Below are 144179 nucleotides of genomic sequence, written 5' to 3' on the forward strand. Positions count from 1 at the left end.
TGTCAACAACTATCTTATCTCTATAGCCAGAATGCTATCACAGCTTTTTCATCGTTAGGTTTCTAGATTTCCGGACCCAGTTTGTCCTGTTTTAATAAGGCCAGAATATTTTCATAGAATGGTGTCTTTTTCTGAATAGGTTATCTGGCTTATTCCTTCACACACATACCCCAGGTCTCTCTGTTCATGCACCTCCTTTAGGATTGTATCCTTTAGTTTACATCTCCTCTCCTCATTCTTTCTACCAAAATTTATCACTGCATTTTTCTACATTAAATTTCATCTGCCACGTGTCCGCCCATTCCACCAGCCTGTCTGTGTCCTCTTGAAGTCTATCACTATCCTCCTCACTGGTCACTATACTTCCAAGTTTTGTGTCATCTGCAAATTTTGAAATCATGTCCTGTACACCCACATCCAAGTCATTAATATATATCAAGAAAAGCAGTGGTCCTAGAACCGACCCCTGGGGAACTCCACTGTATACCTTCCTCCAGTCTGAAAAACAACCGTTCACAACTACTCTGTTTCCTGTCACTGAGCCAATTTCGTATCCAAGCTGCCACTGTCCATTTTATTCCATGGGCTTCAACTTTGCTGGCAAGCCTATTATGTGACATTTTGTCGAATGACTTTTGGAAACATCAACCGCATTACCCTCATCAACCCTCTCTGTTACCTCATCAAAAAACTCGATCAAGTTGGTTAAACACGATTTGCCTTTAACAAATCCGTGCTAGCTTTCCTTAATTAATCTACACTTGTCCAATTGACTGTAAATTTTGTCCCTGGTTATTGTTTCTAAAAGCTTCCCCACTACCGAGTTTAAACTGACTGGCCTATAATTACTGGGTTTATCTTTACACCCTTTTTTGAACAAGGGTGTAACATTTGCAATTCTCCAGTCCTCTGGCACCACCCCCATATCTAAGGAGGATTGGAAGATTATGGCCAGTACCTCCGTGATTTTTTCCTTCACTACCCTCAGCATCCTAGGATGCATCCCATCCGCTCCTGGTGACTTATCTACTTTAAGTACAGCCAGCCTTTCCAATACCTTGTCTTTATCAATTTTTATCCCATCCAGTATCTCCTCTAACTCCTCCTTCACTATGTCTATGGGAGCACCTCCTTCCTTTTTGAAGACAGATGTAAAGTACTCATTTAGTACCTCAGCCATACCCTCTGCCTCCATGCACAGATCTCCTTTTTGGTCCCTAATCAGCCCCACCCCTCCTCTTACTATCCATTTACTATTTATATGCCTATAGAAGACTTTTGGATTACCTTTTATTTTAGCTGCCATTCTATTCTCATACCCTCTCTTTGCCCCTCTTATTTTCTTTTTCACTTCTCCTCTGAACTTTCTATATTTTTCTGCTTCACCTTACTCTCTATCTCTTTCGTCATCCAGGGAGCTCTGACCTTAGTTGCCCTACCTTTCCCCCTAGTGGGAATGTACCTCGACTGTACCCAAACTATTTCCTCTTTAAAGGCAGCCCATTGTTCCACTACAGTTTTGCCTGCCAATCTCTGATTCCAATTTACCCAGGCCAGATCCGTTCTCATCCCAGTGAAGTTGGCCTTCCTCAAAATAAGTATTTTTTACTCTTGATTGCTCCATGACCTTTTCCATAGAAAAATACTCATTTAGTACCTCAGTCATGATACTTATGATACTATGATCACTGTTCCCTAAATGTTCACCTACTGACACTTGCTCCACTTGACCTACCTCATTCCCCAGAACCAGATCCAGCAATGCCGCCTTCCTTGTTGGGCCGGAAACATACTGATCAAGAAAGTTCTCCTGAACACACTTCAGAAATTCTTCCCCTTCTCTGCCCTTTACACTATTACTGTCCCAGTCTATATTAGGATAGTTGAAGTCCCCCATTATCACTACTCTATAGTTCTTGTATCTCTGTAATTTCTCTGCAAATTTGCTCCTACATATATTTCCCACTAGTTGGTGGCCTATAGAATACATCTAGTAGTGTAATGGCATCTCTATTATTTCTTAACTCTAACCATGTAGATTCTGTCCTTGACCCCTCCAGGACATCCTCCCTCTCCAGCACTGTAACAATCTCCTTAACCAATACTGCCACCCCACCTCCTATCTTTCCTTCCCTATCTTTCCTGAACACCTTATATCCAGGAATATTTAATACCCAATTCTACCCTTTTTTGAGCCAGGTCTCCGTCATTGCCACAACATCAAATTCCCATGTGGTTATTTGCGCTTGCAGCTCACCAACCTTGTTTACTGTGCTTCGTGCATTCACATACATACACTGTAAACCTATCTTAGACCATCCTGTGTTCTCTCTTAGACTGACCCCACCTAATACCTTAGTATTTCTTACTTTAGTGCTATCTGTCTCTCCCAATCCTTTGCCCATTGTTTCTCCTGTCTAATGTTACATCCTGGTGCCCATCCCCCTGCCAACTTAGTTTAAACCATCCCCAACAGCACTAGCAAACCTCCCCACGAGGATATTAGTACCGGCTCTGTTGAGGTGCAACCCGTCCAGCCTGTACAGGTCCCACCTCCCCCAGAACCAGTCCCAATGCCCCAGGAATCTGAAGCCCTCCCTCCTGCACCATCTGTCCAGCCACGCATTCATCTGCTCTATCCTCCTATTTTTATACTCACTCGCGCATGTCACTGGGAGTAATCCAGAGATTACTAACATTTGAGGTGCTGCTTTTTAATCTCTTTCCCAGCTGTCTAAAATCTGCCTGCAGGACCTCGTCCCTATTTCTACCTATGTCGTTGGTACCAATATGGACCACGACCTCTGGCTGTTCACCCTCCACCCCTTAGAGTGTTCTGCAGCCACTCAGTGACATCCTTAACCCTGGCACCAGGGAGGCAACATACCATTCTGGAGTCACGTCTGCGGCTGCAGAAATGCCTGTCTGCACCCCTCACTATCGAATTCCATACCACTATTGCTCTCCCACTCTTCCTCCTCCCCCCCTGTACAGCTGAGCCACCCATGGTGCCGTGGACTTGGCTCTGGCTGTATTCTCCAGAGGACCCATCGCCCTCACCAGTACTCAGAACCGAATACTGGTTGGAGAGTGAGATGCACTCAGGGGACTCCTGCACTACCTGCCTGATCCTCCTCTTCTGTCTGGCAGTCACCCATTCCCTCTCTGCCTGCGCACTCCTTAACTGCGAGGTGACCACCTCCAGAAACGTGCTATCCACGTAGCAATCAGGCTCGCTAATGCACCTCAGTGACATCAGCGGCTGCTCAAGCTCTGAAACCCGGAGCTCGAGCTCCTCCAGCTGACGACACCTTCTGCACACGTGGTCGTCCAGGACACGGGAAGTGTCCTGGAGTTCCCACATGACACAGTATGTGCATTCTACGAGACCGAGCTGCCCTGCCATGCCTTTATATATTTGACTATTAACTAACTTTACAGGAACATAAGACTAAGATGTACCTAATTCAAGTTATTAATATAATATATTATTAACAGTTACTAATTTAATATTGTATTAACAGTTATTAATCTTCAAGTTCCTGCTTTATCCCTAACCAGCTATTTAACCCCGGCCCCTAACTTGAAGAGCAAAAAACACAGTCTTGGCATCCTTCCTAAAGTCGGGCACCCAAAACATAGGGAGATAAAACCATTGGGGGTCATTTTAACCAACCTTGCTCAGTGGGGAACTGACATGGCCAGATCGATGGGAAGTAAAACTGGGCGGCTGATAGGACTGCATCAGTTTCCTGCTGGGCGGGTTAGGTTCAAATTAACCCCCCTCCCCTGCGTGTTAGGTTGCCCTGCCCAGTTCCAGAAAACGCCTGATATTCTGTGGAGGGGAGGAGATTTCCCGGCAGCTGGAGCCTTTTGAATAAATGCAAACTAGAGTCACATGGCACATCGATATGATTTCTTAACTCTACCATCCTGACTAACATCACTTCCTTCTCCCACACATTAACCATGGGCAGCACAAGGTCACTTCAAATGTTATTTAAAGAGCCCTTCAACTGGAGCTCTATAGAGCTTTTGGAGACATTTTCTTTTTTTATTCATTCATGGGATGTGGGTGTCGCTGGCAAGGCCAGCATTTATTGCCCATTCCTAATTGCCCTCAAGAAGGTGGCGGTGAGCCGTCTTGTTGAACCGCTGCAGCCCGTGTGGTGAAGGTACTCCAACAGTGCTGTTAGGGAGGGAGTTCCAGGATTTTGACCCAGCAATGATGAAGGAACGGCGATATACTTCTAAGTTAGGATGGTGTGTGACTTGGAGGAGAATGTGGAAGTGGTGGTGTTCCCACGTGCCTGCTGCCCTTGCCCTTCTAGGTGGTAGAGGTCGTGGGTTTGGGAGATGCTATCGAAGAAGCCTTGTCAAGTCGCTGCAGTGCATCTTGTAGATGGTACATGTAGTGTATGTACCTTTAAGAGAGAACTACTTTTACAGCTCCTGTATACTGTAATACCGGCAGTGACCACACCTGTATATAAGCCTTGAGCATGCCTCTGTACCCCCAGTCTTGAGTCTACCCTACTCCAGTAAACACCTGTTGATTGTTAAGTTACAGCATCCGTGTAGTTATTTGAAAACATCATACTCTCAGAATCACAGATCGAACAGTGGCGACGAGTGTCGATTCGAATCTACCTGCAACTCTGCATTTCCCTTCGAGGATTCGCTCCGGGAGGGCGGTGGAAGAAAGTCGAGGCCAGAAGCACGGGCGTCGACCACGAGCAACCGCCCAGTCGTCCGGCAGAGAGTGAACATCGCAGGGGAGGCTGTGGAGAGCCGGGCTTGGTTCCCCAGCCACGACGATCCAGCAACAGACTGACAACAGGTACAGCGCAGACCTTTCCCGGACAACGGCGGCTGGAGCCGACCGACGGCAGAGAAAAAGCCGAGCAGCGTCGACGGGGTAAGAGAGAGGGTGAAGCGCACAGGGCACAGCCGGGGGTTGAAAACCGAGCGGCGTCGAGGAAAAACAAAACAGAGATAAAGAGGGTAAAGCAGCAGCCGGGTTCAGGACCGAGCGGCGGAAACGGGGAAGGCGCACAGAAAAAAAAAAATGCACAGAGCACAGCCAGGGTTCAAGGGCTGAACAGTGTCCGTGGGGAGAAGAAGGGAGAGTGCGGGAGACGCCATTGAGCCGCGGAGAAGAAGGAAGAGTGCGGGAGATGCCATTTTTAGAAGCCGCAGCAGAGAAGAAGGGCGAGCGCGGGAAGAAAGGGAAGCGCGGGAGACGCCAGTGTTGACAGTTAAATCACACCCAGGGATGCCGAAGAGTGGCAGTATCTCTACGTTCGATAATGAAGTCGAAGATTGGGCGACATATGTGGAACGTATTGAGGTGTACTGCAGGGCGAATGAACTGCCAGATGCTAGGAAAGCACTGGTTTTGTGAAATTCCATGGGTGCAAAGACTTATGGCTTACTGCAAAACTTAATAACCCCAGAGAAGCCCGTGAATAAGAATTTCGAAAGCATAGTAGAAATCCTACAGGACCACTTAAACCCCACACCGCTGCTGATAGCAGAAAGATTTAAGTTCCACAAAAGGAACCAGCATAAAGACGAAAGTAATGCTGAGTACTTAACGGAACTGCGCAAGCTATCGAAACACTGCCAGTTTGGAGTGGGACTAGCAGATACGTTAAGGGACAAGTTTGTGTGTGGGCTTCAAAGTGAAGGAACCCAGAAACGGCTTCTATCAGAAAAGGATCTTACGCTGGACAAGGCTTTCAGCATGGCAGTATCACATGAAGCAGCCACAAGGTGCGCTGCAGAGATACAATGGAGACCACAAGAATATGGCACCAATGAAATGTCATATGGACCAGGGAAGTGTTATCGCTGTGGCAGAACAACACACGACCAGAAGGATTGTTGGTTCAAGGACCAAGTGTGCAGACAGTGTGGAAAAGCAAGACACATAGCAAGAGTCTGCAGGTCAGGGAAGAAAACCAACAGCAAGAAATCTCCACAGGAGAAGTACAAAAAGGTACATAAGGTGATGGACAGTAGTTCAGACGAACAGAAAAGTGATACAGACTCCGGAAGCAAGGAGCTGGGTTGTCTGAAACTACATAAGGTAACCAAAATGGAGGATCACCAGACTATCTGGGTCACACTCAAGATAGACGGAGTCCAAGTGAAAATGGAATTGGACACAGGATCAGCCCTAACAGTCATAAACCAAAGGGACTACAAGCGGCTATTTTCACACATACCCTTGAAAGCTACAGAGATTGTCTTGAAGACGTACATGGGGCAAAAAGTCTACCCCAAAGGAAAAATAAGGGTGAAAGTGATATACAAAGGCCAGGAAATACCTAAAATGGACCTATATGTATTGCCAGATGGAGGACCACCACTACTAGGATGTGAATGGATCCGGAAGATACAATTAGATTGGCATTCCATACAGGCACTGAAGGTTGAGGCCAAAAAGGATGATGACGTCACACCTGGACAACTGTCAAAAATGCTAACTGACGCAAAAGAAGTGTTCCAGGAGGGACTCGGAACACTAAAAGGCATAACAGCAACGATTAAAATAGAGGAAAATGCAAGCCCAAAGTTTCTGAAGGCAAGACCAGTGCCTTATGCGATCAGACCAGCCGTCGAAGCAGAGCTGGAATGGTTGGAACATTCAGGAGTACTGTCCAAAGTAGACTGGAGTGAGTGGGCTACACCCATCGTTCCTGTAATGAAGAGGTCGTTGAGTAATACGCCTGGGGAGACAAAGAAGGTCCGCATCTGTGGGGATTTTAAGGTGACAGTGAACCCAGTCCTTCACACGGTACAATATCCGCTTCCACGGATTGAGGATATTTTCGCCTCGCTATCTGGAGGTAAACGCTTCACCAAAATTGATCTAGCCCAGGCGTACTTGCAAATGGAGGGAGAAGAAGCCTCGAAACAATACCTCATGATCAACACTCATAAAGGTCTCTACCAATACAACCGGCTGGTGTTCGGGGTAGCATCGGCTCCGGCTATTTGGCAAAGGGCGATGGATCAAGTCCTGCAAGGGATTCCAGGGACCCAGTGTTATTTGGACGACATCCTGGTCACGGGCAAAAATGACAGTGATAACCTCGCCAACCTGGAGAAGGTGCTCACTAGATTAAAGGAATATGGGCTACGAGCTAATCGCCACAAGTGCAAGTTTTTCCAGAAGCAGATCTCGTATTGTGGCCACGTTATCGATGAAGAGGGGTTACATAAGTCCCCTGAAAAGATTGAGGCAGTAGTCAAGGCTCCAGCACTGGAAAATGTGTCACAACTGAGGTCGTTCCTCAGGCTGGTAAACTACTACCATAAGTTCTTGCCAAATTTGTCTACGGTATTACACCCACTGAACACCCTACTGCAAACAGGGGTACCATGGAAGTGGAATGACGAACGTAAACGAGCTTTCCAGAAGTGCAAAGAATTGATCACATCAAAAGAGGTGTTGGCCCATTTCAACCCAGCACTACCAATTCGTTTGGCATGTGATGCATCACCCTATGGTATTGGAGCGGTGCTGTCGCACAAATTCCCGTCTCGGTCACTAACCTCAGCCGAGCGCAACTACGCCCAGATTGACAGGGAGGCCCTCAGCCTAGTATGGGGAGTAAAAAAATTCAACCACTGTCTGCATGGGCAGAAGTTCACCTTGCTGACTGACCACCAACCACTTGTCTCCATCTTTAATCCAAAGAAGGGCGTTCCGGTGATGACTGCACAATGGTTACAAAGATGGTCCCTTTTTCTAGGGGCGAACCAATATGAAATAGAATATAAAGGCATGAAACAGCATGGAAACGCTGATGGGCTATCATGCTTGCCACTGCCTACTGCGGAGGAAGCACCAGCAGTGGACCCTATCGAGATATTTTATTCGTCAATAATTGAACGATTGCCAGTAACTAACACGGATATAGAGAAGGAGACCCGCAATGATCCGACACTGTCTCGGGTATATGATTTGACGGTGAGGGGATGGCCAACACATGGCGACTCACTGTTGCCAGCATTCTCATCCAGAAGAGAACAGCTGTCAGTATGCCAGGGGACAGTGATGTGTGGATCCCGAGGGGTGATTCCACCCAAGTTAAGGGAGAGAGCGCTAAATGAGCTTCATGAAAGTCATCTGGGAGGGGTGAAAATGAAATGCCTTGCTAGGGCTTATGTGTGGTGGCCGGGGATCGATCAACAAATCGAGGACCTAACCAAGAGCTGCTCAGGATGCCAGATGGTCCAAAATGCACCACCACATGCCCCTCTACACCCATGGGAGTGGCCCTCCTCTCCATGGCAACGGGTGCATATTGATTTTGCTGGTCCATTCATGGACTCAATGTTCTTAATAGCAGTGGATGCTCACTCGAAATGGCCTGAGGTGATAAAAATGTCCTCAACCACTACAGAGAAAACGATTGCAGTCCTACAGGCCATATTTGCCAGGAACGGCTTGCCAAAGCAGATTTGCTCTGATAATGGACCACAGTTTGTGTCCAAAGAGTTTCAGAAATTTATGAGAAGGAATGGGGTAAGGCATTACATATCCGCCCCGTATCATCCAGCCACAAATGGATTGGCTGAGAGGTTCGTACAAACATTTAAAAAGGCGATAAAGGCCATGTGCGACGATGAAATTCCACTACAGCATAAGGTGGACAATTTCCTATTAGCCTACAGAAATGCGACACATGCAGTTACCAACCAGACCCCGGCCATGATGTTCTTTAACCGAAGGTTGAGATCTCGTCTGGATTTGCTCAGACCAAATGTGCGATGAAATGTTGAGGATAAACAATTCCAGCACATCAATGAGAAGCAGACAAGGAGCTTCAATGTAGGACAACCAGTCTTGGCCCGTGACTACCGAACAGAGAAATGGCAACCCGGAACGATATGCACAAGGCAGGGGCCATTAATGTACACAGTGGATGTCGGGGAGAACATTGTGAGACACCACGTCGATCAGATCTTAGCGTCACAGGAACGAGTCAACCCCATGTCTCGAGTACCTGGGGATGAACCCAACATACCGGTAGCATCTACCTCAGAAGCAGTAGCAGTGGAAACTGATGAACTAACCGACGAAAAGGGGCCAGAATCGCCTCCGCACCAAGAACAAGCACTTCAGGAAAGACGCTATCCAGAAAGGATCAGGAAGCCGCCCCAAAGACTGAATCTATAAATGGACTATTTTTGTTCAATGTGCATCTTAAAGTGTTAATTGTTATTTGAATATTATGGGTACTGCTAATCTAAAAGGGGAGGAATTGTAGTGTATGTACCTTTAAGAGAGAACTACTTTTACAGCTCCTGTATACTGTAGTACCAGCAGTGACCACACCTGTATATAAGCCTTGAGCATGCCTCTGTACCCCCAGTCTTGAGACTACCCTACTCCAGTAAACACCTGTTGATTGTTAAGTTACAGCATCCGTGTAGTTATTTGAAAACATCATACTCTCAGAATCACGGATCTAACAGTACACACTGCAGCCATGGTAGGTCGGTGGTGGAGGGAGTGAATGTTTAAGGTGGTGGATGGGGTGCCAGTCAAGCGGGCTGATTTGTTCTGGATGGTGTTGAGCTTCTTGAGTGTTGTTGGAGCTGCACTCATCCAGGCAAGTGGAGAGTATTCCATCACACTCCTGACCTGTGCCTTGTATTCCAACGCACTCCTGGCTGGCGTCCCATATTCCACCCTACGCAAACTTGAGTTCATCCAAAACTCGGCTGCCCATGTCCTAACTCGCACCAAGTCCCGTTTGCCTATCTCCCCTGTGCTCGCTGACCTACATTGGCTCCCGATTAAGCAGCGCCTCGATTTCAAAATTCTCATCCTTGTTTTCAAATCCATCCATGGCCTGACCCCTTCCTATCTCTGTAATCTCCTCCAGCCCCACAACCCTCGAGATATCTGCGCTCCTCTAATTCTGTCCTCTTGAGCATCCCTGATTATAATCGCTCAACCTTCTGTTGCCTCGGCCGCAAACTCTGGAATTCCCTCCCTAAACCTCTCCGCCTCGCTACCTCTCTTTCCTCCTTTAAGACGCTCCTTAAAACCTACCACTTTGACCAAGCTTTTGGTCACCTGCCCTAATTTATCCTTATGTGGCTCATGTCAAATTTTTTGTCTTAAAATACTCCTGTGCAGCGCCTTGGGACATTTTACTATGTTAAAGGCGCTATATAAATACAAGTTGTTGTTGTTGTTGTAGATGGTGGAAAGGCTTTGGGGAGTCAGGAGGTGAATCACTCGCCACCAAATACCCAGCCTCTGATCTGCTCTTGTTGCCACAGTATTTACGTGGCTGGTCCAGTTAAATTTCTGGTCAATGTTGACCCCCAGGATTCAACGATTCAATGGTAGTAATGCCGTTGAATGTTCAGTGGGGTGTTTGAACTCTTTCTTGTTGGAGATACTCATTGCCTGGCACGAATGCCACTTATCAGCGCAAGCACTTGCACTAGCTTCAGGGTAACTTGCACTTAAGAGGGAGTAGCAGTAGTTTGTAGGCTCTGGGCTATAATGGGGGTTTTGAGATTGCAGTTGAACCTTCATGGGGGCACTTGTAGGAATCCCACTCTGCGAGGAAGAGGTGGAGGGAGAAGGAATAAACAGAAGGAGAGCAAATTGATGGAAGTACGCTCAGAGAATTCCCTACTCTCCCAAAAGTGTTTATAGACCCTGAACAACATTCCTCCAGTTCCCTGAAGAAAAATGTATGAGGGGCTTTGTTTTTCCAGGAATGCAGTGAGAGAGTTGCACCATGTCCTGCACCATCACAAAGATCTGCAGCCACGTGTCCCAGCTGGCACAGTATTGCCGATTGCAGTCAAGGTCACTGCAGTCCTCAACTCCTTTGACTCCGGCTCCTTCCAGGTTGCCACAGGGGATATCAGCAATGTCATTCAATCTGCAGTCCATGCTTGTATTGAAAAAGTGACTGATGCCTTCTTTATTAGTGCAAACAAATTCTTCACTTTTTCTCTGACCATCCAGAAGGAAGAGGTTTGGGCTCTGGGGTTTACAGGGTTGCAGGATTCCCCCAAGTCCAAAGCCGCATTGACTGCACCACTCTAAAAACTGGTGTGTGATGACCACAGTGAATCGCAGGTCTGTGCCCGCTTTCCTGGCAGCTGTCATGATGCTTTTATATTGCGTCAATGGCGGCCTCTTCCATTGATGTCAGTGTCTGCAGAGCGGCGAGCGCTGGAGGCCTCCCTCCTGCTGTGTGCCAACTTCTCCTGCAAGAAAAGTAGAAGTGGGCCAATATGTGGCCTAGGCAAAAGGGCTTCCAACCCTCAACACGCACGAGCCAGCTTAGCAAAGTGTGCGTGACGACAGGAAAAATCAGCATGCGAGGCCAAGAGGGAGAGAGGTAGTTGTGAGCTTAGTGGCAGCTTTTGAGGTTGCGAGGGGGAGCAGAAATTCCCCTGCCCTTTCCCCACGGCCCTGCAATTCTTTCCCCTTCAAGTATTTATCCAAATGTCTTTGAAAGTTATTATTCAATCAGCTTCCACCATCCTTTCAGGCAGTGCATTCCTGATCATAACTCGCTGCATTAAAAACATTCTCCTTGCCTCGCTTCTGGTTGTTTTACCAATTACCTTAAATCTGTATCATCTGGTCACTGACCACTGGAAACAGTTTCTCCTTATTTACTCTATCAAAACTTCATGGTTTTGAACACCTCCAGTATATCTGTACAGTCACCTCTTCCTTTGAATTGCGTAGGCTGCAGTCATCTCAACGATGCAGCAAGCTTATCTCAAGCTAACGTACTTCATCTCCTCCCATAGCAGTTCTTCAAATGTGGGCTGCCAGCCAGTGGAAATATCATGAGGTAAAGCAGCCCCTCCAACACGTTCTATATCAAAAGGGCACTAGCATCTCCAGTCAAGTCTTTCTCATCTTTCATGTGTGTGAATTTTTAGAAGGATGTGGAATAGAAAACACAGAACATGAATATCAAACACTCCCAGGGTACATACATCACGGGTTAGATACAGAGTAAAGCTCGCTCTACACTGTCCCATCAAACACTCCTTGGGCAGTCTGACCCAGTTGGCTTTCTGAGACCAGGGTGGGCATTGGTTCAGGGGGTGGTATGGGTCCAAACTTGCTGTCACGCTGAGAGATTGAAGTCTCCTCCCTTCCCATTGCACAACCAGCCCTGCTATCAGGCTGTGACTCAATCTTCAACTTGTCTGAGTGAGGCAGATGGTAGGATGCCTTTGATCCAGTCGGTCTCCCAGCCTGTCCAAGGTGGAGGAGATGGCCGAGCCAAGAGCCTGCCTGGCCCCAGTATGAGAATTCCTGGTGCCACAGACTCCTGCAGGAAGGGCCCAGCTGGAGTGACCAGTGAGGTGACCACACACTCCATGGTTGATACACGAGCCAGAATCCCACCCAAGTGGGTAGTGGGCTCCACCACACCATACGATAACTATTGGGAGCTCACTGCAATGAGTGATTAGTGGTATACAGAAATCATATGTCTGATCTTAACTTTCAGTGGTGGGAGGTAAGAAGTGGCAGATCAAAGTCTATGGAAAAGAAAACCAGGCATGCTGAGGAGTGGGCGGCGTATCCACTCCCGCCCGTATCCACCAATGCCCAAAGTTGAAATCAGCCCTCAGCTATCTTTTAAAGGTTGGTGCTCTGGAATGAGCATCTGTGTCCTCTTCAGCAGAGCAAGCCCTGGGCCGTCCTTTCCGCCTCCACAAACAGGAGCGTCACCCAGCGCAGACTCCCTCTAACCCACTAGCTACACAGGATGAAGGACCCATTGCTCTGCTGCTGCCTGGGTGGGTGATGGCTGAGTGAGGGGGGCAGCTTCCTGGGGGTCCTTCCATCGTGGTCTAGGAGGCCCGGGTCATCTGACGGATTGCGGAAAAGGGATGGGGGACAAGGGTTAGCACGCAGTGGCGAGGATAAGCAGCAATAGCAAGCGAGTGGCAGTACTTGGCTGGCATGCTGAGTGTGTGAGAGTTTAAGTGGAAGGAAGGGAAGGGAAGATGTCCACACACCCTGCAGCCTGGCCATCTCTGACACTGCGTGTCCTCTCTCTGCCAGTGATCTCAATGGCACCTCTTCCATTGGTGTTAATGACTTACTTAGAATTGCATAGAAATTACAACTTGGAAACAGGCCATTTGGCCCAACCAGCCCCTGTTGGTGTTTATCTTCCACTTGAGCAGAAGTCTGAATCCCATGTGCTCGCCCTGTTCCATATAGAAACATAGAAGATAGGAGCAGGAGTAGGCCATTCGGCCCCTCGAGCCTGCTCCGCCATTCGGCCCCTCGAGCCTGCTCTGCCATTCAATGAGATCATGGCTGATCATCCAAACTCAGTATCCTGTCCCTGCCTTCTCCCCATATCCCTTGATCCCTTTAGCCTTAAGAAATATACCCAACTCCTTCTTGAATGTATTTAATGAATTGGCCTCAACTGCCTTCTGTGGTAGAGAATTCCACAGGTTCACCGCTCTCTGGGTGAAGAAATTCCTCCTCATCTCTGTCCTAAATGGCTTACCCCTTATCTTTAGACTGTGACCCCTTGTTTTGGACTCCCCCGCCATCGGGAACATCCTTCCTGCATCTAGCCTGTCTAGTCCTGTTAGAATTTTATAAGTTTCAATGAGATCCCCTCTCATTCTTCTAAACTCCAGCGAGTATAAGCCCAAACGACCCAATCACTCCTCATACGTCATTCCTTCCATCCCAGGTATCAGTCTGGTGAATCTTCACTGCACTCCCTCCATGGCAAGAACATCCTTCCTCAGATAAGGCGACCAAAACTGCACACAATACTCAAGGTGTGGTCTCAGCAAGACCCTGTACAACTGCAGCAAGACATCCTTGCTCCTGTACTCGAATCCTATCGCTACGAAGGCCAACATACCATTTGCCTTCTTAACTGCCTGCTGCACCTGCATACTTACCTTCAGCGACTGGTGCACAAGGACACCCAGGTCTCGTTGCACTTCCCCTTCTCCCAAGTTTTGCCATTCAGATAATAATCTGCCTTCCTGTTTTTGCCACCAAAGTGGATAACCTCGCATTTATCCACATTATGCTGCATCTGCCATATATCTGCCCAATCACCCAACCTGTCCAAATCATATTGGAGTTTCTCGGCATCCTCCTCACAGCACACACGCCCACCCAGCTTCGTGTCGTCTGCAAACTTGGAGATATTACATCTAGTTCCCTCATCTAGATCATTAATATATATATGATGAATAGCTGGGGTCCTAGCACCAATCCCAGCGGTACCCCACTAGTAACTGTCTGCTACTCGGAAAAAGAGCTGTTTATTCCAACTCTTTGCTTCCTGTCTCCCAGCCAGTTCTCTAACCAAGTCAGTACCTTGACCCCAATCCCATGTACTTTAACTTTACACGCTAATCTCTTATGCGGCATCTTATCAAAAGCCTTCTGAAATTCCAAATACACCACATCCACTGGTTCTCCCTTATCTATTCTACCAGTTACATCCTCAAAAAATTCCAGTAGATTAGTCAAGCATGATTTACCTTTTATAAATCCATGTTGACTTTGTCCGATCCTGTCACTGTGTTCCAAGTGCTCTGCTATTACATCTTTTATAATGGACTCTAGCATTTTCCCCACTACCGATGTCAGGCTTACCGGCCTATAATTCCCCATTTTCTCTCTGCCACCTTTTTTGAATAGTGGGGTAACATTAGCTACCCTCCAATCCATGGGAACTGTTCCAGAATCTATAGAAGTTTGGAAGATGACCAGCAATGCATCTACTATTTCTAGGGCCACTTCCTTAAGTACCCTAGGATGTAGATTATCAGGCCCTGGGGATTTATCGGCCTTCAATCCCGTCAATTTCCCTAATACCATTTCCCTACAAATACTGATTTGATTCAGTTCCTCCCTCTCATTAGACCCTATGTTCCCCGACATCTCTGGGAGTTTATTTGTGTCCTACTTTGTGACGACAGAACCAAAGTATGTATTTAATTGTTCAGCCATTTCTTTGTTCCCCATTATAAATTCCCCTGATTCTGACTGCAATGGGCCTATGCTTGACTTCACCAATCTTTTTCTTTTCACATATCTATAGAAGCTTTTACAGTCAGTTTTTATGTTCCCTGAAAGCTTACTCTCATAGTCTATTTCCCCCCTCTTAATTAATCCCTTTGTCCTCCTTTGCTGAATGCTAAACTGCTCCCAATCCTCAGGTTTGCTGCTTCTTCTGGCCAAATTATATGTCTTCTCCTTGGATCTTATGCTATCCCTAATTTCCCTTGTTAGCCACGGTTGAGTCACCCTTTTTGTTTTATTTTTATGCCAAACAGTGATGAACAAATTCTGTAGTACATCCATGCGATCTTTAAATGTTTGCCATTGCCTATCCATTGTCAACCCTTTAAGTAACATTCCCCAATCCATCCTACCCAACTCGCACCTCATACCATCATAGTTTCCTTTATTTAAATTCAGGACCCTAGTCTCCGAGTCAAATACTTCACTCTCCATCTTAATGAAGAATTCTATCATATTATGATCGCTCCGCCCCAAGGGGCCTTGCACAACAAGATTGCTAATTAATCCTTTCTCATTACATAATACCCAGTCTAAGATGGCCTGATCTCTAGTTGGTTCCTCAACATATTGGTCCAGGAAACCATCCCGTATACACTCCAGGAATTCCTCCTCCACAGTATTGTTACTAATTTGCTTAGCCCAATCTATATGTAGATTAAAGTCACCCATGATAACTGCTGTGCCCTTATTGCACGCGTCTCTAATTTCCTGTTTAATGCCATCCCCAACCTCGGCGGTACTGTTTCGGGGTCTGTATACAACTCCCACTAACGTTTTCTGCCCCTTGGTATTTCTCAGCTCTACCCATACAGATTCCACATCATCAGAGCTAATATCTTTCCTTACTATTGCGTTAATCTCCTCTTTAACCAGCAATGCTACCCCACCTTCTTTTCTTTTGTGCCTGTCTTTCCTGAATATTGAATACCCCTGGATGTTGAGTTCCCAGCCTTGGCCACCCTGGAGCCACGCTTTCGTAATCCCAATAATATCATATCCATTTCATCTATTTGCGCAGCTAATTCATCCACCTTATTACGAATGTTCCTCGCATTAAGACACAAAGCCTTCAGGCTTGTTTTTTTTAACACTCTTAGAGCTTTTAGAACTATTATTTACTGTGGCCATGTTTGATTTAACCCCTTGACTTCTCTGCCTGCCACTTTTGCTTTTCTCCTTCCTGTCTTTTGCTTCTATCCTTGTTTCTCATTCCTCTGTCTCCCTGCACAGGTTCCCAACCCCCTGCCATTTTAGTTTAAACCCTCCCCAACAGCACTAGCAAACACTCCCCCTAGGACATCAGTCCTGGTCCTGCCCAAGTGCAACCCGTCCAGTTTGTACTGGTCCCACCTCCCCCAGAACCGGTTCCAATGTCCCAGGAATTTGAATCCCTTCCCCTTGCACCAGTCCTCCAGCCACGTATTCATCTGAAATATCCTTCTATTTCTACTCTGACTAGCACGTGGCACTGGTAGCAATCCTGAGATTACTACCTTTGAGGTCCTATTTTTTAATTTACCTCCTAACTCCCTATATTCAGCTTTTGGGACCTCGTCCCGGTTTTTACCTATATCGTTGGTACCTATATGCACCACGACAACTGGCTGCTCACCCTCCCCCTCCAGAATGCTCTGCAGCTGCTCCGAGACATCCTTGATCCTTGCACCAGGGAGGCAACATACCATCCTGGAGTCTTGTTTGCGGCCGCAGAAACGCCTATCTATTCCCCTTACAATAGAATCCCCTATTACTATAGCTCTCCCACTCTTTTTCCTCCTGTCCTGTGCAGCAGAACCACCCATGGTTACAGGAAGTTGGCTGCTACTGTCTTCCCCCGATAAGCCATCCCCCCCAACAATATCCAAAGCGGTATATCTGTTTGAGAGGAGATGGCCACAGGGGGCCCCTGCACTACCTGCCTGCACCTACTACTCTGCTTGGCGGTCACCCATTCCCTTCCTGCCTGTGCAGCCTTTACCTGCGGTGTGACCAACTCCCTAAACGTGCTATCCATGACGTCCTCAGCATCGCGAATGCTCCAGTATCCATTCGCAGCTCCAGTGCCGCAATGCGGTCTGCCAGTAGCTGCAGCTGGATACACTTCCCGCACACATGGTCGTCAGAGACACAGGACATGTCCCTGATTTCCCACATAGTGCAGGAGGAGCATACCATGGCACCGAGCTGTCCTGCCATGACTTACCCTTTAATTAATTTAAATTAACTTAAATCAAATCAATACCACCAATTACACTACAATTAAATGATATACTCAAGGGGCCTTGGTTACTAGCACTAGAAACTATAACCACAAAAAAATTAAGACCGTCTAAACTTTATAAACTATGAACCTTAACTGTCAAACTATAGAGTAGTATAAATACTCCCTGGCCGCACTCACCCAATCAGCTCCTCCCTCCTGCCTGCGTCATATCCCTTTATTCCCTTTTCCTTCAAATACCTATCTAACCTATTCTTAAATGTTGATGTGTTCTCTGCTTCAATCACTAACTCTGGTAGTGAATTCCACAGCCTCACAACCCTCTGATCTAAGTCTCTTACATTTATCCTTGTATCTGTGTTTCCTTGTTCTCGATCCCCCAATCACTGGAAGCAGTGGCCCCGGTACTTACGGGAAGGTGGGGAGGGAGCTGGGGGTCGCTGTCGTAGCAGCCGGGAAACCTGGAAATGCAGGTCACTTGGAGGTCATTTAAAATTTTAAAGTTGCGCCCCAGTGTTTCTACCTATGCTGTCCAAGCAATTCATAATTTTAAATACTTCAATTAAATCACCTACTCCCCAAAAACAGCTATAGGTTTTCAAATCTTTCTTCATTTTTGTCTTTCCTCAAACCAGGCAGTATCCTAGTAAATCTCTGCTGTTCCCTCTCTCTATTGCCTCAACATTTTTCCTGTAGTGTGGAGCCCAAAACTGCACACAATAATCCAACTGTACTCTTACTAAGGTTTTATATAGATTCACCATTACAGCTCGACTTTTATACTCTATGCCTCTCATCATAAAACTTAGTACTTCATTGCCTTTTTATAGCCTTACCCACTTGAGGTGTTGCTTTTAATGTCTTGTCCACCTGAACCCCCAAATGCCTCTGCTCTTCTGCATCACCCAGCCTTTCCCCATTCAAAGAATAATTGTTACTAACATGGAATATCATCTACCACTTTTGACCAGTTCATGCAACTTATCAAGATCCCCTTGAAGCTTCCTTTAGTCCTTAGAATTATTCATTATACCACCTGTTTTAGCATTGTCCACAAATTTTGACACCACTCCCTCTAGCCCTATATTCAAATCCTGGATGTGCACAGTGAACAGTCCCAGAACCCGTGGGACACCACTACTGCTTCCAGCCACTCTGAGAGAGTGTCCTAATTCCTAGCTCGTTGCTTCCTCCCTTTTAACCAAATTTAAATCCAATTTGTTACCCCGCCCCCTAATATTCATGCCTTTAATCTTCTCCAATAGCCTCCTGTGTGGTACCTGGTCAAAAGCTTACTGAAAGTCCATGTCAGCAGTAGCTCAATGGGCCACTGAGTCAGAAGGTTGTGGATTCAAGTCTCGTTCCAGGGACTTGAGCGCATAAATCTAGGCTGACACTCCAGTGCAGTGCTAAGGGAGTGCTGCACTGTCGGAGGTACTGTCTTTTGGGTGAAACGTTAAATCGAGCATCCGTCTGCCCTCTCAGGTGGACGTAAAAGATCCCATGGCACTATTTTGAAGAAGAGATGGGGAGTTCTCCCCGGTGTCCTGGCCAATATTTATCTCTCAATCAGCATCACTAAAAACAGATTATCTGGTCATTATCACATTGCTGTTTGTGAGAACTTGCTGTGCGCAAATTGGCTGCCGTGTATCCCACATTACAACAGTGACTATACTTCAAAAGTACTTCATTGGCTGTAAAGCGCTTTGAGACGTCCGGTGGTCATGAAAGGCACGATATAAATGCAATTTTTTTTTCTTTGCACCATATCAGCGGCATTCTCCCGTCCACCATATTATTACCTAAAACCTATCAGCACAATCTTCCTTTCTGAAATCCATGTTGGCTGTTTCTAATTACTTATATGGGGTTGGAAGCTCACCTCAGGGTCGGATAGGATGCTGAGGTTGTGAATAGTTTGGTTCAACCTAAGATGGTGGCTGGGGAGGAGGATTGAATCGGTGACATGGGAACAGAGTTTGTAGCGGGGGCCAAAGACGATGGCTTCGGACCTCCCAATGTTTAGCTGGAGGAGGTAACGGCTCATCCAGGATTAGATGTCGAACAATCAGTCTGGCAACACAGAGGCAGTGGAGGGGTGGAGAGAGGTGGTGGTGAGATAGAGCCGGGTGTCGTCAGTGTACACGTGGAACCTGGCATTGCGTTTTCAGATGATGTCGCCCAGATGGAGCATATAGATGAGAAATAGAAGGGGGCCAACGAATGATCCTTGGGGGGCTTCAGAGGTAATGGTACGGGAGCGAGAAGAGAAGCCATTGCAGGAGATCCTCTGGCTATGACTGGATAGATAAGAATGGAACCAGACAAGGGCGGTTCCACCCATCTGGACAATGGAGGAGGCATTGGAGGAGGATGGTGTAGTCAACCATGTCAAAGGCTGCAGACAGGTCAAGCAAGATGAGGAGGGCTAATGCACCATGGTCACAGTCACAGAGGATGTCATTTGTGACTTTGATGAGGACCGTTTCAGTGCTGTGGCAGGGGCAGAGCCTGATTGAAGGGCTTCAAACATGGATTTGTGGAAAAGATGGGCACGGATTTGGGAGGTGACAACCCATTCCAGGACTTTGAGAAAGGCAAGGGAGGTTGGGGATGAGGTGGAAGTTTACAAGGACGGAGGGGGTCAAGGGTGTTTTTTTTTGAGGAGCGTGCTTTTGAATAAACCTAAATTCTTTCACTCTCACTGACCCCCTCACGCTGATTCCCTTTTTCCAGTCACTCCCCAACTGATATACTGACGAGCCCATCAGCCAACACCTGACGAGGGCCTGGCCTCAGAACGAACTCAATACACAACAACCGTGATCGGGGCCTGGTTCTGAGTCACTTCTTGCGAGAGGAGCCCAGGAGACTGCAAAACCACAGACACAAACCGCAGCAATGAGCCCGAGAGCTGACATTGTTATGAAGGAAGCGTTGATGTACCGCTGGGCTGAAAGGAAGGCAGTGCTGGGCTTCCTGTTTACAGTCCTGTTCGTTGCTCTTTTATGGTAGAATTTTCAGTCATAGCTCTGAGACAGGGGGTGGGGGTGACAAGTCCTCCCCTATATCAGATCGCAGGCAGCCTATTCAACAACCGGCCTCAGTCCCACCAAATGCATTGATTTGAAAACTAGCTCCAGAATTTCTCATCTCGCGGTTTACACAACTAAACCTGAAACCTTCCCACCATCTGGCTCAGCATTAAAGACACTGTCAAGTGCACCTCGCTACTCCAACAAAGCCCCAGGCTCAGCCTCCCATCTCTCCCCCAAAAAAGCTGTTGATGCTGGGGGTCAATTGAAAATTTCAAAAGTGAGATTGATATATTTTTGTTAGGTGAGGGTATTAAGGGTTACGGAACCAAGGCAGGTAGATGGAGTTAAGATACAGATCAGCCATGATCTGGTCGAATGGCAGAACAGGCTCGAGGGGCTGAATGGCCTCCTCCTGTCTCTATGTTCCTCTCTGTGCCGTTTTAACAGATCTCAGCTGTAGCGACACGAGGTCCCCTATGATCCATCTCGCCGCCCCTGGGCTAGGGAGGGGACGGTCACTCTGGATTTCTGCTCCTGGTCACTGCTCAGTGAATCCCGCTGGAAACTACACATGTGCAGGTATCAGACGTGATTATGCACAGCGGCGATACCTTCCATGGTAGAATAGCTTCTCAGTCTATACTCAAATGTGGCCATTTACGCGAGGTAGTAGAAGGTGTTCAGCACCGGTGGAACCTACCTCACTGTGCTAAGGGTCTCTAGATCAAATTTCCCAGAGAAAGGGTACCCGGATAGAGTGGAGAGGATTGTGGGTAATGTAGCCGCCATTATCGACCGATTAGCATGAGGATTAGCATGTTGGGTGACCAATGATGGGAGCATGGGGGCAGAGGCCATGTGCTGAAACTGCTTGGAATACGATCCAACCCTATGCCAGTCCCATCAATGAACTGGGTTGGTTGGTCAAATATCAACAGTGCTGCATACCTGACCTGCTCAAGGTATCAGATTGCTGAGTCCTCCAATGGGAGGTATTAACTCAGCTTCAATCTCCCAAAGACATCTCAGAACTATCTTGACCCCAAAGAGGCCCCTGCCTGCCTCTCTCATTCCAGTGGAGGACTGTTGACAACTGACCCGTGCTGGTTTGAGCCCTTGCTAGGTGAGCAGCAGGCATCAGGAGCCCCTCACAAGGAACACAACTCACCATAAGATGTACATTGAGCACATAGCCTCCATCCTCCTGATCACAGCACAGATACACCCCACACCCCATCAAATGGCAGTTCCACCAAGTGGAGATGCAGGACTACAGCTGGAGCTGCTTGGCTCGCTGCAACCCAAACATGGCAGCCCCAGATATATGAGCATCTCTTGACCCTCGACCCTTGACCTCCAGCTGATGATCTCCAGCAGCTGCCAACCCAAACCCAAGCGTGTCCCCATCAACTCTATAGTAGGGATTTACCTAGGGTCGCCAACCCTCCAGGATTGCCCTGGAGTCTCCAGGAATTGAAGATCAATCTCCCCAACACTGCTGCAAGTAAAACCCGGGAGAAAAATCACAGGAGCATTAAATTTAACTTGTGTGTTTTCATTTTCATTTTCTTTGAACACTTTTGTTTATTAGTTATAAAAATGTAGGAGTTGGTAATAAAGGGTGTTTGTTAGCCAAGAATCATCCAATTGAGTCCTGAAGAGTCTGTTCGCATTCCAATTGGTGTGGGAAGATGGTGTGTCACGAGGATGAACATGCTGGGCAACCAATGGCGGGAGAGTGGGGCGGGGCAGCAGAGGCGGGACGTCATGTCATGAAAGCTCCAAGAAGGCATCCAACCAGAGTTGGCAATCATAGATTGCCTTCAGTGTGGTACAGGAATTTAGGCAGAACATCTTGCACTGTGCCAGCCAACTTAGTTTTCTAGACACCCAGGCCTAGCACCAGGCTTACCCATCAGCAGCTGCTGAATCCAGGTCTTTGTGTGAGAAACATTGGCAAAGGGTCAAAGGGCAACTCTTCCCAGGGCGCTGAGCGACAGGTCAGGATAGGCCGGAGCCCTCCGTCTCTGAAACTACTTCTCTTCTCTGGTAAAACCCACCTCACAGCTTGGACCTGAATCTCACCAAAGAAAGTTGTCAGGGGCGGAGCAGAGTAAATTACACTTAAAAATTAATAAACAAAATTTAAGGGAAAACCATGTTTTAAAAATATCAGCGAGGTAGTGGTATAGGATTGCCGGGAATCCACACTGAAAGGAAGTGATGTCCATGGGTTCGAATGTCGGGCCTGCAGGTTTGCTAAAGAGAAGGGAAGTCGGGCAGTAATTTTTTACACAAAAGGCAACTGATTGGAGATTGTGTTCACCAACTCAGTCTCTTCCTGTTTTAAGATAACCTGTTCGAGCCTACAATTCCCACTGCTGCTGGTACCTGCTGGGCTTCTGGACTTGGGGCAACATCCAGCTTGGGGCTGGCTTCTCATTGAAATACATAGAAGTTACAAAACAGAAACAGGCCATTCGACACAACCAGCCCATGTTTGCGTTTACCCTCCCAAGCAAGCAAATAGTTCTAATGACATTTACCCACCCTGCTCCCCATATCCCTTCTAGCCCTTTTCCTTTATCCACCTATCCAATCTAATAGAAACATAGAAGATAGGAGCAGGAGTAGGCCATTCGGCCCCTCGAGCCAACTCCGCCATTCAATGAGATCATGGCTGATCATCCAAATTCAGTACCCTGTCCCTGCCTTCTCCCCATATCTCTTGATCCCTTTAGCCTTAAGAAATATATCTAACTCCTTCTTGAATATATTTAATGAATTGGCCTCAACTGCCTTCTGCGGTAGAGAATTCCACAGGTTCACCACTCTCTGGGTGAAGAAATTCGTCCTCAGCTCAGTCCTAAATGTCTTACCCCTTATCTTTAGACTGTGACCCCTGGTTCTGGACTCCCCCGCCATCGGGAACATCCTTCCTGCATCTAGTCTGTCTAGTCATGTTAGACTTTTATAAGTTTCAATGAGATCACCTCTCATTCATCTAAACTCCAGCAAGTACCTACCTGTATAAGCCCAATCGACCCAATCTCTCGTTATACGCCATTCCTGCCATCCCAGGTATCAGTCTGGTGAATCTTCACTGCACCCCCTCCATGGCAAGAACATCTTTCCTCAGATAAGGCGACCAAAACAGCACACAATACTCAAGGTGTGGTCTCACCAAGGCCCTGTACAACTGCAGCAAAACATCCTTGCTCCTGTACTCGAATCCTCTTGCTACGAAGGCCAACATACCATTTGCCTTCTTAATCACCTGCTGCACCTGCATGCTTACCTTTAGCGACTGGTGCACAAGGACACCCAGGTCTCGTTGCACTTCCCCTTCTCCCAATCTATTGCCGTTCAGATAATAAGCTGCCTTCCTGTTTTTGCCACCAAAGTGGATACCCTCGCATTTATCCACATTATACTGCATCTGCCATATATCTGCCCAATAACCCAACCTGTCCAAATCATCCTGTAGTTTCTCTGCATCCTCCTCACAGCACACACGCCCACCCAGCTTTGTGCCATCTGCAAATTTGGAGATATTACATCTTGTTCCCTCGTCTAGATCATTAATATATATTGTGAATAGCTGGGGTCCTAGCACCGATCCCTGCGGTACCCCACTAATCACTGCCTGCCACTTGGAAAAAGACCCGTTTATTCCAACTCTTTGCTTCCTGTCTGCCAACCAGTTCTCTATCCAAGTCAGTACCTTGCCCCCAATCCCATGTGCTTTAACTTTACATGCTAATCTCTTATGCGGGACCTCATCGAAAGCCTTCTGAAAGTCCAAACCACATCCACTGGTTCTCCCTTATCTATTCTACCAGTTACATCCTCAAAAAATTCCAGAAGATTAGTCAAGCACGATTTACCTTTTATAAATCCATGTTGACTTTGTCCGATATTGTCACTGTTTTCCAAGTGCTCTGCTATTACATCTTTTATAATGGACTCTAGCATTTTCCCCACTACCGATGTCAGGCTTACCGGTCTATAATTCCCCGTTTTCTCTCTACCACCTTTTTTGAATAGTGGGGTAACATTAGCTACCCTTCAATCCATGGGAACTGTTCCAGAATCTATAGAATTTTGGAAGATGACCAGAAATGCATCTACTATTTCTAGGGCTGCTTCCTTAAGTACCCTAGGATGTAGATTATCAGGCCCTGGGGATTTATCGGCCTTCAATCCCGTCAATTTCCCTAACACCATTTCCCTACAAATACTGATTTCATTCAGTTCCTCCCTCTCATTAGACCCTATGTTCTTGAATGTTGACAGTTTCTGCCTCAACCATTGCCCCTGGAAGTGAATTCCACATCCTCACAGCTCTAAGCTTTACTCTGCTGCTGTGCAGAAATCTGTTTTATCTTGGGCAACTTCCAGTTCTCTTGGCTTTGGGCTTTCCTGTGACCTCTACCTTCACCAACACTTTCTGCTGTCTGTACCCTCTGACGTAAGAAAACTACAAGGCACTTGGTCTAAGCGTTGAACAAAGTTTTAATCAACTGTTTTACAACAAGGAGGTCTAGTTGTGTCCTTCACTAGTTCCTGTTAAGAATGTCCTGCGCAAACTGGGCCCGTGCCCGAGTATTTATACTCTCCCTGGACAGCGCCACCCGTAGGCTACTCAGTATTATTTCATAAGTCTTTCTTTCATGAATGACTGATTCATGTCACTTTCCTCTGTACGCCTCTATTTCAGTACCTAGCCTGTTTATGAACATACTGTTGGAGTCGACAGAAATCAACAGGCTGAGACTTTTCCTTAAGCAAAAACAAAACGTGTCTTACTTTAATCAATCTCCACGCGGTCTGAAGGCTCAGCCCCGTGCATGGGCTATGACGTCATCACGCAACTGACGTCATCACGTCATCACGTTCCCGACGCTCTTAAAGGGACCCTGCACCAATAACCCAACCCAGCATGTACATATCACAACATTGCTATACAAAGTGAATTGTGTTTAGGTACATATAACAGCTATACATTGTGTTATTGTCCCTATGTGGTCTCCGCCACATACGTCCCCCCAGAATTCACTAGTACTGGCAATGTCAGTCGCTGGGGGGGCCGGATCACACGGTTGGAATGTCTCCTCAATTCCGGGGTGGGGACCGGGGGGTTCGTCGGAGGGACCTCGGGTGCTCGGTGGTGGATTGAGGGTGTGGAAACCGGAGGTCGGCCCCGTCTCGGGGGCTGTGCCAACTCAACGGGTCGGTCCAGATCCAGGGCCGGCTTAAGATGGTCCACGGAAATGCAGTCCGGCTTACCGCCGACATCCACGACGAAGGTCTTGTCCCCGGTTTCCAGGACGCGGAATGGTCCATCGTAGGGTGGCTGAAGAGGTCCCCGGTGGGTGTCGTGGCGGACGAAAATGTACTCCGCCGCATGAAGGTCGAGCAGAACGTGGGACAGCGGGAGGCCGTGCTGCGACGTGGGCACCGGAGCGAAAACCTTGGCGTTGTCCAGAAGGTCGGACCGCTGACGGGCTGTGGACCAAGGTTCCGTTGCGTTGGGGACGAAATCCCCGGGAACCTGCAGCGGCTGTCCGTAGACGAGCTCGGCGGACGAGGATTGGAGGTCCTCCTTGGGAGCGGTCCTGAGTCCCAGCATGACCCACGGGAGTCTGTCGATCCAGCCATCGTCCCGGAGGCTGGCTCGGAGCGCGGCCTTCATGGAGCGATGAAACTGTTCACACAGCCCATTAGCCTGAGGGTGGTAAGCTGTGGTGCGGTGGAGTTTCAACCCGAGGCCTCGGGCGACAGCGTTCCAGAGCTGTGACGTGAACTGGGGCCCCCGGTCGGAGGAAATGTCAGATGGGGTGCTGATAGGGTGACCCAAGTGCTGATGAACGCCCGAGCCACATCGGCAGCCGTCGTTGAAGACAGCGGGACGGCTTCCGGCCATCGGGTGGTTCTGTCGACCATTGTGAGGAGGTGGGTGAACCCGCGGGAGGGCGGCAGAGGCCCCACCAGGTCCACGTTAACATGGTCGAACCACCTCTCGGGCACCGCGAAAGGCGCCAACGGGGCCTTAGTATGGCGATGTACTTTCGAGCATTGGCATATCACACAGGTGCTGGCCCAGTCGTGAACGTCTTTCCTGAGCCCGTGCCAGACGAACTTGGCCGCCACCAGCTTCTGTCATGGCTTCCTGCCCGGGTGGGAAAGATTATGGATGGCGTCGAATACTTGCCGTCTCCACCCTTCGGGCACAACAGGACGTGGCTGCCGAACGGAGACGTCGCACAGGAGTGTGGTGCCGGCAGCGTCGAATGCGACGTCTGCTAGTTGAAAGCCTGTGACCGCCGTCCTGTAGGCCTGGATGTCCGGGTCGGAGGCCTGGTCGACCGCCATGCAGGTGTAGTCGATGCCGAGGTGCACGGCGCTGGCGACGGCCCCGAACTGGCACTTGGCCGGGTTGACGATTAGACCGTGTTGGCTGAGTCGTTCAAAAAGAGTCCGGAGGTGGGACACATGTTCCGTCCTGGAGGCGCTGGCGATGAGGATGTCGTCTAGGTATACAAACAGAAACGTCAGGTCCTGTAACACGGTGTCCATTAGGCATTGAAAAGCCTGTGCGGCGTTCTTGAGGTCGAATGGCATGTGGAGAAATTCGAATAGCCTGAACGGGGTGATCACCGTGGTTTTCGGGACGTCCTGCAGCCAGATGGGGACCTGGTGATAACCCCGGACGAGGTCCACTTTCGAGAATACCACTTTCCCGGCCAGGTGGGCGGAAAAGTCCTGGATGTGTGGAATCGGATAGCGGTCGGGGGGGTCGTCGCGTCATTGAGGCGCCGGTAGTCTCCGCACAAGCGCCACCCGCCGCCTGGTTTCGGGGCGATGTGGAGGGGCGAAGCCCATGGACTGTTCGACCAGCGGATGATGCCGAGGCGCTCCATGGTGTTGAACTCGGCTTTGGCGATGGCGAGCTTCCCTGGGTCGAGGCGCCGAGCACAGGCGTAGACGGGCGGACCGGTGGTCGAAATGTGGTGTTCTACCCCGTGTTTGGTGGCGGCGGACGAGAACGTCGGTTTCGTAAGGTCCAGGAACTGGGCAAGGGAGCAGGAAAACTCGTCGGAGGCCGAGAGTGCGCTGGACAACTGCGTCGTGCTGGACCCTCTGAGGGAACATGGGAGCGAGCTGAAGGCTTCCGCGTTGATGAGCCATCGGTTCTTGACATCCACCAAAAGGCCATTGGTGCAGAGGAAGTCAGCGCCGAGAAGGGGGGTGGACACTTTTGCTGTGACAAAGTCCCAGGTGAACCGCTGCCCGCCAAAACAAAGCGCCACGTTCCGTTTCCCGAAGGTGCGGATGGAACTGCCGTTGGCGGCTTCGAGGACGGGGCCGTGGTTCCCCCCTTGAATGTCTATGGTTGAAGCGGGCAGGATGCTTACCTGGGCACCCGTGTCGCAAAGGAAACAACGTCCAGAGTCGGTGTCTGTAATAAACAACAAACTGCTTGAACGGCTGACAGCCATGGCAGCCAACAAGTGGTCTTTAGTTTGCTTTGACGCGGGAAAGCTGCACAGGGGCCGGCACTTCCTGGCTTTGGGGCCAAACTGCGCATGGTAGAAGCAGAGGCTTGAGGGTTGCCACCATTGGGCTGTATCAGTGGGGGCAGGGCCCCGTGTGGCCGTGGAGTACTGTTGCCCGGCGGAGAAAAATTTGTCAGCCTCCTTGGCCAAGCCGCGGAAATCGGTAGTGGAAGAGTTGGCTAAAGCCGACCGTACCTGACCTGGCAGCTGTTGGAGGAACAGTTCCTTGAAGAGGAAGCATGGCGTGTGTGTGCCCAGGAGGGCCAGCATGTGGTCCATCAGCTCCGAGGGCTTGGAGTCGCCAAGTCCGGATAGAGAGAGAAGCCGGCGTGCGCATTTGGCTTCGGTGAGTCCGAAAGTTCGTAAGAGTTGCGCCTTCAGCGTTTCGTATTTGTTGAGCTCCGGGGGGTTTTCGAGCAGGTTCACGACTCTGGCCGTGGTGGAGCTGCCGAGAGCAGAGACGACGTAATAGTACCTCGTGTCGTCCACGGTGATGTCCCGGAGTGCAAATTGAGCCTCGGCCTGGGCGAACCAAGCGGCAGCCTGTCGTTCCCAAAACTCGGGTAATTTGATGGAAACGGCATTCGTCGCCATTTCGGATGAGGTCTTTGGAATCGTCCAAAAGAGCAGCGGGGTCACCAATGTTGGAGTCGACAGAAATCAACAGGCTGAGATTTTTCCTTAAGCAAAAACAAAACGTGTCTTACTTTAATCAATCTCCACGAGGTCTGAAGGCTCAGCCCCGTGCAGGGGCTATGACGTCATCACGCAACCGACGTCATGACGTCATCACGTTCCTGACGCTCTTAAAGGGACCCTGCACCAATAACCCAACCCAGCATGTACATATCACAACATTGCTATACAAAGTGAATTGTGTTTAGGTACATATAACAGCATTGGCTATACATTGTGTTATTGTCCCTATGTGGCCTCTGCCACAATACAAGGTATGAAATTGACGGGCAGGAGGAGACCAGCTGGACCATCAAGCCTGCCCCATGCTCATGATGGCTGGAGCATTTTGACCAGACACTCCCCCCTCCCCCCCTACCTCACACCCACCCTCCCGCAGCCATGTAATCTCCTGGGAAAGGCAAAAACAATCAGATAAAAAAACAAAGGGCAATGGGGGAAAAAGATACACTGGAGTGTTGTCTATAAAGATATTTCTCTTCTACATAATGCATTCTCTTCCCCAGTCAGGAATGTAGAGAGTCAGCACCCATCACATCAGCCAGCAACACTACTCTGGCAAAAGAAGGATTGTCTAATATCCAGTCTATCGCTGCTCTGCGGGTTCACTTTCTGCTCCTCTGCTGGTGATTTTCATTCCACATTGAGTTGGCTCTGATCCCTTCCTGCCGCTCCCAACCTGCTGTGTGTTCTACTCCCGTGCTGATGAATGATTTCTGCTGTGCGGTTATCCACTTGCTTTGATGCCCCTAATTCTGCTCGACTCCACTCGTCGTTCAGAACTCCATGATTATCTCAGCTCCCATTGCCCTCTCTCCTCTGATTTCACTGACAGCTCTAAGCCTCTCAATTCAATTCAATTCAAATTGCTTTATTGGCATGACAAGTTACATCTTATGTTGCCAAAGCATCGGAAAACATTCATGTTTGTTCACAAAAATACAGATCTATCCATACAGTGTATAAACAGATATATCCCTGAGTGTATAAATATATATTTTCATATAATTTATATACACTCTTTTCTTATATTTACTGGTTGTCCCTCTGTTTATGGCAAGCTGTAACATAGTGTGCCGCTAGTGTTATGCAATTTCTCTCTTCCCCTAGTAGGTATGGGAGTTTTTGGTCGTCATTCAAATTTCTGAATTCCGGGCATATTTTTGTGAATTTTGGGTAGAAATTCTCCCTTACGCCCTGATATTTTCTACAAGCTGTGAGGAAGTGCATCCCTGTCTCCACCACCCCCTGACTGCAGTGAGAGCATATCCTGTCCTCTCTTGGTAGCCGGGTCTCTCTGTGTCTACCTTTTTCGATCGCCAGGTTATGTTCACTAAGTCTGTACATTGTCAAAGTTTTTCTCAGTTTGCTATCCTTTACCATGGTCAGGTAATCAGCCATGTTGTATTGTCTGTTTAGGGCCAAGTAGCAATTGAGTTTGCTTTGGGTTTTTGTTGTTTCTGCCCAATATGACAGATATTTTTCCTTTTGCTTAGCGACGATTGTGTTGGGTCGAATTCTTATAAACTCTCTTACCAGATTCACAGCCACTCCCTCAATCTTGCCATCTCACATGGCCTCTTTATTCCTGTGGTCCCAATCACTGACAAGGCTTTCCCTGACCACTTCCCTGTATCCCTCACCCTCACATTCCCCATCTAACCCCAACTTCTTTCTGTTGCCCCAAGTAATTTAAAACTAGTTACAAACTCCCAAGTTCAGCCCTCCATTCACCACAATATTTTTGCAGTCACAGTTTAACGCAATCCAGGAAAAACCATCCACTTGATTGGCACCCTATCCACTGGCTTAAACATTCACTCCCTCCATCACCGGTGTACCATGACTGCAGTGTGTACCATCTACAAGATGCACTGCAGCAACTTGCCAAGGCTTCTTCGACAGCACCTCCCAAACCCGCGACCTCTTCCACCTAGAAGGACAAGGGCAGCAGGGCATGGGAATACCATCCCCTCCAAGTTCCCCTCCAAGTTACACACCATCCTGACTTGGAAGTATATCGTCGATCCTTCATCGTCGCTGGGTCAAAATCCTGGAACTCCCTCCCTAACAGCACTGTGGGAAGTACCTTCACCACACGGACTGCAGCAATTCAAGAAGGTGGCTGTGGTGATTATTCCTTGTTTAGTAAAAGTATTGTGATTGGTTGTTTGTTAACTGCCTTGGGATATATGTTGTAATCTCATTGGTAGTTGATGATCACATGATGTGTTGTGGCCACCTTAAATTCAGTTCTTTTCCAGCTTTGGTTGGGACTGGATGTGGGAAGATGTGCTGCAGATTTTAAAGTTAATAAAGCCTAGCTTTGGAAGGCAAATCTATTCTTTATTTCAATTTATTAACTTTATGTTAGAATGGAGCGATATCTTCAACCAGAACGATTCAAGGCTGACCCCAATTCTGCTGGAGTGGATGATAAATGGAAACATTGGTATTGTACATTTTAAAACTTTTTGGGCGTGTTGGATCAAGAGTCTCTAAATAAGCTGAATATGCTGATCAACTACATTGCTCCGGATGTATATAAATATATTTTGGACTGTAAAACTTATGAAGTGGCTATTTCTACATTGGAAAAGATTTTTGTTAAACCAAAGAATGGGGTATTTGCACGTCACCTTCTATCTGCCCGTAGGCAGCAGGTGGGAGAATCTTTGGATACTTATTTACAAGCACTTCGGTGCCTTAGTGTTAACTGTAATTATAAGGCCGTGACGGCTGAAGAATATAAGGAAGAATCGGTACGGGATGCTTTTATTAATGGATTACTGTCTAGATCAATTCGTCAGCGGTTGTTAGAAAATAAGACTTTGGATCTTAAAAGTGCTTTTGAGCAAGCTTCTACATTGGATGTGGCTCAGAGAAGTTCGGATTCTTATGCTCTTTTTAATCGGCCTGCGACTATGGTTTCGGCAGTTTCGGATGAAAAGGAATTATGTGGACTTAATGGGAGTGGTTTACTAGATTCTGAAACAGTTTCTACTTCGACGGCTGTTGCCTCTAGGATTCAGAAGTGTTATTTTTGTGGGAATATCCGGCACCCTCGTCTGAAGTGTCCTGCTCGGGAGGCTGTGTGTAGTAAATGCGGCAAGAGAGGTCATTATGCACACGTGTGCAAATCATCAGGTTCAATTACCTCCTCCTCTCCTGGTGTGGGAGGGCCCTCCTCCACTACCTCCTCTGTGACTATTCAGCCTTTAGATAGGGTGTTTATTGCATCAATTTCTGCTGCATTTGCTCATGGCCTAAACAAAGCTATAGTTACGGCTCAAGTTAATGGGTTGGAAGTGAAGGCCCTTATAGATACGGGCAGTACTGAGAGTTTTATAAGTCTTCAGTTTGCGAAGGAGAAGCATTTGAAAATTTTGCCTGTTACGTATCAGGTGTGTATGGCTCAGACGACCCTTACTTCACAAATAGCTGGTTGTTGCTTTGTGAAAATGATTCTTCTAGGTAATACGTATACTGATATACGCCTATCTGTTTTGCCTAATCTCTGTGCGGATATTTTGATTGGACATGATGTGCTTCAGTTACACGAGTCTCTTAGTCTTTCATTTGGAGGGACTAAGCCACCTTTATCTATTTGTGGATTAACCTCTTTATCTATTTCTCCATTATCACTTTTTTCCAATTTGATGTCGGATTGTAAGCCAATTGCTACCAAGTCAAGAAGATATAGTAGTCAGGATAGAGAATTTATTAATTCTGAAGTTCAACGTCTCTTATTGGAAGGAATCATTGAACCTAGTTGTTCGCCTTGGCGAGCACAGGTAGTTGTCACGATTAACGAGAGACACAAGAAACGAATGGTGATAGACTATTCCCAAAATATTAATAGGTATACTCAATTAGATGCGTACCCTTTGCCTAAGATTGATGAGCTTATCAACAAAGTATCTCAGTATAAGGTTTTTAGCACTATTGATTTAAAGAGTGCTTATCATCAGATTCCTATTGTTAAGAAGGATCAACCATATACGGCCTTTGAGGCTGGTGGAAAGCTGTATCAGTTTTGCCGAATACCATTTGGTGTTACTAATGGTGTTGCTTGTTTTCAACGGGCAATGGATGCTTTTATAAGTGATAACTCCCTCTCTGACACCTTTTCATACTTAGATGACATCACAGTGTGTGGCAAATCAAGGGTGGAGCATGATTCTAATTTTAAAAGATTCCTTCAAGCTGCGGAAAAAGTTGGTTTAACTTTTAACAAAGAGAAATGTATCTTTTCGACTACTGAGGTAAATCTATTGGGGTATATTATCTCGGGAAACAAGATTAAACCAGATCCAGAACGTCTGCGACCATTGATTGATTTACCTTGTCCTACTAATTCGAAGGCTTTGCAACGAGTTGTTGGACTGTTTTCTTATTATTCTAATTGGATTGCAAATTTTTCACGGAAGATCCGGCCTCTTATTCGGGTTACGACATATCCTCTATCATGGGAGGCCAGGACATGTTTTGAGAATTTTAAAAAGGATATTTTAGGAGCAGTTGTGCATTCTATTGATGAGCAGGTTCCCTTTGTGATCGAGACGGATGCTTCGGATTTTGCAATTGGGGCTACTCTGAACCAAAATGGAAGACCTGTGGCCTTTTTCTCACGTACTTTGAACAATAGTGAAAAAAGACATTCTTCAATAGAGAAAGAGGCATACGCAATAGTAGAAGCATTGCGTAAATGGAGACATTATTTATCGGGGCGGCATTTCACGTTGGTAACTGATCAAAAATCTGTGCCCTTTATGTTTGATGTTAAACATTTTGGAAAGATCAAAAATGATAAAATAATGAGATGGAGGATTGAGTTGGCATGTTACCATTTTGACATAGTTTATCGTCTGGGGAAGGATAATGTTGCTGCTGATGCACTGTCGAGGGCTTATTGTTCTGTGATTCACGGAGATATGCTTATTAATCTTCACAATGCCTTATGTCATCCTGGGGTTACGAGGATGATACACTTTGTACGCAGTAAGAACTTGCCTTTTTCAGTTGAAGACGTCAAGCGGATGACTTCATCATGTTCTATCTGTGCTCGGTGTAAACCGAATTTCTTTAAGCCTCAATGAGCTCATCTTATAAAGGCTACTTCTCCTTTTGAACATTTGAGCATCGATTTTAAGGGGCCTCTTCCTTCAACTACTCAAAACCGATATATATTTACTGTTGTGGATGAGTTTTCAAGGTTCCCTTTTGCTTTTCCTTGTGCAGATGTATCAGCTGCTACAGTTATTAAATGTCTGACTCAACTTTTTGTCATCTTTGGGATGCCTGCGTATAACCATTCGGATCAGGGAAGTTCTTTTATGTCTTCCCAGTTGAAGGAATACCTTCAGAGTTGGGGAATTTCTACTAGTAGAACTACCCCGTATAATCCCCAGGGTAATGGACAGTGCGAACGATACAATGGGGTGATCTGGAAAGCAGTTATGTTGGCTTTGACATCCCGGAACCTTAAGAATACACAGTGGGAAATGGTACTGCCTGATGCCCTGCATTCCATTAGATCATTGCTTTCAACGGCTACTAATGTGAACCCCCATGAAAGGCTCTTTAACTATCCGCAGAGATATACTACGGGATATTCGGTACCTTCATGGCTTACTATGCAGGGACCTGTGCTGCTTCGACGCCATGTTAGATTGTCAAAATATGATCCTTTGGTGGAGGAGGTGAAGCTGTTGGAGGCAAATTCCCAATATGCTCATATTCGATTCCAAGATGGGAAAGAAAGTATTGTTTCAATTACAGACTTGGCTCCTTGTGGTGGCCAGCCCTCTTCTGAGGATATTAACAATAGTCATGATTCAGATAATGTGGATGCTGTTACAGATACTACGAATATTTCCAATCCGATTGCAGATAATTATACTTCTATTAGTCAGCCCTTGATAGATGTTTATGACCGTCCCAGTTTACCTTCTGATGGGATTTCTAATCCGGAAACCTTTGAAAATCGGGATATGGATAGCCTTCCTGTTGAAGATACTTCTGTGCCTTCTGGTGTGGGAGGGCAAGGAATTTCACCAAGGTTAAGAAGGTCGACACGAACAAGATATCCGGTCGACCGATTGAAAATGGACTTTTAAATTGATAGTAATGTTTTAAAATTGTTGAAATATTATAGTATATTGTTTTAGTTGAGAGATACTTAATACTTATGTGCAATGTTACTATTTGTTGTTGTTCACTTAGTATTGTGTCATGTGAACAGTTTTATTCTTGTTGTGCATAGTTTTAGTTGTAAGTAATTAATTATAAATTGTAAAGGTTATTTAGGTTGGAGTATATTTTAAAAGGAGGGGTGAATGTGGTGATTATTCCTTGTTTAGTAAAAGTATTGTGATTGGTTGTTTGTTAACTGCCTTGGGATATATGTTGTAATCTCATTGGTAGTTGATGATCACATGATGTGTTGTGGCCACCTTAAATTCAGTTCTTTTCCAGCTTTGGTTGGGACTGGATGTGGGAAGATGTGCTGCAGATTTTAAAGTTAATAAAGCCTAGCTTTGGAAGGCAAATCTATTCTTTATTTCAGTGGCTCACCACCACCTTCTCAAGGGCAACTAAGGATGGGCAATAAATGCCAGCTTTGCCAGCGACGCTCACGTCCCGAGAGTGAATATCTATATATATAAAACAGTATGTCTCTCTGTCTCTCTGTCTGTCTGTCTCTCTGTCTTTCTGTCTCTCTGTCTCTCTGTCTGTCCGGCTATACAATCAAAAGTTATAGAGCGTACCTACACATATGTTATACCAAAAGAAAGCTCATCATTAGGGGACTCTTGTAGGCATATTTACTTTTTGGTCGGACAAAAATTGTGCCGACGGTATCCAAATAACGTTCAACATTCCGCTCATTATCCGCTCATTTGCATCGAGTGGGGGCGGGTTCATTGTGTGTGCGGGCGGGCCATCCTACAGTTGAGTGACGTGATGATTGACCAATCCTACAGTTCAGTGACCTGGCGGTTGACCAACCGGTGCGTGTGTGGGCGGGCCTTATCATTCTGAACTGAGGTGAGTGTCAGCCATCTTGATTCGTAAGTTTATTTTTTTCCCACTTTCTGCGTGTTTCTTTTCAAATCTAGATTTCCAGCAAAAAAAAAGTTGCTTTCAAAACACAAATTGTTTTTAAAAAAAGTTAATTAATTTGTAAATCTTTTCTCTAACCTCTATAATTTTCCTACCTTTCACCGTTTTTGCAGGCCTGGAAGCCTGGGCCTCTGTTGCCCAGCCACGCCCGAGCTAGGCAGTGGCACTCCCGCTGGGCCCGCCCCGCGATCGCCGCCATCTTTGTAAAAGCTGGCGGTGCGGGACTGGGCAGAGTGTAGCCATCGCCGCCATGTTGGTAAAGGCTGGCGGGGCGGGAGGGAGCGTAGCGGGAGGTGAGTTGCGGTCACCGCGGGGCTTGGGCTCAGCTGATCGGGTGCTCATCAGGGGTCGGCCCGCAACACATCGACCGGAGGAGCGGCAGCTCTCTCTCTCCTTCCCCAAGCGGCGCGCAGGCCCAGCCGCAATCAGCGGTCTTGAAGCCGCGGCTTGGGAGGGCGTGGGGCGGGGCTCCAGAGGGCGTGGGGCGGGGCTCGGGAGGGCAGAGGGCGGGGCTCGAGGTGGGGCTCGGGCTGACTGGGGCGTTGCGCTCGGTTGGGCCATGTCAGTGCGTGGGGCGGCACTGAGCTCCACGGAGCCATCGCCGGCAGAGGGGAGAGGGTCTGCTTGTTCCCCCACTCCCTTTCTCCCCCCTCCCCCCTCCCCGCTCCTTCCCCCCCACACCTTTCCCACTCCCCCTTCCCCCCCCCACACACACCCTCCCCCCCCCACCCCCCCTCCCCCCTCCCCTCCCTTCCTTCCCCTTCCTCCCCCACTTCCCCTCCCCCTTCCTCCCCCTCCCCCTCCTCCCCCCTCCCCCCTCCCCCTCCTCCTCCCCCTCCCCCCTTCACCTCCTCCCCCTCCCCCTCCTCCCCCCTCCCCCCTCCCCGCTCCCCCTCCTCCCCCGTCGCTTTCTTTCTTCCCCCCAGTTGCTCTCTCTCTTCCCCGCAGTCGCTCTCTCTCTTCCCCGCAGTCGCTCTCTCTCTTCCCCCCAGTCGCTCTCTCTCTCTCTTCCAACAACAACATGCCCTCGAAAAAGCCTCGGCACCGCCGGGCACTCCAGCTAGTATATATATATAAACCGGTACGTCTCTCTGTCTGTCTCTCTGTCTGCCTCTCTGTCTGTCTCTCTGTCTGTCTCTCTGTCTTTCTGTCTGTCCGGCTATACAATCAAAACTTATAGAGCGTACCTACACGTATGTTATATCGAAAGAAACCTTATCGTTAGGGGACTCTTGTAGGCGTATTTACTTTTTCGTCAGACAAAAATTGTTTGGACAGTATACAAAAAACGTTCAAAAATCCTCAAAAATCCACTCATTAGCAGTTGACCAATCCTACCTCTCATTAGCGTTGAGTGACGTGCTGCTTGACCAATCCTACAGTTCACTCACCTGATGGTTGACCAATCAGTGCGTCACGGGCGGGTCCTAATCCTCCAGTCTCCCTAAACTTCGCCACCATTTTTTCCATCCCCACAGGGACAGCAGCAGCAAAAGAAACCCCCACATTGCGGCTCCCGATCCCGCTCCCGCCCCGCCGGAGCGGCAGGTAAGTTGTGCTCACTCGGGCCGTGCCTCGCAACCGCTCGGCCCGACACACACAGCAGTTGGGGAAGTGGCAGCGGCCGGCCGTCAGCTGCGCGATCCGCGGGGGAGCTCAGCTCGGGTCCGTCTCGGCCCGACAGCCCAGCCGCGCCTCAAGCGCTAGGCCCCGCATGGCCGCTATCACAACGGCACCGGGCCTCAGGCGCTCGGCAGGGAGAGGGGAGGGAGGGGGAGGGGAGGGAGGGAGAGGACAGCACAGGGAGAGGGGAAGAGGGAGAGATAGAGGGGACAAACAGGGGCAGGGAGACCGCGCGGCCCAAAATTGCCCTGGCAACGCCGGGCACCTCTAGCTAGTAATATATAAAGAGAGCTTTCAATAATTAAACTTCTTCACTTTATTTCATAGGGCTAAACAGGAGTGTCTCCCAGCCCCGCTTTTTGAGGGCCAACCATAATGGAGAGGCCAGCCTGGTATGTGGTGGCATTGGGACTGGTGAAGAGTTCCAAGTCGTTCTGTATAAGGGCGGACGGAGTAAAAGCACAGAGGTCTGCAGTGCTTCCTTCACCAACGGTACAATGGTACCCCCGGGGAAAAAAGACCTGTTCAACTGTCAGGTTTTGCTGAGCCAGGAAAACGTGTCAATAACCATCTGGGGCCTCAACGTGACCGACACAGACCGGTACTTCTGTCAGGTTTTTAAAATTCACCCGCCGCCCTACCATGAAAGCCCCGAGCGATGGACCATCATCTACATCAACCGAGCAGCCAGCTGTCCTGCAGGTGAGTGCCAGGGTTAGCCTGCTTCCTCAGTCCTTGCACTTCAGCGACACGTTGCCAGGTGACCAACGTCCTTGTCAAACGTCGGGTGACTCGGTGGGCACATGCACAGCTCCGCGTGCACCCGAGCCGTTCAGACACAGATTCCCAGGTCCAAGTCCCAGCCTGTGGTGAGCTCGCCAGGCACAGGCAGGCTGCAGTTTCCCTCTGTGCACCTCGGTTGCAGAGGGGAAGCAATCAGAGCGAGATCCTGACCCATTCAAGTTGTGAGTAAGCAGCAACAGCTGTGACTGACTTCAAGAGGGAGCCTGGGTTTTAAAGGAAAGGACTTGTATTTATACAGCACCTTTCACAACCTCAGGCCATCCCAAAGTGTCAGCCGTGGCCCAATGGGTAGCACTGTCGCCTCTGAGTCAGAAAGTTGTGGGTTCAAGTCCCACTCCAGGGACTTGAGCACATAAATCCAGAGTGACACTCCCGTGCAGTGCTGAGGGAGTGCTGCACTGTCGGAGGTGCCGTCTTTCGGATGAGACGTTAAACTGAGGCCCCGTCTAGCGCTCTCTCAGGCGGACATAAAAGATCCCATGGCACTATTTTAAAGAAGAGCAGGGGAGTTATCAACAGTGTCCCGGCCAATATTTATCCCTCAATCAACATCACTAAAACAGATTATCTGGTCATTATCACATTGCTGTTTGTGGGAGCTTGCTGTGCGCAAATTGGCTGCCGCGTCTCCTACATTACAACAGTGACTCCACTTCAAAAAGTACTTCATTGGCTGTAAAGCGCTTTAGAATGTCCGGTGGTCGTGAAAGGCGCTATATAAATGCAAGTCTTTCTTTTTCAAAGTCCTTTCCAGTCAATGAAGCAGGCACTGCTGCAATGTAAGGAGTCAATTTGCACACAGCCAGGTTTTACAAACAGCACTGAGATAAATGACTGTTTAGTGCTGTTGGTTGAGGGGTAACTATTGGCCAGGACACCAGGAGAACTCCCATGCTCCTCTTCAAAATTGTGCCATGGTATCTTTCACATCCACTTGAGAGGGCAGAAGGGGCTCATGGTGTAACATCTCATCCAAAAGATGGCACCTCCGATAGTGCAGGACTCCCTCAGTACTCCACAACAGCATCAGGCTGTATTTTGTGCCAAGTCTCTGGAGTGGGGCTTGAACCCACAACTCTCTCAGACCACTGAGTCAAGATTAACACCTAGGAGAATATGGGTGGTGAAGTATACAAGGAGATGGTCAGAGATAAACTTGCCAGTGATGGTCGGAAGGGGTGTTGTGACAACAGACCTACCAAAACTGAATACAGAATCGTGATTACAAGAAGTCAACTTTGTAGACAGGAAGTGGACCTAATCAGGATATATATAGTTGGAAACCATGGCATAGGGCAGCAGATGGCCTTCTCACTGAGCTGTCAAAAGCACGGTAGATGGGAGCAGCATCATCAGGAACAAAGATAGAACACTTTATGTTTCTACAGCACCTTGTTAACACCTTTCAGAAATATCTGACAGTGCTTCATGTAACATCCATTACTGCGTGGGACAGTGACTGTTGTACAAAGGAACATAGTGTCATAGGGGTAAAAATTGAGTAGCGCTCCCTTTGGCCTTGTGCTGTTTAAGGGTTTTGATACTTTCATGGATGGGCCGTGGTAATCCAACAATGGTAACAGTGTCATTTCCTAAAGTATAACCAATGAATTTACTCCTACTGAATTCTAGAAAAGTTTCAATGTCTTTTTCCCTCACTTTAGGTGCCCCGAGAGGGAGGAGGGGGGCTACTGGGGGCGCTGCGAGGCAACATCGTGCCGCGGTACTGCAGGCCTTCCTCCCCTTATTAAAGGGGAGGGGCCTGGCTCAACGCGTCCTGGCACCCAGCTGGGTCAACAGGGATCGGGAGTGCCGGCAAATAAGCCCGGCACTCAAGAGGAATGCCGGGCTCACTGAGAGCAGCCGGAAACACCGCCGGGGGACTTCATGGGGGCCGGGGACAGCAACGGGGGCAGGTGCTGGCAGGCCGCCAGCAACAAAAATGGCCGCCCGCCACCTCCCCTTTAACTAGCACCGCCCTGGCCGCAGGTAGGCCCCCCTGACCCCGGCAGATATAGCGTCCGGCGGTAAGTCGGGGGGCGCCACCCAATATTACAGCTGGGGCGCGAGCGGGGCGCTGCGCACGGCAAGGACGTCATCGTCAGTGGCGCAGCGCCGTGTGGCGCTAACAGTTAGCGCCGCCGCTAACCTCCCGCTGAATTTCGCAGAATGCGTTAGGGGCGCCGCGCCCAGGCACTAGTTGATTTGCCTGAGGGCGCTAACGGGAGGCGCAAATTAACTGAATTTAGCCCCCATAGAGTCATAACAGCGCAGAAGGAGGCCATGTGGCCCATCGAGTCCGTGCCGGTTCTCTGTAGAGCAATCCAGTCAATCCCATTCCCCCACTCTATTCCCGTAGCCCTGCAAGTTTATTTCCCTCAAGTGCTTATCCAGTCTCCCCTTGAAAACATTGAGTGTTGTTGGAGTTGCACTCATCGAGGCAAGTGGAGAGTATTCCATCACACTCCTTATTTGTACCTTGTAGATGGTGGAAAGGCTTTGGGGAGTCAGGAGGTGAGACACTCGCCACAGAATACCTAGCCTCTGACCTGCTCTTGTTGCCAGAGTATTTATGTGGCTGGGCCAGTTAAGTTTCTGGTCAATGGTGACCCCCAGGATGTTGATGGTGGGGGATTCGGCAATGGTAATGCCATTGAATGTCAAGGGCAGGTGGTTAGACACTCGCTTGTTGGAGATAGTCATTGCCTGGCACTTGTGTGGCGCGAATGTTACCTGCCACTTATCAGCCCAAGCCTGAACGTTGTCCAGGTCTTGTTGCATGCGGACATGGACTGCTTCATTATCTGAGGAGTTGTGAATGGCGCTGAACACTGTACAGTCATCAGCGAACATCCCCATTTCTGAGCTTATGTTGGAGGGAAGGTCATTGATGAAGTAGCTGAAGATGGTTGGGCCTAGGACACTACCCTGAGGAACTCCTGCAGTGATGCCCGGGGACTGTGATGATTGACCTTCAACCACCACAACCATCTTCCTTTGTGCTAGGTATGACTCTAGCCAGTGGAGCATTTTCCCCCCGATTCCCATTAACTTCAGTTTTACTAGGGCTCCCTGATGCCAGACTCGGTCAAATGCTGCCTTGATGTCAAGGGCAGTCACTCTCACCTCACCTCTGGAATTCAGCTCCTTTGTCCATATTTGGACCAAGGCTGAAATGAGGTCGGGAGCCGAGTGGTCCTGGTGGAACCCAAACTGAGCATTAGTGAGCAGGTTTTTGTTGTGTATGTACCTTTAAGAGAATAACTGGTCTCAGACTGCAGTACCGGCAGTGACCACCCCTGTATAAAAGGCGCTAAAGAGCCTCTGTTGGTTCGATTCGTTTATGCCTTTCACCAGTAAATATCTCTTTGTTTCTCTCCTGCTAGTCCGTGTCTCCATCATTCACGGACTTAACACTGGCGACGAGTTAGAAACGAACTTACCTGCAACTCAGCAGCAGCTTCGACGACGTGTTGAAGGTCGGAGCCAGAAGAAAGAAAAAAAAAAATAGGCCACTGAAACTCGAAAAACGGGCGTCGACCATCAATCATCGATTTCAAAACTTGCAGGAGAGACTGTCCAGAGCCAGGCTGGGTTCCTCGGTCCGTGGTTTCCCAGCTAATCGGGCTGGTGGCAGGTAGTGCTCTGATCCTTCCTGGGTTGCAGCGGGCTGAAGCTCGATCGGGTAGCCTTTCAACGGGGCCGGGCAGCGAGTCGGGAAGCAAGGAGAGAGAGAGAGAGAGTGGAGCATACAGGGCGCGGCCGGTGTTTCGAAGCTGGGCAGCGTTCGGACCTCAGAAGAGGGAGGGAAGTGTTTGAGGGTTCGCTCCACGACGGGAAGATAATAAAAGAAAACGAATTAATATTTAACGTGCAGGAAACCGTGGAAAGCAGCGCGAACAACAGCGGGGAAGAAGGAAAAGCGCGGGAGGCGCCATTTTGTTAAATCGGAGAAGAAGGCAAAGCGCGGGAGGCGCCATTTTAGATTTGCAAGATGCCGAAGACTGGCTGTATCACTGCTTTTGATAATACATTAGAGGACTGGACCACGTATGTGGAAAGAGTCGAGGTATATTTCGAGGCAAATGAAACAGCGGAGGGAAAAAAGGCATCAATATTGCTAAACGTAATGGGCGCTAGAACGTATGGCCTATTGCGGGATCTGATTACTCCAGCCAAACCGAAGGCGAAAAGTTTTAACGAAATTGTTGCTGTTCTACAGGAGCACTTAAACCCTGCACCGCTGTTGATAGCAGAAAGATTTAAATTCCACAGGAGAACTCAGCACAAAGATGAGAGCAATGCTGAGTATCTTACGGAGCTACGCAAGCTATCAAAGCACTGCCAGTTCGGAGCAGGACTGGCAGATACCCTACGGGACAAATTTGTCTGTGGACTCCTGAGTGAAGGAACACAGAAGAAGTTACTCGCAGAAAAAGAGCTGACGCTAGATAAGGCTTTCAGCGTGGCAGCATTGTATGAAGCAGCAGCCAGGGGAGCTGCAGAAATTCAACAAAAACCACAGGAATACGGCACCCACGAAATGACACGGGGATTTGCAAAATGCTATCGCTGCGGCAGAACTAACCATGACCAGAAGGACTGCTGGTCCAAAGACAAAATATGCAGACGATGCGGGACGATTGGACACATTGCACGAGTTTGTAGGTCTGGGAAGAAGACCAGCGACAACAAAAAGGCTACTAAGGAACCGTACAAGAAAGTACAAAAGCTAACGGACAGTAGTTCCGAAGACCAGATGAGCGATAGTGAATCCGAGAACAGGAGATTAAGCTGTCTCAAACTTCACAATGTAATCGCAAAAGAGGATCACCGAACCATTTGTGTCACCCTCACGATAGCAGGGTCCCAAGTTAAAATGGAATTGGATACAGGATCAGCGCTAACCATCATGAATCGACGAGACTATGAGCGGCTATTTTCACACATACACTTGAGAGACATCCATCGTCTTGACGACGTATACGGGGCAAAAGTATACCCCAGAGGAAAAATAAGGGTGCCTGTCGAATACAATGGCAAGAAAATACGGAAATTGTATCTCTACATACTGCCAAATGGTGGACCACCGTTATTGGGACGGGAATGGATCAGGATGATAAACTTAGATTGGCATTCCATTCATGCAATGACGGTGGACGGTAAAAAAGATGAAGACGTCACTCCTGGACGATTGTCAACAATCTTAGCTAACGCCAAAGAGGTATTTCAACAGGAACTGGGCACGCTTAAAGGCATAACCGCCTCGTTAAAAATAGAAGAGAATGCAGTTCCCAAGTTTTTCAAAGCGAGACCGGTACCATATGCAATTCGTTCAGCCGTCGAGGCAGAGCTGGAGAATCTGGAGAAGGCGGGCGTGTTGTCTAAGGTCGACTGGAGCGAGTGGGCGACACCCATCGTTCCTGTCATGAAGAAAACGTTAAGCAATAAGTCCGGAGAGCCAAGGAAGATTCGCATCTGTGGGGATTTCAAGGTGACGGTGAACCCTATCCTTCACACAGTACAATATCCTCTTCCAAGGTTAGAAGACATCTTCGCCTCACTGTCTGGAGGGAAGCGTTTTACAAAAATTGACCTAGCACAAGCATATTTGCAGATGGAGGTTGAAGAGTCCTCTAGAAAGTATCTCACGATAAACACTCACAAAGGTCTTTACCAGTATCATCGATTGGTATTCGGAGTAGCATCGGCTCCGGCGATATGGAAAAGAGCGATGGAACAAGTCCTGCAAGGGATTCCGGGGACTCAGTGTTACTTGGACGACATCCTTGTAACAGGTGAAGATGACAGTGAACACCTTAACAACCTAGAACAGGTGCTCACTAGACTACGGGAACATGGGCTGCGAGCCAACCGCCCCAAGTGCGAATTTTTTAAGAAACAGATATCATATTGTGGCCACGTGATTGATGAAGAGGGGTTACATAAGTCCCCTGACAAAATTGAAGCGGTTGTTAAGGCCCCAGCGCCTGAAAATGTGTCGCAGCTGAGGTCATTCCTCGGGTTGGTGAATTACTATCATAAGTTTTTGCCGAATTTGTCGACAATTCTGCATCCACTGAACGCCCTGCTACGAACGGGGGTAGCATGGAAATGGAGCGATGATTGTAAACGTGCTTTTCAGAAGAGTAAGGACTTAATCACTTCGAAGGAAGTATTGGCTCACTACAACCCAGCACTGCCAATCAGGCTGGCGTGTGATGCATCTCCCTACGGCATTGGGGAGGTACTGTCACATAAATTCCTTGATGGGTTGGAGAGGCCGATAGCTTTTGCTTCACGCTCGTTAACTTCTGCCGAGCGTAACTACACCCAGATTGACAGAGAGGCCCTCAGCCTAGTGTGGGGGGTGAAGAAGTTCAATCACTGTCTGCATGGTCAAAAATTTACTCTACTAACCGATCATCAACCTCTTGTCTCCATTTTCAACCCTCAGAAGGGCGTACCGATAATAGCGCAACGGCTGCAGAGATGGTCCCTTTTCCTAGGGGCACACCAATATGAAATCGAGTACAAAGGAACTAAACAGCATGGAAATGCTGATGGATTGTCACATCTACCGTTGCCGACGGTGGAAGAAGAAGACCTTGCAGTGGATCCAATGGAGTTATTCCACTCGACCATAGTTGAATGTCTCCCTGTGACGAATGCAAACATAGAAAAGGAAACACGGAATGACCCGACACTATCATGGTGAAGGGATGGCCAGCACATGGCGAACCACTGCTGCCAGCATTCTCACCGAGAAGAGAACAGCTGTCAGTGTGCAGAGGAACCTTGATGTGCGGATCCAGAGTAGTAATTCCACCTAAGTTGACGGATAGAGTGCTCAATGAGCTTCATGAGGGTCATCTGGGTGGGGTAAAAATGAAGAGCTTAGCCAGAGTGTTTGTGTGGTGGCCGGGAATCGATAGAGAAATCGAAGAGATGACCAAGAGCTGTGCAGGATGCCAGAAGGTCCAAAACGCCCCACCACAAGCTCCTCTGCATCCATGGGAGTGGCCCTCATCTCCATGGCAAAGGGTGCACATTGATTTTGCTGGTCCCTTCATGGACTCGATGTTTTTAATTGCGGTGGATGCACATTCAAAGTGGCCAGAGGTAATAAAAATGTCCTCAACCACCACGGAAAAAACTATCGCAGTTTTACGAACCATATTCGCCAGGAATGGGCTGCCTGAACAGATTTGCTCTGACAATGGACCACAGTTTGTGTCTGAAGAGTTCCGGAGGTTCTTAAAGAACAATGGTGTTAAGCATTACACATCTGCCCCATATCATCCAGTCACTAATGGATTGGCCGAGAGGTTTGTCCAAACATTCAAGAAGGCTATCAAGGCAATGTGTAATGAAGATATACCCCTACAACACAAGGTGGACAACTTCTTGTTTGCCTACCGGAATGCGACACATGCGGTTACCAACCAAACTCCAGCCATGATGTTCTTCAATCGAAGACTACGATGCCGCTTGGATTTGGTTAAGCCAAACGTCTGAAGAGATGTGGAGAACAGGCAGTTTCAGAATATGAATGAAAGGCCGACCAGGAGTTTTAAGATAGGTCAACCAGTTTTGGCCCGGGACTACCGCACTGAGAAATGGCAGCCAGGAACGATTTGTACACGACAAGGACCTCTCATGTATACCGTGGACATTGGGGAGAGCATTGTAAGACGCCATGCTGACCAGATTCTAGAGTCACTGGAAAACGTCAACTCCACACCACGATCTGATACACCTGGTAATGAAATCGACGTTCCAATTGCAGCTACCGCAGAACCGGTAATATTGGAAGCAGACGAAACAAACAATGACATTGATTCCGACTCAACATTGCCAGAAGAACCTGATATTCCAAAGGGGCGTCATCCAGACAGAATCAGGAAGCCTCCTCAAAGACTGAACTTATAATTGCTTAAACTTAACCAATGTATCTCGCAACAGTAATTGTGATTGTAATTCGTTATCATTAGTTGTTAAATGAATGTTATGTACTGTTTATCTAAAAGGGGAGGAATTGTTGTGTATGTACCTTTAAGAGAATAACTGGTCTCAGGCTGCAGTACCGGCAGTGACCACCCCTGTATAAAAGGCGCTAGAGAGCCTCTGTTGGTTAGATTCGTTTATGCCTTTCACCAGTAAACATCTCTTTGTTTCTCTCCTGCTAGTCCGTGTCTCCATCATTCACGGACTTAACAGTTTTTGCTGCATAAGTGCCGCTTGATAGTACTGTCGACGACACCTTCCATCACTTTGCTGATGATTGAGAGTCAATTGATGGGGTGGTAATTGGCTGGATTGGATTTGTCCTGCTTTTTGTGGACAGGACATACCTGGGCAGTTTTCTACACTGTCGGATAGATGCTAGTGTTGTAGCTGCACTGGAACAGCTTGGCTAGAGGCGCAGCTAGTTCTAGAGCACAAGTCTTCAGCACAATAGCTGGGATGTTGTCGGGGCCCATAGCCTTTGCTGTCTCCAGTGCGCTCAGCCATTTCTTGATATCACATGGAGTGAATCAAATTGGCTGAAGACTGGCTTCTGTGATGGTGGGGACCTCAGGAGTAGGCCGATATGGATCATCCACTCGGCACTTCTGGCTGAAGATGGTTGCAAACGCTTAAGCCTTGTTTTTTGCACTCACATGCTGGGCTCCACCATCATTGAGGATGGGGATATTCATGGAGCCTCCTCCTCCCGTTAGTTGTTTAATGGTCCACCACCATTCACGACTGGATGTGGCAGGACTACAGAGCTTTGATCTGATCCGTTGATTGTGGGATCGCTTAGCCCTGTCTATAGCATGCTGCTTCCGATTTTTAGCATGCATGTAGTCCTGTGTTGCAGCTTCCCCAGGTTGGCACCTCAGTTTTAGGTACGTCTGGTGCTGCTCCTGGCATGCCCTTCTGCACTCCTTATTGGTCCCCTGGTTTGATGGTAATGGTAGAGTGAGGGATATGCCAGGCCATGAGGTTACAGATTGTGATGGAATACAATTCTGCTGCTGATGGCCCACAGCACCTCATGGATGCCCAGTTATAAGCTGCTAGATCTGTTCTGAATCTATCTCATTTAGCACGGTGGCAATGCGACACAACACGATGGAGGGTGTCCTCAGTGTGAAGATGGGACTTCATCTCCACAAGGACTGTGCGGTGGTCACTGCCACCAATACTGTCATGGAGAGATACATCTGCGACAGGTAGATTGGTGAGGGCGAGGTCAAGTAGATTTTTCCCTTGTGTTGGTTCTCTCAGCACCTGTCCCAGACCCAGACTGGCAGTTACGCCCTTCAGGACTCGGCCAGCTCGGTCAGTAATGGTGCTACCGAGCCACCCTTGGTGATGGACATTGAAGTCCCCCACCCAGAGTACATTCTATGCCCTTGCTACTCTCAGTGCTTCTTCCAAGTGGTGTTCAACATGGAGGAGTACTGATTCATCAGCTGAGGGAGGGCGGTAAGTGGTAATCAGCAGGAGGTACCCTTGCCCATGCTTGACCTGAAGCCATGAGACTTCATGGGGTCCAGGGTCAATGTTGAGCACTCCCAGGGCTACTCCTTCCCAACTGTATACCACTGTGCCATCACCTCTGGTGGGTCTGTCCTGCTGGTGGGACAGGACATACCCAGGGATGGTGGTCGAGGAGTTTGGGACATTGGCTGAAAGGTATGATTCTGTGAGTATGACTATGTCAGGCTGTTGCTTGACTAGTCTGTGGGACAGCTCTCCCAATTTTGGCACAAGTCCCCAGATGTTGGTGAGGAGGACTTTGCAGGGTCGACTGGGTGGGTGTGCCGTTGTCATGTCCATAGCCGGTGCCGAGGTCGATGCCGGGTGGTCCGTCCAGTTTCATTCTTATTGTGTTTCATAGCAGTTAGTTACAACTGAATGACTTGCTAGGCCATTTCAGAGGGCAGTTAAGAGTAAACTACATTGTCTGGAGTCACATATAGGCCAGACCAGGTAAGGACGGCAGATTTCCTCCCCTAAAGGACATTAATGAACCAGATGGGTTTTTACGACAATCGATAGTTTGATTGTTGCCATTACTGATACTAACTTTTTATTCCAGATTTAGCCCTGCAAGTTTATTTCCCTCAAGTGCCTATCCAGTCTCCCCTTGAAAACATTGAGTGTCTCCACTTCCACCACTTCCGTCGGCAGTGAATTCCAGGTCATCACCACTCGCTGCGTAAAAAAGTTTTTCCTCACATCCCCCCCTGTATCTCTTGCCCAAAACCTTAAATCTGTTTCTCCTAGTCCTTGTACCATCAACTAGTGGGAAAAGCGTTTCTCCATCTAGCCCATCCAAACCCCTCATAATCTTGTACATCTCTATCAAATCACCCCTCAACCTCCTTTGCTCTAATGAAAACAAATCCAGCTTCTCCAACCTGTCCTTGTAGTGACGATCCCCCATTCTCAGAACCATTCTGGTAAATAGGAACAGGAGGAACATAGGGACAATGGGAACAGTAGGATATGTAGGATAATATAAACAGAAGGAACATAGGAACAGTAGCAGAGTTCCAGATTTCTACCACCCTGTGTATGAAAAAATGCTTCCTGATTTCACACCTAGTTGACCCGGCTCTAATTTTGAAGCTGTGATCCTGTAATTGGACTCGCCCACCAGAGGAAATCATTTCTCTCTATCTACCCTTTCCAATCCCTTTATAATTTGAAACAGCTCGATAAGAGCACCCCACAACACTCTAAACTCAAGAGAGTACAAGCCAACTTTACACAAACTGTCCTCGTAATTTAACCCTTTAAGGCTCAGTATTGTTATGGTGAATCTGCGCTGTGCATTGCAGGCAAACATGAAGGGTTAATGTGTGCCTTCCCCTGTAGCAGTGCACAATTATTAGAAGTGGGGACTGACATCTGGGGTTTTGAACCAAGAGCCCAGTTTTGGGCCTGGCTGTAAGGGGTAAAAATTTGGTTGCGTTGAAAATAGCTTCTGAGCCACGTTTGCTGGCATGGGCCATGCTGGACGCCATCTTGATGAGGGCATTAGCGTTGGCACTGAGAGCATGCACTAGAAGTATGTAGAGTAGGCAGATCATGACGTCAATCAGTGTGCAACACTGATTTGATGCCAGCGCTTCCATTTTCATCCTCAATGCTGGAACCAACACCCTGTGTTAAACTCGCACAGCTGGACATGCGTTCAGCAGTTGCAAGAACCCCCCACCAGCGATATTTAAAGGGATCATTGTAGTGTATGTACCGTTAAGAGAGAACTACTTTTACAGCTCCTGTATACTGTAGTACCGGCAGTGACCACCCCTGTATATAAGCCTTGAGCATGCCTCTGTACTGCCAGTGTTGAGAATAACCTACTCCAGTAAACACCTGTTGATTGTTAAGTTACAGCCTCCGTGTAGTTATTGGAAAACATCATACTCTAAGAATCACGGATCCAACAATCATTACCTACTTACAGGTTAGTTGCTGATTAATTTCTACTGGCTCTGTGTAAGCTTCTGGAACTGTTTGGAGCGTTCTAGAGTTGTTTAAAGTTGGTGAGGTGACAGGGAGTGGTGCTGCAAGTGAAAAAGGCCTTGGTTCTGACTTCACGGGTTCTGGTCAGACCACTTGCTGCCAGTCATGGGTGCTCTAGTTGTCATCCCCTTTGGCCTGCAGTGTGACAGGGAGGTGGAGCAGAGGCAGCAACGAAGAAACATAGAAACATAGAAACATAGATGATAGGAGCAGGAGTAGGCCATTTGGCCCCTCGAGCCTGCTCCGCCATTCAATGCGCCCATGGTTGATCATCCAAATTCAGTACCCGGTCCCTGCTTTCTCCCCATACCCCTTGATCCCTTTAGCCTTAAGAAATATATCCAACTCCTTCTTGAATATATTTAATGTATTGGCCTCTACTGCCTTCTGTGGTAGAGAATTCCACAGGTTCACCACTCTCTGGGTGAAGAAATTCCCCCTCATTTCTGTCCTAAATGGCCTACCCCTTATCCTTAGGCTGTGACCCCTGGTTCTGGACTCCCCGACCATCGGGAACATCCTTCCTGCATCTAGTCTGTCCAGTCCTGTCAGAATTTTATAAGTTTCAATGAGATCCCCTCTCATTCTTCTAAACTCCAGCGAGTAGAAACCCAATCGACCCAATCTCTCCTCATACGTCATTCCTGCCATCCCAGGTATCAGCCTGGTGAATCTTCGCTGAACTCCCTCCATGGCAAGAACATCCTTCCTCAGATAAGGCGACCAAAACTGCACACAATACTCAAGATGTGGTCTCACCAAGGCCCTGTACAACTGCAGCAAGACACCCTTGTTCCTGTACTCAAACCCTCTCGCTACGAAGGCCAACATACCATTTGCCTTCTTAACCGCCTGCTGCACCTGCATGCTTACCTTCAGCGACTGGTGCACAAGGACACCCAGGTCTCATTGCACTTCCCCTTCTCCCAATCTATTGCCATTCAGATAATAATCTGCCTTCTGTTTTTGCCACCAAAGTGGATAACCTCACATTTATCCACGTTATATTGCATCTGCCATGCTTTTGCCCAATCACCCAACCTGTCCAAATCATCCTGGAGTTTCTCAGCATCCTCCTCACAGCACACACGCCCACCCAGCTTTGTGTCGTCTGCAAATTTGGAGATATTACATCTAGTTCCCTTGTCTAGATCATTAATATATTTTGTGAATAGCTGGGGTCCGAGGACCGATCCCTGCGGTACCCCACTAGTCACTGCCTGCCATTCGGAAAAAGACCTGTTTATTCCAACTCTTTGCTTTCTGTCTGCCAACCAGTTCTCTATCCAAGTCAATACCTTGCCCCCAATCCCAAGTGCCTTAACGTTACATGCTAATCTCTTATGCGGAACCTTATCGAAAGCCTCATGAAAGTCCAAATCCACCACATCCACTGGTTCTCCCTTATCTATTTTACCAGTTACATCCTCAAAAAATTCCAGTAGATTAGTCAAGCACGATTTACCTTTTATAAATCCATGTTGACTTTGTCCGATCCTGTCACTGCTTTCCAAGTGCTCTGCTATTACATCTTTTATAATGGACTCTAGCATTTTCCCCACTACCGATGTCAGGCTTACCGGTCTGTAATTCCCCGTTTTCTCTCTACCAGAAGAGAACAAACTCCTCGCAGAGGGAGGAGGAGGTGGGAGAAGGGCTCTCAGCAGACTTTGGGTCTTCCGAGAGCTATTCTCTCACCTCAGCCTGAGCCAGGAGCAGAGTGTGAGGCATCTGTGCTGCATGAAGGAGGTGCTCACAGAACTCTGCCACCTCTTGCAACCAGACCAGCAGCCTCACACCAGGGCAATGGCAGCACTGCCAGCGGCAGTGAAGGTGACCGTGGCCCTGAATTTCCTCGCATCGGGATCCTTCCAGGCTGGAGCAGGTGACATCTGTAACATCTCCCAGTTCGCTGTTCACTGCTGCATAAGAGAGGTGACAGACGATCTTTATGCTAGGAGAGGAGACTTCATTTTCTTCTCTCAGAGAGAAGCAGGCAGAACGTGCATGAGGCTTTGCCAGGATAGCAGGCTTCCCCATGGTGCAGGGCGTCATCGATTGCTCGCACATGACTTTGTGGGCACTGCATCTAAATGCTGAGATGTACCACAACCGCAAAGGTTACCACTCGTTGAATGTGCAGTTGGTGTGCGACCACGCTCAGCACATCATGATGGTGAATGCAGTCATGATGCATTTATTTTGCGCCAGTCCACTGATCCCTCAGTCTTTGAGTCACCACGACAAACCAGAGGGTTGCTATCGGCCGTCAAGGGCTATCTGCTGACCACCTGGCTCATGAATCAGCTCCGCAACCCAACCACACTTGGGCAGCATGCATACAATGAGAGCCATGCTGCCACACGGTCTCTGATGGAGCAGACCATTGGCATTCTTAAAGAACGCTCTTGCTGCCCATGCTGGAATGGATAGGCTCTAAGCTCTGCGCAAAGCCCTGTGCAAGGTTGGTGCCAGACCCCTCCATGAATCATAGAATCATAGAAATTTACAGCACAGAAGGAGGCCATTCGGCCCATCTTGTTGATGCCGGCCGACAAAGAGCTATCCACCCTAATCCCACTTTCCAGCACTTGGTCCGTAGACTTGTAGGTTACGGCAGTTTAAATGCATATCCAAGTATTTTTAAATGTGATGAGGGTTTCTGCCTCTACCGCCATTTCAGGCAGTGAGTTCCAGACCCCCCCACCACCCTCTGGGTGAAAGAAATTCACCTCAAATCCCCTCTAAACCTCCTACCAATTACTTTAAATCTATGCTCCCTGGTTATTGACCCTTCTGGTAATGGAAATAGGTCCTTCCTATCCACTCTATCTAGGCCCCTCGTAATTTTATACACCTCAATTAGGTCTCTCCTCAGCCTCCTCTGTTCCAAAGAAAACAACATCAGCCTATCCAATCTTTCCTCATAGCTAAAATTCCCCAGCCCAGGAAACATCCTTGTAAATCTCCTCTGCACCCTCTCTAGTGCAATCACGTCCTTCCTGTAATGCGGTGACCAGAACTGCACGCAGTATTCTAGCTGTGGTCTAACTAGTGTTTTATACAGTTCGAGCATAAACTCCTTGCTCTTATATTTTATGCCTCGGCTAATAAAGGCAAGTATCCCGTATGCCTTCCTAACCATCTGTCCTGCTACCTTCAGGGATCTGTGGACATGCACTCCAAGGTCCCTCTGATCCTCTGCACTTCTCAGTGTCCCACCATTTATTGTGTATTCCCTTGCCTTGTTAGCCCTCCCCAAATGCATTAGCTCACATTTCTCTGGATTGAATTCCATTTGCCACTGTTCTGCCCACCTGACCAGTCCATTGATATCTTCCTGGAGTCTACAGCTTTCTTTTTATTATCAACCACACGGCCAATTTTTGTATCATCTGCAAACTTCCTAATCATACTTCCTACATTCAAGTCCAAATGATTGATATATACCACAAAAAGCAAAGGACCCAGTACTGAGCCCTGCGGAACCCCACTGGAGCCAGCCTTCCAGTCACAAACACCGTTCAACCATTACCCTTTGTTTCCTGCCTCTGAGCCAATTTTCGATCCAACTTGCCACTTTGCCTTGGATCCCATAGGCTTTTACTTTTGTGGCCAGTCTGCCATGCGGGACCTTATCAAAAGCCTTGCTAAAATCCATATAGACTACATCAAACGCACTACCGTCATTAAATTTTTTGAGAAGGTAACAAGGAGGGTCAATCAAGTTAGTCAGACACGACCTTCCCTTAACAAATCCATGCTGACTGTCCCTGATTAATCTGTGTCTTTCCAAATGAAGATTTATCCTGTCCCTCAGAATTTTTTCCTATAATTTTCCTACCACTGAGGTTAGGCTGACTGACCTGTAATTACTCGGTCTATCCCTTTCTCCCTTTTTAAACAAAGGTACAACGTTAGTAGTCCTCCAGTCTTCCGGCACCATACCTGTAGCCAGAGAGGATTAGAAAATGATGGTCAGCGCTTTTGCTATTTCCTCTCTGACTTCTCTTAATATGCCTGGGATACATTTCATCCGGGCCTGGGGATTTATCCATTTTCAAAGATGCTAAACCTCTTAATACTTCCTCTTTCACTATTCTTATTTCACCTAATATTTCACACTCCTCCTCCCTGATTACAATGTCTGCATCATCCCTCTCTTTTGTGAAGACAGACGCAAAGTATTCATTAAGAACCATACCCACGTCTTCCGCCTCCACACACAGGTTACCTTTATGGTCTCTAATAGGCCTTACTCCTACTTTAGTTATCCTCTTGCTCTTAACGTATTTAGAAAACATCTTTGGGTTTTCCTTGATTTTACTTGCCAATATTTTTTCATGCCCTCTCTTTGCTTTCCTAATTTCCTTTTTAATTTCACCCTTGCACTTTCTATACTCCTCTAGGGTTTCTGCAGTATTGAGCCCCCAGTAGCTGTCACAAGCTTCCCTTTTTTCTTTATCCCTCCCTGTATGCCCCTTGACATCCAGGGAGCTCTAGATTTGTTAGTCCCACCCTTTTTCTTTAAGGGAACATACTTGCTCTGAATCCTTACTATCTCCTTCTTGAATGCCTCCCACTACTCTGACACTTATTTACCTTCAAGTTTCTGTCTCCAATCCACTTTGGCTAAATCACATCGCAGCTTAGTAAAATTAGCTTTTCCCCAATTGAGACATTTTATTCCTGGTCTATCCTTGTCCTTTTCCATAACTACGCTAAAACTAACTGAATTATGATCACTACAACCAATATGCTCTCCCACTGATTCCCTAAAACTAGGTCCAGAACCGTCTCCTCTCTTGTTGGTTCAATGAGGAGTGCAGAAGAGCATGCCAGGAGCAGCACCAGGCGTACCTAAAAATGAGGTGCCAACCTGGGGAAGCTGCAACACAGGACTACATGCATGCTAAGCAGCAGAAGCAGAATGCTATAGACAGAGCTAAGCGATTCCACAATCAACGGATCAGATCAAAGCTCTGCAGCCCTGCTACATCCAGTCGTGAATGATGGTGGACAATTAAACAACTAACAGGAGGAGGAGGCTCCAAGAATATCCCCATCCTCAATGATGATGGAGCCTAGCACGTGAGTGCAAAAGACAAGGCTGAAGCATTTGCAACCATCTTCAGCCAGAAGTGCTGAGTGGACGATTCATCTCGGCCGCAGTAAACCTGAGGATTGGGAGCAGTTTAGGATTCAACAAAGGAGGACAAAGGGATTAATTAAGAAGGGGAAAATAGAGTATGAGAGTAAGCTTTCAGGGAACATAAAAACTGACTGTAAAAGCTTTTATACATATGTGAAGAGAAAAAGATTGGTGAAGACAAGCGTAGGTCCTTTGCAGTCAGAATCAGGGGAATTTATAATGGGGAACAAAGAAATGGCAGACCAATTAAATACATATTTTGGTTCTATCTTCACAAAGCAGGACACAAATAACCTCCCAGAGATGTCGGGGAACATAGGGTCTGATGAAAGGGAGGAACTGAAAGAAATCAGTATTTGTCGGGAAATGGTGTTAGGGGAATTGACAGGATTGAAGGCCGATAAATCCCCAGGGCATGATAATCTACATCCTAGAAACATAGAAACATAGAAGATAGGAGCAGGAGTAAGCCATTCGGCCCCTCGAGCCTGCTCCGCCATTCAATGCGATCATGGCTGATCATCCAATTTCAGTACCCAGTCCCTGCTTTCTCCAGATACCCCTTGATCCCTTTAGCCTTAAGAAATATATCCAACTCCTTCTTGAATATCTTTAATGTATTGGCCTCTACTGCCTTCTGTGGTAGAGAATTCCACAGGTTCACCACTCTCTGGGTGAAGAAATTCCTCCTAATTTCTGTCCTAAATGGCCTACCCCTTATCCTTAGACTGTGACCCCTGGTTCTGGACTGCCTGACCATCAGGAACATCCTTCCTGCATATAGTCTGTCCAGTCCTGTCAGAATTTTATAAGTTTCAATGAGATCCCCTCTCATTCTTCTAAACTCCAGTGAGTACAAGCCCAATCGACCCAATCTCTCCTCATACGTCATTCCTGCCATCCCAGGTATCAGCCTGATGAATCTTCGCTGAACTCCTTCCATGGCAAGAACAACCTTCCTCAGATAAGGCGACCAAAACTGCACACAATACTCAAGATGTGGTCTCAACAAAGCCCTGTATAACTGCAGCAAGACATCCTTGTTCCTGTACTCAAACCCTCTCACTACGAAGGCCAACATATCATTTGCCTTCTTAACTGCCTGCTGCACCTGCATGGTGTATTTGGACTTTCAAAAGGCGTTCGATAAGGTCCCGCATAAGAGATTAGCGTGTAAAGTTAAGGCACATGGGATTGGGGGCAAGGTATTGACTTGGACAGAGGACTGGTTGGCAGACAGAAAGCAAAGAGTTGGAATAAACGGGTCTTTTTCCGAGTGGCAGGCAGTGACTAGTGGGGTACCGCAGGGATCGGTCCTTTGATCCCAGCTATTCACAATATATATTAATGATCTAGACAAGGGAACTAGATGTAATATCTACAAGTTTGCAGACTACACAAAGCTGGGTGGGTGTGTGTGCTGTGAGGAGGATGCCGAGAAACTCCAGGATGATTTGGACGGGTTGGGTGATTGGGCAGAAGCATGGCAGATGCAATATAATGTGGATAAATGCGAGGTTATCCACTTTGGAGGCAAAAACAGGAAGGCAGATTATTATTTGAATGGCAATAGATTGGGAGAAGGGGAAGTGCAACGAGACCTGGGTGTCCTTGTGCACCAGTCGCTGAAGGTAAGCATGCAGGTGCAGCAGGCGGTTAAGAAGGCAAATGGCATGTTGGCCTTCGTAGCGAGAGGGTTTGAGTACAGGAACAAGGATGTCTTGCTGCAGTTGTACAGGGCCTTGGTGAGACCACATCTTGAGTATTGTGTGCAGTTTTGGTCGCCTTATCTGAGGAAGGATGTGCTTGCCATGGAGGGAGTTCAGCGAAGATTCACCAGGCTGATACCTGGGATGGCAGGAATGACGTATGAGGAGAGATTGGGTCGATTGGGCTTATACTCGCTGGAGTTTAGAAGAATGAGAGGGGATCTCATTATAAAATTCTGACAGGACTGGACAGACTAGATGCAGGAAGGATGTTCCTGATGGTCGTGGAGTCCAGAACCAGGGGTCACAGTCTAAGGATAAGGGGTAAGCCATTTAGGACAGAAATGAGGAGGAATTTCTTCACCCAGAGAGTGGTGAACCTGTGGAATTCTCTACCACAGAAGGCAGTAGAGGCCAATTCATTAAATATATTCAAGAAGGAGTTGGATATATTTCTTAAGGCTAAAGGGATCAAGGGATATGGGGAGAAAGCAGGGACAGGGTACTGAATTTGGATGATCAGCCATGATCGCATTGAATGGCGAAGCGGGCTCGAGTGGCTGAATGGCCTACTCCTGCACCTATCTTCTATGTTTCTATGCCTCCTTCTGAAGTCCCCACCATCACCAGTCTTCAGCCAATACGATTCACTCCACGTGATATCAAGAATCGGCTGAGTGCACTAGATACAGCAAAGGCTATGGACCCTGACAACATCCCGGCTATCGTGCTGAAGACTTGCACTCCAGAACTAGCCGCGCCTCTAGCCAAGCTGTTCCAGTACAGCTACAACACTGGCATCTATCTGACAATGTGGAAAACTGCCCAGGTATGTTCTGTCCACAAAAAGGACAAATCCAACCCGGCCAATTACCGCCCCATCAGTCTACTTTCAATCATCAGCAAAGTGATGGAAGATGTCGTTGACAGTGCTATCAAGTGGCACTTACTCACCAATAACCTGCTCACTGATGCCCAGTTTGGGTTCTGCCAGGACCACTGTGCTCCAGACCTCATTACAGCCTTGGTACAAACATGGACAAAAGAGCTGAAATCCAGAGGTGAGGTGAGAGTGACTGCCCTTGACATCAAGGCAGCATTTGACCAAGTGTAGCATCAAGGAGCCCTACTAAAATGTAAGGCAATAGGAATTGGGGGAAAACTCTCCACTGGCTTGAGTCATACCTAACACAAAGGAAGATGGCTGTGATTGTTGGAGGCCAATCATCTCCGCCCCCAGGACATCATTGCAGGAGTTCCTCAGGACAGTGTCCTAGGCCCAACCATATTCAGCTGCTTCATCAATGACCTTCCCTCCAATATAAGGTCAGAAATGGGGATGTTCGCTGATGACTGCACAGTGTTCAGTTCCATTCACAACTCCTGAGATAATGAAGCAGTCCGTGCCCGCATGCAGCAAGACCTAGACAACATTCAGGCTTGGGTTGATGTGTGGTGCGACCATTACTTGCCACTTAAGTGCCAGGCAATAATCGCTAGGTCAAAATCCTGGAGCTCCCTACCTAACAGCACTGTGGGAGTACCTTCACCACACGGACTGCAGCGGTTCAAGAAGGCGGCTCACCACAACCTTCTCAAGGGCAATTAGGGGTGAGCAATAATTGCTGGCCTTGCCAGCGATGCCCACATCCCATAAATTAATTTTTAAAAACCTTGAAAGAATGCACCCTCCATCCTTCCTTTCCAACCAACACACATCTCCAACCCCACCAACCTCCATCCCCCTCTCATCTCTAAGGTGTTGTACCTTCCCAGCTACCATCTGTCTCATCATTCCCTGAATCAATCTCGCCAGTTCAGGTGCTCCTGGCACCAAATCTATGAAGGACATGTGACAGCAATGCGTTACCCCCCCTCAACCTCTCCTCAGCATTTGACGTAATCGGCCATGCAATCCTTCTCCAGCTGCATTGGACGACCCTTGTATGGCTTTTGCTTTATTCACTCTTGGGATGTGGCGTCACTGGCAAAGCTGGCAATTTATTGCCCACCCCTAGTTGCCCTGAGAAGGTGGTGGTAACTGAGTGGCTCAGTAGGGCACTTCAGAGGGCGGTTAAGTGTCAACCATGTTGGTGTGGGACTAGAGTCACATACAGGTCAGACTGGGTAAGGATGGTAGATTTCCTTCCCTGAAGGAGATCAGTGAACCAGTTGAGTTTTTAATGACAATCCGACAGCTTCATGGTCACTCCCATCCCTTCGCCCCACCATGGGTGGAAGAGTATTCAGTTGCCTTGGCCCTACTTCCTGAAACTCCCTCCCTAAAGTGCTCAGCCTCTCTACTTCTCGCTGCTCCTCTAGAAACCTCCTAATGTTTTCAGCTTAGCATTAAGTCACCTCCCCTCGCCCTCCGTCCCTTGGCTCAATGCCCGCTTCCCCTTCTTGTTTCACTGCGAGGTGTGTGGGAGGCTTTTGCACGGTGAAGGCACTCTCTATAATGCCAAGCTGCTGGTGTCCTTGAACGCAGCTTGCTGATGCCGTCTGGTGGCAAGTTAGAAATACTGCACCATTGTAGAGGAAAAATACTGAAATCTGGAACAAAGAGTGCAGGAGATACACAGTACCTCCTCGACCTTCTCACTCACTGTCTCCAACTCCGTGTGGAGGGTCTCCAACTCCGTGTGGAGGGTTTCTAACTCCGTGTGCAGGGTTTCCAACTCCGTGTGGAGGGTCTCCAACTCCGTGTGGAGGGTCTCCAACAGACAGCAAGCAGAGATTAGTGTTAAACGGTTGGTTTTCAGACTGGAAGGAAGTATATTGCGGTGACCACTGCTATTTTTGATATATATTAATGACCTGGGCTTGGGTATACGGGGCAAGTTAGAAATACTGCACCATTGTTCAAAGTTTGCAGATGACACGAAACTCGAAAACGTAGTGAACAATGAGGAGGATAGTAACAGACTTCAGGGGGACATAGACAGACTGGTGAAATGCACGTGGCAGATGAAATTTAATGCAGAGAAGTGTGAAGTGATACATTTTGGTAGGAAGAATGAGGAAAGGCAATATAAACTAAGGTACAATTTTACAGGGGGTGCAGGAGCAGAGGGACCTGGGGGTGTACGTACATTAATCTTTGAAGGTGGCAGGACAAGTTGAGAAGGTTGCAAAAAATTGAGTGCAGGATCCAAGCTTTTCACCCCCAAAAAACAGGTGGGTTGGGGTCAGGTCAGATGTTAAAATTGTTAAAATCTCAAAACCGCCCCCAACGCGCCCACTTCCAGGTTTAACGGAGGCGGGACAAGGGATGGGCTACCAACTTGCTTCCAGGAGGTGGGCTGGCAATTTAAATATTTTAATGAGGCTGGCAGCCTCTGATTCCAGGCCTCGGGAAACCCGGCAGCTGAAGGGAGGCGAGGACAGCTTCGGGGAGAAGGTAAGTGCCTTTACAGCATTGCTTGTGGGCCTGGAGGAGCAGTAGTGCTTCCCCCTGGCCCCCCCAAGCTCCTCCCCATCAGATCCCCCCCATACAAAGACTACCAGGGTCAGGGATCGGACACACCCAGGGTCAGGGATCAGACACCCCCAGATTTGGGGATCAAACACCCCCAGGGTCGGGAATGAAACACCCCCAGGGTCGGAGATCAAACACCCCCAGGGTCGGAGATCAAACACCCCCAGGGTCGGGGATCACACCCCCAGGGTCGGGTATCAAACCCCAGGGTCGGGGATCACACCCCAGGGTCAGGGATCAAACACCCCCAGGGTCGGGGATCAGACACCCCAGGGTCAGGGATCACACCCCAGGGTCGGGGATCACACCCCAGGGTCGGGGATCAGACACCCCAGGGTCCTGGTGCACGAAACTCAAAAAGTTAGTATGCAGGTGCAGCAAGTGATCAAGAAGGTCAATGGAATGTTGGCTTTTATTGCTAGGGGGATAGAATATAAAAACAGGGAGGTATTGCTGCAGCTGTACAAGGCATTGGTGAGACCGCACCTGGAATACTGCATACAGTTTTGGTGTCCATACTTAAGAAAAGACATACTTGCGCTCGAGTCAGTACAAAGAAGGTTCACTCGGTTAATTCCGGGGATGAGGGGGTGGACATATGATGAGAGGTTGAGTAGATTGGGACTCTACTCATTGGAGTTTAGACGAATGAGAGGCGATCTTATTGAAACATATAAGATTGTGAAGGGGCTGGATCAGGTGGATGCGGTGAGGATGTTCCCAATGATGGGTGAAACTAGAACTAGGGGGCATAGTCTTAGAATAAGGGGCTGCTCCTTCAAAACTGAGATGAGGAGAAACTTCTTCACTCAGAGGGTGGTAGGTTTGTGGAATTTGCTGCCCCAGAAAGCTGTGGAAGCTACATCATTAATTAAATTTAAAACAGAAATAGATAGTTTCCTAGAAGTAAAGGGAATTAAGGGTTACGGGAATTAAGGGTTACGGGGAGCGGGCAGGAATTTGGACATGAGTCTAGGTTCGGAATGGTCGTGGCCCTGTGGGTAGTGGAGCGGGCCCAGGGGCCGTGTAGCCTGTTTCTGCTCCTACTTTTGTGTTCTAATTCTGTTAGATTTCAGGAGATGGTTTTATTGCTGTTCCTGGCTGGGGTGGAGATCGCCTTTACAGAAGGTAAGTACTGTAGAAAATATAGGGACAGAGTGATCTCCTGGACGAGTTTCGATCGCCTAGATGGGTCGGAGAGGAAATTCCCAGATTTTTTCTCCCAAATTGGCCATTGGTTTTTTTTTTATCTGGCTTTCCGCCTCCCCCGGGAGATCACATGGGTTCGGGTGGGATGGAGAGTGATAGTATATTTGAGGTTAGGATCAGATCAGCCATGATCTTATTGAATGGTGGAGCAGGCTCGAGGGGCCGATTGGCCTACTCCTGCTCCTATTTCTTATGTTCTTATGTTCAGGGATCATACCCCAGGGTCAGGGATCACACCCCAGGGTCACGGATCACACCCCAGAGTCAGGGTGATGTGCCTCAATAAATCCGAGACTCGATGTTAGCGAAACAAAACAAGGCTTTTATTGACTTAGACGGTAACACACAGGAGAGAGGTATCTTCCATCCAGAGCTCTGCCGTACTGGATGTGCTGCAGGCTGGGCCAGCTTACATAGGGGCCAGGTATGGGCGGAGCCCTACACATAGTACAATACAATGGGCCAGGTATGGGCGGAGCCCTACACATAGTACAATACAATGGTGAGGAAACGGAACAGAGGTAAGGGAAGTGAAACTGAAACCAACCACAGTCACAGGCAGTGATGAATGGAATATTTCATCACATTCACCCCTTCACAGAATCACAGAAACCCCACAGTGCAGATAGAGGCCATTTCGGCCCATCGAGCCTCCACTGACACATATCCCACCCGATCCCCGTAACCCCTACATCAACACATATCCCACCCTATCCCCGTAACCCCATGTATTTAATCCCCCTAACACTAAGGGTCAATTTATCATAGCCAATCAACCTAACCCGCACATCTTTGGACTGTGGGAGGAAACCGGAGCACCCGGAGAAAACCCACGCAAACACGGGGAGAATGTGCAAACTCCACACAGACAGTTGCCCGAGGCCGGATTCGAACCCGGGTCCCTGGCGCTGTGAGGCAACAGTGCTAACCACTATGCCACCGTGCTGCTTCTATAGATTTAATCTGTTCGGGGGTTTGATAGTCCTCTGCGACCGACGTGGCTGTTGTGGTGCCGCGGGTGTTGGCTGGGTGTCCCCGGTGGCCTCCTGGGTCTCTGCCGGGGGTGCCGCCAGGGTTGGTGAAGGGGTAGTTGTTGGGGGTGCCGTTGGTCGATGTTCTTCCGGGGGTGATGAAAGAGTAGTGGGTGGGTAAGAGTTGCTGTGATCGTTGTTGCTGCTATTGTCGTGGTTGTTGTCGTTACCGGCTGGGGCGACGTCTTTTATGGACACGGTGTCCTCCCTTCCGACGGCGTGCCGGACATACGCGTATTGGGGGTTGGCGTGGAGTAGGTGCACTGGCTCCACGAGAGGGTCCGTCTTGTGGCCCCTCACATGCCTTCGCACGAATACCGGACCTGGGGTGGAGAGCCATGACGGCATGGATACGCCTGAGGTGGATTTCCGGGGAAAGACAAACATTTGTTCATGAGGCGTGGCATTAGTGGCAGTACACAATAGCGACCGTATCGAATGGAGCACATCTGGGAGGACTTCCTGCCAGCGGGAGATAGGGAGGCCCTTGGTCCTTAGAGCTAGAGTGACTGCTTTCCATACTGTCCCGTTCTCTCGCTCCACTTGACCGTTACCCCGGGGGATGTACCCCGCAAGCCTACATTTCGTTGTACTGCACTTGTGCACTAACAATGACAATAAAAGTTGATTTGATTTGATTTGATTTGATTTGATTTGGGGTTGTAGCTGGTGGTACGGCTCGTGGCGATCCCCCTGGACAGCATGTACTGGCGTAGCTCTTCACTCATGAAGGACGCCCCCCTATCCGTATGGATGTAGCTCGGCATACCGAACAGGCAGAACAGGCTGTTGAGGCATTTAATGACCGTGGCGCTGGTCATGTCTGGGCAGGGGAAGGCGAATGGGAACCGGGAGTATTCGTCCACAATGTTCAGGAAGTAAACATTGCGGTCGACGGACGGGAGGGGGCCCTTGAAATCTAAGCTGAGCCGCTCAAAGGGCCATGTAGCTTTGATTAAGTGGGCTCTATCTGGGCGGTAGAACCGAGGCTTGCACTCAGCGCAAGTGCGGCAGTTCCTGGTCAGAGACCGAACTTCCTCAATCGAGTAGGGTAAGTTGCGGGACTTTATGAAGTGGAACAGCCGCGTGACCCCTGGGTGGCAGAGGTCGTTGTGGAGGGTCTGTAGCCGATCCCCGGTGGCGCTGGCACACATCCCTCGTGAGAGGGCGTCAGGGGATTCGTTAAGGGCCCCTGGCCGGTAAATGATGTCATACTCGAAGGTGGAGAGCTCGATCCGCCACCTAAGAATCTTATCATTTTTGATCTTCCCCCTCTGTTTATTATTGAACATAAACGCTACCGACCGCTGGTCGGTAAGTAGGGTGAAGCGTTTGCCGGCTAGGTAGTGGCACCAGTGGCGCACTGCCTCCACGATGGCTTGGGCCTCCTTTTCCACGGAGGAGTGTCTGATCTCGGGCCCTTGGAGGGTCCTCGAGAAGAAAGCTACGGGCCGCCCCGCCTGGTTGAGGGTGGCCGCCAAGGCAAAGTCAGACGCATCACTTTCCACTTGAAATGGAGTGTTCTCGTCCACTGCCTGTAGCGTGGCCCACTCAATATCCTGCTTAATGATTTTGAAGGCGGCGTGGGCCTCAGCAGAGAACGGAAAAGAGGATGCTTTCAAGAGGGGGTGGGCTTTGTCGGAGTAGTTGGGGACCCATTGGGAATAATAAGAAAATAACCCCAGGCACCTTTTCAGGGCTTTGGGAGTGTTGGGCAGGGGCAGCTCCCGTAGGGGGCGCAATCGGTCGGGGTCTGGTCCGATTTCCCCATTCTCCACCACGCTGCCTAGTATGCAGAGGCGCGTGGTGTTGAAAATGCACTTGTCCTCGTTGTAGGTGAGGTTGAGTTTTTGTGCGGTTTTCAGGAACCTCTCGAGGTTCGAGTCGTGATCCTGCTGGTTGTGACCGCAGATGGTGATGTTGTCGAGGTAGGGGAAGGTTGCCTGCAAGTGGTGGTCATCGACCATGCGGTCCATCTCCCTCTGGAAGACCGAGACCCCATTCGTCACCCCAAAGGGGACTCTGAGGAATTGGTAGAGGCGTCCGTTCACCTCGAATGCGGTGTACGGGCGGTCCTCTGGTCTGATAGGGAGCTGGTGGTACGCTGACTTGAGGTCGATGGTGGAGAACACCCGGTATTGGGCGATTTGGTTCACCATTTCTGATATGCGGGGTAGCGGGTAGGCGTCTAGTTGGGTGTACCTGTTGATCGTTTGGCTACAGTCGATCACCATCCGTTTCTTCTCGCTACCCCTTACCACTACCACTTGGGCGCGCCACGGACTGTTGCTGCGTTCAATAATGCGCTCTTTCAGGAGCCTGTCTACCTCGGTCGCGATAAACCGCCTGTCCTCCCAGCTGTACCTCCTGCTTTTGGTCACTATTGGCCGGCAGTTAGGGGTAAGGTTTGCGAATAGCGAAGGCGGCTTTACCTTCAGGGTAGCCAGACCGCACACTGTGAGAGGCGGCTGGGACCCACCGTACTTGAGCGTGATGCTTTGTGGTTGCACTGGAAATCTAGGCCCAAGATCACGCTCGCACATAGATTCTTCATGATTAATACTTTAAAATTGTCGTATACAGTTCCGTTAACAGACAATTGTACCGTGCAGTAACCCATGATGGTCGATGTCTGGGTTTTATCAGCCATAGAGATGGTACCCCGAGTAGGGACCACCTTTAGGGAGAGTTGTTGTGCCAGTTCAGGGTGGATAAAACTCTCCGTGCTTCCACTGTCAATTAACCATTTAACCCCGCACCCGTTTACCTCGATGTCCACCATTGATTTGGACAGCGGGTGCGGCCTGGTCTGGTCCACTGTGACCGATGCCACTGTAGGGCCCTGATCGAGATAAGATGGCGTCCACGCTGTCTGCTCATAAGATGGCGGACCCCACGAGGTCGGGCAAGATGGCGTCCAAGATGGCAGCTCCCACGGCGCACACGCGGCGGTGGCGGGTTTTCCGGCGGGGTTCCCTCTGCACACCTTCCCGAAGTGCCCCTTCTTACCGCACTTAAAGCAGGTGGTGCCTTTCGCCGGGCACAGGTTTCTGGTGTGCTTCGGCTGCCCGCAGAAGTAGCAGTTGGGTCCCCGACGCGTCGCGGCTGTCGTAGGGCTTCTGGGGGGAGAGCGGGGCCCCGACAGTGTCGGGCTGCCGGGCGGGGAAGATGCCTTCCGAGATGGCGGCGCTCTTGGTGCGCACGTGGCGGCGTGGACGGCGCGGGCTGAAGAGTAGGCGTCCGAGTTTCTCTGGGCCACATCCAGGGATCGCGCTGTGTCCGCAGCCTGCTTCAGGTCCAATCCCGTTTTTTCCAGCAGTCTCTGCCGGATGTAAGTGGAGCTGAGGCCTGTGATAAAGGCATCGCGAACAAGCTCGTCAGTGTACACTGCGGCTTTTACATCTTGGCACTTGCAGTCTTTGCCAAGCGTTTTCAGGGTGCCGAGGAACTCCTCCACCGATTCCCCAGGTCGCTGTGCGCGAGTAGCGAGCAGATGCCTAGCATACACCTCATTCGTAGGCTGCTGGTAATGCGCCTTTAAGATGTCGCAGGCGGCCGGGTACATGTCGGCGTCTTGGATGAGGGGGTAAACCCGGTGGCTTACCCAATTCCGCAGCATTCCGAGTTTCATACTCGCAGTGTCCGTAGCGCCTTTGACGGCTGCGGAATTGTCCAGGAAGAATTCCATACACATAAACCAGTGTCCGAAGCGTGCCGATGCACCCGAAGCATGCTGGTCCAAATCCAAACATTCAGGTTTCAAGAGTTGATCCATTGTGTTGAAAATTAAGTCAATAAAATTGATGTGCCTCAATAAATCCGAGACTTGATGTTAGCGAAACAAAACAAGGCTTTTATTGACTTAGAATGTAACACACAGGAGAGAGGTATCTTCCATCCAGAGCTCTGCCGTACTGGATGTGCTGCAGGCTGGGCCAGCTTACATAGGGGCCAGGTATGGGCGGAGCCCTACACATAGTACAATACAATGGGCCAGGTATGGGCGGAGCCCTACACATTGTATTGTACTATGGTGAGGAAACGGAACAGAGGTAAGGGAAGTGAAACTGAAACCAACCACAGTCACAGGCAGTGATGAATGGAATATTTCATCACACAAGGATCAGACACCCCCAGGGTCAGGGATCAGACACCCCCAGGGTCGGGGATCAAACACCCCAGGGTCGGGAATCAAACACCCCAGGGTCGGGGATCAGACACCCCCAGGGTCAGGGATCAAACACCCCCAGGGTCGGGGGTCAAACACCGCAGGGTCAGGGATCAGACACCCCCAGGGTCAGGGATCAGACACCCCAGGGTCGGGGATCAAACACCCCCAGGGTCAGGGATCAAACACCCCAGGGTCGGGGATCAAACACCCCAGGGTCGGGGATCGGACACACCCAGGGTCGGGGATCAGGCACCCCCAGGGTCGGGGATCAAACACCCCCAGGGTCGGGGATCGGACACCCCCAGGGTCGGGTATCGGACTCCCCCAGCGTCGGGGATCGGACACCCCCAGGGTCGGGGATCAAACACCCCCAGGATCGGAGAAGAAACACCCCCAGGGTCGTGGATCAAACACCCCAGGGTCGGGGATCAAACACCCCCAGGATCGGAGAAGAAACACCCCCAGGGTCGTGGATCAAACACCCCAGCGGCAGGGATCAGACACCCTCAGGGTCGGAGATCAAACACCCCCAGGGTCGGGAATCAAACACCCCAGGGACAGGGATCAAACACCCCCAGGGTCGGGGATCGGACACCCCCAGGGTCAGGGATCAAACACCCCCAGGGTCAGGGATCAGACACCCCAGGGTCAGGGATCAGACACCTCAGGGTCGGGGATTTGACACCCCAGGGTCAGGGATCGGACACCCCAGGGTCGGGGATCAAACACCCCAGGGTCGGGGATCGGACACACCCAGGGTCGGGGATGGTCACCCCAGGGTCAGGGATCACACCCCAGGGTTGGGGATCGGACACCCCCAGGGTCGGGGATCATACCCCAGGGTCGGGGTTCACAGCCCAGGGTCGGGGATCAAACACCCCCAGGGTCAGGGATCACACCCCAGGGTCGGGGATCGGACACCCCCGGGGTCGGGGATTGGACAACCCCAGGGTCAGGGATCAAACACCCCCAGGTTCGGGGATTGGACACCCACAGGGTCGGGGATCGGACACCCCCAGGGTCGGGGATCGGACACCCAAGGGTCGGGGATTGGATACCCCCAGGGTCGGGGATCAGAAGCCAGGGTCGGGGATCAGACACCCCCAGGGTCGGGGATCACACCCCAGGGTCAGGGATCAGACACCCCCAGGGTCGGGGACCACACCCCAGGGTCGGGGATCAGACACCCCCAGGGTCGGGGATCAGGCACCCCCAGGGTCAGGGATCGGTCACCCCAGGGTCAGGGATCACACCACAGGGTTGGGGATCGGACACCCCCAGGGTCGGGGATCATACCCCAGGGTCGGGCTTCACACCCCAGGGTCGGGGATCAAACATCCCCAGGGTCGGGGATCACACCCCAGGGCCGGGGATCGGACACCCCCGGGGTCGGGGTTTGGACAACCCCAGGGTCAGGGATCAAACACCCCCAGGTTCGGGGATTGGACACCCCCAGGGTCGGTGATCGGACACCCCCAGGGTCGGGGATGGGACACCCCAGGGTCGGGTATCAACCCCCAGGGTCAGGGATCAAACCCCAGGGTCGGGGATCGGACACCCCCAGGGTCGGGGATCGGACACCCCCAGGGTCGGGGATCACACACCCCAGGGTCGGGGATCAGACACCCCCAGGGTCGGGGATCACACCCCAGGGTCAGGGATCACACCCCAGAGTCGGGGATCGGACACCCCAAGTTCAGGGATCACACTGCAGGGTCGATGATCGGACACCCCAGGGTCGGGGATCGGACACCCCAGGGTCGGGGCTCGGGCCTTCCTCTCCTGCAGCCTGCTTCGGACTTCTCCCCGCCCGACTGGAAGCCAAGTCTGCGCGCTGTGGAGTATCATCCACGGGGTCCGAAACTCCGCCTGCTGCCTACAAAATCCACCCCTGTTAATATTCAGGCTATAGAGTATGAAAGGAAGGAAGTTATGCTAAATCTTTATAAATCGCTGGTTAGGCCCCAGCTGGAGTATTGAGTCCAATTTTAGGAAGGATCTCAAGGCCTTGGAGGGGGTGCAGAAGAGATTTACTAGAATGGTACCAGGAATGAAAGGCTTCAGTTACATAGATGTAGTGTATGTACCTTTAAGAGAGAACTACTTTTACAGTTCCTGTATACTGTAGTACCGGCAGTGACCACACCTGTATATAAGCCTTGAGCATGCCTCTGTACCCCAGTCTTGAGATTACCCTACTCCAGTAAACACCTGTTGATTGTTAAGTTACAGCATCCATGTGGTTATTGAAAAACATCATACTCTCAGAATCACAGATCTAACAGTGGCGACGAGTGTCGATTCGAATCTACCTGCAACTCTGCATTTCCCTTCGAGGATTCGCTCCGGGAGGGCGGTGGAAGAAAGTCGAGGCCAGAAACTCGGGCGTCGACCACGAGCAACTGCCCAGTCATCCGGCAGAGAGTGAACATCGCAGGGGAGGCTGTGGAGAGCCGGGCTTTGGTCCCCAGCCACGATGATCAGCAATAGACTGACGACAGGTACAGTGCAGATCCTTCCCGGACAGCGGCGGCTGGAGCCGACCGACGGCGGAGAGAAAGCCGAGCAGCGTCGATGGGGTAAGACAGAGGGTGAAGCGCACAGGGCGCAGCCGGGGGTTGAAAACCGAGCGGCGTCGAGGAAAAACAAAACGGAGAGAGAGAGGGTAAAGCAACAGCCGGGTTCAGGACCGAGCGGCGGAAATGGGAAAGGCGCACAAAAAAAAAGGAATGCGCAGAGCACAGCCAGGGCTCAAGGGCTGAACAGTGTCCGCAGGGAGAAGAAGGGAGAGCGCAGGAGACGCCATTGAGCCGCGGAGAAGAAGGAAGAGCGCGGGAGACGCCATTTTTAGAAGCCGCAGCGGAGAAGAAGGGCGAGCGCGGGAAGAAAGGGAAGCGAGGGAGACGCCATTTTGTGCCAGCAGAGAAGGGGAAGCGCGGGAGACGCCATTTTTGACAGTTAAATCACACCCAGGGATGCCGAAGAGTGGCAGTATCTCTACGTTCGACAATGAAGTCATCATAATCATAATCATAATCAACTTTATTGTCATTGTTAGTGCACAAGTGCAGTACAACGAAATGTAGGCTGGTGGCTCCCGAGAGTGTACATTTAGATTAAGACATTTAAACATTCAACATTCATTTGGCTTGTAATACATTATAATGTTTATGTTAAAGTGCATTGTCAGATGTGCAGGCTTTAGAGTTTATTTGTGAAGATTGGGCGACATATGTGGAACGTATTGAGGTGTACTGCAGGGCGAATGAAGTGCCAGATGCTAGGAAAGCACTGGTTTTGTTAAATTCCATGGGTGCAAAAACTTATGGGTTACTGCAAAACCTAATAACCCCAGAGAAGCCGGTGAACAAGAATTTCGAAAGCATAGTAGAAATCCTACAGGACCACTTAAACCCCACACCGCTGCTGATAGCAGAACGATTTAAGTTCCATAAAAGGAACCAACACAAAGACGAAAGCAATGCTGAGTACCTAACGGAACTGCGCAAGCTATCGAAACACTGCCAGTTTGGAGCAGGACTAGCAGATACGTTAAGGGACAAGTTTGTGTGTGGGCTGCAAAGTGAAGGAACCCAGAAACGGCTTCTATCAGAAAAGGATCTTACGCTGGACAAGGCTTTCAGTATGGCAGTATCACACGAAGCAGCCGCAAGGGGCGCTGCAGGGATACAATGGAGACCGCAAGAATATGGCACCAATGAAATGTCATATGGAACAGGGAAGTGTTATCGCTGTGGCAGAACAACACATGACCAGAAGGATTGTTGGTTCAAGGACCAAGTGTGCAGACAGTGTGGAAAAGCAGGACACATAGCAAGAGTCTGCAGGTCTGGGAAGAAAACCAGCAGTAAGAAATCTCCACAGGAGAAGCACAAAAAAGTACACCAGGTGATGGACAGTAGTTCAGACGAACAGAAAAGTGACACAGACTCCGGAAGCAAGGAGCTGGGTTGTCTGAAACTACATAAGGTAACCAAAATGGAGGATCACCAGACTATCTGGGTTACACTCAAGATAGACGGAGACCAAGTGAAAATGGAATTGGACACAGGATCAGCCCTAACAGTCATAAACCAAAGGGACTACAAGCGGCTATTTTCACACATACCCTTGAAAGCTACAGAGATTGTCTTGAAGATGTAAACGGGGCAAAAAGTCTACCCCAAAGGAAAAATAAGGGTGAAAGTGATATATAAAGGCCAGGAAATACCTAAAATGGACCTATATGTATTGCCAGATGGAGGACCACCACTGCTAGGACGTGAATGGATCCGGAAGATACAATTAGATTGGCATTCCTTACAGGCACTGAAGGTTGAGGCCAAAGAGGATGACGACGTCACACCTGGCCGACTGTCAAAACTGCTAACTGACGCAAAAGAAGTGTTCCAGGAGGGACTCAGAACACTAAAAGGCATAACAGCAACGATTAAAATAGAGGAAAATGCAAGCCCAAAGCTTCTGAAGGCCAGAGCAGTGCCTTATGCGATCAGACCAGCTGTCGAAGCAGAGCTGGAAGGGTTGGAACGTTCAGGAGTACTGTCCAAAGTAGACTGGAGCGAGTGGGCTACACCCATCATTCCTGTAATGAAGAGGTCGTTGAGTAATACGCCTGGGGAACCAAAGAAGGTCCGCATCCGTGGGGATTTTAAGGTGACAGTGAACCCAGTCCTTCACATGGTACAATATCCGCTTCCACGAATTGAGGATATTTTCGCCTCGCTATCTGGAGGTAAACGCTTCACCAAAATTGATCTAGCCCAGGCGTACTTGCAAATGGAGGTAGAAGAAGTCTCGAAACAATACCTTACGATTAACACTCATAAAGGTCTTTATCAATACAACCGGCTGGTATTCGGGGTAGCATCGGCTCCGGCTATTTGGCAAAGGGTGATGGATCAAGTCCTGCAAGGGATTCCAGGGACCCAGTGTTATTTGGACAACATCCTGGTCACGGGCGAAAATGACAGTGATCACCTCGCCAACTTGGAGAAGGTGCTCACCAGATTAAAGGAATATGGGCTACGAGCTAATCGTCACAAGTGCGAGTTTTTCCAGAAGCAGATCTCGTATTGTGGCCACGTCATCGATGAAGAGGGGTTACATAAGTCCCCTGAAAAGATTGAGGCAGTAGTCAAGGCTCCAGCACCGGAAAATGTGTCACAACTGAGGTCGTTCCTCGGGCTGGTAAACTACTACCATAAGTTCTTACCAAATTTGTCCACGGTATTACACCCACTGAACACCCTACTGCAAACAGGGGTACCGTGGAAGTGGAATGACGAACGTAGACGAGCTTTCCAGAAGTGTAAAGAATTGATCACATCAAAAGAGGTGTTGACCCATTTCAACCCAGCACTACCAATTCGTTTGGCATGTGATGCATCACCCTATGGTATTGGAGCGGTGCTGTCGCACAAATTCCCAGATGGGTTGGAGAGGCCAGTAGCCTTTGCGTCTCGGTCACTAACCTCAGCCGAGCGCAACTACGCCCAGATTGACAGGGAGGCCCTCAGCCTAGTATGGGGAGTGAAAAATTCAACCACTATCTGCATGGGCAGAAGTTCACCTTGCTGACTGACCACCAACCACTTGTCTCCATCTTTAGTCCTAAGAAGGGTGTTCCGGTGATGACGGCACAACGGTTACAAAGATGGTCCCTGTTTCTAGGGGCGAATCAATATGAAATTGAATATAAAGGCACGAAACAGCATGGAAACGCTGATGGGCTATCGCGCCTGCCACTGCCTACTGTGGAGGAAGCACCAGCAGTGGACCCTATCGAGATATTTTATTCGTCAATAATTGAACGATTGCCAGTAACGAACGCGGATATAGAGAAGGAGACCCGCAATGATCCGACGCTGTCTCGGGTATATGATTTGACGGTGAGGAGATGGCCAACACATGGCGACTCACTGTTGCCAGCATTCTCATCCAGAAGAGAACATCTGTCAGTATGCCAGGGGACAGTGATGTGTGGATCCAGAGTGGTGATTCCACCCAAGTTAAGGGAGAGAGTGCTAAATGAGCTACATGAAGGTCATCTGGGGGGAGTGAAAATGAAAAGCCTTGCTAGAGCTTATTTGTGGTGGCCGGGAATCGATCAACAAATCGAAGACCTAACCAAGAGCTGCTCAGGATGCCAGAAGGTCCAAAATGCACCACCACATGCCCCTCTACACCCATGGGAGTGGCCCTCCTCTCCATGGCAACAGGTGCATATTGATTTTGCTGGCCCATTCATGGACTCAATGTTCTTAATAGCAGTGGATGCTCATTCGAAGTGGCCTGAGGTGATAAAAATGTCCTCAACCACTACAGAGAAAATGATTGCAGTCCTATGGACCATATTTGCCAGAAACGGCTTGCCAGAGCAGATTTGCTCTGATAATGGACCACAGTTCGTGTCCAAAGATTTTCAAAAATTTATGAGAAGGAATGGGGTAAGGCATTACACATCCGCCCCGTATCATCCAGCCACAAATGGATTGGCTGAGACGTTCGTACAAACCTTTAAGAAGGCGATAAAGGCCATGTGCGACGATGAAATTCCACTACAGCATAAGGTGGACAATTTCTTATTAGCCTACCGAAACGCGACACATGCAGTTACCAACCAGACTCCAGTCATGATGTTCTTTAACCGAAGGTTGCGATCTCGTCTGGACTTGCTTAGACCAAATGTGCGAAGAAATGTTGAGGATAAACAATTCCAGCACATCAATGAGAAGCCGACAAGGAGCTTCAATGTAGGACAACCAGTCTTGGCCCGTGACCACCGAACAGAGAAATGGCAACCCGGAACGATATGCACACGGCAGGGGCCATTAATGTACACAGTGGATGTCGGGGAGAACATTGTGAGACGCCACGTTGATCAGATCTGAGCGTCACAGGAACGAGTCAACCCCATGTCTCGAGTACCTGGGGATGAACCCGACATACCGGTAGCATCTACCTCCAAACCAGTAGCAGTGGAACCCGATGAACTAACCGATGAAAAGGGGCCAGAATCGCCTCCGCACCAAGAACAAGAACCTCAGGAAAGGCGCTATCCCGAAAGGATCAGGAAGCTGCGCCAAAGACTGAATCTATAAATGGACTATTGTTGTTTAATGTACATGTTAAAGTGTTAATTGTTATTTGAATGTTATGGGTACTACTAATCTAAAAGGGGAGGAATTGTAGTGTATGTACCTTTAAGAGAGAACTACTTTTTTAGCTCCTGTATACTGTAGTACCAGCAGTGACCACACCTGTATATAAGCCTTGAGCATGCCTCTGTACCCCCAGTCTTGAGATTACCCTACTCCAGTAAACACCTGTTGATTGTTAAGTTACAGCATCCGTGTGGTTATTGAAAAACATCATCCTCTCAGAATCACGGATCTAACAAAAGAGAGACTGAAGAAGCTGGGATTGTTCTCTTTAGAGCAGAGAAGGTTAAGAAGAGGTTTAATTGAGGTGTTCAAAATCGTCAGGGGTTTTGATACAATAAATAAAGAATAACTGCTGCCAGTTGCAGAACGTTCAGTAACCAGAGGACACAGATTTAAGGTAATTGGTAAAAGCACCAGAGGCGTGAGGAGGAGATTTTTTTTTTTAACACAGCGAGTCATCTGGAATACACTGCCTGAAAGGGCGGTGGAAGCAGATTCAATAATAAATTACAAAAGGGAATTCAATAAATACCTGAACGGGAAAGACTTGCAGGTCTATGAGGAAAAGGGAGGGGAATGGGAATAATTGGATAGCTCTTTCAAAGACCCGGCACAGTCACCATGGGCCGAATGGCCTCCTCAATGTTGTATTATTCTATGATTCTATGATGCTATGACACTGCCCCATGAAATATTCACACGGTAGGATTAGCATGGGTTAGATACAGAGTAAAGCTCCCTCTACACTGTCCCATCAAACACTCCCAGGGCAGGTACAGTACGGGTTAGATACAGAGTAAAGTTTCCTCTACACTGTCCCATCAAACACTCCCAGGGCAGGTACAGCACAGGTTAGATATAGAGTAAAGCTCCCTCTACACTTTCCCATCAAACACTCCCAGGGCAGGTACAGCACGAGTTAGATACAGAGTAAAGCTCCCTCTACACTGTCCCATCAAACACTTCCAGGGCAGGAATAGCACGGGTTAGATACAGAATAAAGTTCCCCCTACACTGTTCCATCAAACACTCCCAGGGCAGGTACAGCGCGGGTTAGATACAGAGTAAAGCTTCTTTACACTCTCCCATCAAACACTCCCAGGGCAGGTACAGCACAGTTTAGATGAGGAACTTAGGTTAATTACGTTAAGTAGCGAGGAAGCACTCGAGAGATTAATGAGACTAAAAGCTAACAAATCCCCTGGATCTGATGGCCTACATCCTAGGGTTCTGGGCGAGGTGGCTGAGGAGATAGTGGATACATTAGTTTTGATCTTCCAAAATTCCCTAGATTCTGGAATGGTCCGAACGGATTGGAAGGTCGCAAATGTGACACCGCTATTCAGGAAAGGAGGGAGAGAAAAAAGAGAAAAAACAGGGAACTACAGGCCAGTTAGTCTTCGAGAAAGTGCTGGAATCCATTGTTAAGGAAGTGGTATCAAGTCAGTTAGAAAATCATAACATGAGTTGGCAGAGTCAACATGGTTTTATGAAAGAAAAATCATGTTTGACAAATTTATTAGAGTTTGTTTGAGGATGTAACTAGCAGGGTAGATAAAGGGGAACCAGTGGATGTAGTATATTTGGATTTCCAAAGGGCAGCCGATAAGGTGCCACATAAAAGGTTGTTCCAAAAGATTAGGGCTTGTGGGGTTGGGGTTAATATAGTAGCATGGATAGAGGATTGGTTGATGAACAGAAAACAGAGAGTAGGGATAAACGGGTCTTTTTTGGGTTGGCAGGCTGTGGCTTTTGGGGTGCCGCAAGGATCAGTGTTGGGGCCTCAGCTATTTACAATCTATGTTGATGGCCTAGATGAAGGGACCAAGTGTGGAGTGTCCAAGTTTGCTGATGATACAGGGCTAGGTAGGATGGTGTGCCATAAGGAGGGCATGGGAGTCTGTTATGGGATATGGATGGACTGGGTGAGTGGGCAGTGTGGTGGCAGATGGAGTGTAGTGTGGGGAAGTGTGAGGTTGTTCACTTTGGTAGGAAGAATGGAAAAACGGAATGTTTTTTGAATGGTGAGAAACTTTCAAATGTTGGGTGTTCAGAGAGATTTGGGTGTCCTCATGCAAAAACACAGAAAGCTAGCATGCAGGTACAGCAAGCAACAAGGAAGGCAAATGGCATGTTGGCCTTTATTGCAAGGGGTTGGAGTATAAGAGTAAGGAGGTTTTGCTTGCTACAATTGTACAGGGCCTTGGTGAGAACACACCTGGAGTAATGTGCACAGTTTTGGTCTCCTTATCTAAGGAAGGATATACTTGCCTTGGAGGCGGTGCAACGAAGGTTCAATGTGATATGTGAAGAGAAAAAGATTGGTGAAGTCAAGCATAGGTCCCTTGCAGTCAGAATCAGGGGAATTTATAATGGGGAACAAAGAAATGGCAGACCAATTAAATACATACTTTGGTTCTGTCTTCACAAAGGAGGACACAAATAACCTCCGGGAGATGTCAGGAAACATAGGGTCTAATGAGAGGGAGGAACTGAATGAAATCAGTATTTGTAGGAAAATGGTATTAGGGAAATTGATGGGAGTGAAGGCCGATAAATCCCCAGGGCCTGATAATCTACATCCTAGGGTACTTAAGGAAGTGGTCTTAGAAATAGTAGATGCATTGCTGGTCATCTTCCAAAATTCTATAGACTCTGGAACAGTTCCCATGGATTGGAGGGTAGCTAATGTAACCCCACTATTTTAAAAAAGGTGGTAGAGAGAAAACAGGGAATTATAGACCGGTAAGCCTGACATCGGTAGTAGGGAAAATGGTAGAGTCCATTATAAAAGATGTAATAGCAGAGAACTTGGAAAACAGTGACAGGATCGGACATAGTCAACATGGATTTACAAAAGGTAAATCATGCTTGACGACTCTACTGGAATTTTTTGAGGATGTAACTGATAGAATAGATAAGGGAGAACCAGTGGATATGGTATATTTGGACTTTCAGAAGGCTTTCAATAAGGTCCCGCATAAGAGATTAGCGTGCAAAGTTAAAGCACATGGGATTGGGGGTAAGGTACTGACTTGGATAGAGAACTGGTTGGCAGACAGGAAGCAAAGAGTTGGAATAAACGGGTCTTTTTCTGAGTGGCAGGCAGTGACTAGTGGGGTACCGCAGGGATCGGTGCTTCGACCCCAGCTATTCACAATATATATTAATGATCTAGACGAGGGAACTAGATGTAATATCTCCAAGTTTGCAGATGACACAAAGCTGGGTGGGCGTGTGTGCTGTGAGGAGGATGCAGAGAAACTCCAGTATGATTTGGACAGGTTGTGTGATTGGGCAGATGCATGGCAGATGCAGTATAATGTGGATAAATGCGAGGTTAACCACTTTGGTGGCAAAAACAGGAAGGCAGATTATTATCTGAACGGCAATAGATTGGGAGAAGGGGAACTGCAACGAGACCTGGGTGTCCTTGTGCACCAGTCGCTGAAGGTAAGCATGTGGGTGCAGCAGGTGGTTAAGAAGGCAAATGGTATGTTGGCCTTCATAGCGAGAGGATTCGAGTACAGGAGCAAGGATGTCTTGCTGCAGTTGTACAGGGCCTTGGTGCGGCCACACCTTGAGTATTGTGTACAGTTTTGGTCGCCTTATCTGAGGAAGGATGTCCTTGCCATGGAGCGAGTGCACCGAAGATTCACTAGACTGATACCTGGGATGGCAGGAATGACGTATGAGGAGAGATTGGGTTGATTGGGCTTATATTCACTGGCGTTTAGAAGAATGAGAGGGGATCTCATTGAAAATTATAAAATTCTAACAGGTCTAGACAGACTAGATGCAGGAACGATGTTCCCGATGGTGGGAGAGTCCAGAACCAGGGGTCACAGTCTAAGGATAAGGCGTAAGCCATTTAGGACAGGGATGAGGAGGAATTTCTTCACCCAGAGAGTGGTGAACCTGTAGAATTCTCTACCACAGAAGGCAGTTGAGGCCAATTCGTTAAATATATTCAAGAAGAAGTTAGATATATTTCTTAAGGCTATAGGGATCAAGGGATCTAGGGAGAAAGCAGTGACAGTGTTAACCCCTCGCTTCTGTGAGGAGGATCTACCCCTAACTTGGGGGATCAGGGTTCGCTGCTTTAGGAGACTCAACACGCCGGTCAGTCTATCACTTTCTCAGTAATACACAAAATCAGAAACTGTAAAATAAGTAAAGTTTTATTAAGGTACCTGGACTTCACTCTGAGAAACCCTTTGTGTCTGCACACAAGTATGCCTCCCAAAGAGTGAGCCCCGAGACTCACGGGGCTGCAATATTTATACATTTTCATAAATTGCAAGTCATGTGAAAACAGAAAACTAGGCGATCACGCGCTCCACGAGTCACTTGTTTTTTTACAAAGTTTTGCTTAAGTTTCACATTTAACTTTCAACAAATAGTGACCATGAGACTGTCTCCACCAGTTATCTTATGTCAAGCTTGTTTCGATGGGAGTAGAACATTCTGCTCCTTCTGTTCTTTCTTATCTACTTCTACTGAATTTCAATAGCCTTGCATCAGTTTTTTTCAACATTTAAACTTTTAGCCCATGTCAACTAGTCCATCATGCTTTGCAAGGCATTGGTAAGGCAGTATGGGATTACTCCAGCTTAACATTCCCTCCTTTTATCATTACATGATGACCTCGACCTTTTCTCTACATACTGCACAGGGTGTCAACTATTCCATATATATATATATGTTACATATTTGAAGATTATTCTGCCCTGCCTGGGGTCTCCTCTACATTGCTTCGGATCTTCTCTTTCGGTGTGCTCAATTAATTCTGCCCTGCCTGGGGTATCCTCTGTTTCTTCTACCTTTCCTGATGTTACCCCGCCTGGGGTCTCCTCTGTCGCTGTTGAGGTTATGTCCTTTATGACAAGAGCGGTGATGACAACTTGCAGTGTGAAGCGTGAATCCATTTTGTCTTTCCTTCGACCTTCACTGCGGTATGCGTGGTTAACAGTACTTGATAGGGGTCTCTTCCACCTGGGTTCTAATCCTTTTCGGTAGAAATTCTTTACGAAGACATAATCACCCGGTTTGAGTCGATGACAGGCATCCTCTGGTGTTGGTTTAGTCACAGCTGTTACCTGTTGATGAGACAACTTTAAAGCAGAGGTTAGCGACATACAATAAGACATCATCTGATTGTCCATTACATGAATATCTATTTGTCTGTCGTCTTGGATGGGAGCCGAGAACGAGGTTCTTAAAGGTTTTCTGAAGATAATTTCTGCTGGTGATAATCCTGTCTTTCATTGGTAATACTTCTGGCCATTTTAATTTGGTTTCTACACAGAGTTTGGCCAATTTTAGCTTTAGGGCTCCATTAGCCCTTTCCACCAGTCCTGCTGATTGTGGATGGAGCGGGCAATGTAAATGTTGTCTAATATTGAGAACATCGCAAAGTTCAGCATTAATTTCTGCAACAAAGTGTGGTCCATTGTCAGAACTTAATTGTATTGGCACTCCGAACCTTGGCACGATATCCTTCAGTATTATTTTGCACACAGTCTTTGCGGTATTGTTCCTTGTTGGGAAGGCTTCTATCCACTTACTAAATACATCAATGATAACTAGTACATATTTATATCCGTAAGCTGATTCTAATTGTACAAAATCTAACTGTAGTATTTGAAAGGGACCGTCTGGGATAGGAGTTGTTGCTGTTATGGTTGGTATGGCTTTTCCTGGGTTGTGTTGCTGACATATCAGACAGTGATCAATTGTCTGCTGTGCCACTTTTCCCCAATTTGGGTTGTACCAAGAATTTTCCAATTTGGAGCAACTATCCTTCCCTTCGGGTTGGCATATAGTTGTGTCAAAGGATCCTTTTTACAATTTTCTTTTATCCACTCTTGTTTTTCATTTTCAGGAGCGTCCTCCTGGTGCTTTTGTACATCTTCCAACGATGGGGCACAAGAGGGATACTTACTTCCCTCCCTCCTTTTGTTCCAACTGGGGCATTTGTTTTTGGTCCATATACATAGCGGCATATTTTGCAGCTTCATCTGCCAATCTATTCCCCTCGGCAACCTGTATATGTAACCGTGTGTGTGCCTGGCATTTTACTATGGCTAATTCCCTGGGTAGTAATACTGCCTGCGTCAATCTTTCTACCTGTACTTGGTTCGATATGGGAGTTCCAGATGTGGTCAGAAAACCCCTCCTTTTTCACATTATTCTGAAATCATGCGCTACTCCGAAGGCATATCTCGAGTCCGTATAAATATTTACTTTCATCCCTTCTGATAATTCGCATGCTCTTGCTAGTGCGTGTAATTCTGCTTTCTGTGCTGACCAATGATTTGGAAGTTTACCTGATTCTACCACATTTGGTGATTCTATAATTGCGTATCCTATCTGTCCTTCACCTGTATCTGATCTAGAGGCCGATCCGTCCACAAAGTACTCATGGTCTGGGGTATTCAAAGGCACGTCCTTTAAATCAGGTCTGATAATTGTTTGAGTCTCAATTTTTGTTACACAGTCATGTATTGGTTCACCTACATGTTCTATGGGTAGTTGTAAAAATTCGGCTGGGTTTATGTTTTTTGCAAAGTTGAAAGTCAACAAGGGATTTTGTATTAACTTGATCTCGTACCTACTTATCCTTGCCGACGTCATGTGCTGTGTGGATAATTTGTTCAGTAATGATTGTAAGGCATGACTGCGATAAATCTCCACCTTTGAGTGTAAGGTAATATTTTCTGCTGAGGTCACTGCATGGTAGGCTGAAGCTATGTCCTGTAGACATCTAGGGAGGGCTCTCTCTACTGGGTCTAGGTTAGTGGAGAAGTATGCCACCGGTCTCTGCCTGTCTCCATGTACCTGATTGGTCTTCCTAAGGGCGGGGCCTCTCTTAAGGTTTGTTTTAAAGAATTGAACGCATTTCTTTGTGCTTCTGATAGAACGAACGGTTCTCTAACCTGTGATCCTGTTAGTATAGTTAGGGGCCTCGTATGTTTAGTGATTTCTGGTATCCATTGCCTGCAGAAATTTATTAATCCTAAAAATGCTCGTATTCCTCTTTTAGTGGTAGGTTCCGGATATTGGGATATTGTTTGGGTCCTTTCTGAGAGCAGGACTTTTTCATCTGGTGTCAGAATGTGCCCTAAATATGTGACACGCTTTTTGCGAAATTGAATCTTTGCTTTTGATACTACATACCCTTCCCTTGACAAATGGTTCAAAATGAATTTTGTATCCATTTGACAATCCATCACTGTTGCCGAGACTGAGCTGAAGCCAATAATTCCCCCAATCTCACCAACATTTGAGTGATAATTTCATCATCCTCTGATGCTTCATCGTATGGCAATTGTTCAAAAGCTTGTCTCATAGTTAACATATCCTGCTCTACTTTATCCGCAGCTGCCTTCGCGTCTTTAGCCGATTTCTCAGCCATTGGGTACATTCTCATTTCGTAATTCATCGCACATTGCAATCACAACTTCTAGCCGCAGTCACGATCGCGCGAGAGAGAGAGAGAGAGAGAGAGCGCAGCCTGTGACCTTAAAGAGGGAAGCACAGGCTTTTAAAGGGACAGTACACTGAAAATGAATGAGCACACACTCAGCAGTTTTTTTATTATTCTTAACTACAGTTTCTGACTTTGTGTATTACTGAGAAAGTGATAGACTGACCGGCGTGTTTAGTCTCCGAAAGCAGCGAACCCTGATCCCCCAAGTTAGGGGTAGATCCTCCTCACAGAAGCGAGGGGTTAACAACAGGGTACTGAATTTGGATGATCAGCCATGATCTCATTAAATGGCAGAGCAGGCTTGAGGGACCGAATGGCCTACTCCAGCTCCTATCTTCCATGTTTCTATGTTTCAAGATTGATTCCTGGGATGAGAGGGCTGATCTATGATGAGAGATTGTGTAGAATGCGCCTCTACTCTCTGGAGTTTAAAAGAATGAGAGGTGATTGCATTGAAAAATAATGGGTACTCACCCGTAGGCCCAACGAAAGTGCTGGTTTCGTGCATACACTGCGCATGCGCGGTGATGTGCCTCAATAATCCCAAGACTCGATGTTAGCGAAACAAAACAAGGCTTTTATTAACTTAGAAGATAACACGCAGTGGAGAGAGGTATCTTCCCTGGAGGTCTGCAGTACTGGCTGTGAGGCCAGACTGAGCTGGCTTACATAGAGGCCAGGTATGGGCGGAGCCCTACACACAACACATTCCATACATTCCAATACACAATACAATGGTGAGGAGAAACCTGAAACCAACCACAGTCACAGGCAATACAATGGTAAGGGGGAACCTGAAACCAACCACAGTCACAGGCAGTGATGAATGGAATATTTCATCACATTCACCCCTTCTATAGATTTAGTCTGTTCGGGGGTTTGGTAGTCCTCTGCGACCGACGTGGCTGTTGTGGTGTCGCGGGTGTCGGCTGGGTGTCCCCGGTGGCCTCCTGGGTCTCTGCCGGGGGTGCCGCCAGGGTTGTTGAAGGGGTAGTTGGTGGGGGTGCCGTTGGTCGATGTTCTTCCGGGGGTGATGAAAGAGTAGTGGGTGGGTAAGAGTTGCTGTGGTCTTTGTTGCTGCTATTGCCGTGGTTGTTGTCGTTACCGGCTGGGGCGACGTCTTTTATTGACACGGTGTCCTCCCTTCCATCAGCGTGCCGGACATACGCGTATTGGGGGTTGGCGTGGAGTAGGTGCACTGGCTCCACGAGAGGGTCCGTCTTATGGCCCCTCACATGCCTTCGCACGAATACCGGACCCGGGGTGGAGAGCCATGACGGCATGGATACGCCTGAGGTGGATTTCCGGGGGAAGCTAAACATTCGTTCATGAGGCGTGGCATTAGTGGCAGTACACAATAGCGACCGTATCGAATGGAGCACATCTGAGAGGGCTTCCTGCCAGCGGGAGATAGGGAGGCCCTTGGTCCTTAGAGCTAGAGTGACTGCTTTCCATACTGTCCCGTTCTCTCGCTCCACTTGACCGTTACCCCGGGGGTTGTAGCTGGTGGTACGGCTCGTGGCGATACCCCTGGACAGCATGTACTGGCGTAGCTCTTCACTCATGAAGGACGCCCCTCTATCCGTGTGGATGTAGCTCAGCATACCGAACAGGCAGAACAGGCTGTTGAGGCATTTAATGACCGTGGCGCTGGTCATGTCTGGGGAGGGGAAGGCGAATGGGAACCGGGAGTATTCGTCCACAATGTTCAGGAAGTAAACATTGCGGTCGACGGACGGGAGGGGGCCCTTGAAATCTAAGCTGAGCCGCTCAAAGGGCCGTGTAGCTTTGATTAAGTGGGCTCTATCAGGGTGGTAGAACCGAGGCTTGCACTCAGCGCAAGTGCGGCAGTTCCTAGTCAGAGACCGAACTTCCTCAATCGAGTAGGGTAAGTTACGGGACTTTATGAAGTGGAACAGCCGCGTGACCCCTGGGTGGCAGAGGTCATTGTGGAGGGTCTGTAGCCGATCCCCGGTGGCGCTGGCACACATCCCTCGTGAGAGGGCATCTGGGGATTCGTTAAGGGCCCCTGGCCGGTAAATGATGTCATACTCGAAGGTGGAGAGCTCGATCCGCCACCTAAGAATCTTATCATTTTTTATCTTCCCCCTCTGTTTATTATTGAACATAAACGCTACCGACCGCTGGTCGGTAAGTAGGGTGAAGCGTTTGCCGGCTAGGTAGTGGCGCCAGTGGCGCACTGCCTCCACGATGGCTTGGGCCTCCTTTTCCACGGAGGAGTGTCTGATCTCAGGCCCTTGGAGGGTCCTCGAGAAGAAAGCTACGGGCCGCCCCGCCTGGTTGAGGGTGGCCGCCAAGGCAAAGTCAGACGCATCACTTTCCACTTGAAATGGAGTGTTCTCGTCCACTGCCTGTAGCGTGGCCCGCTCAATATCCTGCTTAATGCTTTTGAAGGCGGTGTGGGCCTCAGCAGAGAGCGGAAAAGAGGATGCTTTCAAGAGGGGGCGGGCTTTGTTGGAGTAGTTGGGGACCCATTGGGAATAATAAGAAAATAACCCCAGGCACCTTTTCAGGGCTTTGGGAGTGTTGGGCAGGGGCAACTCCCGTAGGGGGCGCAATCGGTCGGGGTCTGGTCCGATTTCCCCATTCTCCACCACGCTGCCTAGTATGCAGAGGCGCGTGGTGTTGAAAACGCACTTGTCCTCGTTGTAGGTGAGGTTGAGTTTTTGTGCAGTTTTCAGGAACCTCTCGAGGTTCGAGTCATGATCCTGCTGGTTGTGACTGCAGATGGTGACGTTGTCGAGGTAGGGGAAGGTTGCCTGCAAGTGGTGGTCATCGACCATGCGATCCATCTCCCTCTGGAAGACCGAGACCCCATTCGTCACCCCAAAGGGGACTCTGAGGAATTGGTAGAGGCGTCCGTTCGCCTCGAAGGCGGTGTACGGGCGGTCCTCTGGTCTGATAGGGAGCTGGTGGTACGCTGACTTGAGGTCGATGGTGGAGAACACCCGGTATTGGGCGATTTGGTTCACCATTTCTGATATGCGGGGTAGCGGGTAGGCGTCTAGTTGGGTGTACCTGTTGATCGTTTGACTATAGTCGATCACCATCCGTTTCTTCTCGCTACCCCTTACCACCACCACTTGGGCGCGCCACGGGCTATTGCTGCATTCAATAATGCGCTCTTTCAGGAGCCTGTCTACCTCGGTTGCGATAAACCGCCTGTCCTCCCAGCTGTACCTCCTGCTTTTGGTCGCTATTGGCCGGCAGTTAGGGGTAAGGTTCGTGAATAGCGAAGGCGGCTTTACCTTCAGGGTAGCCAGGCCGCACACTGTGAGGGGCGGCTGGGACCCACCGTACTTGAGCGTGATGCTTTGGTGGTTGCACTGGAAATCCAGGCCCAAGATCACGCTCGCGCATAGATTCTTCATGATTAATACTTTAAAATTATCGCATACAGTCCCGTTAACGGACAATTGTACCGTGCAGTAACCCAGAATGGTCGATGTCTGGGTTTTATCAGCCATAGAGATGGTACCCCGAGTAGGGACCACCTTTAGGGAGAGTTGTCGTGCCAGTTCCGGGTGGAGAAAACTCTCCGTGCTTCCACTGTCAATTAAACATTTAACCCCGCACCCGTTTACCTCGATGTCCACCATTGATTTGGATAGCGGGTGGGGCCTGGTCTGGTCCACTGTGACCGATGCCACTGTAGGGCCCTGATCGAGACAAGATGGCGTCCGCGCTGTCTGCTCACAAGATGGCGGACCCCACGAGGTCGGGCAAGATGGCGTCCAAGATGGCCGCTCCCACGGCGCACACGCGGCGGTGGCGGGTTTTGGTTTTCCAGCAGGGTTCCCTCTGCACACCTTCCCAAAGTGCCCCTTCTTACTGCACTTAAAGCAGGTGGTGCCTTTCACCGGGCACAGGTTTCTGGTGTGCTTTGGCTGCCCGCAGAAGTAGCAGTTGGGTCCCCGACGCTTCGCGGCTGTCGTAGGGCTTCTGGGGGGAGAGCGGGGCCCCGACGGTGTCGGGCTGCCGGGCGGGGAAGATACCTTCCAAGATGGCGGCGCCCTTGGTGCACACGTGGCGGCGTGGACGGCGCGGGCTGAAGAGTAGGCGTCCGAGTTTCTCTGGGCCACATCCAGGGATCGCGCGGTGTCCGCAGCCTGTTTCAGGTCCAATCCCGTTTTTTCCAGCAGTCTTTGCCGGATGTAAGTGGAGCTGAGGCCTGTGATAAAGGCATCGCGAACAAGCTCGTCGGTGTACACTGCGGCTTTTACATCTCGGCACTTGCAGTCTTTGCCAAGCATTTTCAGGGTGCCTAGGAGTTTCCACATTCTCCCCGTGTTTGCGTGGGTTTCCTTCGGGTGCTCCGGTTTCCTCCCACAGTCCAAAGATGTGCGGGTTAGGTTGATTGGCTATGATAAATTGACCCTTAGTGTTAGGGGGATTAAATACGTGGGTTTACGGGGATAAGGTGGGATATGTGTTGGTGTAGGGGTTACGGGGATCGGGTGGGATATGTGGCGGTGCAGGCTCGATGGGCCGAAATGGCCTCTATCTGCACTGTGGGGTTTCTGTGATTCTGTGATTCTGTGAACTCCTCCACCGATTCCCCAGGTCGCTGTGCGCGAGTGGCGAGCAGATGCCTAGCATACACCTCATTTGTAGGCTGCTGGTAATGCGCCTTTAAGATGTCGCAGGCGGCCAGGTCCGTGTCGGCGTCTTGGATGAGGGGGTAAACCCGGTGGCTTACCCAATTCCGCAGAATTCCGAGTTTCACACTCGCAGCATCCGTAGCGTCTTTGACGGCTGCGGAATTGTCCAGGAAGAATTCCATACACATAAACCAGTGTCCGAAGCGTGCTGATGCGTCCGGAGCATGCTGATCCAAATCCAAACGTTCGGGTTTCAGGAATTGATCCATTGTGTTGAAAAATAAGTTAATAAAATTGATGTGCCTCAATAATCCCGAGACTCGATGTTAGCGAAACAAAACAAGGCTTTTATTAACTTAGAAGATAACACGCAGTGGAGAGAGGTATCTTCCCTGGAGGTCTGCAGTACTGGCTGTGAGGCCAGACTGAGCTGGCCAGGTATGGGCGGAGCCCTACACACAACACATTCCATACATTCCAATACACAATACAATGGTGAGGAGAAACCTGAAACCAACCACAGTCACAGGCAATACAATGGTAAGGGGGAACCTGAAACCAACCACAGTCACAGGCAGTGATGAATGGAATATTTCATCACACGCGGGAAACGGGAAATTCTGCTCCCTTAAAGGAAGGAGTTCACAGGTCGAATGCGTGAGCCGGAGAGGAGCACATACGCCTGGAACTTCCGTTTTTTCTGCAGGTTTCTCTGGGAGGGTAAGTCTCCAGGAGCTACACTTGTAAAAAGCAGTCGCAAGGCCTGCTTTTAACAAGGCAAATAGTGAATTAAATTAAAACATTTTTTCCACAGGCTTATTATTTTTAAATACTTTAAAGAAAGGTAAGTTTATTTTTAGCCCCGTTAGAAACTGTAATTAATTTTTTCAAAAATTTAAATTATTGTTTAAAATAGTTATTTTATGTAATTTACAGTTATTTTAAAAATGCAATTTAAAAAAAAATGTATTTGAAGTTTTAGTGATGTTTTGGGGTTCAATTGTATTCATAGATTTGACAGGTCTTCCTGTCAAATCTATGAATACAGATTCCCTGCTACCATTGGCTCTCCATGGCCCACGTGATCCCAGGGGACGCTTCGAACTAACTACGCCCCTGGGATACGCAAGCACTGCGCGCCGGCAGTTGGAGCAGGCCCAGGATCGGAATCCCACGCAGGCCCACAGCACAACGGTCGGCGTGCTAAGTAAGTGCAGGTCGGAGGCTTGCACCCGCGGGAATCCTCCGGCCCGAATTTCTGGGCTTGATTCTGAAGGGGATTGACAGGGTAGATGCTGAGAGGTTTTTCCCCTGGCTGGAGTGTCTAGAACTAGGGGGCATAGTCTCAGGATAAGGGGTAGGCCATTTAAGAGCGAGATGAGGAAGAATTTCTTCACTTAGAGGGTTGTGAATCTCAGGAATTCTCTGCCCCAGAGGGCTGTGAATGCTGAGTCTTTTGAGTGTATTCAAGGCTGAGATCAATAGATTTTTGGACTCTAGAGGAATCCAGGGATATGGAAATTGGGCGGGAAAGTGGAGATGAGGTTGATGATCAACCATGATCTTATTGAATGGCAGAGCAGGCTCAAGGGGTCGTATGGCCGACTCCTGCTCCTAATTCTTATGTTCTTATGATACAGAGTAAAGCTCCCTCTAAACTGTCCCATCAAATGCTCCCAGGGTAGGTACAGCACAGGTTAGATACAGAGTAAAGCTCACTCTACACTGTCCCATCAAACACTCCCAGGGCAGGTACAGCACGAGTTAGATACAGAGTAAAGCTCCCTCTACACTGTCCAATCAAACACTCCTGGGGCAGGTACAGCACGGGTTAGATACAGAGAAACGCTCCCTCTACACTGTCCCATCAAACACTCCCAGGGCAGCTACAGCACGGGTTAGATACAGAGTAAAGCTCCCTCTACAATGTCCTGTCAAACACTCCCAGGGCATGTACAGCACGGGTTAGATACAGAGTAAAGTTCCCTCTACACTGTCCCATCAGACACTCCCAAGGCAAGTACGGCATAGGATAGATACAGAGTAAAGCTCCCTCTACACTGTCCCATCAAACACTCCCACGGCAGGTACAGCATGGGTTAGATACAGAGTAAAGCTCCCTCTACACTGTCCCATCAAACACTCCCAGGGCAGGTACCGCATGGGTTAGATACAGGGTAAAGCTGCCTCTACACTATCCCATCAAACACTCCCAGGACAAGTACAGCATAGGTTAGATACAGAGTAAAGCTCCTTCTACACTGTGCAGTTCATTAATGGTACTCATAGAGACTGGCCCCAAAGACTTATGACGGGGAATCTCTCTGTATTTCGCACTTGGTGGTAGAGGAGCAGCAGAGGAGAGTTGCCTGGCAATTCAGTATGCAGCCAAAGCATATTTACTGCACCCACCATTACCCGACATCTCTCACCTAGTGGCAGTGTTTGACGGGATTGGGTCTGTACGATGCGCTGTGTCACTGAGGCCGTGCTGTGACGGAGTTGTGTGCCCAGCTGGAAGCTCAACTCCAGCCAATCTTCATCTCGGGCACGGCACTGCCGGTGACAGTGAAGCTCAGTTCAGGCCTCAGTGTTAAAGCCTGAGCATCCATGCAGTCTGTTAGAGGGGTTAACAGTCGCATAACTCAATCAGCACTACTCAGGAGTATAAATCAAGGGACAGATGCATAGTTTTGCAAGAGCAGTCTTCATCACGTTGCCCAGAGTCAAACAGCAGTGGCATGAAAGCAGGAAAGCCACACAGACCAGGCCCAGGTTCCAGATTTGTTTTCCTGCAGATGCAGCAGTTCGGGCATTACACTGTACCGCATCCAACAACCCACCCTCGCATACACACACTGCACCCGATCCAACTCCCCACCCTCACACACACTGCACCCGATCCAACTCCCCACCCTCACACACACACTGTACCCCATCCAACTCCCCCACCCTCACACACACACTGCACCCGATCCAACTCCCCACCCTCACACACACTGCACCCGATCCAACTCCCCACCCTCACACACACTGTACCCCATCCAACACCCCACCCTCACACACACACTGCACCCGATCCAACACCCCACCCTCACACACACACTGCACCCGATCCAACTCCCCACCCTCACACACACACTGCACCCGATCCAACACCCCACCCTCACACACACACTGCACCCGATCCAACTCCCCACCCTCACACACACACTGTACCCCATCCAACACCCCACCCTCACACACACACTGCACCCGATCCAACACCCCACCCTCACACACACACTGCACCCGATCCAACTCCCCACCCTCACACACACACTGTACCCGATCCAACTCCCCACCCTCACACACACACTGTACCCCATCCAACACCCCACCCTCACACACACACTGCACCCGATCCAACTCCCCACCCTCACACACACACTGTACCCGATCCAACTCCCCACCCTCACACACACACTGTACCCCATCCAACACCCCACCCTCACACACACACTGCACCCGATCCAACTCCCCACCCTCACACACACACTGCACCCGATCCAACTCCCCACCCTCACACACACACTGCACCCGATCCAACTCCCCACCCTCACACACACACTGTACCCCATCCAACACCCCACCCTCACACACACTGCACCCGATCCAACACCCCACCCTCACACACACACTGTACCCCATCCAACTCCCCACCCTCACACACACACTGTATCCCATCCAACTCCCCACCCTCACACACACACTGTACCCCATCCAACACCCCACCCTCACACACACTGCACCCGATCCAACACCCCACCCTCACACACACACTGTACCCCATCCAACTCCCCACCCTCACACACACACTGTATCCCATCCAACTCCCCACCCTCACACACACACTGTACCCCATCCAACTCCCCACCCTCACACACACACTGTACCCCATCCAACTCCCCACCCTCACACCCACACTGTACCCCATCCAACTCCCCACCCTCACACACACACTGTACCCCATCCAACTCCCCCACCCTCGCACACACACTGTACCCCATCCAACTCCCCACCCTCACACACACACTGTATCCCATCCAACACCCCACCCTCTCACACACACTGTACCCCATCCAACTCCCCACCCTCACACACACACTGTATCCCATCCAACACCCCACCCTCACACACACACTGTACCCCATCCAACTCCCCACCCTCACACACACTGCACCCGATCCAACACCCCACCCTCACACACACACTGTACCCCATCCAACACCCCACCCTCACACACACTGCACCCGATCCAACACCCCACCCTCACACACACACTGTACCCGATCCAACACCCCACCCTCACACACACACTGTACCCCATCCAACACCCCACCCTCACACACACTGCACCCGATCCAACACCCCACCCTCACACACACACTGTACCCCATCCAACTCCCCACCCTCACACACACACTGTATCCCATCCAACACCCCACCCTCACACACACTGCACCCGATCCAACACCCCACCCTCACACACACACTGTACCCCATCCAACTCCCAACCTTCGCACACAAACTGCACCCGATCCAACTCCCCACCCTCGCACACACACTGCACCCGATCCAACTCCCCACCCTTGCATAAATACTGCACCCGATCCAACTCCCCACCCTCACACACACACACTGTACCCCATCCAACTCCCCACCCTCTCACACACACACTGTACCCCATCCAACTCCCCACCCTCACACACACACTGTACCCCATCCAACTCCCCACACTCGCATTCACACACTGTACCCGATCCAACTCCCCACCCTCACACACACACTGCACCCGATCCAACTCCCCACCCTCGCACACACACTGTACCCCATCCAACACCCCACCCTCTCACACAAACTGTACCCCATCCAACTCCCCGCCCTCTCACACACACTGTACCCGATCCAACTCCCCACCTTCTCACACACACTGTACCCCATCCAGCTCCCCACCCTCTCACACACACTGTACCCCATCCAACACCCCACCCTCACACACACACTGTACCCCATCCAACTCCCCACCCTCTCACACACACTGTACCCCATCCAACTCCCCACGCTCGCACACACACTGTACCCCATCCAACTCCCCACCCTCGCACACACACTGTACCCCATCCACCTCCCCACCCACGCATAAACACATTGTACCCCATCCAACTCCCCACCCTCACACACATTGTACCCCATCCAACTCCCCACCCTCTCACACACACTGTACCCCATCCAACTCCCCACCCTCGCACACACACTGTACCCCATCCAACTCCCACCCTCGCACACACACTGTACCCCATCCACCTCCCCACCCACGCATAAACACACTGTACCCCATCCAACTCCCCACCCTCACACACACACACTGTACCCTATCCAACTCCCCACCCTCGCACACACATTGTACCACATCCAACTCCCCACCCTCTCACACACACACTGTACCCCATCCAACTCCCCACCCTCACACACACTGTACGCCATCCAACTCCCCACCCTCTCACACACTGTACCCCATCCAACACCCCACCCTCGCACACACACACTGTACCCCATCCAACTCCCCAACCTCTCACACACATTGTACCTGTAAGAGTCATGAAAGTTTAAGAAAGAAAATACTTTAAAATATTGGTTAAATAGTATAATACAGTTAATTTACCTGACTGACTTATTGTATTAAGAAACCCCCTCTTTTCTTGTTACAATAGTATAGGCTGAGTGACCCCCTTTATTCTTGCTACAATGGTACAGCCCTTAAGCTTGTCACATGGTATCCAGCCATTTTACAGCTCAAGCACCATGAGTCTGGAGGAGGCAGAAGCTTTGAGGGCTGGAGCAATACAGTTTTTGACCGTGTGCGTTTAAACGCCTTTTGCTTTGTAATTCTGTTTGTAAGGTGTTACAGGAAACAGTTTAAAGACAAAGTTATGGTTTGGAACGTTTTATTTCGACACGCGTCTACTCGTTGCTAAAGCCACAAAGCTCAGTGGCTGCATGTTTGGAAATTATGAAGCGCCACTACAGTAGCCCATCCAACTCCCCACCCTCTCACGCACACACACTGTACCCCATCCGACTCCCCACCCTCTCACACACACTGTACCCCATCAAACTCCCCACCCTCTCACACACACAGTACCCCATCCGACACCCCACCCTCTCACACATACTGTACCCCATCCGACTCCCCACCCTCTCACACATACTGTACCCCTCCAACTCCCCACCCTCGCACACACACTGTACCTCATCCAACTCCCCACCCTCTCACACACACTGTACCTCATCCAACTCCCCACCCTCGCACAGACACTGTACCCCATCCAACTCCCCACCCTCTCACACACACTGTACCCCATTCAACTCCCCACCCTCGCACACACACTGTACCTCATCCAACTCCCCACCCTCTCACACACACTGTACCCCATCCAACTCCCCACCCTCACACACACACTGTACCCCATCCAACACCCCACCCTCTCACACACACTGTATCCCATTCAACTCCCCACCCTCACACACACACTGTACCCCATCCAACACCCCACACTCTCACACACACTGTACCCCATCCAACACCCCACACTCTCACACACACTGTACCCCATCCAACTCCCCACCCTCACACACAAACTCTACCCCATCCAACTCCTCACCCTCTCAGAAACACTGTACCCCATCCAACTCCCCACCCTCTTACCCACACTGTACCCCATCCAACTCCCCACCCTCTCACACACACTGTATCTCATCCACCGCACCACACTTTCACACACACACTGTATCCCATCCAACTCCCCACCCTCACACACACTGTACCCCATCCAACTCCCCACACTCTCACACACACTGTACCCCATCCAACTCCCCACCCTCTCACACACACTGTACCCCATCCAACTCCCCACCCTCTCACACACTGTACCCCATCAAACTCCCCACCCTCGCACACACACTGTACCCCATCAAACTCCCCACCCTCTCACACACACTGTATCCCATCCAACTCCCCACCCTCTCACACACTGTACCCCATCCAACTCCCCACCCTAACACACACACTGCACCCCATCCAACTCCCCACCCTCACACACACTGTACCCCATCCAACTCCCCACACTCTCACACACACTGTACCCCATCCAACTCCCCACCATCTCACACACACGGTACCCCATCCAACTCCCCACCCTCTCACACACACGGGACCCCAACAAACTCCCCACCCTCTCATACACACTGTACCCCATCCAACTCCCCACCCTCTCACACACACTGTACCCCATCCAACTCCCCACCCTCACACACACACTGTAATCCATCCAACACCCCACACTCTCACACACACTGTACCCCATCCAACTCCCCACCCTCACACACAAACTCTACCCCATCCAACTCCTCACCCTCTCAGAAACACTGTACCCCATCCAACTCCCCACCCTCTTACCCACACTGTACCCCATCCAACTCCCCACCCTCACACACACACTGTATCCCATCCAACTCCCCACCCTCACACACACTGTACCCCATCCAACTCCCCACACTCTCACACACACTGTACCCCATCCAACTCCCCACCCTCTCACACACACTGTACCCCATCCAACTCCCCACCCTCTCACACACTGTACCCCATCAAACTCCCCACCCTCGCACACACACTGTACCCCATCCGAATCCCCACCCTCTCACACACAAACTCTACCCCATCCAACTCCTCACCCTCTCAGAAACACTGTACCCCATCCAACTCCCCACCCTCTTACCCACACTGTACCCCATCCAACTCCCCACCCTCTCACACACACTGTATCTCATCCACCTCACCACACTTTCACACACACACTGTATCCCATCTAACTTCACACCCTCACATGCACACTGTACCCCATCCAGCTCCCCAACCTCACACACACTGTACCCCATCCAACTCCCCACCCTCTCACACACTGTACCCCATCAAACTCCCCACCCTCGCACACACACTGTACCCCATCAAACTCCCCACCCTCTCACACACACTGTACCCCATCCAACTCCCCACCCTCACACACATGGTACCTCATCAAACTCCCCACCCTCTCACACACTGTACCCCATCCAACTCCACACCCTCTCACACACACGGTACCCCATCAAACTCCCCACCCTCTCACACACACTGTACCCTGTCCAACTCCCCACCCTCACACACACAGTACCCCATCCAACTCCACACCCTCTTACACCCACTGTGCCCCATTCAACGTCCCACCCTCTCACATACATGGTACCCCATCAAACTCCCCACCCTCTCACACACACTGTACCCCATCCAACTCCCAACCCTCTTACACACACTGTACCCCATTCAACTCCCCACCCTCACACACACACTGTACCCCATCCAACTCCCCACCCTCGCACACACACTGTACCCCATCCAACTCACCAAACTCTCACACACACTGTACCCCATCCAACTCCCCATCCTCGCACACACTGTACCCCATCCAACTCCCCACCCTCACACACACTGTACCCCATGCAACTTCCCACCCTCTCACACACACTGTACCCCATCCAACTCCTCACCCTCTCACACACACTGTTCCCCATCCAACTCCCCACCCTCGCATACACACTGTACCCCATCCAACTCCCCACCCTCGCATACACACTGTACCCCATCCAACTCCCCACCCTCACACACACATTGTACCCCATCCAACGTCCCACCCACTCACACACACTGTACCCCATCCAACTCCCCACCCTCGCATACACACTGTACCCCATCCAACTTCCCACCCTCTCACACACACTGTACCCCATCCAACGTCCCACCCACTCACACACACTGTACCCCATCCAATTCCCCACCCTCGCACAGACACTGTACCCCATGCAACTCCCCACCCTCTCACACGCACACTGTACCCCATCCGACTCCCCACCCTCTCACACACAAACTCTACCCCATCCAACTCCTCACCTTCTCAGAAACACTGTACCCCATCCAACTCCCCACCATTTTACCCACACTGTACCCCATCCAACTCCCCACCCTCTCACACAGACTGTACCCCATCCAACTCCCCACCCTCACACACACTATACCCCATCCAACTCCTCACCCTCACACACACACTGTACCCCATCCAACTCCCCACCCTCACACACATACTGTGCCCATCTAACTCCGCACCCTTTCACACACACTGTACCCCACCCAACTCCCCACCCTCACACACACACAGTATACCAATAAACTCCCCACCCTCTCACACACACTGTACCCCATCCAACTCCCCACCCTCTCACACACACAGTACACCAATAAACTCCCCACCCTCTCACACACACTGTACCCCATCCAACTCCCCACCCTCACACACACTGTACCCCATCCAACTCCACACCCTCTTACACCCACTGTGCCCCATCCAACGCCCCACCCTCTCACACACATGGTACCCCATCAAACTCCCCACCCTCTCACACACACTGTACCCCATCCAACTCCCCACCCTCTCACACACACTGTACCCCATCCAACTCCCCACCCTCACACACACTTTACCCCATCCACTCCCCACCCTCTCACACACACTGTACCCCATGCAACTCCCCACCCTCACACACACACTGTACCCCATCCAACACCCCACCCTCTCACACACACTGTACCCCATGCAACTCCCCACCCTCACACACACTGTACCCCATCCAACTCCCCACCCTCGCACACACACTGTACCCCATCCAACTCTCGAAACTTTCACACGCACTGTACCCCATCCAACTCCCCACCCTCTGACACACTGTACCCCATCCAACTCCCCACCCTCACACACACACTGTACCCCATCCAACTCCCTACCCTCTCACACACACTGCACCACATCCAACTCCCCACCCTCTCACACACACTGTTCCCCATCCAACTCCCCACCCTCACACACACACACTGTACCCCATCCAACTCCCCACCCTCTCACACACACTGTACCCCATCCAACTCCCCACCCTTTCACACACACTGTACCCTATCTAACTCCGCACCCTTTCACACACACTGTACCCCACCCAACTCCCCACCATCATACACATACTGTACCCCATCCAACACTCCATCCTTTCACACACACTGTACCCCATCCATCTCCCAACCCTCTCACACACACTTTACCCCATGCAACTCCACACCCATTCACACACACACTGTACCTGATCCAACTCCCCATCATTGCACACCCACACCGTACCCCATCCAACTCCCCACCCTCTCACACACACTGTACCCCATCCAACTCCCCCCCCTCTCACCCACACTTTACCCCATCCAACTCCCCACCCTCTCACACACACTGTACCCCATCCAACTCCCCACCCTCTCACACACACTGTACCCCATCCAACTCCCCACCCTCTCACACACACTGTACCCCATCCAACTCCCCACCCTCTCACACACACTGTACCTGATCCAACTGCCCACACTTTCACATATACACTGCACCTCATCCCCATCCCCATGGGGAATCTCAGAGTCCTGTGGATAACACTGGGATCTTTTCTCTTTCAGATCAGGAGGCCAGTGGTGCGTTTCTGCTGACTGTGATTCTCACCGTTGTTGCTACTCTTCTGTTCCTATACAGCATAGCCATGACGGTGCTGTACTGCAAACACAAGGTACGTACCTGAGGAATTTATAGAGAGTGCAGTGTTGAGTGTTCCCCGATGGCTGGACAGTGACAGCAACCCTTTACTGGCCGCTAGTGCCCAATATTGTTGCACCTCCCCCCCATTGCCACTGATGCTCCCAGTACTTCGCATTCAATTGACCAGAGCATCATAAAAATGATAATGTGAGCTGTCCATGTTGTAAAGACAATGTAAGTGTTGAGTCTACTGCCGATCCCAGGTATCTGTCACAGTCTCTTGGCACTAATTCTTCTCTTCATCCTATGCCTTCTTCACTCATTCTTTCTTCCAATATGTAGGCCTTTAATATTTGTCGGTATTGATGTGCCTCAATAATTCCGAGACTCGAAGTTAGCAGAACAAAAACAAGGCTTTTATTAACTTAGAAAGTAACACATAAGAGAGAGAGATGTCTTCCTTCTGGAGACTGAGGCCAGACTGAAGCTAGCTTACAAACGGGGCCAGGTATGGGCGGAGCCCTACACACAGCACATTCCAGTATACAATACAGCACATTCCAGTACACAATACAATGAGGTCTGGGGGAAGGGAAATGACACTGAAACCGATCTCAGTCACAGGCAGTGGTGAATGGAATATTTCATCACATTCACCCCTTCTATAGATTTAGTCTGTTCGGGGGTTTGATAGTCCTCTGCGACCGACGTGGCTGTTGCGGTGCCGCGGGTGTTGGCTGGGTGTCCCCGGTAGCCTCCTGGGTCTCTGCCGGGGGTGCCGTTGGTCGGTGTTCTTCCGGGGGTGATGAAAGAGTAGTGGGTGGGTAAGAGTTGCTGTGATCGTCGTTGCCGCTATTGCCGTGGTTGTTGTCGATGCCGGCTGGGGCGACGTCTTTTATGGACACGGTGTCCTCCCTTCCGTCGGTGTGCCGGACATATGCGTATTGGGGGTTGGCATGGAGTAGGTGTACTGGCTCCACGAGAGGGTCCGTCTTGTGGCCCCTCACATGCCTTCGCACGAGTACCGGACCTGGGGTGGAGAGCCATGACGGCATGGATACGCCTGAGGTGGATTTCCGGGGAAAGACAAACATTCGTTCATGAGGCGTGGTATTAGTGGCCGTACACAATAGCGACCGTATCGAATGGAGCACATCCGAGAGGACTTCCTGCCAGCGGGAGATAGGGAGGCCCTTGGTCCTTAGAGCTAGAGTGACTGCTTTCCATACTGTCCCGTTCTCTCGCTCCACTTGGCCGTTACCCCGGGGGTTGTAGCTGGTGGTACGGCTCATGGCGATCCCCTTGGACAGCATGTACTGGCATAGCTCTTCACTCATGAAGGACGCCCCCCTATCCGTATGGATGTAGCTCGGCATACCGAACAGGCAGAACAGGCTGTTGAGGCATTTAATGACCGTGGCGCTGGTCATGTCTGGGCAGGGGAAGGCGAATGGGAACCGGGAGTATTCGTCCACAATGTTCAGGAAGTAAACATTGCGGTCGACGGACGGGAGGGGGCCCTTGAAATCTAAGCTGAGCCGCTCAAAGGGCCGTGTAGCTTTGATTAAGTGGGCTCTATCAGGGTGGTAGAACCGAGGCTTGCACTCAGCGCAAGTGCGGCAGTTCCTGGTCAGGGACCGAACTTCCTCAATCGAGTAGGGTAAGTTACGGGACTTTATGAAGTGGAACAGCCGCGTGACCCCTGGGTGGCAGAGGTCGTTGTGGAGGGTCTGTAGCCGATCCCCGGTGGCGCTGGCACACATCCCTTATGAGAGGGCGTCAGGGGATTCGTTAAGGGCCCCTGGCCGGTAAATGATGTCGTACTCGAAGGTGGAGAGCTCGATCCGCCACCTAAGAATCTTATCATTTTTTATCTTCCCCCTCTGTTTATTATTGAACATAAACGCTACCAACCGCTGGTCGGTAAGTAGGGTGAAGCGTTTGCCAGCTAGGTAGTGGCGCCAGTGGCGCACTGCCTCCACGATGGCTTGGGCCTCCTTTTCCACGGAGGAGTATCTGATCTCGGGCCCTTGGAGGGTCCTCGAGAAGAAAGCTACGGGCCGCCCCGCCTGGTTGAGGGTGGCCGCCAAGGCGAAGTCAGACGCATCACTTTCCACTTGAAATGGAGTGTTCTCGTCCACTGCCTGTAGCGTGGCCCGCTCAATATCCTGCTTAATGCTTTTGAAGGCGGCGTGGGTCTCAGCAGAGAGCGGGAAAGAGGATGCTTTCAAGAGGGGGCGGGCTTTGTCAGAGTAGTTGGGGACCCATTGGGAATAATAAGAAAATAACCCCAGGCACCTTTTCAGGGCTTTGGGAGTGTTGGGCAGGGGCAGCTCCCGTAGGGGGCGCAATCGGTCGGGGTCTGGTCCGATTTCCCCATTCTCCACCACGCTGCCTAGTATGCAGAGGCGCGTGGTGTTGAAAACGCACTTGTCCTCGTTGTAGGTGAGGTTGAGTTTTTGTGCGGTTTTCAGGAACCTCTCGAGGTTCGAGTCGTGATCCTGCTGGTTGTGACCGCAGATGGTGACGTTGTCGAGGTAGGGGAAGGTTGCCTGCAAGTGGTGGTCATCGACCATGCGGTCCATCTCCCTCTGGAAGACCGAGGCCCCATTCGTCACCCCAAAGGGGACTCTGAGGAATTGGTAGAGGCGTCCGTTCGCCTCGAAGGTGGTGTACGGGCGGTCCTCTGGTCTGATAGGGAGCTGGTGGTACGCTGACTTGAGGTCGATGGTGGAGAACACCCGGTATTGGGCGATTTGGTTCACCATTTCTGATATGCGGGGTAGCGGGTAGGCGTCTAGTAGGGTGTACCTGTTGATCGTTTGACTATAGTCGATCACCATCCGTTTCTTCTCGCTACCCCTTACCACTACCACTTGGGTGCACCACGGGCTGTTGCTGCGTTCAATAATGCGCTCTTTCAGGAGCCTGTCTACCTCGGTCGCGATAAACCGCCTGTCCTCCCAGCTGTCCCTCCTGCTTTTGGTCGCTATTGGCCGGCAGTTAGGGGTAAGGTTCGCGAATAGCGAAGGCGGCTTTACCTTCAGGGTAGCCAGACCGCACACTGTGAGGGGCGGCTGGGACCCACCGTACTTGAGCGTGATGCTTTGGTGGTTGCACTGGAAATCCAGGCCCAAGATCACGCTCGCACATAGGTTCTTCATGATAATACTTTAAAATTATCATATACAGTTCCGTTAACGCACAATTGTACCATGCAGTAACCCAGAATGGTCGATGTCTGGGTTTTATCAGCCATAGAGATGGTACCCTGAGTAGGGACCACCTTTAGGGAGAGTTGTTGTGCCAGTTCTGGGTGGATAAAGCTCTCCGTGCTTCCACTGTCAATTAAGCATTTAACCCAGCACCCGTTTACCTCGATGTCCACCATTGATCTGGATAGCGGGTGCGGCCTGGTCTGGTCCACTGTGACCGATGCCACTGTAGGGCCCTGATCGATACAAGATGGCGTCCACGCTGTCTGCTCACAAGATGGCGGACCCCACGAGGTCGGGCAAGATGGCGTCCAAGATGGCCGCTCCCACGGCGCACACGCGGCGGTGGCGGGTTTTTCGGCGGTTGGTTTTCCGGCGGGGTTCCCTCTGCACACCTTCCCGAAGTGCCCCTTCTTACCGTACTTAACGCAGGTGGTGCCTTTCACCGGGCACAGGTTTTTGGTGTGCTTTGGCTGCCCGCAGAAGTAGCAGTTGGGTCCCTGACGCGTCGCGGCTGTCGTAGGGCTTCTGGGGGGAGAGCGGGGCCCAGCTGGTGTCGGGCTGTCGGGCGGGGAAGATGCCTTCCAAGATGGCGGCACCCTCGGTGCACACGTGGCGGCGTGGATGGCGCGGGCTGAAGAGTAGGCGTCCGAGTTTCTCTGGGCCCCATCCAGGGATCGCACGGTGTCCGCAGCCTGTTTCAGGTCCAACCCCGTTTTTTCCAGCAGTCTTTGCCGGATGTAAGTGGAGCTGAGGCCTGTAATGAAGGCATCGCGAACAAGCTCGTCAGTGTACACTGCGGCTTTTACATCTCGGCACTTGCAGTCTTTGCCAAGCATTTTCAGGGTGCTTAGGAACTCCTCCACCGATTCCCCAGGTCGCTGTGCGCGGGTAGCGAGCAGGTGCCTAGCATACACCTCATTCGTAGGCTGCTGGTAATGCGCCTTTAAGATGTCGCAGGCGGCCAGGTACGTCTCGGCGTCTTGGATGAGGGGGTAAACCCGGTGGCTTACCCAATTCCGCAGAATTCCGAGTCTCATCCTCGCAGCGTCCGTAGCGTCTTTGACGGCTGCGGAATTGTCCAGGAAGAATTCCATACACTCAAACCAGTGTCCGAAGCGTGCTGATGCGGCCGGAGCATGTTGATCCAAATCCAAACGTTCGGGTTTCAGGAGTTGATCCATAGTGTTGAAAAATAAGTTAATAAAATTGATGTGCCTCAATAATTCCGAGACTCGAAGTTAGCAGAACAAAAACAAAGCTTTTATTAACTTAGAAAGTAACACGTAAGAGAGAGAGATGTCTTCCTTCTGGAGACTGAGGCCAGACTGAAGCTAGCTTACAAACGGGGCCAGGTATGGGCGGAGCCCTACACACAGCACATTCTAGCACATTCCAGTATACAATACAGCACATTCCAGTACACAATACAATGAGGTCTGGGGGAAGGGAAATGACACTGAAACCGATCTCAGTCACAGGCAGTGGTGAATGGAATATTTCATCACAGGTATTAAATCATTTACTATTGAATTGTCCATTTCCACAACAGATCTGAGTGAACCTGTACATTGTTAACTGTGACCTCTTTCCCCACTCCTGTCCCGCTATCTGTCTGGCAATCTGACAGGCTTACCATTGGTTTCTGTACCAACCGTAGGCAGTGCATAGACTCGTTGAGTTAACCCCCTTTATGCCTCTACTTCCTAACCAACTAAAACCATTGTGGGAGCAACCTTGCTCATTGTACACTCGCAGTTACTGATTGGATCAGCAGTGTGCTGAATATTGCGACCATTGTGCATTATCCCTCTTGCTCTCTGGATCCCACTCCACTAAACTGCTGGTCACCCAGTTTCCCTTGCTGGTCCCCATGCCAGTTGACATTGTAAATGGATCCTACTCTTCAGGTATTGTCCCCCACTCACCGTCATCATTCCCCTCTAGAAAAATCCCACCTTTCACCCATCTGTCCTTGCAAAATGCTACCCCATCTCCAACCCTCCCTTTCCTCTCCAAAGTCCCGGAAAATGTTGCCCCCTTCCAGATCAATGCCCACCTCTCCTGCAACTCCCTGTTTGAACCTCTCCAATCAGGTTCCTGCCCCTCCCACAGAACCAAAACAAACCTAACCAAAGCCACAATTCATGTTCTCTGTGACTGTGACCGTGGTAAACTATCGCATGTCATCCTTCGCAACCTGTCTACAGCCTTTGGCACGGTTGACCACAGCACCCTCCTCCAACACCTCTTCTCCATTGTCCAGCTTGGTGGGACTGCACTCGCCTGGTTCCATTCCTATATATCCAGTCGTAGCCAGAGAATGTAAGTTGTGAGGAGCATGCAAAGAGGCTTCAAGGGGATACAGACAAGTTAAGTGAGTGGGCAAGAACATGGCAAATTGAATATAGTGTGGAGAAATGTGAAGTTATCCACTTTGGTAGGAAATATAGAAAAAGAGGGTATTTTTTAAATGGTGAGAGATTGGGAAATGTTGGTGTTCAGAGGGACCTGGGTGTCCTTGTACACCAATCACTGAAAGTTAACATGCAGGTACAGCAAGTAATTAGGAAAGCAAATGGTATGTTGGCCTTTACTACAAGAGGATTTGAGTATAAGAGTAAAGACGTCTTACTGCAATTATATAGGGCACTGGTCAGACCACACCTGGAGTATTGTGTACAGTTTTGGTCTCCTTACCTAGGGAAGATATACTTGCCATAGAGGGAGTGCAACGAAGGTTCACCAGACTGGTTCCTGGGATGGGGGGATTGTCCTATGAGAACAGATTGAGCAGACTAGGCCTATATTCTCTAGAGTTTAGAAGAATGAGAGGTGATCTCATTGAAACATACAACATTCTTACAGGGCTTGACAGGGTAGATACAGGGAGGATGTTTCCCCTGGCTGGGGCGTCTAGAACCAGGGGTCACAGTCTTAGAATAAGGGGTCGGCCATTTAGGACTGAGATGTGGAGAAATTTCTTCACTCAGAGGGTGATGAATCTGGAATTCTCAACTCCAGAGGGCTGTGGAGGCTCAGTCATTGAGTTTATTCAAGACAGAGATCGATAGATTTTTAGATATTAGGGAATCAAGGGATATGGGGATAGTGCAGGAAAGTGGAGTTGAAGTAGAAGATCAGCCATGATCTTATTGATTAGCAGAACAGGCTCAAGAGGCCAAATGGCCTACTCCTGCTCCTATTTTTTATGTTCTTATGCAATCACCTGCAATGGCTTCTCTTCCCGCTCATGTGCCCTTGCTACTCTCAGTGCTTGGCCTAGAAATTCAGTTGCTTGCGCCACCAGTTTGCGCCCAAAGAGGCCACTCAGAGGCTTTAGCGCCACTGGCCACAACCACCGCGATATTTAGCGGGGCGCTAATGGCGGCGTTAGCCTGTAGCGCTGCGCCACCACCGATGATGTCATCGGTGTGCGCAGCGCCTCGCTACCGTCCTGAGCGCCATATTAGGTCGCAGCCGCCTCTTCCGCGCCGGCCACAAATAGCGACCGGTACACAGGGGCCTACCTCTGGCGGTAGTGGGGCGAGTTAAGGTGGAGGTGCGGCCGGCCGGTTTTTCGGCGGCCGCCTGCCCGCACCTCCGTCCCCGGCCTCCTACACCCGCCCCCCCCCCGTGGCATTGCCGGCTGTTTCCCGAGAGCCCGGCACTTCTCCTTGGTGCCGGGCTCATTTGCCGGCACTCGCGAGCGGGGATCGTGCTGTTGCAGGCACCTCCCCCTTAACAGTGGGAGGAAGGCCTGCAGTACCGCAGCCTGCCGTGCCGCAGCGGGTGGCGCTGTGGCACTTTGCGCGCCAAAATTCAGTTTCAGCGCCCCAAGCGGGGGCGCCTAAAGCCTTGTTTAGCGGCCGGCTTCCATTTGGGGTGCTGAAACTGAATATCCCGATGGCGCAAGTGGCTCCGTGCGCAGCGGTAATTCCGGCGCCCAGGCGAGCTTGGCGCCCCAATCTGAATTTTTAGCCCCTTATTTCAAGTGGTGTTCAACATGGAGGAGTATTGATTCATCAGCTGAGGGAGGGCGGTAGGTGGTAATCAGCAGGAGGTCTCCTTGCCCATGCTTGACCTGAAGCCATGAGACTTCATGGGGTCCGGAGTCTTGTAAACTTGAGGCCTACTCCTGAGGTCCCCACCATCACAGAAGCCAGTCTTCAGCCAATTCGATTCACTCCACATGATATCAAGAAACGGCTGAGCACACTGGATACAGCAAAGGCTATGGGCCCCGACAACATCCCGGCTATCGTGCTGAAGGCTTGTGCTCCAGAACTAACCGCGCCTCTAGCCAAGCTGTTCCAGTACAGCTGCAGCACTGGCATCCATCCGACCATGTGGAAAACTGCCCAGGTATGTCCTGCCCTCAAAAAGCAGGACAAATCCAATCCGGCCAAATACCACCCAATCAGTCTACGCTCAATCATCAGCAAAGTGATGGAAGGTGTCATCGACAGTGCTAGCAAGTGCCGCTTACTCACCAATAACTATTATGTCCGTGAATGATTGAGACACGGACAGCAGGAGTTGAAAAAAACAGGTCTTTACTGTATGAAGTCAATCGAGAACTGAAAACAACAGAGGCTCACTAGCGCCTTTTATACAGGGTTGGTCACTGCCGGTACTGCAGTCTGAGACCAGTTATTCTCTTAAAGGTACATACACAACAATTCCTCCCCTTTTAGATAAACAGTACATAACATTCATTTAACAACTAAATGATAACTAATTACAATCACAATTACAGTTGCTAGATACATTGGTTAAGTTTAAGCAATTATAAGTTCAGTCTTTGAGGAGGCTTCCTGATTCTGTCTGGATAACACCTCTTTGGGGTATCAGGTTCTTCTGGCAATGTTGAGTCGGGATCAATGTCGTTGTTTGGTTCATCTGCTTCCAATATCACTGGTTCTGCGGTAGCTGCAATTGGTACGTCGATTTCATTGCCAGGTGTATCAGATCGTGGTGTGGAGTTGAAGTTTTCCAGTGACTCTAGAATCTGGTCAGCATGGCATCTTACAATGCTCTCTCCAACGTCCACGGTATACATGAGAGGTCCTTGCCGTGTACAAATCGTTCCTGGCTGCCATTTCTCAGTGCGGTGTACAAATCGTTCCTGGCTGCCATTTCTCAGTGCAGTAGTCCCGGGCCAAAACTGGTTGACCTATCTTAAAACTCCTGGTCGGCCTTTCATTCATATTCTGAAACTGCCTGTTCTCCACATCTCTTCGGACGTTTGGCTTAACCAAATCCAAGCGGCATCGTAGTCTTCGATTGAAGAACATCATGGCTGGAGTTTGGTTGGTAACCGCATGTGTCGCATACCGGTAGGCAAACAAGAAGTTGTCCACCTTGTGTTGTAGGGGTATATCTTCATTACACATTGCCTTGATAGCTTTCTTGAATGTTTGGACAAACCTCTCGGCCAATCCATTAGTGGCTGGATGATATGGGGCAGATGTGTAATGCTTAACACCATTGTTCTTTAAGAACCTCCGGAACTCTTCAGACACAAACTGTGGTCCATTGTCACAGCAAATCTGTTCAGGCAGCCCATTCCTGGCGAATATGTTTCGTAAAACTATGATCGTTTTTTCCGTGGTGGTTGAGGACATTTTTATTACCTCTGGCCACTTTGAATGTGCATCCACCGCAATTAAAAACATCGAGTCCATGAACGGACCAGCAAAATCAATGTGCACCCTTTGCCATGGAGATGAGGGCCACTCCCATGGGTGTAGAGGAGCTTGTGGTGGGGCGTTTTGGACCTTCTGGCATCATGCACAGCTCTTGGTCATCTCTTCGATTTCTCTATCGATTCCTGGCCACCACACAAACGCTCTGGCTAAGTTCTTCATTTTTACCCCACCCAGATGACCCTCATGAAGCTCATTGAGCACTCTATCCGTCAACTTAGGTGGAAGTACTACTCTGGATCCACACATCAAGGTTCCTCTGCACACTGACAGCTGTTCTCTTCTCGGCGAGAATGCTGGCAGCAGTGGTTCGCCATGTGCTGGCCATCCCTTCACCGTTAAATCATAGACCCGCGATAGTGTCGGGTCATTCCGTGTTTCCTTTTCTATATTTGCATTCGTCACAGAGAGACATTCGACTATGGTCGAGTGGAATAACTCCATTGGATCCACTGCAAGGTCTTCTTCTTCCACCGTTGGCAACGGTAGGCGTGACAATCCATCAGCATTCCCATGCTGTTTAGTTCCTTTGTACTCGATGTCATATTGGTGTGCCCCTAGGAAAAGAGACCACCTCTGCAGCCGTTGTGCTGTCATTATCGGTACGCCCTTCTGAGGGTTGAAAATGGAGACAAGAGGTTGATAATCGGTTAGTAGAGTAAATTTTTGACCGTGCAGGTAGTGATTGAACTTCTTCACCCCCCACACTAGGCTGAGGGACTCTCTGTCAATCTGGGCGTAGTTACGCTCGGCAGAAGTTAACGAGCGTGACGCAAAAGCTATCGGCCTCTCTAAACCATCAAGGAATTTATGTGACAGTACCGCCCCAATGCCGTAGGGAGACGCATCACACGCCAGTCTGATCGGCAGTGCTGGGTTGTGGTGAGCCAATACTTCCCTTGAAGTGATTAAGTCCTTATTCTTCTGAAAGGCCCGCTTACAATCATTGCTCCATTTCCATGCTACTCCCGGTAGTAGCAGGGCGTTCAGTGGGTGCAGAATTGTCGACAAATTCGGCAAAAACTTATGATAGTAATTCACCAATCCGAGGAGTAACCTCAGTTGCGACACATTTTCAGGCGCTGGGGCCTTAACAACCGCTTCAATTTTGTCAGGGGACTTATGTAACCTCTCTTCATCAATCACGTGGCCACAATACGATATCTGTTTCTTAAAAAACTCGCACTTGGGGCGGTTGGCTCGTAGCCCATGTTCCCGTAGTCTAGTGAGCACCTGTTCTAGGTTGTTAGGGTGTTCACTGTCATCTTCACCTGTCACAAGGATGTCGTCCAAGTAACACTGAGTCCCCGGAATCTTCAACCTCCATCTGCAAATATGCTTGTGCTAGGTCAATTTTTGTAAAACGCTTCCCTCCAGACAGTGAGGCGAAGATGTCTTCTATCCTTGGAAGAGGATATTATACTGTGTGAAGGACTGGGTTCACCGTCACCTTGAAATCCCCACAGATGCGAATCTTCCTTGGCTCTCCGGACTTATTGCTTAACGTTTTCTTCATGACAGGAACGATGGGTGTCGCCCACTCGCTCCAGTCGACCTTAGACAACACGCCTGCCTTCTCCAGATTCTCCAGCTCTGCCTCGACGGCTGGGCGAATTGCATATGGTACCGGTCTTGCTTTGAAAAACTTGGGAACTGCTTTCTCTTCCATTTTTATCGAGGCGGTTACGCCTTTAAGCGTGCCCAGTTCTTGTTGAAATACCTCTTTGGCGTTAGCTAAGGTTGTTGACAATCGTCCAGGAGTGACGTCTTCATCTTTTTTACCGTCCACCATCATTGCATGAATGGAGTGCCAATCTAAGTTTATCTTCCTGATCCATTCACGTCCCAATAACGGTGGTCCACCATTTGGCAGTATGTAGAGATACAATTTCCGTATTTTCTTGCCGTTGTATTCGACAGGCACCCTTATTTTTCCTCTGGGGTATACTTTTTGCCCCGTATACGTCATCAAGACGATGGATGTCTCTCTCAAGGGTATGTGTGAGAATAGCCGCTCGTAGTCTCATCGATTCATGACGGTTAGCGCTGATCCTGTATCCAATTCCATTTTAACTTGGGACCCTGCTATCGTGAGGGTGACCCAAATGGTTCGGTGATCCTCTTTTGCGATTACATTGTGAAGTTTGAGACAGCTTAGTCTCCTGTTCCCGGATTCACTATCGCTCATCTGGTCTTCGGAACTACTGTCCGTCATCTTTTGTACTTTCTTGTACGGTTCCTTAGTAGCCTTTTTGTTGTCGCTGGTCTTCTTCCCAGACCTGCAAACTCGTGCAATGTGTCCCATCTTTCCGCATTGCCTGCATATTTTGTCTTTGGACCAGCAATCCTTCTGGTCATGGTTAGTTCTGCCGCAGCGATAACATTTTGCAAATCCCCGTGTCATTTCGTGGGTGCCGTATTCCTGTGGCTTTTGTTGAATTTCTGCAGCTCCCCTGGCTGCTGCTTCATATGATACTGCCACGCTGAAAGCCTTATCTAGCGTCAGCTCTTTCTCTGAGAGTAACTTCTTCTGTGTTCCTTCACTCAGGAGTCCACAGACAAATTTGTCCCGTAGGGTATCTGCCAGTGCTGCTCCGAACTGGCAGTGCTTTGATAGCTTGCGTAGTTCCGTAAGGTACTCAGCATTGCTCTCATCTTTATGCTGAGTTCTCCTGTGGAATTTAAATCTTTCTGCTATCAACAGCGGTGCAGGGTTTAGGTGTTCCTGTAGGACAGCAACAATTTCGTTAAAACTCTTCGCCTTCGGTTTGGCTGGAGTAATCAGGTCCCGCAATAGGCCGTACATTCTAGCGCCCATTATGTTTAGCAATACCGATGCCTTTTTCTCATCAGCTATTTCGTTTGCCTCGAAATATACCTCGACTCTTTCCACATATGTGGTCCAGTCCTCTATTGTATTATCAAAAGCAGTGATACAGCCAGTCTTCGGCATCTTGCAAATCTAAAATGGCGCTTCCCGTGCTTTGCCTTCTTCCCTGATTTAACAAAATGGCACCTCCCGCGCTTTGCCTTCTTCCCCGCTGATTAAGATGGTGCCTCCCGCGCTTTGCCTTCTTCCCCGCTGTTGCTAGCGCTGCTTTCCGCGGTTCCCGTTGCAACCTGCAGCTCCTCGCGGTTTCTTGCGCGTTTAATATTTCTTTTTTTATTATTTTCCCGCCGTGGAACAACCCTGTGGGACTCTTGCCTCCCTCTTCTCGGGTCTATACGCAGCCCGGCTTCATAGCACCAGCCGCGCCCTGTGTGCTCCACCCTCTCTCTCTCTTCTTCCCGACAACGCTGCTCGGCCCCGTTGCAAGCCACCCGCTCGAGTTCACGACCGCCGCAGCCCAGGAAGGATCAGTGTACTACCTGCCACCAGCCCGATTAGCTGAAGCACCGTCGACAGGAACCAGGCCCCGCCTTCGACAGCTTCCCCAGCAATCTTCAACTCCGCTAACCCAGGGTGGATGCCCACGGTCGACGCCCGTTTCTACTGCTTCTTACTTTTTTTTTCTTTCTGGCCTCGACCTCTGCTCACTTTGCTGCAGGAATGGATCCCAGGAGGTGGTGCAGACTGTAGGTAAGTTCGTATCTGCTTGTCGCCAGTATTATGTCCGTGAATGATTGAGACATGGACAGCAGGAGTTGAACAAAACAGGTCTTTACTAGCACGGTGGCATAGTGGTTAGCACTGTTGCCTCACAGCGCCAGGGACCCGGGTTCGAATCCGGCCTCGGGCGACTGTCTGTGTGGAGTTTGCACATTCTCCCCGTGTTTGCGTGGGTTTCCTCCGGGTGCTCCGGTTTCCTCCCACAGTCCAAAGATGTGCGGGTTAGGTTGATTGGCTATGATAAATTGACCCTTAGTGTTAGGGGGATTAAATACGTGGGGTTACGGGGATAGGGTGGGATATGTGTTGGTGTAGGGGTTACGGGGATCGGGTGGGATATGTGTCGGTGCAGGCTCGATGGGCCGAAATGGCCTCTATCTGCACTGTGTGGTTTCTGTGATTTCTGTGATTTCTGAGAACTGAAAACAACAGAGGCTCACTAGCGCCTTTTATACAGGGTTGGTCACTGCCGGTACTGCTGTCTGAGACCAGTTATTCTCTTAAAGGTACATACACAACAATAACCTGCTCAATGATGCCCAGTTTGGGTTCCGCCAAGACCACTATGCTCCAGACCACATTACAGCCTTGGTCCAAACATGGACAAAGGAGCTGAATTCCAGAGGCGAGGTGAGAGTGACTGCCCTTGACATCAAGGCAGCATTTGACCGAGTGTGGCATCAAGGAGCCCTAGTAAAACTGAAGTCAATGGGAATCGGGGGGGAAAACTCGCCACTGTCTGGAGTCATACCTAGCACAAAGGAAGATGGTTGTGGTGGTTGGAGGTCAATCATCACAGCCCCAGGACATCGCTGCAGGAGTTCCTCAGGACAGTGTCCTAGGCCCAACCATTTTCAACTGCTTCATCAATGACCATCCCTCCAACATAACGTCAGAAATGGGGATGTTTGCTGATGACTGCACAGTGTTCAGTGCCACTCACAACTTCTCAGATAATGAAGCAGTCCAAGCCCGCATGCAACAAGATCTGGATGACGTTCAGGCTTGGGCTGATAAGTGGCAGGTAACATTCATGCCACAGAAGTGCCAGGCAATGACTATCTCCAACAAGCGAGAGTCTAACCACAGTTCCTTGACATTTAACAGCATTACCATCGCCAAATTCCCCACCATGAACATCCTGGAGGTCACCATTGACCAGAAAATTAACTGGACCAGCCACATAAATGCTGTGGCAACAAGGGCAGGTCAGAGGCTAGGTATTCTGTGGTGAGTGTCTCACCTCCTGACTCCCCAAATACTTTCCACCAGGTACAAGGCACAAGTAATGAGTGTGATGGAATACTGTCCATTTGCCTGGATGAGTGCAGCTCCAAAAACACTCAAGAAGCTCGACACCATCCAGGACAAAGCAGCCTACTTGATTGACACCCCATCCACCACCTTAAACATTTACTCCCTCCACCACTGGTGCACCGTGGCTGCAGTGTGTACCATCTACAAGATGCACTGCAGCAACTCGCCAAGGCTTCTTCGGCAGCACCTCCCAAACCTGCGATCTCTTCCACCTAGAAGGACAAGGGCAGCAGGCACACGGGAACACTACCACCTCCAAGTTCCCCTCCAAGTCACACACCATCCTGACTTGGAAGTATATCGCCGTTCCTTCATCGTCGCTGGGTCAAAATCCTGGAACTCCCTCCCTAACAGCACTGTGGGAGTACCATCACCACACGGACTGCAGCAGTTCAAGAAGGCGGCTCACCACCACCTTCTCGAGGGCAATTAGGGATGGGCAATAAATGCTGGCCTTGCCAGCGACGCCCACATCCCATAAACAAATTTAAAAAATGTTAAAGGTGCTATATAAATGCAAGCTGTTGTTTTGTCCATTTTGGGAGACTGATCTAGAAGGAGAAAGAGAAGGAAATGGTTTGGTAAGCAGTCTGAACGAGGCTGTTAACTACTCTGGCAGTAGAGTGGAAGTTAGCCTCGAACATGTAAGACCAAGAACGATTAACTCAGGTATGATAGGGAGGTTCGTGATAGAGAATTTTAATGGACCAAATCACCTCTCATTCCGCCCTGTTAAGTGCCACTCCATTTGCCTCAGCTGTATGGAACTACAATGGACGCCTCACATCTCATTCATGCTCAGTCAGCAATTTAAATATTTAAAGAGGACGGAAGTTAAATGGAGTTGCCCGCTTGGGATGTTGAAATAGCACTGGAGCAAAGGTTAAAATCCCTCTCTACCCCACTCTCATGTCTAGCCTCCATCACAACACCTCACGTCTTTATTTTATTGACCCTATTTATTGACTCCTGAGTGGAGAGTGGAAAATGTGACTCCTCTCTTCAAAAAAGTGACAGGAATAGGTCAGGGAATTACAGGCCAACAGTGACTACACTTCAAAAATACTTCATTGGCTGTAAAGTGCTTTGGGACGTCCTGAGGACCTGAAAGGAGCTATATAAGTGCAAGTTCAGTCTCTCTTGGTGTCACCTAACCTCTGTGGCCTGATTTACCTCTCTTCTCTCCTACTTTTTTCAACCTTAGTGATGTTCTACTCTATGGGGGGAAAATTCGGTTGCTTTGCGCCTCCCGTTAGCGCCCTAAGAGGGCACAAATGGGTCGCAAAGCAACTAGCACCCGGGCACGGCGATGTTTGCGCCGCTCATGAAATTGACCAGACCTTTTACGGCGGCACTAAACACTACCGCCACGATCTCCTGCGCCCACAGATCGTGACGTCAGTCAAGCGTGTAGCGCCCTGGACCGGATATTGAGTGGTGCCTCCTGCCTTACCGCCTGCCACCAGCAATGACCAGTTGAGGGGAGCGTTTTGCAGTCGGGAAGGGACTGGGGGAGCGCTATTTAAAGGCGACTGCTTCCTGCCTTTTTTGTCGACAACATTTTTGCACCACACATTCTGAGCGAGGGAGAGAGACTTCTGGAGAGATTCAACACTGTGTGAAGGAGTTTGGGTACTGAGGTTCATTTTGATTTGGCCTTCCATGCATCGATTTAGAAGAGACTATGGGGGCTGCACTCTGAGCTCTTTCCCTGGGTCTCTCCATTGTTATTTCCAGTAGAATTGATGTACAGGTCTCTCCAGACCGAGATTCAAGGCTGCAATGAGCAGGGTGTGGCTGGAGAGCAAGATGGCCCCTTCCCTTTAAGAACTGGCCGGCGCCAGTCTGTCAACGGCGATTCACCAGGCTGATACCTGGAATGGCGGGAATGACCTACGAAGAGAGATTAAATAGTTTGGGCTTGTACTCACTGGAGTTTAGAAGATTGAGAGGGGATCTCATCGAAACATATAAAATTATGGCAGGCCTGGACAGGCTGAATTCAGAGAGAATGTTTCCAATGGCCGGGGAGCACAGAACCAGGGGCCACAGTCTAAAAATAGCGGGCAAATCATTTAAAACAGAGATGAGGAAGAATTTCTTCACTCAAAGAGTGGTGAGCCTGTGGAATTCCCTGCCACAGAGGGCTGTGAAGGCTAATTCAATAAATATTTTCAAGAGAGAATTGGATATATTTCTGAAGGCTAAGGGGATTAAGGGTTACGGAGAAAAGGCGGGGACGGGGTACTGAACTGGTAAGATCAGCTATGATCTCAGACGAAGATCAGCCATGATCTCATTGAATGGCGGAGCAGGCTCGAAGGGCCGAATGGCCTACTCCTGTTCCTATCTCTATGTTTCTATGTTTCTATGTCTGTGTTCCATTGCTGACTGATATCACATGACCTTCACCAGCGCTCTGAGGTAGTTCCTCGCTTCTCGGCGTTAACGCCTTAAGATAGGGGTGTAGCGCCTGATTTAGCGCTCCAATCACCTCCAGGGGCGATAGAAGCCAAGTTTGTAGTCGGAGGCGATAATTAGCGACAGGCGCTAAACTTTGCGCCCAGCCGATAATTGCGCCCCAAACAGGGCAATACCGAATTTCTCCCCCTTTGAATATTACTTGCATTCCTTTTTTCTTTCTCTTCCACCTTTCCTCCCTCTCGTCCCATCTATTGGTCTCTCTCTCTTAGTTTTGCTCTCTGTCTCTCTTTCTCTGTTTTCCTTTCCATCTGGTTTCCTCCCTTTCCCTGTTTCTGTCTCCTGTCTTCCTTTCCTTCTGTCTCTCCCTCCTGTCTCTCCCTGTTTCTCTCACATTTTCTTTCTGACTCTCCCTCCCTCCCTCTCCTTATTTTTCTCCCTCCCTGTCCATCCCGCTCTCTCTGTCGTGCTTTCTCCCAGTCTCGCTCTCTCCCACCCTGTTTCTATCCATCTCTCTTTCTCTCCCTGTCTCACGTTCTCTTTCCCTGCCTCTCATTCTTTCTCTCTATCTCTCGCTCTTCACTTATCTATTAATTTTAAAAGTGTCATAGCCCAGTCTTTGACCTCACTATCTGGGAAAGTGTTACTTTGACCCCATGCTCTCATCAATGTAAGAGAAGTGAAGCAACAGTTTTTCATTGACTACAGACCAAACCTGTACTTTGTGTTGGAATAGTAACTGATTGACAATATTTTTCTTCTTACTTTTCAGATGAAGGACGACACTATTTACATTAATGTAAGGAAGTAGCATCATTCTGGAGTGAGGAGGGGTCACTCGGCCCATCAACCCCATTCCATCCAGAGTCCATATGATAATTCTATCACCTCCCCCAAACCACCTATTGATGTCCCACTTTAAAGATCACTAAGTCCCTTTGCTTACCACCCTTGGAAATAATCTGACAGTGCTATTGATGTCTCAGTAGCACTCAATTCCCACACTCAACCAATGTCAACACATGCGAAGAACTGAGTCACAAAAACCCAACAAACACTGGGTCTGGACATGGACATCTGACCCGCTGATGTGGTTTAAATATTGAAGTGCCCACTCTAACTCCAATGAGTCCCAGTCACCACAAGTGACTCTGAGCAGGTCTGTGTCACTACATGATGACTGGCCAAAACCAGATAGAAACCAATTCAATGTAGTAACCACTGAAAGCACAAGGTGTCACGCAGGAAACCACAGTTTCACTAATTTCCACATCTGTGCTCCTAATCCTCCTGAACCCAATGGGTAACCATTAGATGCCCAGTCAACACATCACTCAAGACAACAGATATATCCAGGCCCTCCATTGACTGGTAAATAATTAGAGTCCCATCAACATGAAAGGTGGAGTGTGACGTGAAAGTTCCAGGTTTCAATTCAGATATTTATCATTTATTTGGGATGGGGAGGGGGGTGCGAGGGGGTCGCCCTCCTCTTTTTAGCCTTCCTTGGACCATGAACCATTCTGCAGCTGGGGGAGGGAGATTGGAGCAGTCATCCTGACTATTCCTGCAGCAAGGAATTGAATGAAAGCAGCAGTCAAGAAGACTTGTTTCCCATCTTCTATCCTTTGCCCTGGGAAGCACTTTCCCCCACTCAGGCATGGCCTGTCTTCCTCGACAGGATATTGGAGTCAACATCCTACCTGTTTATATGAAATTGATTTTAGAACATAAGGAAAGCGAAGCTGAAAAAGACCATTTATCCATTCAAGGCCATTACCCTCAATGGACCGTGTACAATTTGCATTGTCACGGTTGACGTAAAACTTTCAAGGACCCAGAACCACAAGCTGCTTCCAAACAACATTGGCACATTCTAAATAATATGCCTCAATGCTCCAAAACAAAGTTGACAATCCTAGGAACCTAGCAAAAGGCCCCAAAATCCTGGGATTGACAGTTTTAACATCTGAGCAATTGAGGATTGTGGAAGTGATACAACAATAACACAACAAAGTTCTCCAAACCAAACCAAACACTCTCTTGTCACTGCTGTGTGTGATGTTCTCATGCAAGGAAGACCAGTGCAGAGTGAAGGCTCCACGTGGCAAAAGATTATCGATGGCTGCATCAGCTTAATTTGAAGGCTACAAGGGAGACGAGTCTTCTAAAGAGAGAAGAATGGACAGCTTGTCCTGTGCAAATTATGCTACGAGGAAATGAGCAACAAATATTGAAGACAACTGGTGGCTCTATCAACGGGTTGAGCACACAGCTTAAGGCAAAGCACAACACTGAACGAAGGAAACGTACTCACACCTGCTGTTGCACCAAGCCCAATGGCAACAGCTTGAAAGGCTCTAACTGATACTGAGAACAAGCACATAACTGCTAAGTCTGGGACAAGCAATCGCAAGGCTACAAGATAGCGTTCAGGGCATTCTGTTCCTAACACTACTGTGGGAGTGCCATCACCACAAGGACAGCAATAGTTCAAGGAGAAGGCCCATCACCACCTTCTCAGGGCAAATAGGGATGGGCAATAAATGTCGGACTTGCCCGTATCCCAAGGACACTTAAAAAAACAATTAGCCTTTAAGAGGCAGTGTATCTTCAAGGATTCATTATGAATTGGCTAGTAAAGATACAAAGAAACTAATGATGGGTGAGGGCCTGGCTCACAGAGAGCAAAGTGGAAAGTTCAGCATGACTTTAGCGGGATGGGCTTCAAGACATAAGAGACAGCATTAGAACAAAAATGTCCATGGTTTGGAGCCTTGGGTAGTTTGAGTTCACAGTTCGCTATCAGGGACCAGACAAAAAACTCAGAACATACACTCTCCCACCGCTCACTTACATACACATCATGACTGAGGCATGCAGCATGGTGCTAAAAAGTGGGACACTGTTGCTTGCACGTGATCCAATTGCAATGCTGGGTGCACTGTACAAAGAGCATGGCATCTCCCCTAGCCCATCCCTCAGTTGTCCATTGCTTCCCTCCGTAGGGGAAGAACAGTAAGCAAATATGACAATGACAAGGGCGTTGATACAAGATTACGGAGTGTCAGGATAGGAGTGTCGATCAACAAGCACATGCTGAGTGGACATTATCCGCTGCTGGAAACATTTCTACAAAAGCCTGTTCTAATCTTGGACACTTGCTGCTTTCTGAGTAGCTTTCACACCGTAACAAAATGAACAGCCATGAAGAGCCTGTGTCACATTCATCGATGGTCGACACTTAGCTCTAATGTTTAAATTTCAAATTCGGGTAGAGTTACTGGGTGTGTTATTGAAGGTAAGCGCTATGGGGGAGTTACTGGGTGTGTTATTGAAGGTGAGTGCTAAGGGGGGGTTACTGGGTGTGTTATTGAAGGTGAGTGCTAAGGGGGGGTTACTGGGTGTGTTATTGAAGGTGAGTGCTATGGGGGGGTTACTGGGTGTGTTATTGAAGGTGAGTGCTATGGGGGGGTTACTGGGTGTGTTATTGAAGGTGAGTGCTATGGGGGGGTTACTGGGTGTGTTATTGAAGGTGAGTGCTAAGGGGGGGGCTACTGGGTGTGTTATTGAAGGTGAGTGCTATGGGGGGGTTGCTGGGTGTGTTATTGAAGGTGAGTGTGACTGGGGGGTTACTGGGTGCGTTATTGAAGGTGAGTGCTATGGGGGGATAACTGGGTGTGTTACTGAAGGTGAGTGCGATGGGGGGGTTACTGGGTGTGTTATTGAAGGTGAGTCCAATGGGGGGTTACTGGGTGTGTTATTGAAGTTGAGTGCTATGGGGGGGGGGTTACTGGGTGTGTTATTGAAGGTGAGTGTGATGTGGGGGTTACTGGGGGTGTTATTGAAGGTGAGTGCGATGGGGGGTTACTGGGTGTGTTATTGAAGGTGAGTGCTATGGGGGGGTTACTGGGTGTGTTATTGAAGGTCAGTGCTTCGGTGTGTAAGGAAGGGGTTCCATTTTTTGTATTAACTTTATATGTGTGATTATTGTTAATAATAGTTATCACTGTATGCTTAATTAATTATGAAAGCCAATAAATTCCTTTGAATGCAAATATCATGTGGAGAAACTTATAAGAACATCATTCCTTAATAGGGGAGGGTTACTGGGAATGTGACTGACTGTGGGTGCTATTGGAATAGTTACTGGGAATGTTACTGACTGAGAGTGCAATGGGGAGAGTTACTGGGAATGGTACTGACTGTGACATTTACTGGGAATTTTTCTGACTGTGAGTGCTATGGGGAGGGGTATTGGTAATGTTACTGACTGAGTGCTATGGGGACAGTTACTGGGAATGTTACTAACTGTGAGTTCTATGGGGACAGTTACTGTGAATGTTACTGACTGTGTGTGCAATGCAAACAGTTATTGGGAATGTTACTGACTGTGAGTGCTATGGGGAATGTTACTGGGAATGTTACTGACTGTGAGTGCTTTGGGGAGAGTTCCTGGGAATGTTACAGACTGTGAGTGCTATGGGGACAGTTACTGGGAATGATGCTGACTGTGAGTACTATGGGGACTGCTCCTGAGAATGTTACTGTCTGTGAGTGCTATGGGGACAGTTACTGGGTGTGTTATTGAAAGTGAGTGCGATGGGGGGGGGTTACTGGGTGTGTTATTGAAGGTGAGTGCGATGGGGGGGGTTACTGGGTGTGTTATTGAAGGTAAGTGCGATGGGGGGTTACTGGGTGTGTTATTGAAGGTGGGTGCGATGGGGGGTTACTGGGTGTGTTATTGAAGGTGAGTGCGATGGGGGGGTTACTGGGTGTGTTATTGAAGGTGAGTGCGATGGGGGGGTTACTGGGTGTGTTATTGAAGGTGAGTGCGATGGGGGGTTACTGGGTGTGTTATTGAAGGTGAGTGCGATGGGGGGGTTACTGGGTGTGTTATTGAAGGTAAGTGCGATGGGGGGTTACTGGGTGTGTTATTGAAGGTGGGTGCGATGGGGGGTTACTGGGTGTGTTATTGAAGGTGAGTGCGATGGGGGGTTACTGGGGGTGTAATTGAAGGTAAGTGCGATGGGGGTTACTGGGTGTGTTATTGAAGGTGGGTGCGATGGGGGGTTACTGGGTGTGTTATTGAAGGTGAGTGCGATGGGGGGGTTACTGGGTGTGTTATTGAAGGTGAGTGCGATGGGGGGTTACTGGGGGTGTAATTGAAGGTAAGTGCGATGGGGGTTACTGGGTGTGTTATTGAAGGTGGGTGCGATGGGGGGTTACTGGGTGTGTTATTGAAGGTGAGTGCGATTGGGGAGTTACTGGGTGTGTTATTGAAGGTGAGTGCGATGGGGGGTTACTGGGTGTGTTATTGAAGGTGAGTGCGATGGGGGGTTACTGGGAGTGTTATTGAAGGTGAGTGCGATGGGAGGGTTACTGGGTGTGTTATTGAAGGTGAGTGCGATGGGGGGGTTACTGGGTGTGTTATTGAAGGTGAGTGCGATGGGGGGATTACTGGGTGTTTTATTGAAGGTGAGTGCGATGGCGGGGTTACTGGGTGTGTTATTGAAGGTGAGTGCGATGGGGGGTTACTGGGTGTGTTATTGAAGGTGAGTGCGATGGGGGGGTTACTGGGTGTGTTATTGAAGGTGAGTGCGATTGGGGAGTTACTGGGTGTGTTATTGAAGGTGAGTGCGATGGGGGGTTACTGGGTGTGTTATTGAAGGTGAGTGCGATGGGGGGTTACTGGGAGTGTTATTGAAGGTGAGTGCGATGGGGGGTTACTGGGAGTGTTATTGAAGGTGAGTGCGATGGGAGGGTTACTGGGTGTGTTATTGAAGGTGAGTGCGATGGGGGGGTTACTGGGTGTGTTATTGAAGGTGAGTGCGATGGGGGGATTACTGGGTGTTTTATTGAAGGTGAGTGCGATGGCGGGGTTACTGGGTGTGTTATTGAAGGTGAGTGCGATGGGGGGGTTACTGGGTGTGTTATTGAAGGTGAGTGCGATGGGGGGGTTACTGGGTGTGTTATTGAAGGTGAGTGCTATGGTGGGGGTTACTGGGTGTGTTATTGAAGGTGAGTGCGATGGGGGGTTACTGGGTGTGTTATTGAAAGTGAGTGCTATGGGGGGGGTTACTGGGTGTGTTATTGAAGGTGAATGCTATGGGGGAGTTACTGGGTGTGTAATTGAAGGTGAGTGCGATGGGGGAGTTACTGGGTGTGTTATGTAATGATATGCAGTAACATGTCATTCTAGAATGGTACACTATGTGTAGCTGTATGTTTTAGTTGTGGGCTACATCCATATGGGTTGTCTTGTTTAACATGAGGCACTGGTAGAGAGAGTCAACATGGCTACTGTATACAAGTCAACATGGCTGAGTAAATGACTAGCACAAGCTAGCTGTTCATAATAGAAACATCTATTTATTTATGAACATAACATGGTACCAGGAGTGGTAATATCTGCTGAATATTGCGAAATGCGACATGGAGAATTTGAAGCCACCGGAGGGTATGAAACTCACGGGGAATGTCGACTGCAATTGGCGGACTTTCAAACAACAATTCGAACTCTACATTGCCACCATCGGTTTTGGTATGAAGCCAGACGCAAGGAAAATAGCGTTGCTGTTCATGGTTGCAGGCCCACAGGCGATAGAGGTATTTCATACGTTTGTATTTGATCAAGAGGAGGACAGAGAAAAAATGGACGACGTGCTAAAGAAGTTTGATACACATTGTTCTCCCAAAAAGAACGAGACCTATGAGTGGTACGTGTTCCATTCACGGACACAGCAGCAAAATTAGACTTTTGATAGCTTTGTGACCGATCTGAAACTGAAAGCACAGACCTGTAATTTCTCTGAACTGAAATCATCCATGATTCGTGACCAGTTTGTGTTTGGTATTCATGATAAAAAGTCAGGGAACGTCTGTTGAGAGAAACCTAACTAACATTGGAGGACGCTATGAAAATATGCCATGCCAGTGAGCTAGCTCAGCAGCACACAAAGACTTTCAGTGAAATTAATAATGGTGCGACTGTAGTGAGAGACAGTGCATCTGTCGGTGCTGTGTCCTGCAAGGGGAAGAAACGTGGGCAGAACAGGAATGCAAAGCAATCGGAGGATGGAACTTTCAATTGTAAATGCTGTGGTTACCAGCACCAGTCAAGACAATGCCCAGCGTTTGGGAAAATGTGCACAAAATGTAATGGAAAGAATCACTTTGCCAAACAATGCTTTTCAAAAGTAATAACAAAGAAAGAACATAAAGTTAATGCAGTAAAAGAGGGCACTGATTTAAGTGAGACATTTTTTGTAGGTATGGTGTCATGTGACAATATAGAAAAGGATACAGAAAATGTGCAGCCCTCGGGAATGGACAATGCTGAACATAAAGTTAATGCAGTAAAAGAGGACAAATGGATGATGCCACTGCAGGTAAATGGAGCATTAGTTACATTGAAACTAGACACTGGGGCAAAAGCAAACGTAATCAGTATGAGTGACATTAAAAATATGAAAGAAAAGCCCAAAATACAGAAAAAGTCAGTACTACTGAAGAACTATAATGGACAGAAAATAGATAGCTTAGGTGTATGCAGACGTAAAGTGACAGCCAAAGACAAAGTGCATCATCTCATGTTTTCTGTTGTGGCTGAAGGACTTGATTCACTACTAGGTGACAAAGCTTGTAAGGACTTAGAACTGGTCAAGAGAGTCTACCATGTAAACTGTGCCATAAGCAGACCAGATGACTCAGTGGATTCTGTAGTGAGTAATTTCCAGGATGTGTTCAAAGGATTTGGAGTTCTACCATTCACTTACAAGATCCAGCTAAGAGAGGATGCTCAGCCAGTGGTACATGCTCCATGGAGAGTTCCAGCACCCCTGTGTGACCGGTTCAAGAAAGAACTGGACAGAATGACCACACTAGGAGTCATCAGGAAAGTCGAAGAGGCAACAGACTGGGTTAACTCCATGGTATGTGTAAAGAAAAGAACAATGATCTAAGAGTATGCATGGATCCAAAGGACTTAAATGCAAACATAAAACGTGAACACTACCAGATTCCCAAGCGAGAAGAAATCACCAGTGAAATGTCAGGTGCCAGATACTTCACAAAGCTCGATGCCTCACAAGGATTTTGGCAACTAAAACTGGATGAAGAGAGCACCAAATACTGTACCTTCAACACACCATTTGGCAGGTATTGTTTCCTCAGAATGCCTTTCGGGATAATATCTGCATCTGAAATCTTTCATAGAGCGATGGAACACATAATTGAAGGTCTGGAAGGAGTTCGGGTCTATGTTGATGACATCATCATCTGGGGCTCCACACTGAAAGAACACAATGAGAGGCTGACTAAAGTGCTACAGAGCATACGCCGGAATGGACTGACGCTCAACAAAGCCAAGTGTCAGTTTGACATCCAGGAAGTCACTTTCCTAGGAGATAATCTATCTGGTAAAGGAATAGAGCCAGATATGGAAAAAGTAAACGCCATACTCAACATGCCCCGACCCACTGACAAAAAAGGAGTGCTACGCATCATGGGGATGATAAACTTCATTGGAAAGTTCATTCCTAACTTGTCAGCCAAGACAGCCTGTCTGCGAGACCTGCTACATAAAACAAATGAGTTCACATGGACAGAAAGACATGAACAAGAGTGGATGAACCTCAAAACAGTGCTGACAACCACACCTGTACTCACCTTCTTTGACCCAACAAAGAGAATCAAAGTGTCAACGGATGCATCAAAAGGTGACCTAGGCGCGGTCTTGCTACAAGCAGAGGGTGAAGATTGGAAGCCTGTTGCCTATGCCTCCAGGTCTATGACTGATTCTGAGTGTCGATACGCCCAGATTGAAAAGGAATGTCTAGGCTTGGTAGTTGGACTAGAAAAGTTCCATGGCTACATATATGGACTTCCCACTTTCACAGTTGAGACAGACCACTGCCCACTGGTTGCCATCGCAAAAAAAAACCTGAATGAGATATCTCCAAGGATTCAACGACTCATGATGAAGCTGCAAAGATATGACTTAGAACTGATCTACACACCAGGCAAACACATAGTGTTAGCAGATGCACTATCCCGAGCACCCACAATGAGTCATGTGAGCTCTACTGAGGAAGACGTGGATGTTCATGTGAGTATGGTCACTGCTGCGCTGCCTGTGTCAGACACAAAATCAAAGCAAATAGCAGAAGAAACAGTGAAAGATACGGGCCTAGAAATTCAGTTGGGCGCGCCAGCCGTTAGCGCCTTAAGGGGAGTAGATCTCGAGTGCTAGGCGCTTATCGCCCGGGCGCAGCGCGATCTGCGCCTCTCCCCAACTTCAGGACACATTTAGCGCCAGCGCAAAGTCTTAGCGCGCGCCCTGCTGCGCGCGCAGATCATGACGTCATTTAATAGTGCAACGCCCTTTGTGCGCCCCAAACCGGAACTTCACTCGCGCCGGCCCATTGTGCGCCGGGCGTCCCGAGCGACTGTGAAGTGGAACGGTACACAGGCCAGCCGGGCCGGGGGGAGCGCTAATTAAAGGGCACTTACCCAGCAGTATAAAGGCCAGCCATTTTGCAGCATTCACTCTTGTGCAACGGTTTTTTGGACAGAGACCAAGGAGGAGAGTTTACTGGTTTGGACCAACACTTGGACAGGTATTTTTGGCTCAGGCCAGAGCTTACCAATTATCTTTGCCTTCATTCAGAGCTCAGTGTTTGCCAGCATATAATGAGGGCTGCATTGGGTGGCAACGCTGAATTTCAGCCTTATGCCAGAAGGGCTTACAGACGCCGTGAGAGAGTGGCAGCCCTGGCTAGACGCAGAGGGGGCAACAGGCGTCGCCAACTGAGGCCTTACCCACGCAGGGTATACCGCCAGCAGACCTCCTATCTGACCATGTCTGCCGCGATGTGTGTTAGGAGGCTGCGATTCCGAAGGGAGGTGGTTGCAGACATCTGCCGGGTGCTTCAGAGAGACCTGCAGCCACAGCTGATGCGCAGGACGTCTCTGTCGGTGGCAGTGAAGGTGACGGTGGCTCTCAACTTCTATGCCTCCGGCTCCTTCCAATCCGCTACTGGGGACATCGCTAACATCTCCCAGTTCGCCGTGCATTGCTGCATCCGCCAGGTGACCGAAGCCCTTTTCAGAAGGAGACATCAATTCATCTCCTTCCCCATGACCCTGGACAAGCAGCAGCAGCGTGCAGTGGGGTTTGCAAGAATAGCGGGCTTCCCCATGGTGCAGGGCGCCATTGACTGCACGCATGTGGCTTTGCGGGCACCTCTTGAGCATGCCGAGGAGTACCGCAACCGGAAGGGCTACCATTCCCTCAATGTACAGCTGGTGTGTGACCACAGGCAGCGCATCCTAGCTGTCAATGCCCGCTTTCCAGGCAGCAGCCACGATGCCTTTATCCTGCGACAGACAACTGTGGCTGACATGTTCCAGGCACAGCCTCCCCCAAGAGGATGGCTTATCGGGGACAAAGGCTATCCTTTGTGTACCTGGCTCATGACCCCGCTCCGCGCGCCCACGACCCCTGCTGAAGAGGCATACAACGAGAGCCATCAAGCGACGAGGAACCGCATAGGACAAACAATCGGCGTGCTCAAGCAACGGTTCCGCTGTCTCGACCGCTCCGGGGGAGCCCTCCAGTATTCGCAGGATCGAGTCTCCCAATTCGTCGTCGTTTGCTGCATGCTGCACAACCTGGCTATCCGCAGGACTCAGGCACTGCCACCTCATGTTGGACCACCACCTCAGGAGGAGGAGCAGGAGGAGCATGAGGACGACGAGGACGAGGAGTACCAGCCCAGGAGGGACGCACAAGGTCCAAGGGCCGCCCGTCGTCGGCTTATTGAACGTCACTTCTAGGCCCCCTGTCAGGGAATGGCTTGTGCCAATGATAGAACATGATTGCAGCCGCTCCGCAAGCCCTCAGCCGGTTAAGGCAACAAACACTTCAAAGACCAAACATGGACAATGTGAATAAATAAAATGCTTTATTGTACAAACTCTGGGCCCTTCCCACATGAAAACCAAAAACAGATGAAACCCCCAAAAAACACTCAAACACATTACTCGCTCCCACAACCTGGGGAGGATTAACAAAATAGGGCAACTAAAATGGCTGTCATTCTCGGCCTTCGTCCAAAACAAACATCACATCATCGGCCTTCAAAAAACAAACATCCAATTCTCGGCCTCAAGAAACAAACACAAATGACCACACATTCGACTATTTGGCCCGCTAGGGCGATGCCTTTGCCATCTTTGGGTGGCCCCTGCCCGCCCTGCTGCTCCACCTCAAAGTAAGGCCATTGGCTGCTGCAAGGCTGGGGGCAGGCTCCTGAGAGGCACATGTCGTGACGGCAGATGCCCTTGGGGGTCGGCCTAGTCGAGGTCTGGCCGTCGAGCGGCCGGCTGTTGATTGCTGCAGCTGTGGCTGGCCAGCATCAGTCGCTGCAGCAGCTCCTGGCAGCTCCACTGGGGGAGTGGCAGTGGCGGCTGGAGGAATGGCGGCAAGCTGGCGGATGGCAGGCGCTCGCTGGTCGCCTGAGACACTGGCACTCGCCCGGGCCAGCACTGCAGCATGCGCACCAATCTGCCGAGGGACAGACCGATGTGCTGCTGCAGCGCGCCGGGTGCCCTGGCGATGCCTGGCTGACACAGCGAGTGTGGCAGCAGTGAGTGCCCGTGTTGACCTGTTCACTGACCGCAGCAGAGCAGACAGTGACTGGACGGCACCACTAATCACCTGGCCAGTCGCTGACAGATCTGCCCGGTATTCCGCCCGACTGGTGGCCTCTAAGGGCCCAAACTCGGCCACACTCCGAGAGAGGGAATCGATGGACTCAGGCAACCGTGTCACTGCCGCCATGAGCTCCGTGTGCCGGCGCTCCAAGTCCGCGGACAAGTCTTCGAGGCGTTCCATCTCCTCGGCGAAGAGCATCTCCTGACTGGAGGCCGGACTCTCCCTCTGGGGAGAAGTCCGCCGAGCTGGCCGACCCTTCCTGCGTTGCTGGAGGCCGCTGGGCCCAGCAATTGGACTCCCCTCCGACGCATCCCCCCTCTGGGGAGAAGGCCGCCGAGCTTCCACCCCCCTCCCACCTTTCTGCAGCACGCAGGTCCCAGAAGCTCCCCTCCCCTTCGACACTTCCGCCACGCTGCCCTCCAGGGAAGACGTGTCCCCTACATTGGCCTGGGTGGCCGCGGCTGAGGGTTCCCCTGATGGGCCGCCTTCCTCTTGCTCCTCCTCCTGCTCCTCCTCAGAGGGTCTGTCACTGGCAAGTTGAGGGACCTCCTCTTGACCATCTGAAAGCAGGAAGGCACAAGAGTAGCTTTAGAGTGAGGAGAGGGCATCAGTGCGGGATGCATGAGTGGTGGCATTCAGCGCATTGGTCGGACAGTGGCAAAGGATGTAGATCTGATGCGCAAGTGGGACGAGAGAGGTGCAAAAGGTGATGTCCTTACCGTTGCTGCCCAGAACAGGGTCGGCATCTCCACATGCAACGGGCCCAATCACCCGGCCACCCATGAGGCGCTCCACACGATGTTGCAGGTCGGTGAGTGGCTGGATATGGGGTCGTCCTCCCCCGGTCGCAGTCTGGCTCTTGCGATTATTCGCCAGCTTGGCCTGCAAGAGAAAGGATGGCCTCTAAGTACAGTGTGTCGCCGTGATCTTGTGTGCACTGCCTCCCATGGTGGAATAGCCTGGCCAGTGTGTCACCATGATCTGGTGTGCACTGCCTCCCATTGTGTAATAGCCTGGCCAGTGTGTCGCCGTGATCTGGTGTGCACTGCCTCCCATGGTGGAATAGCCTGGCCAGTGTGTTGCTATGATCTGGTGTGCACTGCCTCCCATGGTAGAATAGCCTGGCCAGAGCGTCGCCGTGATCTGGTGTGCACGCCTCCCATGGTGGAATAGCCTGGCCAGTGTGTCGCCATGATCTGGTGTGCACTGCCTCCCATGGTGGAATAGCCTGGCCAGTGTGTCGCCATGATCTGGTGTGCAATGCCTCCCATGGTGGAATAGCTTGGCCAGTGTGTTCAGTGCAGAATGTGCAATTGATGCTCATGCCTGTGCCATAGCTGCTGGATGAAGGCTGGCCATTAGAGCTTTCAGGTCCCTTTGCCCATAATGTGAGGTGCACATGCAAGGATGAGGAGGTCATTGGAAAGGGTACTCACCCTGACAATGCGTGTGAGGTCATTTAACTTTTTGCGGCATTGGGCACCGGTCCTGGGGACGTCGCTGTTGGCTGACAGCTTGCTGGCGACATGCCTCCAGGCTCTCCTGTAGACGCGGACCGTTGCCTTCTTGCCATTGTCCGGGTACAAAACATGGTGCCTCTTCTCCACAGCAGCAAGCAGCACACTCAGATCACGCTCTGAGAAGCGCTGCGCACGTTCACGGGCCTTCTCCATGTCTTCAGGCGCTATTTGGGTCCAGCAGCAGTGTTCAGGCCTAGCTGGAGGGCTCCACTATCCAGGGCGTGGCAGCAGACACAGTCGACCCTTCCCCCTTAAGAGCTGGCTGGTGCCAGGGTGTCTGCTGTCAATCACGAGATGGCCGCACCTGCGCTGCGCCCGGCCTCGGCGCTATCGATCACCACCTCCGGCTTAGCGCCCAAAGAGAGGCGTCCAGCAGCAGTTTTAGCGCTCGCCCGAACTAGTAGGGCGAAGCTAATGAATATCGGAGAAGTGACCTAGATTTGGCGGCGGCCGCAAACTTTAGCGGACGCCCCACTTTAGCGCCCCAAAAGTGGCGTCAATGAATTTCTAGGCCACAGTGTTACAAACAGTAATAGAGAACATTCATCATGGTTGGCCAAAAGGTTCCTGTCCAAAGTACTATCACATCAGGTCAGAGTTGAGTGTCGCAAGTGGACTATTATTAAGACAGAACAGAATAGTAATTCCACAGGCTCTACATCGAGACATGTTCAAAAGGATTCATGAGGGACACCTCGGAATTCAAAAATGCAAAAGGAGAGCAAGAGACACTGTTTATTGGCCTGGCATAAATAAGGACATTGAGAACATGATAGGCAAATGTGAGATATGTCAGAAACACCAAAACAAACAAGCAAAGGAACCAATGATAGTAGCTGACTTACCAACAGCACCATGGCAAAAGGTTGGTATGGACCTTTTTCATTTGAATGGTAAAGACTATCTGTTAGTGATTGACTACTATTCTAACTATCCTGAGATGGCGCTGCTCTCGAGCACATCAGCAAGCAGTGTCATAATGCATGTTAAATCCACCTTCGCCAGACATGGGATTCCCAGGATTGCCGTTAGCGACAATGGTCCATGCTTCAACTGTAAGGAGTGGCAACAGTTTGCAGCACATTATGACTTTCAGCACATCACATCCAGTCCTCTCTATGCTCAGTAGAATGGTAAGGCAGAGAAAGGTGTTCAAGTTCTCAAACAGCTACTGAAGAAAACAACAGAAAGCAAGTCTGATCCTTATCTCGCCCTGCTGAGCTACCGAGCCTCCCCTTTATACTGTTGTTCTTCACCTGCTGAACTCCTAATGGGTCGCAAGTTGCGCACCACGCTACCCTGCTGTGCAAAAGAAAAACAGAGTAAGGAACTGAGACAGAGACTTCAACTATTAAGGCTGAAACAGAAATCACACTATGACAAGTCATCCAAAACTATGAAACCATTGACAAGGGATGATGTTGTCAGGATTGAGGATCCAAATGCATGGAACAGGAAAGCTACAGTTCTTGAGGAAGTAGGACCAAGGTCATACACTGTTAGAACTGAGGAAGGACAGATTCTCAGGAGGAACCGCCGTTCCCTCCTGAAAACACAAGAAACTATCCAAGAGCAAATCGATGACAATGCCGCAACTGAATCTTGTCACTCACCACCAGACCAATCTAACACAAACACACATACAGGCTCTCATGCAAACACATCAGACTTACCTGTGCTGAGAAGATCCACACGTGAAGTAAAAAAAGCCTGATAGACTTAATCTTTGAGTACAAAGAAAACTATAATAAAAGAATGAAAAGCTTAGAGTTCATAAAGTAAAGCTTTGAAGATGTGTTGACTGCTGTGAAAATGTTTAAAAAGAAAATGTTTTTGTCGTTATGTAAAAAAAAACCAAGTTCATTCGAAGGTTTATAGAGCACTAACAAAAGTGTTACTGATATCATCTTTATCGTTTTTCTTGAAAGTTGATTGATATTGATTTTGTTTAACCTCAAAGGAAGGGGGATGTAATTATATGCAGTAACATGTCATACTAGAATGGTACACTAGGTGTAGCTGTATGTTTTAGTAGTGGGCTACATCCATATGGGTTGTCTTGTTTAACACGAGGCACTGGTAGAGAGATTCAACATGGCTACTGTATACAAGTCAACATGGCTGAATAAATGACTAGCACAAGCTAGCTGTTCATAATAAAAATGTCTATTTATTTATGAACATAATATGTTATTGAAGGTGAGTGCTATGGGGGGGTTACTGGGTGTGTTATTGAAGGTCAGCGCTATGGGGGGGTTACTGGGTGTGTTATTGAAGGTGAGTGCGATGGGGGCGTTACTGGGTGTGTTATTGAAGGTGAGTGCGATGGGGGCGTTACTGGGTGTGTTATTGAAGGTCAGCGCTATGGGGGGGTTACTGGGTGTGTTATTGAAGGTGAGTGCGATGGGGGCGTTACTGGGTGTGTTATTGAAGGTGAGTGCGATGGGGGCGTTACTGGGTGTGTTATTGAAGGTGAGTGCGATGGGGGGGTTACTGGGTGTGTTATTGAAAGTGAGTGCGATGGGGGGGTTACTGGGTGTGTTATTGAAGGTGAGTGCAATGGGGGGATTACTGGGTGTGTTATTGAAGGTGAGTGCGATGGGGCAGTTACTGGGTGTGTTATTGACGGTGAGTGCAATGGGGGGATTACTGGGTGTGTTATTGAAGGTGAGTGCGATGGGGCGGTTACTGGGTGTGTTATTGAAGGTGAGTCCAATGGGGGGTTACTGGGTGTGTTATTGAAGTTGTGTGCTATGGGGGGGTTACTGGGTGTGTTATTGAAGGTGAGTGCGATGGGAGGGGGGTTACTGGGTGTGTTATTGAAGGTGAGTGTGATGGGGGGTTTACTGGGTGTGTTATTGAAGGTGAGTGCGATGGGGGGGTTACTGGGTGTGTTATTGAAGGTGAGTGCGATGGGGGGGTTACTGGATGTGTTGTTGAAGGTGAGTGTGATGGGGGGTTACTGGGTGTGTTATTGAAGGTGAGTGCGATGGGGCAGTTACTGGGTGTGTTATTGAAGGTGAGTGCATTGGGGGGGTTATTGGTTGTGTTATTAAAGGTGAGTGCGATGGGGGGGTTACTGGGTGTGTTATTGAAGGTGAGCGCGAATGGGGGGTTACTGGTTGTGTTATTGAAGGTGAGTGCGATGGGGGTTTACTGGGTGTGTTATTGGAGGTGAGTGCGATGGGGGGTTACTGGGTGTGTTACTGAATGTGAGTGCGATGGGGGGGTTACTGGGTGTGTTATTGAAGGTGAGTGTGATGGGGGGGTTACTGAGTGTGTTATTGAAGGTGAATGCGATGGGGGTGTTACTGGGTGTTTTACTGAAGGTGAGTGCGATGGGGGGGGTTACTGGGTGTGTTATTGAAGGTGAGCGCGATGGGGTGGGTTTACTGGGTGTGTTATTGAAGGTGAGCGCGAAGGGGGGTTACTGGTTGTGTTATTGAAGGTAAGTGCGATGGGGGGGTTACTGGAGGGTTATTGAAGGTGAGTGCGATGGGGGGGTTACTGGGTGTGTTTTGAAGGTGAGTGCGATGGGGGGGTTCCTGGGTGTGTTTTGAAGGTGAGTGCGATGGGGGGGTTACTGGGTGTGTTATTGAAGGTGAGTGCGATGGCAGGGTTACTGGAGGGTTATTGGAGGTGAGTGCGATGGGAGGGTTACTGGGTGTGTTATTGAAGGTGAGTGCGATGGGGGGGTTACTAGGTGTGTTGTTGAAGGTAGATGCTATGGGGTAGAGTTACTGGGTGTGTTATTGAAGGTGAGTGCGATGGGGGGTTACTGGGTGTGTTATTGAAGGTGAGTGCGATGGGGGGTGTTGTGTCCGTGTATAATAAGACACAGACTGCAGGAGAACGGTACAACAGGTGTTGACTCAACGTGGCTCACACTGGAATTGATCTGTCCAGATTACTACTCAGTGCTATATACAGGTGTGGTCACTGCCGGTACTGCAGTATACATGAGCTGTAAAAGATAGTTCCCCCCTTAAAGATATATACATTACAATTCCTCCCCTTTTAGATTAACAGTACCATAACACTCATTTGACCATTAAATATCAAACTAATTACAATTAACAATTTTAACATGCAACATTAGCTGAAAATAGTCTATTTATATATTCAGTCTTTGGGGAGGCTTCCTGATCCTTTCTGGATAGCGCCTTTCCCGAGTGTCTTGCTCTTGGTGCGGAGGCGATTCTGGCCCCCTGTCGTCGGTTGGTTCATCAGCTTCCGATGCTACTCTTTCTGGGGGAAAATGCGACCTGTACGTCGGGTTCATCACCAGGTACGTATGGGCGAGGCATGGGGTTGACTTGTTCCTGTGACTCTAGGATCTGGTCAGCATGGTGTCTCACGATGCTCTCCCCAACGTCCACTGTGTACATTAGTGGGCCCTGCCATGTGCATATCGTTCCTGGCTGCCATTTTTCTGTTCGGTAGTCGCGGGCCAAGACTGGTTGCCCTACATTGAATCTGCTTGTTGGCTTCTCATGGATGTGCTGGAATTGCTTACTCTCAACATCTCTTCGTACGTTTGGTCTGAGCAAATCCAGGCGAGATCTTAACCTTCAGTTAAAGAACATCATGGCTGGGGCCTGGTTGGTGACTGCATGTGTCGTATTCCAGTAGGCGAACAGGAAATTGTCCACCTTGTGCTGCAGCGGAATGTTGTCATTGTACATAGCCTTTATTGCCTTCTTAAAGGTTTGTACGAAACTCTCAGCCAATCCATTTGTGGCTGGATGATACGGGCCGGATGTGTAATGCCTTACCCCATTCTTTTTCAAGAAACTCCGGAACTCTTCGGACACAAACTGTGGTCCGTTGTCAGAGCAAATCTGTTCTGGCAAGCCGTTTCTGGCAAAAATGGTCCATAGGACTGCAATAGTTTTCTCCGTGGTGGTGGAGGACATTTTGATGACCTCAGGCCATTTCGAGTGCGCATTCACGGCTATTAAAAACATTGAGTCCATGAATGGACCAGCAAAATCAATATGCACCCGTTGCCATGGAGATGAGGGCCACTCCCATGGGTGTAGAGGGGCCTGTGGTGGTGCATTTTGGACTTTCTGGCATCCTGAGCAGCTCTTGGTCAGGTCCTCGATTTGTTTATCGATTTCCGGCCACCACACATAAGCCCTGGCTTGGCTTTTCATTTTTACCCCTCCCAGATGACCCTCATGAAGCTCATTGAGCACTCTATCCCTTAACTTAGGTGGAATTACCACTCGGGATCCACACATCAAGGTCCCCCGGCACACTGACAGCTGTTCTCTCCTTGTCGAGAATACTGGCAACAGTGAGTCGCCATGTGCTGGCCATCCCTTCACCGTCAAATCATATACCCGAGACAGTGTCGGGTCATTTCGGGTTTCCTTTTCGATACAAGCGTTAGTTACCGGTAGGTATTCAACTATAGTCGAATGGAATATTACGACATGATCCACTGCTGGTGCTTCCTCCGCAGTAGGCAGTGGCAGGCGTGATAGCCCATCAGCATTTCCATGCTGTTTCATGCCCTTATATTCAATCTCATAGTGGTGCGCCCCTAGAAAAAGTGACCATCTTTGTAGTCATTGCGCAGTCATCACCGGAACGCCCTTCTTCGGATTAAAAATGGAGACAAGAGGCTGGTGATCAGTCAGCAAGGTGAATTTCTGCCCGTGCAGATAGTGATTGAACTTTTTCACTCCCCACACTAGGCTGAGGGCCTCCCTGTCAATCTGGGCGTAGTTACACTCGGCTGAGGTTAGTGATCGTGACGCAAAGGCTATTGGCCTCTCTGAGCCGTCCGAGAATTTGTGCGACAGCACCGCTCCAATGCCGTAGGGTGACGCATCACATGCCAACCGAATTGGTAATGCCGGGTTGTAATGGGCCAATACCTCTTTCGAAGTGATTTGTGTTTTGCTCTTCTGGAAAGCTCGTCTACATTCGTCACTCCACTTCCATGGCACCCCAGTTTGCAGTAGGGTGTTCAGTGGGTGTAGTATTGCAGACAAATTTGGCAAGAACTTATGGTAGTAGTTTACCAGCCCGAGGAACGACCTCAGTTGTGACACATTTTCTGGTGCTGGAGCCTTGACTACTGCCTCAATCTTCTCTGGGGACTTATGTAACCCCTCTTTATCGATAATGTGGCCACAATACGAGATCTGTTTTCTAAAAAACTCGCATTAGGGGCGGTTAGCTCGGAGCCTGTAGTGTATGTGCCTTTAAGAGCCCCCTGTGTACTGTAATGCCGGTAATGGCCACTCGGGCTATATAAGCCTGTATATTGTGTTGTATCAGTTAGTTCCCCTCCAGACTTTCTTCAGTAAACACCTGTGAAACCAACTCCTGTCTTCAGTATCTCTATTAACACACGGACACAACAGTGGCGACGAATTGGAAACGGACTTACCTGCAATTCGGCAGCACCTCAAGGACATCGATTCCTCTGACGTCCAAAGTCGAAGCAAGAAAAAGAAATAGCTGTGGTTTCACCAGCTAGCCAAGCTGGTGGCAGGTACTGCAATAATCCTTCCTGGGCGTCGGGCTGGGGCTCCAGCGACTGGCTCTGCAGCGAGACCAAGCAGCGAAGGGGGAGGCAAGCAGTAACAGACAGGGAGGGAGCACTTGGGAGACGGCCGGCGCTGCAAGCAGGTCGGCGTTCAAACCTAGCAGAGAGAGTCCGGCGGGAACGAGTCTCCACCTGTAAATAAATTTTTTTTAAATTTAAAAAACGCGGAAAACAGCGTTGTCATCGGCAGCAGCGGCGGGGAAGCACGGGAAGCACCATATCTTTTCTGCAGAAAAGAAAGAAAAGCACGGGAAGTGCCATTTTTTTTCCAGGATGCCTAAGGCTGGCAATATTGATGCTTTTGATAACGACATAGAGGATTGGACCACATATGTGGAAAGAGTGGAGGTATATTGCACCGCAAATGGAATAGAAAATGATAAAAAAGCGTCAGTACTTCTAAATCTAATGGGCGCAAAGACATATGGGCTGTTACGAAACTTAATCACTCCAGCCAAACCAAAGGACAAGAATTTTAAAGAAATTGTTGATACCCTACAGGAGCACTTAAACCCAACACCGCTGCTGATAGCGGAATGATTCAAATTCTTCAAGAGGAATCAACACAAGAATGAAAGTAACGCTGATTACCTCACCGAATTAAGAAAGCTATCAAAGCACTGCCAATTCGGGGCAGGACTAGCAGATTATCTTCGAGACAAATTCGTCTGCGGTCTCCTAAGTGAAGGAACACAGAAAAGGCTGCTTTCTGAGAAAGATTTAACATTGGACAAGGCTTTCAGTATGGCTGTATCATACGAAGCAGCTGCAAGAGGAGCTGCAGAGATACAACAAAAGACACAGGACTTCGGCACCCATGAAATGACACAGGGTTTCGAGAGATGTTATCGCTGCGGCAGATCCACCCATGACCAGAGGGACTGCTGGTTCAAGGACAAAGCATGCAGGCAATGCGGAAAGACTGGACACATTGCACGGGTATGCCGATCTGGACAAAAAAAATCCACGGACAGGAAAAAAAAAATCAATAAAGAAAAGTACAGAAAGGTACAAATGATGACGGACAGTAGCTCCGAAGACCAGAAGAGCGATAGCGACTCCGAAAACAAGAGACTAAGCTGTCTCAAATTACATGATGTAATTGCCAAAGAAGATTACCAGACCATTTGGGTTACCCTCATGATAGCAGGGTCCCCAGTTAAAATGGAGCTAGATACAGGATCAGCTCTGACCGTCATAAATCGACGGGATTACGAGTGGCTATTTCCGCATATACCTTTAAAAGACACATCCATTATCTTGAAAACATATACGGGGCAGAAAGTATACCCCAAAGGAAAAATAAGGGTGCCTGTTGTATACAACGGCAAGGAAATACAAAAGTTGTATTTATATGTTCTACAAGATGGTGGTCCACCGCTGTTGGGACGTGAATGGATCAGGAAAATACGTTTAGACTGGCACTCCATTCAGGCACCGACGGTGACCAGTAAGGAAAAAAATGATGATGACGTCATACCTGAACGATTAAAAGACATCTTGGCCAACGCCAAAGAAGTGTTTCAAGAGAAACTAGGAACCTTGAAAGGCATCACCGCCTCAACAAAAGTGGAAGATGCGCCAATTCCCAAGTTTTTTTAGGCAATTCGTCCAGCAGTCGAAGCAGAGCTGGAGAATTTGGAAAAGGCAGGCGTATTATCCAAAATAGATTGGAGCGAGTGGGCAACACCCATCATCCCAGTCATGAAGAAAACATTGAATAATGATAAATCTGAAGAACAGAGAAAAATTCGCATCTGTGGAGACTTCAAGGTGACTGTAAACCCAATCCTTCACACGGTACAGTATCCTCTTCCGAGGATAGAAGATATTTTCGCCTCACTATCCGGAGGGAAACGTTTCACCAAAATTGACTTGGCACAGGCATATCTACAGATGGAGGTTGAAGAGGCCTCTAAAAAGTATCTCACGATAAATACACACAAAGGCCTGTACCAGTACAATTGACTGGTTTTCGGAGTAGCATCCGCTCCAGCTATCTGGCAAAGAGCTATGGAGCAAGTCCTCCAAGGGATTCCGGGGACTCAATGCTACCTAGACGACATCCTTGTAACAGGAGAAAATGACAACGAGCACCTTGCCAATTTGGAGCAGGTGCTCACTAGGCTGAGAGAACGGGGCCTACGAGCAAATCGCCCCAAGTGCGAATTTTTCCAGAATCAAACATCATATTGTGGCCGCATTATTAATAAGGAAGGGTTGCATAAGTCACCTGAAAAAATTGAAGCGGTCATAAAAGCACCAGCACCTGAAAATGTTTCACAATTAAGGTCGTTCCTGGGATTAATAAATTACTATCATAAATTTTTACCGAACTTATCAACTCTTCTGCACCCTCTTAATGAACTGCTACAAACAGGAGTCATTTGGAAATGGAGCAAAGACTGTAAACGTGCCCTCCATAAATGCAAAGACTTAATCACGTCCAAAGAACTTTTGGCTCATTACAACCCATCACTGCCAATCAGACTGGCGTGCGATGCATCCCCTTGCGGTGTAGGAGCGGTATTATCGCATAAATTCCCTGATGGCTCGGAACGGCCGATAGCTTTTGCGTCACGCTCATTGAACTCAGCTGAGCGTAACTATGCCCAAATCGACAGGGAAGCACTCAGCCTGGTATGGGGAGTGAAGAAATTCAACATTTACCTGCACGGACAAAAATTTACCTTGTTGACTGACCATCAACCCCTCATCTCCATATTCAACCCTAAAAAGGGTGTTCCCATTATGACAGCGCAAAGGCTACAGATGTGGTCCCTTTTTCTAGGGGCACACCAATATAACATAGAATACAAAGGATCAAAACAGCATGGGAATGCTGACGATTAATCGCGCCTACCGTTGACAACGGTAGAAGAGGCACCTACCGTAGACCCAGTGGAGATTTTCCACTCTACCATAGTCGAATGTCTACCAGTAACAAATTCTGCCATTGAAAGGGAAACTAGAAATGACCTGACTCTCTCACGAGTCTACGATTTAACAGTGAAGGGATGGCCAGCACATGGCGAACCACTGTTGCCAGCATTCTCGCAAAGAAGAGAACAGCTGTCAGTGTGCCGAGGAACCTTGATGTGTGGATCCAGAGTGGTGATTCCACCCAAACTCCAGGATAAAGTTCTAAAGGAGCTTCACGAGGGGCATCTGGGTGGAGTGAAAATGAAGAACCTAGCCAGGGCGTTTGTATGGTGGCCAGGTATCGATGGAGACATCGAAGAAATGACCAAGAGCTGCCTAGGATGCCAGAAGGTCCAAAACGCTCCACCACAAGCCCCTCTACATCCATGGGAGTGGCCCTCATCTCCATGGCAAAGGGTACACATCGACGTTGCTGGTCCATTTATGGATTCAATGTTCTTAATCGCGGTTGATGCACACTCCAAGTGGCCGGAGGTAATAAAGATGTCCTCCACCACCACGGAAAAAACCATCACAGTATTAAGGACCATATTTGGCAGGAATGGGCTGCCTGAACAGATCTGTTCTGATAATGGACCGCAATTTGTGTCCGAAGAATTCAGGAAGTTCTTAAAAAACAATGGGGTTAAGCACGACACGTCCGCCCCATACCATCCCGCCACCAATGGATTGGCTGAAAGGTTTGTTCAGACCTTCAAGAAGGCCATAAAGGCCATGGGTAATGAAGACATAAAACTTCAGCATAAGGTAGATAACTTCTTGTTTGCATACAGGAATGCAACACATATGGTTACAAACCAACCCCCCGCCATGATGTTCTTCAATAGAAGCCTAAGATGCCGGCTGGATTTGATCAATCCAAACATCAGAAGGGACGTGGAGAACCGACAATTTCAAGGCATGAATGAAAGGCCAACTAGAACCTTCCAGATAGGTCAACAAGTTTTGGCCCGGGACTACCGTACCGAGAAATGGCAGCCTGGAACTATCTGCACACGACTAGGACCGCTGATGTATACCGTGGACATTGTATAAAGCATAATAAGGCGCCATGCAGACCAAATCATAGAGTCATCCAAAAAGGGACAACCTACACCACAACTCTATACGCCTAATGATGAAGTAGAGATACCCATAGTATCTACCTCCGATCCGGTGATACTGGAACCCGATGAACCCGACACTGGCATTCAAGCCGAATCAGCCTTGCCAAAAGAGCCTACTACACCACCAGAAACTACTATACCACCGAGGCGTTATCCAGACCGAGTCAGGTAGCCTCCAGAGAGACTGACTTATAATTGATTAACTGCAGCAATGTGTAGATTATTTTTCTTGTAACATGTAATTAATGATTACTTAAAATATTATGTACTGGTTGGTGAAAAGGGGAGGAATTGTAGTGTATGTGCCTTTAAGAGCCCCCTGTGTACTGTAATGCCGGTAATGGCCACTCGGGCTATATAAGCCTGTATATTGTGTTGTATCAGTTAGTTCCCCTCCAGGCTTTGTTCAGTAAACACCTGTGAAACCAACTCCTGTCTTCAGTGTCTCTATTAACACACGGATACAACAGAGCCCATATTCCTGCAATCTAGTGAGCACCTGCTCCAGGTTGGCAAGGTGATCACTGTCATTTTCGCCTGTGACCAGGATGTCGTCCAAATAACACTGGGTCCCTGGGATCCCTTGCAGGACGTGTTCCATTGCCCTCTGCCAAATAGCTGGAGCTGATGCTACCCCGAATACCAGCCGGTTGTATTGGTAGAGACCTTTATGGGTGTTGATTGTGAGGTATTTTTTTGATGCTTCTTCTACCTCCATTTGCAGATACGCCTGGGCCAGATCAATCTTAGTGAAGCGTTTCCCTCCAGATAGCGAGGCGAAAATATCTTCAATCCGCGGAAGTGGATATTGTACGGTGTGAAGGATCGGGTTCACTGTTACCTTAAAGTCCCCACAGATGCGAACCTTCCTTGGTTCCCCAGGCGTGCTGCTCAACGACTTTTTCATCACAGGGACGATGGGTGTAGCCCACTCGCTCCAGTCTACCTTGGACAGTACACCTGAACGTTCCAGACTCTCCAGCTCTGCTTCGACGGCTGGGCGGATCGCATAAGGTACTGGTCTGGCCTTAATAAATTTTGGGCTTGCGTTTTCTTCAATTTTAATCGTCGCTGTCATGCCTTTTAGTGTTCCGAGTCCTTGCTGGAACACTTCTTTCGCGTCAGTTAGGATCTTTGACAGTCGCCCAGGTGTGACGTCGTCATCCTTTTTGTCAGCCACAGTCAGTGCCTGTATGGAATGCCAATCCAGTTGTCTTTTCCGGATCCATTCACGTCCCAGTAATGGTGGTCCTACATCTTGCAATACATACAGGTCTAGTTTTGGTGTTTCCTTACTTTGAAGCCCACACACAAACTTGCCCCTTAAGGTATCTGCCAGTCCCACTCCAAACTGGCAGTGTTTCGATAGTTTGCGCAGTTCTGTTAAATAATCAGCATTGCTTTCACCCTTATGCTGGTTCCGTTTGTGAAACTTGAATCTTTCTGCTATCAGCAGCGGTGTGGGGTTTAAATGTTCCTGTAGTATCGTTACTATGTCTTCAAAACTCTTTTCCATTGGCTTCGTTGGGGTTACTAGATTTCGTAATAAACCATACGTCTTTGCACCCATTAAATTTAACAACACCGACGCTTTCTTGTCATCTGACACCTCATTTGCCTTGCAGTATACCTCTATTCGTTCGACATATGTAGTCCAATCTTCGACTTCATTGTCAAATGCGGTGATACTGCCACTCTTCGGCATTTTGGGTGTGGTTTAAAATGGAGTCTCCCAATGGCTTAAAATGGCATCTCCGGCGCTTTCCTTCCTCCCCCGCTGCTGCCAACGCCGCTCCCGGCGGTTCTCGTGGCAATGGCGGCGCCCTGTAGGTTTCGCGCGCTTCTCCTGCGCTGCTGCCAACGCTGCTCTCGGCGGTCCTCGTGGCAATGGCAGCGCCTCGCGGGTTTCTGCACGTCTCTCTCTCCCTCTCTTCGACGCTGCTCAGCCCCTGAACACCGGCTGTGCCCTGTGCACTCTGCCCTCTCTCTCTCTCCCCCGTCGATGCTGCTCGGCCCTTTGCTGTGCCGCTCGGTCGGGCTCTAGCCCGCCGCTGTCCGGGAAGGGTCTGCGCACTACCTGTTGCCAGCCCGTTTCGTTGGGCCACCTCGACTGGAAAGCCAAGCCTGGCTCTCGACAGCCTCCCCCGCAATTCTCGAGTCTCTGCTGGATGACTGGGCGGTTGCCCGTGGTCAACGCCCAAGTCTCTGGCCTTGACCTCCTATCCACTGATCTCCAGGAACGAATCCCCGGGAGGTCATGCAGAGTTGCAGGTAGGTTCGAACTTGCCTTGTCGCCAATGTTGTGTCCGTGTATAATAAGACACAGACTGCAGGAGAATGGTACAACAGGTGTTTACTCAACGTGGCTCACACTGGAACTGATCTGTACAGATTACTGCTCAGTGCTATATACAGGTGTGGTCACTGCCGGTACTGCAGTATACATGAGCTGTAAAAGATAGTTCCCCCCTTAAAGGTTACATTACAGGGGGGTTACTGGGTGTGTTATTGAAGGTGAGTGCGATGGGGGGTTACTGGGTGTGTTATTGAAGGCGAGTGCGATGGGGGGGTTACTGGGTGTGTTATTGAAGGTGAGTGTGATGGGAGGTTACTGGGTGTGTTATTGAAGCCGAGTGCTATGGGAGTGTAAGGAAGGGGTTACATTTTTTGTATTAACTTTATATGTGTGATTATTGTTCATAAAAGTATCATTAATTATGAAAGCCAATAATTTCCTTTTGAATGCAAGTATCATGTGGAGAATCTTATAAGAACATCCATTCCTTAACAGGGGGAGGGTTACTGGGAATGTGACTGGCTGTGAGTGCTCTGGGGACAGTTACTGAGAATGTTACTGACTGCGAGTGCTATGGGGAGAGATACTGGGAACGTTACTGACTGCGGCTGCTTTGGGGCAGTTACTGGGGATGTTACTGACTGTGAGTGCTATGGGGAGGGTTACTAGGAATGTTACTGACTGTGAGAACTATGAGGACAGTTACTGGGAATTTTTCTGACTGTGAGTGCTATGGGGAGGTTTATTGGTAATGTTACTGACAGTGAGTGCTATGGGGACAGTTACTGTGAATGTTACTGACTGAGTACTATGGGGACAGTTACTGGGAATGTTACTGTCTGAGTGCTATGGGGACAGTTACTGTCAATGTTACTAACTGAGTACTATGGGGACAGTTACTGGGAATGTTACTGAATGTGTGTGCTATGGGGACAGTTACTGGGAATGTTACTAACTGAGTGCTTTGGGGAAAATTACTGGGAATGGTACTGACTGAGTGCTATGGGGACAGTTACTGGGAATGTTACTGACTGTGAGTGCTATGGAGACAGTTACTGGGAATGTTACTAACTGTGAGTGCTTTGGGGAAAGTTATTGGGAATGTTACTGACTGTGAGTGCTGTGGGGAGGGTTCCTGGTAATGTTACGGTCTGTGAGTGCTATGGGGACAGTTACTGGGAAGTTTACTGGCTGTGAGTGTTATGGGGACAGTTAGTGGGAATGTTACTGACTGTGAGAGCTAGGGGGACAGTTACTCCGACCGTTACTGACTGTGAGTACTATGTTGACAGTTACTGGGAATGTTACTGACTGTGAGTGCTATCGGGAAAGTTACTGGGATTGTTACTGACTGTGAGTGCTATGGGGACAGTTACTGGTGCTGTTGGGGAGGGTTTAAACTAAAATGGCAGGGGGTTGGGAACGTGTGCAGGGAGACAGAGGAAAGGGAAACAAGGATAGAAATAAAAGACAGGAAGGAGAAAAGCAAAAGTGGCAGTCAGAGAAATCAAGCGTTTAACTCAAACATGGCCATAGTTAATAATAATTCTAAAAGGTCTAAAAGTGTTAAAAAGTCAAGCCTGAAGGCTTTGGGGGAAAAATTTGGTTGGTTGCGCCACCCATTAGCGCCAAAAGAGGTCGAGAAGTGGGGCGCTAACCAACTAGCGCCCGGGCGCAGCGAACACTGCGTCTCTTCCCAAATTGAGCGGACATTTAGCGCTGGCGCTAAACCATAGCGCCTGCTCACCGGCGCATGCAGATCATGATGTCATTTCAGTGTGCAACGCCCTTGGGACGCCCCGGACTGGAAATTCAGTGGTGCCCCCCTCCGTTCCGCCTGTTGCTACCAACGGCAGGTTACCTGGAACGTTTCCCAGTCGCTGTCGGGCTGGGGGGCACTATTTAAAGGGGACTCTTCCTGGATTATTAGTGGTAGCCATTTTTGGACCACACCTTCTGTGAGAGAGAGAGAGAGTTGCTCAGAGACAAACGGAGAGCCATTTCTGCAGTGAGCCAGCGCTGGCTGAGGAACTTTAGCCTTCTGAACATAACTTTGCAGCTAGTAAACTTCTCAACCAGCATAATTTTCAGTGCACACTTACTATGGGGGCTGCATTGAATGGGAACATCGTCCTTCTCAATCATATTGACAGGGCACAGAGACGCAGGGATAGAGTGGCAGGCATGGCCAGGCGGAGGAGGGCCAACAGACGTCGGCATATGAGACCTTACGCTGCCAGGGTTTTCCGCCAACAGTTTTCGTATATCAACATGTCGGAGGAGCAGTGTTTCCGAAGGCTGCGCTTCAGTAAGGAGGTGGTCACTGAGCTCTGCCACCTGCTTCAGCCAGATCTGCAGCCTCAACTAAGGTGCAGGACATCTCTGTTGGTGGCTGTGAAGATTACTGTGGCTCTAAACTTCTATGCCAGCGGCTCCTTTCAGGTCGCTGCTGGGGACATTGCCAACATCTCACAGTTCGCGGTGCATTGCTGCATCCGTTAAGTGACTAATGTCCTCTTTAAAAGGAGACGGCAGTACATCTCCTTCCCAATGACTCCGGACAAGCAGCGAGAGTGCGCAGAGGGCTTCGCAAGGATAGCGGGCTTCCTCATGGTGCAGGGCGCCATTGACTGCACGCATGTGGCTTTGCGGGCGCCTCTAGAGAATGCAGAGGATTTCCGCAACCGAAAGGCGTTCCACTCGTTGAATGTGCAGCTGGTCTGTGACCACCGACAGCTGATACTCGCTGTCAATGCCCACTTTCCAGGCAGTAGCCACGACGCCTTCATCCTGCGCCAGACTTCTGTGGCAGACCTTTTTGAAGCCCCGGCTCACCCAGGAGGCTGGCTTCCCGCTCCGTTCGCCCAGCACCCCTGCTGAAGAACGATACAACGAGAGCCATCAAGCGACCAGGAACATCATGGAGCACACAATCAGCGTGCTGAAGCAACGGTTCCGCTGTCTGGACCATTCCGGAGGAGCCCTTCAGTACTCACCTGAGCGAGTCTCCCACTTTGTGGTTGTGTGTTGCATGCTGCATAACCTGGCAATCCTCAGGACCCAGCCGATGCCACCAGACATTGAAGCACCAGCAGAGGAGGAGGGGGAGGAGGAGGAGGAGGAGCAGCACCAAGACGGGAGGGAGGCACAAACTGCAAGGGCCGTCCGTCAGAGGCTTATAGCAAGTCGCTTCTAGGCCCCTCTGAGGGAATGCTTTCTGCCATTCCAAGAACATGAATGGAACCGTTCTGCTACCCCTAAGCTGGTCAAGGCAACAGTTTGTGCAAAGAACAGACATGGACATTGTGAATAAATAAACTTCTTTATTTAACAAACTGTGTATCCTTCCCGCATGACAAAGCAATGGAAACAAACACCAAAACAAACAGACTGCCACATAACTGGCTCTCACACCCTGGAGACAATGTCCAAAACATAACTGGCTCTCACACCCTGGAGACAATGTCCAAAACATAACCAACATTCAGACCAGCATCCTCGGCCTTGAATGAAAGAAATAACATAATTTAGCAACACCTCCTACTTTTTGCCCCTCGATGGTGATCTGCTTCCCTTGCGGAATTGCCCCCTTCCCGCCCTGCAGCTCCTCCGTAATGGGACCCCAGTGGCTGCAGCAAGGCTGGGGGAGGCCTGCTGACTGTCCAAAACTGAGACCGCAGATGCCCTTGAGGTACGGCCTGGACCAGCTCTGGGCCTGGAGGGCCCGGCTGCTGACTGCTCCAACTCTGCATGGGTGGCAGCAGTCTGTCCTACAGGTGGTGGAAGCTGCAGTGGAGAAGTGCCAGTGGTGGCATCAGGAATGCTGTCATCCTGAGAGCGGACAGCAGCTCCCTGGTCGGCCGACACGCTGTCATTCTGACGGGGCAGCACCGCAGCATGCGCAGTAATCGGCTGGTGCACAGATTGCTGGCCTGCTGTGGTGCGGCGAGGGCCCCGGGGAATCCTGCCCGATCCAACGAGGGTGGCAGCAGTCAGTGCTCGCATGGCCTCAATCTGCGTCTGCATGAGACCAGCCACTGACTGCGTGGCAGCACTCAGCACTTGCGTGGCAGGTGCCAGTGCTTCGCCGAAGTCCTGGACAATCCTTGCCAGTGCTGCACCGAAGTCCTGCACCTCCTTGCCTGTGCTGCGCCAAAGTCCTGGACACTCCTTGCCAGTGTCTCAATGCAATTGGGTATCCTTGCCACTGCAGCCATGAGCTCAGTGTGCCTCTGCCCAGCCTGGGCACTCATTTCTGTGAGGGCACGCACCTCTTCTGCGCTCTGTGCAGCAGCACTCGCGGCCCGACTCGCCCTCCGGGGAGACGGCCCCCGAGCTTCCCTACCCCCCTCGCGTTGCTGCAGGCCGCTGGGTCCTGGAGCTGCATCCTCCTCAGACCATTCCCCCCCCGCTCCCCTCCAGGGAAGGTGTCTCCCCAGTCTGGACATGGGCTGGCTCGCCTGAGGGTGGCACGGATGGTCTGGCTTCCTCCTCCTTGTCGCCCCCAGAGTCACTCGCACTGGCAGCTTGAGGGCCCGCCTCCTGAGCTGGTGATGCAGCATCTGAAAGCAGGGAAGTTCAAGAGTGGCTTTAGCGAAAGGACAGGGTGGCAGCAAGGGATGCATGAGTGCTGCAATGCTCTGAGTTGGCTCGAGAGTGAAAAAGCATGCTGGTGTGGGGAACAAGTGGAAGAAGAGAGGTCAAAAAGGTGATGACCTTACCATTGCTGTCCACAATGGGGTCGGCATCTCCAGAGGCGACGGGGCCAATCATCCGGCTTGCCACAATCCGATGAACTCGCTCCTCCAGGTCTGTGAGGGTCTGCAGGTGAGGCCGGCCTCCTCCGGTCTGATGCTGTTGCCTTCTATTATGGGCCAGCTTGACCTGCAAGAGAAAGGACGGGGTGTGAGGAAACCTGCAGCCCTGATCTGGGATGACATGCCTCCCATGGTCGATTAGCCCTTACATTATGCTGCCCTGATCTGGGATGACATGCCTCCCATGGTCCAGGAGCCCTTACATTATGCACAGAGCTGAATGTGCATGTGTGTTTCCAGAAAGGGCCATGGGTGCTGGATGACAGCTGGCCACTGGGGCTTTGCACACCCTCTGGCAATACAGTGAGGTCCAGATGGAGGGATGAAGATGATTCTGAAAAAGGCACTCACCCTGACGACCCGAGTGAGGTCGTTGAACTTCTTCCTGCATTGCACAGGAGTCCTGGGAACCGTGCTGCTGGAGGTGACTCTGTTGGAAACCTCCCTCCAAGCTCTGCGATAGTCGCTGTGCTGAGGCCTCCTGCCATTCTCTGGGTAGAGT

General features: G+C 49.5%; 1 protein-coding gene across 1 annotated transcript; it reads left to right on the plus strand.

Annotated features, from left to right (window-relative positions):
* Positions 1-19869: 19869 nt before the first annotated feature.
* LOC147119962 (cytotoxic T-lymphocyte protein 4-like) lies at positions 19870-113522 on the plus strand. The gene is made up of 4 exons (XM_085984187.1): positions 19870-19927; positions 37690-38064; positions 96365-96471; positions 113484-113522. Exons 1-4 carry the CDS (start codon positions 19870-19872, stop codon positions 113520-113522), a joined length of 579 nt encoding a protein of 192 aa, XP_085840313.1.
* Positions 113523-144179: the final 30657 nt, after the last annotated feature.

Source organism: Somniosus microcephalus, chromosome 4, assembly GCF_052327205.1.
Source record: "Somniosus microcephalus isolate GS21.2 chromosome 4, FLI_Smic_1.0, whole genome shotgun sequence".
Lineage (NCBI taxonomy): Eukaryota > Metazoa > Chordata > Chondrichthyes > Squaliformes > Somniosidae > Somniosus > Somniosus microcephalus.

Excerpts from the sequence above, each read along its gene's own strand:
- LOC147119962 (XM_085984187.1), top strand. The coding sequence starts at position 19,870 with ATGGGCACGGATTTGGGAGGTGACAACCCATTCCAGGACTTTGAGAAA. Across the intron at positions 19,928-37,689 it reads CTTTGAGAAAGGCAAGGGAG|GGCTAAACAGGAGTGTCTCC; the intron begins GTTGGGGATGAG and ends TTTATTTCATAG. Across the intron at positions 38,065-96,364 it reads AGCAGCCAGCTGTCCTGCAG|ATCAGGAGGCCAGTGGTGCG; the intron begins GTGAGTGCCAGG and ends TTTCTCTTTCAG.